Source organism: Suncus etruscus, chromosome X (assembly GCF_024139225.1).
Source record: "Suncus etruscus isolate mSunEtr1 chromosome X, mSunEtr1.pri.cur, whole genome shotgun sequence".
Taxonomy (NCBI): Eukaryota; Metazoa; Chordata; class Mammalia; order Eulipotyphla; family Soricidae; genus Suncus; species Suncus etruscus.
In genome coordinates, this window is record NC_064868.1 from 82,226,745 (window position 1) to 82,370,923 (window position 144,179).

The 144,179-nt window shown below is 36.2% G+C and overlaps 8 non-coding genes across 8 annotated transcripts; all 8 read left to right on the forward strand.

The window, feature by feature from the left end:
- The first annotated feature begins 69,470 nt into the window (after nt 1-69,470).
- Nucleotides 69,471-69,603, forward strand: LOC125999851 (small nucleolar RNA SNORA51). The gene has a single exon (XR_007492314.1). It is a non-coding gene; the product is annotated as a small nucleolar RNA SNORA51 (small nucleolar RNA).
- A 3,702-nt stretch (nt 69,604-73,305) lies between these two features.
- Nucleotides 73,306-73,439, forward strand: LOC125999846 (small nucleolar RNA SNORA51). Its single transcript, XR_007492310.1, has one exon. It is a non-coding gene; the product is annotated as a small nucleolar RNA SNORA51 (small nucleolar RNA).
- A 3,700-nt stretch (nt 73,440-77,139) lies between these two features.
- On the forward strand, nt 77,140-77,273 carry LOC125999847 (small nucleolar RNA SNORA51). The gene has a single exon (XR_007492311.1). It is a non-coding gene; the product is annotated as a small nucleolar RNA SNORA51 (small nucleolar RNA).
- A 3,701-nt stretch (nt 77,274-80,974) lies between these two features.
- On the forward strand, nt 80,975-81,107 carry LOC125999854 (small nucleolar RNA SNORA51). The gene has a single exon (XR_007492317.1). It is a non-coding gene; the product is annotated as a small nucleolar RNA SNORA51 (small nucleolar RNA).
- Nucleotides 81,108-84,808: 3,701 nt separating this feature from the next.
- On the forward strand, nt 84,809-84,941 carry LOC125999852 (small nucleolar RNA SNORA51). Its single transcript, XR_007492315.1, has one exon. It is a non-coding gene; the product is annotated as a small nucleolar RNA SNORA51 (small nucleolar RNA).
- A 3,699-nt stretch (nt 84,942-88,640) lies between these two features.
- Nucleotides 88,641-88,774, forward strand: LOC125999848 (small nucleolar RNA SNORA51). Its single transcript, XR_007492312.1, has one exon. It is a non-coding gene; the product is annotated as a small nucleolar RNA SNORA51 (small nucleolar RNA).
- A 3,685-nt stretch (nt 88,775-92,459) lies between these two features.
- On the forward strand, nt 92,460-92,593 carry LOC125999859 (small nucleolar RNA SNORA51). Its single transcript, XR_007492321.1, has one exon. It is a non-coding gene; the product is annotated as a small nucleolar RNA SNORA51 (small nucleolar RNA).
- A 20,726-nt stretch (nt 92,594-113,319) lies between these two features.
- On the forward strand, nt 113,320-113,426 carry LOC126000202 (U6 spliceosomal RNA). The gene has a single exon (XR_007492561.1). It is a non-coding gene; the product is annotated as a U6 spliceosomal RNA (small nuclear RNA).
- Nucleotides 113,427-144,179: the final 30,753 nt, after the last annotated feature.

Sequence of the window (144,179 nt, forward strand, 5' to 3'; positions counted from 1 at the left end):
AATAAAAATGAAAAAAATTAACTTCATAACAACTTTTACTAGATATTATCTTTAAATTATTTAAACCTAGTTTATAGTCTAGGTAAAACACAAGCATCTCCAAATTAAAATTAGTTTTTGCTATTGGAACACACCCTAATGTGTTTGGGGCTGTCTCCAGGCTCGGTGCTTAGGGATCATGTCTGGCAGTGCTTTGGGGAATCATACCTAATATCACATAAAAAACATTATTTTAATTTCTGGACTGACATAGAATGGATTAAATGCATGAGTACTTTTGAATACCAAAATAACACAAAAATTATGGGTAATGTCATTAGTTAGTAGTAGGTCATGTCACTAAAACACAAATTTAAAATAAAAAATAAGTCCAAAGAGAAATCCTATTTTAACGAGTTATTCAATACCTATTAACTATTTTATTCAATAACAGATTAGGATCTAATACTACATAAATCAGTTAAAATAAAAGATGTGGGCTTTTTAAATTTACTTTTCTCTGATTTGTTTTTCTCATTGCAAAGGGAGAACAAGCAGTCATAGACTTCTGCAGTGAACCCATTCTCCCTCACAGCAATGCATATGTCCAAATAATCACATTCTTAAACACTGTGCATTGAAACTTAAATATACTAATATGAGATGGGCACAACTGATAGCATAGCACTGAGTAATCTTTAATCAACAAAGGAAAAACTTTCTGATCGTTGCAAGATAAAACCTATTCTCACCTCCTTTGATCAATATAAACTTTCTGTTACTAGAAATTATGTTTAATATCACTATTTTAATGGAAATAATGGCTTTTTACTTCATTTTCTTATTTGCTTTTGTCATCATAACCAGTTATTTAAATTATTTAAAATGTTGCTTTCTGATTCTTATAAGAGAAGCCAAGCCAATAAAACTCTCAGGTACACCAGTCATTGGACTTAAAACTCTGGGGTCACCTTAGAGGGGCAATGGGACAAGAATCATTCCAGTTCTACAATGTCTGAGCTCCTGGCACATTTGACCACATATGCAGCTGTGTGACACTTCAAAACTTTACAATATTGAAACCTTAGGAGGAGCACAGCAAATTGAATGGGAAATAACATAGAAAACCACTAAGTTTAATAAGCATAATAATAATAATAATAATAATAACAGAATACTCAACAACAAACATCCCAGTAAATCCTCAATGATTTTAATCACAGTAACTTGAGGTATAACAATTTTCACAAATTTTCTTTTAATGATTTACTTTTTATAATTCTATTTACTATTGTAATAAAAATATAAAATGCATTATTTTCTGCCTGGTAAGGGAGCAGCCTTGGGGGATGGGAGGGAGTCATGGTCAATAGTGATGGGAAGGACACACTGATGGTGGGGTTGATGCTGGAACACTGACTGTCTAAAACAACTGTAATATAAACAATTTCTTAAACCATAGTGTTTAAATAATGTTAGAGAAAACTTTGTTTCTTAAAATATGTTTTCTTATTCAAATAAGCAATTAAATATGTTAGTCAGATAGAGTGACCTATGTAAATCAAACAGAAAATAAATACAAATGTCCAGATTTATAGTGTTCTGGAGATCTTTATAGTATTTTATGATTTATAAAATTAATAAAATTAAATTTTTTAAGTTTTCAGAAAAATAATGATGAGAATAGAGTACATTGTATTGTGGCCTGTTTGCAAATATACTGAGACAGAAAACTTTCCTCAGATAAAGAGCAAATAAGAAATTTCAAAGTCCTGTTTAATTTCATCCTCCTATCGATTGCTCTATCTCTGAGGTTCTAGGAAAATACAGCATTTTTTCCTGAGCCACAATACAAGGAAAATGAATCTTTCAGAAGCATACATTATTCTTAGGAAGAGTATATTATTGTTTGTAGAACAAAATAAAAATGATAAAGTGAAAAAGAATATCCAAGTTTAAAAATAAAAAATATTTAGAGAAGTGTGTTGATTATAATATATAATGTGAAGGAGCCCATTCTAGATTATGATCTTCCTTCACTTTTCTCTCTAGATAGGACATTTTCATGGACTATTTAAAATTTTTTATCACAGGATACTATGGATCTTGCCACAGAGACACATAAGACTTACCTGAAGAACTGATGTTTGTATGTGCAACTCATCATTAATCTAATAGAAACTATTTATAAAATACAGTTTTCTGCAAGCATTTGCTTTATTCACAGCTAATTAAACCATCAGAGAGGGCCTGAAATAGTAATTACATTCACTCCTCTCCAATCAACTTGGGCCCAATTTATATCCATAACCCTGAGAGAAGACTCTAATTGCGACCTCTAGATTTGTCTTTGATAATATCTTCTGGTTTGTTTAGAGTAGTGGTAACTAATTAAAGAAATACACAGTTTTATTTTTAACCTAAGACTAAAAGACAAAAATAGATTATTGGGGTGGGTTTAATGATGTTGAACTCTTTTTCTTTAATATTCACAATGATCCTATGTCATCCTTCTAATCAAAATAGTGTTTTGTTAGATATTGAGAATATAAAGCTAACATACGAGCATTTAAAAAATCAATTTGATATGAATATTCTGTTTTGGAGAATATTTTGATATAACTTCAAACTTTTTGATTATCAAGTAATGTGAGCAACATAAATCTTTGGTTTCCAACTTTCATCTCTCTAGTTTATGACATTTATGAGTGTTATGGATGGGGTAAGCTGGATATAATGATAGTGAATAGTACTTATGTATAAAAAGGAGAAAAAAGGGGGGTCAGGGGAGTAGCTCAATATAACACTTTTTTTGCATATTTTAAGGTCTGGATTTGATTCCCAGCAGCATTAAATCTCTAAATAAAAGAGACCTATTTTGTGTAGCTAGCTATTTTAGCTCAAGTGTAATAAAATTTTCTCATATTTAGTGAAACATAGTCATCATTTGTTACTTAATTCTCTTTTTCCAGAAGCTGGTCTTAGCTAAAAAATAAAACTCTATGATTCCCTCTGTTTTCTCCTCTAGAGTACCTTCCATATCTATATTAAATGAAGCCGTTATGAGCAGAGATGGGAGGATTAGATTAAGAAGTATTTTTCTGCATGCTCTTTAAAAGATAACTGATTCATGGATTTCTACAGTAGTAGAAACGCATGCCATTGTTTCAGTTTTAGTTTTGGGTCTATCCTGCACTGCTCAAGACATGCTGCTGGCTTTTTGCTCAGGAATCACGTTTGGTGGGTTCAGGAGACCTTATGGAGTTCTAGATATTAAACCTGAATCAGTCACATACAAGGCAAGCAACCTGTCCTCTGTGATATGCTCTGTCCAATATATTTTATTTTTTATTACATATGAGTGCTTATCAGAATGATATAGAAGACTTACCAACAGATTATAGAGTTCCATTCCAAGAGTTCAGTAGTCTGTGAGATTGTGAGAAATGATAATTTTGCATGACTAACACACTTTTGAGTGATTATTAGACTACACGTCATAAATTAAACATTGTGAATAAAGTACAAGCTTCATTTTTGATAATATGTCAACATATTGCAAAAGGAATTGGATTTCACTTCTAGTGAATCAAATTCTTATCATTACTTCTCTACCTACTATTAGCTATCTTAGTTATACAAAGTTTTATCTCTAAATCACTGCACAAAAAGCAATTTTTATTCTGTCTTGGCGAGCTGACAAGTACTCTCTCTATGGACTTGACTTGTGTTTTTGTTCTTAGAAATTTGTACTCATCCACCCAATAGAATACCAGGTCAGTGTACATTCCATACTGAAAATGAACCTTTGCCCCATGTCAGTCTGGCATTAGGATGTATGTATCCTGTTTTTTAAAAATTTTATTTTCATCTCACAGGATCCTGCTCCAATGCACACTTTCATCTATAATCATGAGATATCAGTGTACGTTCTTAGATTGTTTATGCTGTTACTTATTTCTTCCTATATCTAAATTATATACCAACCAATATTTTACCAATGCTACTTTTATTCTCAGTGAAAATTTATTTTCTATTTTTGTTAAATTATTGCTGTTTTACTTTAAATTCCTTTACTTACTCATCTTACTTCTACTACTAAGCTCTCTACCTTTTAAAATATGCTTTCAACATTTCACCTTCAAATCTATAGTCCTCCTTTCTGACCCCTTTTCTTTTGAAATATTCTTGAAACACTGTTGACCCATCAATCTTTCTCTAAACTGTCATCTTTTGTACCTATTCTTTCTTGTAAAATTTGTATTTTCTTTGCTTAAATAATATTTCATTCCTCATTATAAATTGTTTTGAGATAAATAGCAAAGAGTTTAACCAGGAAATATTAATTAATATTAATGAAAATTTGTATAATGTCTCTGTTGTCAAATGGTACATTTTTAGTATTTTACTGAAAATTGCTTTCACTGCCTTTATAACTTTTATTTTGAATTCCCGATAGAAATAATATTTCTTACATAATTTTTTATACAACCTATTTTATTTCTTTCTTGGAAGTGAAAGACTCATTATCCTCTCTTCACCCAGCCTAAGAAAAAAATGATACCTCTCTTTCTTCCCAGAAAGAGAAGCATGAGCTATCTGTACATGGTAGGTCTTTCTATGATTTGGAAGGGAGATCCAGAAGTGCATCATGTCTTCAACTCAGCTATCTGTGGCTAAAGGGCATTCTTCAAGCTCTCTTGGGAACACCTGCATAATTTTTAACATTATACAAGCAATCTATTGATGCCAGGAGAATCTGCAGTGAACACATGAACTTTGCTTCTAATATTGCCCCTTCTAAGATACTTCTCCAAGTATCTCTGGTCCTTCATGATTTCATCATAAATTTCTAGATAATTGTCTGGCTCTTATCTTACCTGTCCCTAGAAAGTAAAAATAAATAGATTTCCTTGTGGCTGTAGATACACCAGTTAATAAAAGAATCCTGTTCCTCACATAGTGAGCTTCAATCTTCAGGTCACTATGAGCAGATGAATATACTCCATAATCTATTTGGATTGGGCTCACTGATTGTGCTAGAAAGATCCCAGATGATAGTAGTTTGTACTTGTTCATTTCAGCAAATGACCCATTAGCAAGGATATTTCTAACCTGATAACAGATTAAATTCAGACAAAATCTCATTGAAATATCTTCAATATTATATTATATTATATTATATTATATTATATTATATTATATTATATTATATTATATTATATTATATTATATTATATTATATTATATTATATTATATTATATTATATTATATTATATTATATCATATCATATCATATCATATCATATCATATCATATCATATCATATTATATTATTATTTAATTAGAGACAACATTATATTCCTCTTCATTCTTTCAAGATCTTAATGGTAAGACATTTTTCTAATTTTTTTGGGTTTTGGGGGGCCATACCCGGTGATGCTCAGGGGTTACTCCTAGCTATGTGCACAGAAATCATCCCTGGCTTGGGAGACAATATGAGACTCTGGGGGATCAAAATGTGGTCCATCCTAGGTTAGCTGCCTGAAGGCAAATGCCTTACCACTTGTGCCACCACTCCAGTTCCAATGGTAAAAAATTTTATAACAGCCCTCAATTTGTGTTAGAAATGTGTGAACTTTATCATCAAAAAATAATATTATTAAAATGATTTATTTTGTGGTCTATTCTTTTTTGGGATTATTCTTTTTGGATCACATATGTCTTCATGTTAAATCATTTTAGTATCACTGTCACTAATGGCATACATGCTTAAAAATAATGCTGTGTTTCATAAACAATTCATCTGCATGTGTATAGCCATCTAATATATTAGATAAATTCCTTACAAATGGTTTCTTAGTGCAGTCTTTATAAACTACTTAATAAAATACTTTAAAATTTTAATTTTGACTCAAATTATGAAAGTGTCTCTGTTGTCGGAGTTACCAAAATGTAAGTTATGTGTATTTATATATTAGTTTACATCATTCTTAAAAATGACTACAAGCATGAAACTTCATTGTGAATATTCCATTTTTTAAAAAGAAGTTACTATGTAACTACAGATTAGATGTCTCTAATTAAATAAATAAAACTGCTTTATTTTGACATAACAATAAAACTAAACATAAATAATTAATAAGAAAAATATTATATGATAACAGTCAATAAATATTAATGAAACATAAATGATAAACAAATGTACAGTGTCATAATTATATTAGATAATAAATTGAATGCCAAGGATAGGTTTGATTATCTCAGTTTTGGTACAAATATACAAAACTATATATAATTAATAGTATAATATACTTGCAATTTAGTGTTAAGTAGGTATGTGTGTGCAATTTTGGTCAGCCTTTAAGTCAGTGTGTTTAAATAAGTAATGCTAGAAACCCAACCACTCTGGCTTCAAAATATCATCGTGGGAATGTGAAGTTCATGAAAATGAGCAGGGTGCCATTCATTAACATGTCAAGTATGCTTCTTCAACGGGATGTCATTAAATTATTGTGGTGATAATTGAGACACTAAAATGAGACAGATGCTGAGCCTGTAGTTCTCAAGATCTTATAACCCATTAGCAATTAAATTTCAATGAGCTAACACAACTTCACTTTCACTAAATTAACAACTTGGAATATATTTAAATATATGTGTGTATATGTATGTAGATATATATCCTTTTCTAGGCAAGTTTTTGTAGCTGATATTAAAGAGAAATTGAATTTGACAAGGGTTAAAATTTTAGGACATAGAGCAGGCAGGTGATAGGGTCATACTCTCCAATCTGGAATGTAGGTGAAAGCCAATTAAGGCATGGCAGAAACAAACAATCCAATCAAATTGCAGAGGTATAAGGGATATATAGAAGTTAGGAAGAGCAAGATCAGATGTTTAAAGGGTCATTGTATTTGGTGAAGGGATGGAATTGCTGCCTCTGAATAATGGGAATGACTTCAGAGATCTGTGGCTCAGTGATTTGAGGGATTAATGGCAGACTCACATTTCCAATCTAACTCACTTATTTTTGTCCAGATAGAAGAGTCAATATTGTAAATAAAAAATTAATACCCCCAAATCTCACTAGCTTAATGCAGTGGAAATACATTTCTAGTTCCTATAAATCCTCATGAAGGTACTCAGTGATGCAGAAAGATTTGATGTAACCGAGTTTTTGTCTAACACGTAGTTCTGAGGTCTTTATAACTAACCAAGAGCATGGACAGTGGAAGATTTCAAAATATGTTCTGATCAGGCACAAAGGAATTGTTTCTACTGATGTGACAGAATCTAGAGCAAATTGTTGCCCCAACTAACTGCAACAAAACTAGGCAATATGGGGAAGCAATTGAATATTTCTAAGTAGTATCTACGACCCAAGTTCTTATCTGAAATCAAAGATCATTACAAGAAGAAAACGTTGGTAAAAATTGAAGCTACAATTAGATTGGGGAAGGCAGACTCATGGATTCAGAAAATTGAGCTCAGGCCTAACAGAACAGGAGGGCTAAAACCACCTTATCAGAAAGAAAGTGTCAGGAATCCAATTTTAGCAGTTTTGTAACAGGAGCTTTGAGAAGTAGCACTGTGGCGTAGAAATTACATGACTTATAGAATCATATAAACACATTTTTTATATCCTAGGTTTACTGCTGATTAAGATTTTATAATTGCCTTGGCAATTTTAGAACTTTTTGATGCAGAATTTTTGATGCAGAATTGTCTTGTGCACTGTTCTTGCCTGAAAATACCCTCCCCAGAAGCCCTCCACATACATATGATGAGAACTAACACTTGTCCCCCCAGAGTGTGACTGTATTTGGTGATAAGGACTCTAAAGCAGGATGGGCCATGTCTATTCTGAAAACTCTGAAAGTTCCAGGAAATAAAGTGATTCTGGACCTTGTTCATGGTGGGAAAAATAAATTTCTTCTCACTGGCTACCCAATATGACTGCTTAAGTGTATCGACTACAGATGGTGCTAGAAATATCCAAGTGACTTTTGGCAGAAAATATTTCCTCACCCCTGCTCTAAAAAAGGTATATAAAAATTAGAGTGGACAATCAGCCAAAATGATGTGTATCCTTCACAGATATTAGGGCTCTATAGAAAAAAAGGAGGAGACCAGGAGTCAATGAAGAAATAAAACAATCTTTAAGCAACAATTAAACAGGAATGAATAACACCCAAAGTGCTGACAAATAGAACTGAGGCTTCTACTTCCAAAAATGTGAGGAAACAAATTTATTTTCTAAAATAGCATTTCTCAACTATGAGCTATATAGTTCCTTTAACTCATCAAGAAATTCCTAGTCAGGCCACACATGAAAATCACATTAATGGGGTTTTATATAATGAGACTAGGGAGTGCAAATGCAGAACTATGAAACTTGAAGGAAAGAGGCTGGAGTGAGGTTTTCTATCAGAAAAAGGTAGAAACAGTAGCCTAAAGCAATTAGTCTTTTGTAGTGGCATAATAATGCTAATGCTCTTGACAAATCCATACTACCAAAGTATCATATCATTGGTAGATCCTTACCTTCCTGTGAGAGCACTTTAACATGTGCAAGTACTATAATACTATGGTAAATTATTATTTTTTATTTATTTGTTTTTGGCCACAACCAGTGATGCTTAGGGGTTACTCCTGGCTATGAACACAGAACTTGCTTCTGGCTTGAGGGACCATATTGATTATCTCTTGCCCCATTGCTCCGGGTAAATTATTTTTAAATATATTTTAAAATATTAGCCTGAAATTTTAGAGATAGCATAGGGATTAATGTATTTGCTTTGCATGCACCCAACCTTGGTTTGATCCCAAGAAGAAGATATAATCTCCAGAGCACTGCCATGAATGATCACTGGGTCAGGAGTAAGCTCTGAGAACAGCTGGGTGTATATATATATATATATATATATATATATATATATATATATATATATATATATATATATATATATACACAATGTGTGTATGCCTTAATATTTAAGCATGACTGTTTTCAAAGGTGTTTTGATATTTATCATTGATGTCTCAATGTTTCATATAAAACCTGGATTTCTGAAATAAATAAATGTCTGAAATAAATAAATCCTAGATGTTCTGAAATGGACTGTGGAAGGAGAAAAGGATGGGTGGGAGACAGGGAAGGGAGGGAAGAATTGAACATCACCATAGTAACATCAACATCATCTTAGAGCTCAAGGGAGGAAAAAATAATGATGCTTATTCTCAGGTAAAGAGTCTATGCAGAAAAGTTAGGAGTAGCACATATGAACATGGACATTGAATTTGTTTTGATTCCAATACACCTCATGTTGAGGTCAAGAATGTATTAGAGGGATTTTTAGCAGCACGGGCGGGCAGCTGGCAGACCTCCGTATGTGCCAGCGGCCTTTTGGCCTGGCCTAGGGTGGGGGGCCCGGACCTGGGTCACCCGAACCCCCTCTCCCCCTTTCCTCCGGATCTCCAGGTGGGTTTCTGGGAGGAGCTCATGGGGCACCCTGGGTTTTCCCCACTCCCAGGCCGTGTCCGGGGACCGGCCTAGGTTGGGCTTAAATCCCTGTCCTTCGGGCTTGGGAGGGTCTCTCTCCCTTCCTGGAGCTGGATTTTTAGCAGCACGGGCGGGCAGCTGGCAGACCTCCGTATGTGCCAGCGGCCTTTTGGCCTGGCCTAGGGTGGGGGGCCCGGACCTGGGTCACCCGAACCCCCTCTCCCCCTTTCCTCCGGATCTCCATGTGGGTTCCTGGGAGGAGCTCATGGGGCACCCTGGGTTTTCCCCACTCCCAGGCCGGCTCCAGAGGTTGGATCAGGGGGTGGCGTTTGATCTGGGGGGTGGCAGATAATTTCTCAGCTATACTCAGGCTGTCACTGGCAATTTCATACCAGTCTACATTTTGAAACCGCGCGTGGGCTAGCCCCCCGCGCGATCATATGCTCCTCCCAACCATCAGTACCCCAGATTTACCCTTCTTAACTTCAGTAACACACAGCTTCAATCTCTGACCAAAGACATACAGTAGATCTTACAAATCCCAGAACTATTTAGAAGGACATAAATCGAACACATATTGAACACATATATCTTTTGAATATTTTATGATTATTTTCTTTAACTGCTGTAACTCTCTATATATTCTTCTACCATGATGTTTCTATCCACTTTTCATCTTGTCTTTTCTTTGTAAGCTGTTCAGTAAGGATTGTGGTGGAACTGTCCCTCAGTTTGATGCCTATGATTGAACTATGTCATGGAAATTGCTGGTCTTGTTCCTATTGCCTCCAGATGCACCAATAACGCTTCATGGCATTGATCCTTGTTTGCATAGACACATTAAAATGGGAAAACACTATACATACAGATTAGTTATTATCTAATAAATCTCATTACAATGTACCTTACACCCTGAATATTGATATAATGACCTGGCATAGGCCCCAGTTGAATGGGCATTCTCCATTCACGCTGGAACCAGGCAAGCTATCTACGAAACATCCAAGGTCTTTTATAGCAACAGTTGGAAGCCGTCCTCTACCAGGAAAGACACTACCAAGGGTGTGACATCGACCTCCTAAAAAGACACTTCCGTTTACACTGAGAAGACGTGACAACAACAATGACCTGCGAGAAGACATGACAACAACGATGACCTGCTCTACAGGACATGGTTCTCTCTATTGCCCCTTAAGTGTGAGGTGAAACGAGAGGATGCTCTGCACCATCCTGACTGCAATATGGGATATGCAGACTCCAGGATCTTTAATACAGAAGAATGATACCAACAACAGAGACTATGTGAGGAATGGAGGTGTATTGCCACTACAGACTATGACTTGAATTGGACAAACTAGTTTGCCTGGAGCCTAGAGTCAGTCCTGTGCCAGGAAACTTCAGGGGTAGGGTCTCCATGTATTTAGACCATAATTTGTCTTTCCATGTCCCTTATGTTTTGGTGGGCCTATGCAAACAAATGCTACTTTAATATCGTTTTTTACTATGTTCTCTTGACTCCAATCCTTAAGAAAAACAACCCATTAAAACTTTTGAGGTTAACTTAAACTAGTAAGCATGTGCATGGAACTAGATAAATGTACTTTGCCCTCAATGTTTAAAGAGTTACATAAGTCTAATATCTTTAGATTATATGGTGTGCTGCTAAGAAACAATATGTACTACAACTGGGGATTTGAGGGACAAAGTAATTGTATTGTACATGGGTTCAGTTTTGTTTTTCTTAATGTTCTTTGGCTGAAAGTTCAAGGCTGGGATATCATCGATGGAACTACTGAGAATCCTGTTTATGGGTGATTGGGCTTCCACTGTAACTTTACCCTGTCCTCTTTCTTTGCATCTTTGTTGTCATAATTAAAATAATAAAAAAAAAAGAATGTATTAGAAGTTCATAAAAAAAGTCCATAAAAAGTCCATAAAGGTGTTATGCTGGTTCGAGGATTCAGGCAAATAAGACCTCAAAATATATTTACTTACTAATCTAATAACACTTTGATATACTCAATAACATTATCATGAGAAGGAGTATAGTTAAATGTTTTGCTCACATAGTTTGCATGCAAGAGGTCTGAGCCTAATACCAGCACTGAAAGGTGCCTTGAATACTATCAGGAATGAGCCCCAATGATAAAACAGGGAGTAGAGTCTGAGTATTGACATATGAAACTCCAAAAACTAATGAAAAGAAAAAAAATAAAGAACCTTATCATGAAGTTTTGCTGTTTCAAATGATAGCAACACTATTAGGATTTTGGAAAATGAGCTTCAGTATAAAATAAACAATTTTAGGGAGGTCATTGGATGGATAAAGAAGAATCAAGTAAACTTTCCATGAGCACCTCCTTTGTCAAACACTCTCTACTCAATGCTGATGAGCTAGAAAGGCAATGAAGACCCAATTACTGGTCCCAAGAGCTTTTCAATCTCTGCTCTTCTGGAATGTTTCTGATTTTCTCACCCAAATAAGCAAAATATCAGCAAATACACACCTGTGTTTGTCGAGTTATATAAAAATAAATAGCACAACCAGGCTGGAAGATAACAATTACATCTCGAGTAATCCTCTTGAAGCATAACAAATTTATTTGCATTTTCAGGCAAATGGTAAGTGCCGATAAAATGATGCATAATTAATTTTTTCTGCAATCATCAGTAAATTTCTGTCGATCAGCAAGTAGTGGTGAATCAGAAATATAGCTTCTCTGGTGCCGGAGTGACAGCACAACAGTAGGGAGCTTGCCTAACCTAGCTTGATCCCCTGGCATCCAATATGGTCCCTTAAGTCAGAAGTGATTTCTGAGAGCATAGCCAGGAGTAATCCCTGAGCATCACTGGGTGTGGTCCCCAAACACAAACAAAAGAAAGAAAAGAAAACAAATATACCTCTGGTGAAAAAACCCCAACAGTGAAAGGAAGTGATGCCCTACAGTGTCAAGGCATCCAGAGTAGAACCTTGATCTAGGAGTCCACAAAAACTACTCAGAGATGTCATCAATCTTGTAAATATATAACTTCAAAATCATCTTAAGAAAACCTTCAAGCTCATTTGAAAATTATCTCTTTGATATGCATCAAGGACCTGTTATTACTATGGACTGTTTATATCATGAGAGCTGTGGACATGCATTTAAATACATAGCTGGAACAGGTTACTCTTTTGAATTTCCAACCAACTTTATGGAGTTCAGCAGCCTGAAATGATGCTTATCCATTTATAGACATTTCATTCAGGCTGGAAGGCAGCTGAATCATGAGATCACCTGAACATGGTCTGAGAGAGTGGGACAAGAGAACACCTAGAGTAAGAATGAAGAGAGCAGAGTCCACTCTGGACTGAGACAAAAGGTGGAAATCACAAGACATTTTAGACATTTTACCCAGGTAAAATGTATAGGTTAGGCTGGCACTGCTCCTATAATAGAAATGAAAATAGCAGTAGTAGCAACTGTGTATTGATTTAAGTGCTACCTTGTGCCAAACAATATGTAATATAATTTATAGCAATTGTCTTCGATGCCCAAATACAGATCATAGAAAAGTAAGTTTTCTATTGGCAAAGGAAACCTCAAGTTCCAAGTGAGTGTAAAACCAGGAAGTAAAATCTAGTAGAATTTATCCAAGTTTGATGTGATTCTTGATAGAATTGAGTTTTCAGGTGCAAAATTAAAAAGCATGCAATAGAATGTTTTTCTTATGCTGAGTTTTGGTTTCATAATAAATCATGCTTCACTTTTTTTCTTTTGGATGTGCCTCTCAAATAGTGGTGATCATTTTTGAAAAATTTCTCAATTTGTGACATGAGCTTAATTTCTGTGGTGTAGATTCTCCTTAAGTGGAGACTTTAGAAATGATTTGCAGTGCAGGATAGACAGTTGGGAAGAGATGTTTGCAACAGGGTTAACTGAGTTTTGTAGCCTATTTATAGTCACCAGTCAGAGATATTATTTACATTTGGAAAATGATGCACTTATTTGTATGGAGTAGAGTGACTTCAGGATTATATGTAAAATGTCAGCACATTTACTCACAAACAATAAAAAACATATAAGAAATACTTGATTAACAAAACATTTTAAAAATGTTTGTAAACGTATCATGATACTTGCATAATAACTAATGAACTAAAATTAGTATTTTTTAGCATAAGAACATAATGTAATATCTTGAGTCAACAGAAGTGGGCATGATTGTTGACATGTTTCTTAAAAACTTTGTTTCTTTTTTTATTATTTTGGGCCACACCCAGCAGTGCTCAGGGGTTACTCCTGGTCTGTGCTCAGAAATTTCTCTTGGCAGTTTCGTGGAACCATGTAGTATGCCGAAGATCAAACTGGGGTCAGCCTCATGCAAATCAAACACACTACCCTCTGTATTATAGCTCTGGCCCCAGTTATTACAATTTTAAAAGCTTTTTAAATTCAGCATCTGCAAGGTAAATTGATAGATTGGTAAATTGATAGATTGTAGATATGCTCTTTTATGCATGACATAGTCATAACTAAAATGATCAAGTGTTTCTCATTCTATTAATTATTCATATAACATACAGCATATGGTAATTCAGAAACATTTTTATGGAAATTTTTATTCATCTTTCTGAGATTCCTGCTTTGTATTTAGGCATATTGTCAAGCTATTATAAAATACATGGACAAAAATTAAATGTCTAGGATCCCATAATAATTTACCTTCAAACTGGGAAGAACGACATTTTATTTTGACTTAGGGATTCACCTAGAAATAAGGAATTTATCCTGGTGATACTCTGGGGACCATATATTATATGGTTTTATGATATTAGTGTTTTAATCTGGGTTGGCTGTTTGTAAGGCAACATCCTACTTGCTGTATTGTCAGTCACCCAGAATAACATTAATTAATCCGTGTATATTATTTTGTGTCAAACAGTATAATAGTTTAAATATATACTGCTTATTAAATGTTTCTATGCAATTTTATTATGATAGGTCAGCAAAATTTTAAAGGGCTACTCAGTAACTATCTTCTAGTTTATAAGCTACATAGAGTTAGTTTACAAATTTCAGTTATCTACCTGTAAATACTAATGTTTTGGTCCTTTCTAACGACAGAAAAATTATCACCACAATCATTCAACGTAGAAATAAATTTTGCACTAAATCTGACTTGTAGATCATGGGTTATAAACAATTTTGTTCTCTGATCTAGTATTACTTTCAAAATTCACAGTAGAATCCAGCATCAAACTGGATCAAACAAGGTTAATATGAACTTTAGGAAGTTTTCCATGCCTACTAACACAAGCTTTCCTGAAACCAGTATACAGTGACTAAGACATACCTATTATGTCACTGATTCCTAGAGTACACAACTCTTTGTAATAGCCATTATCCAAGATAACAACAAAAACAAAGTCTATCTATACTGTAAGAAAAGTAAAAACGATTTCCTTAATAATTTTGAAGATATCAACTCAATGTTTATTTTTAGTATTAGAGCTTTGTTTTGTTCTACACTTGACAAGTTTTCTTAAATGTATTAATAACAGCAATGTTTTTCATTAAAGAATGAAATTTGACAAGCATATTTTAAAAATAAAACATGTAACTTCTGATATATCTATCTCAAAATAAAGAGGAATTATAAAGAGGAAACACATATACATTTCTGTGCTTTCTTTTTGTTTTCTACTAAATAGAAATCAGTACACATTCCCTCTGTTGTTATAACATATGACATTAATTTAAAATATATTCCAGTTTCTTCAATAATGTAATAATAAATAAATATATTATCACTAATATTATGGTAGAATCTAGGAACAGTTGCATTTTTTCATTATGCTTGTTTATTTTATCGAAATTCCACTTTATTTCAGTTTCTTACACTATGAAATAAGAGCTTGCTGCTTGATGGTGGTTTTGCCATTTGTTATTTTCGGGCACTGTAGTGGTTTAACTAAATCATCCATAGCCCATCAACCTGGACGTGATCTCTCTCCAGTATTGCCATAGGGTGTCAGGATATTATTAATTTAGAAAATGCAGTTTTTTATAGATGACCTCAAGTGCTTTGAATCCAATGAGAGCTTAGTAAAGATTTTGATAATGAAAAGAAAATTTGATCTTGTAGAAAAATTTTGCCAGAAGCTCCATTCACAAACTAGACAGACTAGCAATTCACACAATTGAATAGATTTTGGCATCAGTGCATGTAGGAAAAAATCCCTTATGTTTTCAAAGAGAGTTGAAATGATACATGTAATCTGATTAGAGGTTATAAACATTTATTGTTTTCATTTAATGTACCAAATATACCAATGACTGTTCTATGTTCTGTGAAGTTAGAGAGATAATCTTTTCCCTCTAGGGACTTATATTTCCAAAGGCATGTAGGTAAAGATCTTGAATTATAAGAGATATAATTAAATGTTAAAATCAGCTATAATCTTTGTCCTTTGGGTATATAAGTACACATGCTTAATTTTGAATAGAGATGCCAGTCTTGGAGCCTGAAAAAAGAGCATTCTAGTAGATATAAATAAAATGGTGTATACGGCCATTCAGGATGAGGAAATAGTCTAAATTGAAATACTGAGGCAAAAAGTGTTTAGTCAAATTATCCATAGACAGTATCATTGTAAATTCAGCTTGAGGAAAGGTGAACTCTTTACTTACAACTGACAATTCAGTTTGAGATTCATTTGGGAACACTATACTAAAAAATTAATATTATAAAAGAAATCCATAGTCATTGTAAAATTTTGATATATTGAATTTAAAATATCAATATTGTTTAAGACACTGATAATAGAAATGTTATTTATCTTTAAAGAAGACTATTTCTAAATAAAAAAATAAGAGCTAATTTAGAAGACATTTCAGACAAAATAAATAGGACAAACAGGATCTAATGGGTTAGGTAAGTACAGAATATAAAATAATCTAAAATGAGCCAGTAGTTTCTATTACAAGGGTATGATGATGTGATGTGCTGATGGTCAGTTGACTAAATGTCTCATTGCAACTCCAAGTCATTGGCAGACACATGAGTCTACTTGTTGATTGTAGGAAACAAAGAGAGGTGATGATTTTCCCTTAAAAGAAATAATGCAAGCAAGACATACCCAAAGTTCTGTGTAAGTTGATAAACAGTCATGAGTTCTGATAAGGGGAGAAAAGATAAATGGGAGGCAATAGAAATTAGGGCTCAAGGGGAACTAATTACATATGTGATATAAATAAATGATAGATTAAAAAAAAGAGTCAACAACTCTGCAAAGATAAGATCCAAACTACAAGCGCAAAACATAAAAATGTGCTGTCAAGTTGGCAGACTGAGAACTGGGGGTGAAAGTGGGGAATGAGAAGTGAACTGGAAACTCTAGTGGAGGGAAGAGGATACTGGTAGTGAGATTCATGCTGGAAATTAGTGTGTCTAAAGTTCAACTACAAATAAGTTTTTAGGGGCCAGCGAGGTGGCGCTAGAGGTAAGGTGTCTGCCTTACAAGCGCTAGCCAAGGAAGGACAGCAATTCGATCACCCTGCGTCCCATATTGTCCCCCCAAGCCAGGGGCAATTTCTGTGCGCTTAACCAGGAGTAACCCCTGAGCATCAAACAGGTGTGGCCCGAAAAACGAAAAAACAAACAAACAAATGTTTTTAAATCATGGAGCTTTAAAAAGAGCCACAAAACGACTGCTGTATGGAGAAATAAAAGAGTGTCCTGCTCCAGTAAAAATTAGGGCTTCAGACTATGTGACACAGTTTCATAACGAGAAACTATTAGATACTATAGTGTATAATATAGAATGACACTTAAAAGTTTGGATAAAAAATCAGGAAAGCTTGGGGCTGGAAAGATTGTGCAGGAAGTATGACATTTGACTTGCTTGGAGCTTATCTGCTTTCCATCTCTGGATCCCATATGATCTCCTGAGGATTGTCAGAGGTAATTATGAGTGCAAAGCCAAGAGTAATCTCTCAATATCTTGGGACCTCCAAAAGCATTCCATCAGGAAGAACTTATTTAGATATAAATACTATTCAAATAGCACAAATTTCTTGTTCAACACATAAAATTGAACAATGAAAGTGTACTAGTAAAGTTAGAACTGGGAACTTTATAAGGTAATTGTGGCTACCATTTTTTAATCCTAATTAAATATATTCATATCATTCTTTAGATACAGTGTGTCCTTTTTATCTCTAGTATCTCCATAAGTATTGGGAACTTAGGGAAAGAAGATTTTATAATAATGTTCTGTTCTCTAGCTAATTAAGAATTAAGCTAATCAAAAATTGACCAAAATTACTAATGCTAGTGAAATAGGTACACAGAAATGTTTTAGCAAACATACTATCTGAATAGTTTATTGGAACTCGGTCATAAATTGCATATTTATTCTCCATAGTTAAGCCTGTCTGCCCCCATTATTCACTAAATATTTACTTCTTACTTTTAGTCTTCTATACTGTGCTAGGTATAGGCCTGCAAATACAAGATTTTTCTTTTAGTCAAGTTACTATTTAATTAGAGAAATTTTCATCTAGAAATATGAATATAAGAAAAGTTCAATTTATCTACTTATTAATAATAAAGGGTAAATAGCTATATGAACGAAAGAACAAAAGACTCAGATATGCTTTGTTGAACATCTCTTATTTGCCATATACTGAAATAGTTGCTTAATAACTATTATTTCAGTTGATGTATACAAAAATTATGTAGGTAGATTTTTTACTCCAAAAATGTAATGAAGTAGAATATGGATTTAAAACAGATTCTCTGTGCCAGAAAATGCAATTATTATAAATATTTTTTTCAAATTTTGATTTGCATATTCAGTGTTAAGTCCAAGTTACCCTTAGTAATCAAAGAGATTAGATTAGGATGTAGAGATATTAGTCTGTAACAGTCTCTGGGAAAGAGTAGAGCATGATTGTAAAAAAAGCAAAGTAACTTGAAATAGGAAAAGTCACTCCAGGTGCACATATATGGGGATTATACAAAAAGAAAAGGGGTACATTACTACAACCTCTGAGTAAGGAATGAGCATAGAGTGAGGCAGGCCAAAGGGCCTTTGTCATCTGGAAGACACTGCTATATTGAAAAAGAGATAAGGCTTCTAGTTTTCAAAATTGTTATCTGCCATCACTGAATCTCTGGGAAACTTATGTGGGAAAAAGTCAGCATCATGTCAATGATTTGTTTCCTCTACTTCCACCTCAAGTTTTTAATTATCTAGATGCTCCTAGAAACTCATAAAAGTCTGTCAAAAGGCTGCAATGTGATATCTATATAGGTGAAAGCAATTCTCACTGTGAAAGCTTTGCACAGTGGGCAACAAGAATTCTGTTGTTGCTCTGAAGAGTGCATTTTAAGTGCTGAATCTCCGCTGGAATGCTGTGGGGGCAGAAGTGTGTTGCCAAGCAATACAGGACTCACAGTTTAGTGGCGTTGTACCACAAGGGACATTGAGAATAACACTGTCTAAGCACTATAGCAGATACAGTACTATATTCATTATAGATCCATAGTTTCTACACCATTGCCATAACTTAGTGCATTCAGGATTATAATGGTTTGTAAAAAAATGTTACTACCTGTTATTGAAAAACAAGACTGATTTAGTCACCCAACTCTTATCATTAGAAGTATAATCAGATATTTCTTCATTTAATTATTAAGAAATTTAAACATCAGTTTTAAAAAGTGTGGTACTTCCTAAAGGGAAAAGATAAAGGCTGTGAGACATTACACAGAGTTCCAAGAAAAGAAGAAAAACAGACACCATTCATGGAGTCCTCTTTTTGACTCAGAAGAGCCATTTTGACCCCATGTCAATACACCCTAGGAAAAAGAGGAGCAGGACTAGGGAGAGGTCTTCCAAGCACAGCAGTTGGCTCTACCTAGCCACCCAGTACCAAGAAACAGAGACAGAGAGATAAACCAGCAGTAAGGTCCTCTTTGTTGCTCAGAATAGTCATTTTTATTCCAGGTCAGTGAAACCCATAAAGAGCACAGCTGCCCCAATTCACTCTGTGTCCATTCCTTTCTTCTAAACACAACAATGAGAAAGCAACTTAGAACATCACCTTTCTAAGTTAATGAAGATGGTAGTTACGAAGACCCAACTAGTATCAGCAACTTTTATAACCCCTTTGATAAGTACTTTAGAGAGAAATGTTGAAGATCTTCAAGAACTCAAAGAAATCATGTAATGTACATCTAATAAGACTCAAGAGGATATGAGAACATAAATTAAAAAACTGAAATGACAGAACTGAAAATGAAGTAGATGAAATGAAAAAATCACTGTAAGGTCTCACCAGCAGAGAGAGTAACAGCTGCTGAGGACAGAAGCTGTTAGCTTACAGATGAGCTACATAACACTTCTAGAAAATGGTAGAAAAACGAAAGTCTTAAAATAAAAAGAAGAGTAAAAATCTTCAAAATAAATAATCATATGACAATAGAACACTGGGATAAATGAAACAGGAACAACAGGAAACCGGAGAACCAGGAAGGAAATCCCTATGAAGAAGAGACAATAAAAGCCATAATTGGTGAGAAGTTTCCAGACCTGAAGAGTACATGCACCAATATGCTGGATGTCCCAGGACTACCAGCTAAAAGAGGCCTAATTAAAAACCCCCAAAGAAGGAGAAAGGAAAAAAAAGAAGGAAAGAGTAACAAAACAAAGCAAACAAAAAAAAAACAACAAAAAAAACTTACAATAGGGCAGAAATAACAAAAGTACAAAAAGAACAAATCAAAAAAGACAAAGCAAAACAGTGATAAAAGAAAAAATAAAAATAAAAACAGTCAAAAATAAAAAACCAAAACAGCAACTACTTAAAAAGGTTTGTGTTTCTTCTTCTTCTTCTTCTTCTTCTTCTTCTTCTTCTTCTTCTTCTTCTTCTTCTTCTTCTTCTTCTTCTTCTTCTTCTTCTTCTTCTTCTTCTTCTTCTTCTTCTTCTTCTTCTTCTTCTTCTTCTTCTGCATAGGCACAGTAAGTTTTGGGGAAATTAGAATGGGAATTCCCTTGGCTTAAGAGATACAAGATTTATCCCCCCTTAAAGCATACTGCCATGGGAACAATTACAGATGGACCCCTCCTAGTTTCTTTTTTTTCTTTTTCCCTTTTGAGTTTTTTGGTTTTTGTTTTCTTATCCTTTATCCTTTTGTATATCTCCAACAGAACCACATTACTGGAATCATCTTGTTCAGCCTCACAAATTAAGGGAGAAAAATGGATGGTACCAAGACCAGACAGTCGAATGAACATTTAGTGGAAATAAAAAATGATCAAACTTGAAAACCAAACCCATAGTCAACGACAACAGAATCGATGCCCAAGTTACAACAGGCTGTACAAATGGGGAACAGTTACACTAGCATTATGGTGGGGGGGGGAAAGGAGGAAGATATGGGATGACTGCTGGGAACAGGTGTGGAGGAAAGACAACACTAAGGGTGGGAATGCCCCTCATATATTGTCACTATGTGCCTTAAATATTTCTGTGAAATAAATGTATTTCACTCTGACCATAATACAAATAAAAAAACACCTAAAGGCACAGCCAAATCACAGTGATGAAAAGCATGCAATTAGAGTATTACAAGCATCAAGATCAAAACTGGAAAATTTCAACAAAGGAGCATCCTTAGATTTAGAGAAGATTTATCATAAGCAACCCTCATAAGCCCCAAGGTAGCTGTGGATATAGTGAGAGAAAAAAAACAAAATGAATGTCTCCACAAGATTATTTTCTATAACCACACTCTCAGTTTTGTTTGAAGGAATGATAAACAGCTGCACAGATAAACAACATCTCAGAAACTTCACATACCCAAAATCAACTTTAAGAGAACTCTAAGGAGTACTTTAAGGCAAGGCAAAAGTCGAAACAAATTCAACTTAGACAAAAGTGGCAAAAAATATCATGACAACCCCTTAATATTACTGGATTAAATGCACAAATTAAGAGACATAGAGTGACAAAATGGGTCAGAAAATTGAAACCAACCTTCCAGTTTCTGAAAAAAAAAAAAAAGAGCCCATATTTGTCTAGTCAGAAGAATCACAGATTTAAAGTCAAATGTTGGAAGACAGTGGATCCTTCAAGAAAATATTTTTCAGATAGGAATGGATGAAGTTAGGCTATCACTGTTATGACATATGTATATTTGGAAAATCCAAAAGTCTTTACAAAAATCTTCCAGAGAAAAACTACTCCCTTAAAATAGATTTTTGTAGTAAAATGATAGGGTTACAAAATTTACATAAATATTCATATTTTATATACATAAATATATATTTATATGCAAATAATTAAATATAAGATATATCTTATATAAGATATATTTATAAATATGTACACACCCATTTGATGCTCAGGGGTTACTCCTGGCTAAGCGCTCAGAAATTGCCCCTGGCTTGGGGGACCATATGGGACGCTGGAGGATCGAACCTCGGTCCTTCCTTGACTAGTGCTTGCAAGGCAGACACCTTACCTCTAGCGCCACCTTGCTGGCCCCAGTGAATGTGATATTTTAAATAATATCTTTATTTAAACACCTTGATTACAAACATGATTATATTTATGGTTCAGTCATGTAAAGAACACCTCCCTTCACCAGTGCAACATTCCCACCACCAATGTCCCAAATCTCCCTCCACCCCACCCCACTCCCACCTTACTCTAGACAGGCTTTCCAGTTCCCTCATTCATTCCCATGGTTATGATAGTTGTCAGTATAGTAACTTTTTAACTGCACTCCCCACTCTTTGTGGTGATCTTCATGAAGTGAACTGGAAGTTCCAGCCCTCCCCTCTATGTCTCGGAGGATTGTTGCAAAAATGTCTTATTTTTCTTAAAAACTCATAGATGAGTAAGACTATTATGCTTCTATCTCTCTCTGACTTATTTCACTCAGTATAATAGATTCCATGTACATCAATGTATAGGAAAATTTCATGACTTCATCTATTCTGAGAGCTGCATAATATTCCATTGTGTATATGTATCACAGTTTCTTTAGCCATTCATTTGTTAAAAGGCATCTTGGTTGTTTCCAGAGCCTGGGTATTGTGAATAGTGCTGCAATAAATATAGGTGTGAGGAAGGAATTTTTGTATTGTATTCTTTTGTTCCTAGGGTATATCCCTAGGAGTGGTATAGCTTGATCGAATGGAAGCTCAATTTCCAGTTTTTGGAGGAATCTCCATATTGCTATCCATAAAGGTTGGACTAGACGACATTCCCACCAGCAGTTGATAAGAGTTCCTTTCTCTCCACATTCCCGCGAGCACTGACTGTTCTCACTTCAATGTTGGATATACAGATTCCAGGATCTTTAATACAGAAGCTTGATACCAACAACAGAGACTGTGTGAAAAATATAAGTGTGTTGGCACTACAGACAATGTCTTGGATTGGACGATCTAGCTTGCCTGGAGCCTAGAGTTGGTCTTGTGCCAGGAACCTTCAGGGGTCGGGTCTTTTTGTATTTAGGCCAAGGTTATTTTTTTCCATGTCCCTCATATTTTGGTGGGCCTATGCAAACAACAATTGCCACTCTAACACCATTTTGCTGTGCTCCTTTGACTCTAATCCTTAAAAAGAACCCAGTTAAGATTTGAGGTTAACTTAAGTTAATATGCATGAATATGGAAATGTAAAAAATGCTATGCCTGTAATGTTTAAGGAGTTATGTAAGTTTTATGGCTTTAGATTGCCTTGTGTGCTGTTAAGAAATATTTTAGTGTGTTACAATCTTAATGTTCTTTGGATGAAATTTCAAAGTTGGGATATCAGCAAGGGGACTTCTGAGAATTATGTTATGTATTGTCCTTCCACTGTAACTTTACCTTGTCCTCTTTCTTTGCATCCTTGTTCTCAAATTAAAAATAAAAAAAAAAATAATAAAAAAATAAAAAAAAGAAATTGCCCCTGGCTTGGGGGACCATATGGGACGCTGGAGGATCGAACCTTGGTCCTTCCTTGGCTAGTGCTTGCAAGGCAGATGCCTTACCTCTAGCACCACCTCGCTGGCCCCAGTGAATGTGATATTTTAAATAATATCTTTATTTAAACACCTTGATTACAAACATGATTATATTTATGGTTCAGTCATGTAAAGAACACCTCCCTTCACCAGTGCAACATTTCCACCACCAATGTCCCAAATCTCCCTCCACCCCACCCCACTCCCACCTTACTCTAGACAGGCTTTCCAGTTCCCTCATTCATTCCCATGGTTATGATAGTTGTCAGTATAGTAACTTTTTAACTGCACTCACCACTCTTTGTGGTGATCTTCATGAAGTGAACTGGAAGTTCCAGCCCTCCCCTCTATGTCTCGGAGGATTGTTGCAAAAATGTCTTATTTTTCTTAAAAACTCATAGATGAATAAGACTATTCTGCTTCTATCTCTCTCTGACTTATTTCACTCAGCATAATAGATTCCATGTACATCAATGTATAGGAAAATTTCATGACTTCATCTATTCTGAGAGCTGCATAATATTCCATTGTGTATATGTATCACAGTTTCTTTAGCCATTCATTTGTTGAAAGGCATCTTGGTTGTTTCCACAGCCTGGGTATTGTGAATAGTGCTGCAATAAATATAAGTGTGAGGAAGGAATTTTTGTATTGTATTCTTTTGTTCCTAGGGTATATCCCTAGGAGTGGTATAGCTTGATCGAATGGAAGCTCTGACTGTTCTCATTCTTTGTGATGTGTGCCAACCTCTGTGGTGTGAGATGGTGTCTGATAGTTGTTTTGATTTGCACCTCCCTGATGATTAGTGATGAGGAGCATTTTTTCATGTGCCTTTTGACCATTTGTATTTTTTGGCAGAACTGGTTAGCCACTTGCAAAAAAGCGAACATAGACCCCCAGTTAACATCATGTACCAAGGTAAAATCCAAATGGATTAAAGACGTTGATATCAGACCTGATACCATAAGGTATATAGATCAACACGTAGGTAAAACACTCCATGACATTGAGACTAAAGGCATCTTCAAGGAGGAAACTGCACTTTCCAAACAAGTGGAAGCAGAGATAAACAGATGGAAATACATTAAGCTGAGAAGCTTCTGCACCTCAAAAGAAATAATGCCCAGGACACAAGAGCCACCCACTGTGTGGGAGAAACTATTCACACATTACCCATCAGATAATGGGCTAATATCCAAAATATACAGGTCACTGACAGAACTTTACAAGAAATAAACATCTAATCACATCAAAAAATGGGGAGAAGAAATGGACAGACACTTTGATAAAAAAAAAGTGAATGTGATTTTTTACTAATATATTTAAACAACATGATTCCAAACATGATTGTAGTTGGGTTTCAGTTATTAAAAGTACACCCCCCTTCACCAGTGCAACCTTCCCATCAGGAGTGTCTCCATCTCTTCCCTCCCCACTCCGCCTGTATTCAAGACAGGTTTTCTACATCCCTTACTCAATGATATTGTTCTGATAGTTCTCAGCATAGTTATTCTCTTATTGCACTCATCTGTCTTTTTGTTGAGCTTCATAACTTGAGTTAGTAATTCTGGCCCTCTTCTCTGGGCATATATTAATGTCTTTTATTTTTCTTAAAACCCAAATATGGATGAGACTACTCTGTATGTCTCTCCCTTTTCTGAATTATTTCAATCAGCATAATAGTTTCCATGTACATCCACGTACAGGAAAATGTTATGACATCATATCCTAATGGCTGCATAATATTTTAATGTGAGTATGTACCACAGTTTCTTTATTAATTCATCTGTTGAAGGGCATCTTGGTTATTTCCAGAGACTGGCTATTTCAAATGAATATAGGTGTAAGAAAGATATTATTTTATTGCATTTTTGAGTTCCTAGGTTATATCTCTAGGAATGGTAGCTCAATTTCCAGTTTTCTGAGGAATCTCCACATCGTTTTTCCATAAAGGCTGGCTGAGATGGCATTCCCACCAGCAGTGAATGATAATTCCTTTCTCCCTACATCCGTGCCAGCATTGATTGTTCTTGTTCTTTGTGATATGTGCCAGTCTCTGTGTTGTGAGATGGTGTATCATTGTTGTTTTGATTTGCATCTCCCTGATGATTAATGATGTGGAGTATTTTTCATGTGCCTCTGGTCATTTTTCTTTCTTTTTTGATAAAGTGTCTTGTTCATTTCTTCTCCCCATTTTTTGATGGGGTTATATATTTTTTCTTGTTGAGTTCTGTCAGTACCTTGTATATATTTGATATTAGCTCCTTATCTGATGGGTGTTGGGTGAATAGTTTGTCACATTCTGTAGGTGGTATTTGTATCCTATGCATTATTTCTTTTGTAATTCAGATGCTTCTCGGCTTTAAATAGTCCTATTTGTGTATCTCTCTTTTGACTTGTCTGGAGAGTGTTGTTTCTTCCTTGAAGATGCCTATATCATGGAGTGTTTTATGTACATGTTGTTCTATATACTTTATAGTTTCAGGTCTTATATAAAGGTCTTTAAGAACAATCCCATTCACATTAGTGCCCCACAAACTTAAATATCTTAGAGTCAACTTAACTAAAAATTTGAAAGACTTATACAACAAAAATTACAAAATCCTGCTTCATGAAATAAAAGAGGATACAAGGAAATAGAGACATATACACTGTTCATGGATTGGCAGGATTAACAAAATTAAAATCACAATATTCTCCAAAGCATTGTATAGATTTAATGCAATCCCTCTAAGGATATCCATGACATTCTCAAAGAAGTGAACCAAACACTCCTAAAATTCTTCCAGAAAATAAACACTCGCAAATTGCTAGAGCAACTCTTAGGAAAAGAAATATGGGAGGCATCAATTTCCCCAACTTTAAACTGTGTTACAAAGCTATAGTCATTAAAACAGCATGGTATTGGAATAAAGACAGAACCACAAATCAGTAGAATAGAATAGAATGTTCAGAGAATGCTCCTCAGATATTTAATCAATTAATCTTTAATAATGGGACAATAAATGCAAAATGAAGCAAGGAAAGCTTTTTCAAAGTGTGGTGTTGGGACAACTTGTCAGCCACTTGCAAAAAAACGAACTCAGATCTCCATTTAACACCCTGCACAAAAGTGAATGAGATTTTTTTTTTGGTTTTTGGTTCACACCCGGCAGCGCTCAGGGTTACTCCTGGCTCCATGCTAAGAAACCGCTCCTGGCAGGCTCGAGGGACTATACAGGATGCCAGGATTCAAACCACCATCCTTCTGCATGCAAGACTAATGACTTGCCTCCATGCTATCTCTCTGGCACCTAAATGAGATATTTTTTAAAAATCTCATTTTTCTCTTTTATTATTTATATCTAGGAAAGACATAGGTGTTAACTCTGTAGTATGCCACTTTACATTACCATACCATACCTACCACTCCACACATACCATACTGCACCACACCATACCTCACCATGCCATGCCACACCGCACCATACCCTGCATTATCATACCCTACAATAACTTTCTGTACTATAGTACAAGCTTTTCTATGCTACACTATGTTGCATATACTATGCTATGATATGCAAGGTTATAATTGTAAGCTTGGTTCTCTCATCATTCAATGGGATGAAAAGCATATTTACATATAAGTTTAAATGTTCCAAATCCTTAGTTTCTTCAACTTCTCTTTAATTCTTGCACTTAGTATCATTGGTATGGATTTATGGCAGTATCTGCTTGTTTATGCTCCTTTGCAAATAAGATAAAATGAGGTTGAATATATCTTTAAAATATTATTTCTAGTTGATAACCATCAGATTGTTTTTAAGCTTTAATTCATTTTATTTGAGGAGAGCTTTTTTGAGAGTTTTAAAAATGGTTAAAAAGTAGGATTCCTTGGCAAGATAAATTATCCTGTGATAAGTATCAATGATTTAGCTAAACAAATTTTATTTGTTTAAGAGGCCAATTTATTTTATTTCTTTTCATTGTGTTGTCTTTCGCGGGGGACATAAACAGTAGTCCTGAGGACTTACTCATGAATCTGAACTCCAGAATTACTTCAAGTGGTACTTGCAAGATTATTTATGGTGCCATGGATCCACCCTATATCAGGCACATCGGAGGCAAGTACCTCTCCCACTGACCCTTCTCTCTGGCCTCTAACTATACTTTGTTAATGATTTTCTTTCTTATATGCAAACTATTGTTCAATAAAAATTAAATAGAAATGATAAAATCTCCATATCTTATTTTAAAAATATTCGGTCCCAGAATGAACATTAGACAGGAAGCTTGTACCATATGAGATTTAGATTCTTGAGAGTCACTCAATGAATATTCCCAGCCAATAAGTACAATCTGAAAAGCTGTTAGGAAAAGGAGTGATAAGGAATTTTCTTTCTTTTTGTGCTCATGCAACCCTCCACCTAATGAGTCCCTTGAATCAATTATTGATGACCATTCACTATGAAAAAATTGTGAGCACTAAATAAATGTGACTTTGTAGTCATACATGTCTTAAAATTTACCATTTTAATCTATATAACAGGTTAAAGAACTTATAAAAATTATATACTCTTTTATCATTTTCCTTCATTGAATGTAGAAAATATTTCTTTTCTAAAAATATCTAACATGCTCCTTTCTCATGGTATTATATCACATTACATACTTGTCCCTAAGGATAGCCTATATATACACTTATATTATTGTATGTTTTTTACTGAGTATACATTACTTCCTGTATTTTTTTAATATAAATTTTTATTTTGATCATAATGGCTTACATATTGTTGACAATAATATTTTAGGTACATATTTACATAAAATCAGGGGGGATTCCCATCGCCAAATTGTCATCCCTACGCCTCCGTTTCTATCCTACCTCCCTTTTCCTTTTCCCTCACCCCAGGGCGGCTAGAATATGTGGTCCCCTCTGTATCTAACCCACTACTTAGTAGTCTTGCACCTGTTTGGTCCTGATGCCTCCCTTATTTCCCCCTCTATCTGGAGTCAGGACTAGCTAGTTCAAGTTGCGTGGTTTTGTTTGAAGGAGAAAAAAGCAATAAACTGGGGTAAGAGTCTAATACCCCGAAAATGGGCGGAGTCCTTCTAAAGGCTCTCATCATCACTCTGGGAGATGGAGAAAAAGTAGGTGAAACACTCCACTAGTACCAAAAGAAGTGTCAAATATCCAGTGAGGGCTCCAACTATTTCGATAAGCACCACACAGAGCAGACAAAACAAACAAACAAACAAGTAGAAAAAAAATAAAACAAAAACAGACAAACAAAAATCACGCCATGGTCTTGAATTAAGAAACATGGCATAGCACATAACGAAAGAGAAGAAAGGAAGAGAAAAAAAATAAAAAAAATAAGTATAATTGGGGACTACACTTTCAATAATCACACCCAAACAGAGAAATCGACCAAAATAGACTGGTAAATCAAAAATAATAATAACAATAATAAATGAAGGTACTATATATATTTATATCAAAAAAATAACCAAGGTTTTGTGCTTTTTGTATTTTTGTTTTTTTCCCTCCTGCACTGGCACAGTAAATATTGGGGTCATTCGAAAAAGAATTCACTTGGCCTAAGAGATATGGGATTTCTCCGTCCTTGGAGCATACTGTCATGGGATCAACTCTAGACATTGCTCAGGATCCTTTACTTTCCCGGTGGTGTTTTTTTGTTTTTTTTTTTTTCTTTCTTTTTTTTTTTCCTTTGGTGTGTGGAAGACTTCTGCTCTGTGTTTAGAGGTCTCAGTATCTGTACAGATCCTGAGGTGGGACTTATGATGAAGTCAGTCTTTGTGGTTCTAGAGGTTCTGTTACCTCAGTGTCATTTTAACCCATCTTCTGTGGTTGATGATCTTGGTCTTTGCACTGAGCCTAGGGTGGCACCTAGGATAGCGTCTTTCTTTGTGCTCCCAAAAGCCCCATTCCGTTACAATTGTCTCTGCCGGATCTTTGGGGCTGGGGATCATGATTCTTGTGCAGGTCATAGTTCAAACCCTAAACTAGGGCTTATTTATTGGTCCCAAGATGTATACAGTCTGGTCGTGAATCAAGCAGCCAGTCATCTGTAAATCCCGATCTTGGGTTTTTGTCCTACCAAAGGGAGCCAAGACTTCTGGTTTTGTCTTGTCGTTAGTTGGTAAGGTAGGCTAATCTGCTCTAAGGTCAAAATGATCGCATTTTCCCCGTTGTCAGGATATCATGTTAGAGGTGGGCCTTGTTGTTGGTCTCGTCGTATTAAGGCCGTCCTGGATGGAGTTTGTTTCCTGCAGCTGTTGTGGAGAGCTGTGCCGTTTCTATGTCGGAGATCCAGGGTTCAAGGCTGGATGAATGGTATCTAATCACCTGAGGTCTAATTTGATTCCACATGACATATTTTCAAGGCAGGAGATATCCCTATATTTTAAATAACTATGAGTTCCTATCTCTAGTAGATAAGAGCTCTCTTTTATTTTTTTTTTAATGTAAAATTTCCCCTTTACTTAGTGTGCCTTTGTAGGGGGAAGTGGTGCTACATTATAATGTCTGTGTATTCGTGGGTGGACTGATGGGATAACAGCCACAGATCACCTACCAAAAAACGAAGAAAAAAAAAGGGGGGGGGATTGAAACTGTATGTGCTCACAAATATATATGAAGGACAAACATTTAAAAAAAAAGATAAATAAATAAATTAAAAAAAAAAAGAAATAAAATGAGTTAGCGAAATTTTTATGGGACCAAAGTGGTGCAAAAGACTACCTTACATTTGGGGGAGGGCAGGTAAAGAGGTGGTGTATTACAGGTCTTATGCCTATGTTGGAAGTACAGTTTTTCCCATTGTCTTTTGGGTTTTTCTTGTGGTGTGTGGGTTCCCAGGCATCTTCCTAACCCACCCCCTGACCTTCTTCAGATTGGTAAATATTTGCGGCAGGGGGGTTACTTCCTGTATTTTTATTTCCATTTTGATAGTTTAAGAGGGTCTTGGTCACTTTTATAAATGGATATTAAAGTTATTGATATTTTCTTAATACATAAATTGAATTTATCTTATATATTAAGGCTCAACTCACCAGTGTTACAATTTTAAAATAAATGTTTTATGTGCATAGAAAAGTATATTACAAAACATAGATAAAACTTAAATTTTTATGTAATCAGGAGATATTTTTTATCTCCCTATGCATAAGATCTTCTGGTAACTTTTGATAAGGCAAAGAAAGTTGGACACAGTAATATACTGATAAATACATTAAACTTGGCACTGAGAGTATAAAAGAGAAGATAAATTTATTATTTGTAACTCTTTTCTAATTTTATCATGGTTATATTAAACTACAAAATTAATATCACTGGCTGCAGAGCAGAGGGTAAGTGTATACAGACAAGTGTGGAGATCTGGTGTAAGTCATTTCTAGTTGGTATTACTTCAAGAAGACATTCTTCTGAAGACAAATTCTGGTACAAAAAATAAAGATTATTTTTTGTTACCTTATACTTATAACCTTTGCACAATTTTCATAGAGTCGTTAATAACTACACTAAGATAATAACTTTTGGAATATTTAGTCTCAATATAATTTATTCTGATACATATTATGTATGTACCCATGATAATTGTATCTGCCAAAATAGCTGTTGTGTCCAAAAAAATGAGTCACAAATAAAAATAAAAATTTTGGATTCAGAATTTATAAAAACCAAAATCAATTTTTCTGTTTACTTAAAAAAGATTTGAGAAATAGTTTGATGAGAAATAACAATATATTTAGTCAGGAAATTTATGAAATTATTAAAAGTCACTCTGTATTTAGTATTATTAGGTTTTAATGAATAATTGTTTTACTCGTAGTGATGTCTGTTTCTTACTCAGGTTTGGCAGAAGAGATTTTTTTTATAGATTTCTTTATTAAGTCTTCTGATAAATTGGCACTAACTTTATTATAATCTATAGCATCCCATGAAACTTCCACTAGGTATTAAAAGTTACCTCTTATGGACAAAACTCATTGCATATATCACAGTAATTTAATTAAAATTATTATTTCTTTTAAATTTTGTTTTTGGGTCAACCCGGTAGCACTCAGGGATTACTCCTGGCTCCACGCTCAGAAATTGCTCCTGGCAGGCTCCGGGGAACAAATGGGATACCGGGATTTGAACCAATGACCTTCTGCATGAAAGCCAAACGCCTTAACTCCATGCTGTCTCTCCAGTCCCTAATTAAACTTACTTAAAAATGTTACTGCCTTGGACTTCCAAAAGACCTAGCAGCCAAAAACATGCCCCACAAAAGCTGCAAGTAATAAGCTGTCAGTAATAGTGCTTCGAATTCCTGGATCACAACTCCCAATGTCAAATTAGCGGCATGACAGCTCCAGTATTTAATACTGTCACTCATATAGGAACACACCAATTTAGACACCCATGTGTATTTGAAGCCACCTGATTTTCAGAAACAAAAGAAGTAAGAAAATGATCAACTGACAATATGAGCTTAATAAACTTTCTGACAATGACTTAAAGACTTACCTTATTGTGAGATACAATGATTTTCACAAAATTTTTGTTACTGTACTTTTCTTTTTTAAATATTCATGCCCATTTACCTGAAAATGAATGTATTATGATAAGCTATGCCAACTATGTGATATATGAACTTTAAATAAATAATTTATATTTTAAAAATAAAAATGTTATTGCATAGTAATTAAACTTTATTATGATAACATGTTTTGATAGAAATCTTACAAAGAATATTCTAGTAGTATGACTTATAAAAATCATCCATTAAGCATGACACATTTTTGTGCATTCACAGTTTGGAAACATTGTTTTGGGCAGAAAGTATAGTCTATACTTACTGTGACCAAACAATACCATCAATGAGGATTTCTAAATAATAATGCTTTGGATTGGATTTTCTCTCTCTGAGAAAAATGCATTAAAGTCCCAGTCCCTTGAATTCAGCATAGTTTCAAAAATATCTCTGATGTTAGAGCTGGAGAGATAGGACAGCAGGAGGGATTATTGCCTTTCTTGTAGCCCAGTGGGTTTGATCCTTGGCACCCCACATTGTTCTGCAAGCACCAATAAGAGTATTGAGTGCAGATCAGAAGTGATCCATAAGAATTGGTACCACCTCACACCACAGAGAATGGCACACATCACAAAGAATGAGAATAAACTGTGTTGGCGGGGATGTGGAGAGAAAGGAACTCTTATCCACTACTGGTGGGAATGCTGTCTAGTTCAACCTTTATGGAAAGTGATATGGAGATTCCTCCAAAAACTGGAAATCGAGATCCCATATGATCCAGCTATACCACTCCTAGGAATATACACTAGGAACACAAAAATACAATACAAAAACCCCTTTCTTACACCTGTATTCATTGCAGCACTATTTACCATAGCAAGACTCTGGAAACAACCAAGATGCCCTTCACCAGACGAATGGCTAAAGAAACTGTGGTACATATACACAATGGAATATTATGCAGCTGTCAGGAGAGATGAAGTATGAAATTTTCCTATACATGGATGTACACGGAATCTATTATGCTGAGTGAAATAAGTCAGAGAGAGAGAAAAACACAGAATGGTCTCACTCGTCTATAGGTTTTAAGAAAAATGAAAGACATTCTTGCAATAATAATTTTCAGACACAAAAGAGAAAAGAGCTGGAAGTTCCAGCTCACCTCAGGAAGCTCACCACAAAGTGATGAGTTTAGTTACAGAAATAACTACATTTTGAACTGTCCTAATAATGAGAATATATGAGGGAAATGGAAAGCCTGTCTAGAGTACAGGCGGGGGTCGGGTGGGGGAGAGGGAGATTTGGGACGTTGGTGATGGGAACGTTGCACTGGTGATGGGTGGTGTTCTTTACATGACTGAAACCCAAACGCAATCATATATGTAATCAAGGTGTTTAAATAAAATATAAAAAATAAAAAAAATTGCCACATGTAGTCCAATTTCCCCTCTCAAAAAACCTATGTAGGATATAGCAAAGTTAGTAGTTGATCTGTAAGTAAAACCTAATCTAAAAGAATGGTTATTTTTTTGGAGGGGATGCTCCCAACAAGTGTTCAACAGATCTGGAACTGGCCTAAGAAAGTGGCATTGCTGAGGGATAACAGTAGTGACATTGCTCAAAATTCTCACAGGAACCATGTGTGTTAGGGATTGCACATAGAATGGCAAACATGATTTAAACTCTCAACTCTGAATAGTTTTTTTAAGAAGAATTATGATTTAAGAATAATAATGCACAGATCTCAAGACACACAGAGAGCATACTATGTGAATATTATGGCAGAGAATGGAGTTGAAGTCCAAAGAACACCTTGGGCTAGGAGAAGTTGTAAGGAATAAGAAAATATCCTTTCTTAAAGTTTATTAAGGACTATTTTCTTTAAAAAAAAAACTTTCGTTTTGTTTTTGTCATCTCCAATACTTTGACAGAATAAAATACGTTGTTTGAAGCCACTAAATGTGGAACACTTTGTGAAAGAAAGCAACTTCAAGAAATTAATACAAGAGTAACATCTATGGATAACTTAATGGAGTTCTATTTTAAAATTTGTTATTCCATTATATATAAACATACATATATGTTTAAATACATATATACATCATGTGTATATAAACATGTAAACATACACACATATATATGTATACATACATATATATACATACCATATTTTCTGGCTTAAAAGATGACTGGGCCTATAAGACAACCCCCTTCTTTTCCTTTAAAATATAGGTTTTGGGCTATATTCTCCATATAAGACTACCTCTTTTTTAACGCAAACCAAATGGAAACTAAAAACATAAGAGAAAAATGTAGAACCCTCAAAGGTTAACAGTATATGTATAATAAAGTTAGATTATGGAGTGCCAACAATCATTTAAATTTGTCATTTGTAGTGAGTGACTGTGATTTTTTAATCGTGAACTACATTGAGATCAGGGAGAGGAGGCTCCTCCAAGAGCGGCTAGCTGGGGTGCAGTGATTAATTGGACAGCTAGAGGAAGACAGAGTGCCTCCTCTGTGTCCCATAAAAGCTGAACAGAGGACTGAGCACCAGAAACCTGCATACCCGGCAAGTGGGTGAGATGCAGTGCTTGCAGCTCAGCTCCTCTGTGTGCCCTAAAAGATTAATCAAGACAAGCAGAGAGCTGAGTGATGATTCCTGACAGCTGGATAGGATGCAGTGGTAAGAGGGGGCAGATCACTAGTCCCCGAAGATGGAGTAAATTTCAGCATGCCGTATACCAGTGTATAAGACAACCCCCGACTTTTAAGACTTTTTCACTGGTTAAAAAGTCCTCTTATACGCCAGAAAAATATATATGACTCTACTTAAGTTGAATAAACAACTCTTCTGTTTTGTGAGGTTCCCTTTATCTTAGATTGTCATTGGGATATTGGTGGGTCTTTCCCACATTTTTCAATCCTGTTCAGGATATACAAGAATATCAACAACTTGATAAATCTGCTAGATATAAACAAACTGAGAAAAAATAGACCATGTGAGTTTTCCTGGCATTATATTCTGCCCGAACATTACTTAATCCTCTTTGACTCTTTGTAACACATTTATTGACTAGCAAGAGCTCTAGGGATTGGGGTAGCTTTATAACTTTTAGAATCTGTAAGATTTAATTACATTTTGTGTCCTATTGATTATTAGAATCTTGGCTTATCAACATGGTGGCCAAAATCAAATGGGATTTAAAGATGGTTACTTTGGTTTCTCATCAAACATTTGGAATGCAGTATGTTTTCTTTCTCATTTCCTGGAGTTAATTAGAATCATGATGTTTTAAAGTCTACATTTTCCAGCTACTCTCCACACTTCCTAGTAATTAATTACACATGGGTCCCTACTGTTCAATTTGTTGTGTGCCCATGTGTATTCTTAAGTTATTTTTTTCATACCTCAAAACACAGCAAAAACCAAATGACTCAGTTTCTGCTGCCGACCACCTCCACTTCCTCAACAGGACACTTGAATCTGTGTGCACCACAGTAATCATTTCTGTTGTGCCCGTGGTCTCTTTCTGGGACCAACAATACTCTTACTACTTTCTAAATAAGATCCATTATATTTTAGGAAATCTAAAAAATTGAAATTTTGCATTGGTGAAGGGGGTGTTCTTTATATGACTGAAATCCACCTACAAACATATTTGTAATCAAGGTGTTTAAATAGAGATATTCATAAAAAATTTCATAAAATCAAAAACTAAAATTCACACTGATCATATGCACTTATTGGACAGCACATATCAGAGTATTTTCAGATACTTATAATTATGAAAACATATAGGTGTTCCATTTAATTTTTGTATTAGTTGGCTGCATTTGAGAGTTTAAATAATTTTCTGTGATTGAATAGTTTAAATGAATTTCATCATCACTTTAGAATTAACATTTTTGTTAATCAAGTGTCATAAGATAAATTTACATGCACTTATTCCACATGTAGACTTGATAGAGATAAGAAAAAATCAAATGTATTCATTAGTAAAAATCATTTTTGCATTGGGTATCCATTACGATATTTTACAGAGGTTACTAGTAGATTTTGTGAATTTCATTTTTAAATAATTAGAAATGATGTCCCAAAATATACAAATTACTATTGTAATTTAAGTCGTCATTTCTCATGGTGGAATTTAATTATTTATAACAATTTAGTGAATTTCTCTAGTGCATCATTCAACTTACACTATACATTTTATTATAAGTACTTTCATCTTTTTCCAGGCTGCTGTAACAGAATGTCATAAACTGGATCTCTTATAAACAACAACTATTTTTCTGAGATTCTAGAGATTGGAACTCTAAGATCTAGTGTCAGTGTGGTCACAATCTAACCTATTTTGGGTTTTAGCCAACTTATTTCTCACTGTATGTTAGCAGTATAGAAAAGGCTAGGGGAGGTTACTTAAACATTTATTCATTCCATGGTGAAGGAGGGTGTTCTTTACATGACTGTAATCATACTGTAATCATACAACTACAATCATATTTGTAATCATGGTGTTTAAATAAAGGTAATTTAACAATAAAAAAGAAAAGGCTAGGGGAGGTTACTTAAACATTTATTCCACCCATGAGTGACCACCAATCTTAGCACTTCCTGAAAACTCAATTATCATATATTATTACCATCTCTGGAGATTTGATTTTCTGCACAAATTCTGAAAGACACACATTTAAATCTAGAATAAAAACTGACCATTCTACTGAATTTATTGCTTAAAATGATATTTTTATTCTGATTTTAGGGCCATATCCAGTAGTTTTAGGGGATTACTCTTGGCTTTGTGGAACAATTTGGCATGCTGGCAGGATGAAACCTGATTTGGCCATGTGCAAGGAAAATTCTCTTCTTGTTATACTTGCTGCCCAGTCCCCAAAGGCCATAACATCTAGAACATCTGGTCTTTATTCATATTAAATCTTCACCTTTACATTCCTTTAGTCAAATATAAAATTCCTATTAGATTCTGAATATTCATATATGTAAACTCTGTAAAAGAAGTAAATATATAAAAACACACACAACAATACCATGATCAAAAGTTTTTTTTGTTATACTATGCTTAAATTTATCATTTCATTGAATCTCACAAATCACTTTTATCTTATTATTTCCACAGTGTTCTGACAAAGAAACTGAGTCACTCTTATGTGAATTATCCTGAGCAAAGATGCATGACAAATAGCATGTCTAATTCTATATTATTCTAAATGGTGTCCTCTTTTTATTCTTTTCTGTGTTTTATGTTATAGAACCATATTATTCTGATTGAATACATTCCCCCCTTCTCTATTGAAGATTGGCAATAAGTTGATGGCTTCAAGCAAATAGTTCTTAGGTGAATGCTCCTAGTGCTAAATGGTAGCAGGATAGTATTTCAAGCAAGAAATTATTGTAATGCTAATAACATATATAAAATTAGCATATTGACTATTGCCCTTGTTTTATTGGAAGGTCATGGGATAACTGGAAGGATGCATCACTATATCTATCACAAAACAAAAATAATTCACGATAATTTTTATATTTATAATCATATCAAATCATTATAGCCAGCATTGAAGCTTAACATTGTTTGTTATGCACTTTTTATATTGCAATGTTGTGGCTTGTATCCATGGCTTTCACACATGCATAGCATGCATCTCGTACTAGTTCACATTCCCAACCTGGTTTATACATTTTTAAATGTATCTGGAGTTAAAAAAAAAAAGTCGTAGTTTTTTACTGACCCAACAGTATAAGAAAGATCTGGATGCAAATACTTGGACGTTATTGGTATAAGGGTGGGTTGGAAAGAGGCCTGAAATCCATATTTGTTGATGTTTTCCAGGTAGTTCTGATATAAACTTAAGTTTGAAAATTCCTACTCTGCTAAAGTGCAAGAAATATCCAATTCTGAATGTTTTTCCATTAACAGTCTACACATTTTGCTGTAGTAACATATTTGAGCTCTTTTCACATTTATTTCCCTCTGCCGTGAATAAATGTAATATTAACGCTCTGAAATGCTTCTAAGCCAGGAAAGCTTGAGCAGAGTTTATTGGATTTCATAATTCTTTCCCCAAAAATATTCATAAAACAAAGGTTACTCAAAGCACATGCCTCCAGGGCTCCCTGAATGTTACATCCAATAGCCCAGTATAAGAACAGAGGTGACTGAAGCTTCAAATTTTACCCTAATAGTTCCTGGGGGGATTTCTATAGATCTTTTAATATTTATGTTTGTTTTATTCTAAGAACTTCTATTCTACAATGCTTAAGGACATTTGCATCAGCAAGAAGACACTTTTCCCACCTTAGTTATCCTTTCACTTTTGCTTAATCCATATGTGCTATGCAGAATTTTGTAAACTGAGCACAATATAAATGATCTCTTTTCTCATAAAAATCCATGAAATGTTAAACATGACCATCAGTAAGGCTGTATAACTAAAGGTATGTTTTTTCTCTTGGCATTTTGGACCACTGTCTGCTGGGGAATGAGTTTACTAATTGATATGTGTGCTTGTGTGTACACAGAAAATATTAGAGAAAACAAGAGATAACAGTGTATATGCACAAATTTATGAGTTCAGCTTTTTTTCTTTTTATTCCCATATAATCTGATTATGAGTATAGTCACAAAGATTTATCAGCTTTATAGATATTGACTAAAATGCAAAATAAAGTCAATAAATTGATTTTAAATTTTGACAACACTAAATAAAGAAGAATTTAATACCTCCATCAAAACTTTTCACTTTTCATAGGCTCTCTGGAGAAACTGCATGTTCTAATTTCAGTGTCAAAGAAAAGTAAATCAACAGTATAATGTGAGAATGTATTTTGTCCTAACCCCCAATGCAGGAGATGTGAACAAAAAATTGGGTTTATATCAAAATCTTAAGATTATAAATTTTAGCAATATCAAAGAAAACAAGCAATTCAGGATGATCCAATAGAAATGAAACTAGTCTGTTATGAGAGTTTAGATATAAAAAAGGTGATTTAGAAGAGAATAGAGGTAAAGTATATATCATTCTTTAAGACAGAATACAACTCTCTGCCCTTAAATAGATAGTAGTAAATGGATTATAAAACTGAACTAAAATGTCTATTTCTGACAACATATATATCTTGAAACGTCAGAGTAAACAAAATAAAAGGCTGGGAAATAATCTGCAGGAAAACAATTTCTTCAATTTGATTATGATTTTCTTTTTTTAAAATTTTTTTATTTAAACACCTTGATTACATACATGATTGTGTTTGGATTTCAGTCATAACAGGAACACCACCCATCACCAGTGCAACATTCCCATCACCCATGTCCCAAATCTCCCTCCTCCCCACCTGACCCCTGCCTGTACTCTAAACAGGCTCTGCATTTCCCTCATACATTCTCAATATTAGGACAGTTCAAAATGTAGTTATTTCTCTAACTAAACTCATCACTCTTTGTGGTGAGCTTCCTGAGGTGAGCTGGAACTTCCAGCTCTTTTCTCTTTTGTGTCTGAAATTTATTATTGCAAGAATGTCTTTCATTTTTCTTAAAACCCATAGATGAGTGAGACCATTCTGCGTTTTTCTCTCTCTCTCTGACTTATTTCACTCAGCATAATAGATTCCGTGTACATCCATGTATAGGAAAATTTCATGACTTCATCTCTCCTGACAGCTGCATAATATTCCATTGTGTACATGTACCACAGTTTCTTTAGCCATTCGTCTGGTGAAGGGCATCTTGGTTGTTTCCAGAGTCTTGCTATGGTAAATAGTGCTGCAATGAATATAGGTGTAAGGAAGGGGTTTTTGTATTGTATTTTTGTGTTCCTAGGGTATATTCCTAGGAGTGGTATAGCTGGATCGTATGGGAGCTCGATTTCCAGTTTTTGGAGGAATCTCCATATCGCTTTCCATAAAGGTTGAACTAGACGGCATTCCCACCAGCAGTGGATAAGAGTTCCTTTCTCTCCACATCCCCGCCAACACTGTTTATTCTCATTCTTTGTGATGTGTGCCATTCTCTGTGGTGTGAGGTGGTATCTCATCGTTGTTTTGATTTGCATCTCCCTGATGATTAGTGATGTGGAACATTTTTTCATGTGTCTTTTGGCCATGTGTATTTCTTCTTTGTCAAAGTGTCTGTTCATTTCTTCTCCCCATTTTTTGATGGGATTAGATGTTTTTTTCTTGTAAATTTCTGTCAGTGCCTTGTATATTTTAGAGATTAGCCCCTTATCTGATGGGTATTGGGTGAATAGTTTCTCCCACTCAGTGGGTGGCTCTTGTATCCTGGGCACTATTTCCTTTGAGGTGCAGAAGCTTCTCAACTTAATATATTCCCATCTGTTAATCTCTGTTTTCACTTGCTTGGAGAGTGCAGTTTCCTCCTTGAAGATGCCTGTAGTCTCAATGTCCTGGAGAGTTTTGCCTATGTGTTGTTCTATATATCTTATGGTTTGGGGTCTGATATCGAGGTCTTTAATCCATTTGGATTTTACCTTCGTACATGATGTTAGCTGGGGGTCTAAGTTTAATTTTTTGCAAGTGGCTAGCCAGTTGTGCCAACACCACTTGTTGAAGAGGCTTTCTTTGCTCCATTTAGGATTTCTGCTCCTTTATCAAAAATTAGGTGATTGTATGTCTGGGGAACATTTTCTGAGTATTCAAGCCTATTCCACTGATCTGAGGGTCTGTCCTTATTCCAATACCATGCTGTTTTGATAACTATTGCTTTGTAGTACAGTTTAAAGTTGGGGAAAGTAATTCCTCCCATATTCTTTTTCCCAATGACTGCTTTAGCTATTCTAGGGTGTTTATTGTTCCAAATAAATTTCAAAAGTGCCTGATCCACTTCTTTGAAGAATGTCATGGGTATCTTTAGAGGGATAGCGTTGAATCTGTATAATGCCTTGGGGAGTATTGCCATTTTCATTATGTTAATCCTGCCAATCCATGAGCAGGGTATGTGTTTCCATTTCCGCGTGTCCTCTCTTATTTCTTGGAGCAGAGTTTTATAGTTTTCTTTGTATAAGTCCTTCACATTTTTAGTCAAGTTGATTCCAAGATATTTGAGTTTGTGTGGCACTATTGTGAATGGGGTTGTTTTCTTAATGTCCATTTCTTCCTTATTACTATTGGTGTATAGAAAGGCCATTGATTTTTTGTGTTAATTTTGTAGCCTGCCGCCTTGCTATATGAGTCTATTGTTTCTAGAAGCTTTTTGGTAGAGTCTTTAGGGTTTTCTAGTAGAGTATCATGTCATCTGCAAACAGTGAGAGCTTGACTTCTTCCTTTCCTATCTGGATTCCCTTGATATCTTTTTCTTGCCTAATCGCTATAGCAAGTACTTCCAGTGCTATGTTGAATAGGAGTGGTGAGAGAGGACAGCCTTGTCTTGTGCCAGAATTTAGAGGGAAGGCTTTTAGTTTTTCTCCATTGAGGATAATATTTGCCACTGGCTTGTGGTAGATGGCCTTAACTATATTGAGAAAGGTTCCTTCCATTCCTATCTTGCTGAAAGTTTTGATCAAGAATGGGTGTTGGACATTATCAAATGCTTTCTCTGCATCTATTGATATGATCATGTGGTTTTTATTTTTCTTGTTATTGATGTTGTGTATTATGTTGATAGACTTACGAATGTTAAACCATCCTTGCATTCCTGGGATGAAACCTACTTGATCGTAGTGGATGATCTTCTTAATGAGGTATTGAATCCTATTTGCCAGGATTTTGTTGAGGATCTTTGCATCTGCATTCATCAGCGATATTGGTCTGTAATTTTCTTTTCTCGTAGCATCTCTGTCTGGTTTAGGTATCAGGGTGATGTTGGCTTCATAAAAGCTATTTGGGAGTGTTTCCACTTGTTCAATTTCATGAAAGAGTCTTGCCAGGATTGGTAGTAGTTCCTCTTGGAAAGTTTGATAGAATTCATTAGTGAATCCATCTGGGCCTGGGCTTTTGTTTTTGGGCAGACTTTTGATTACCATTTTTATTTCATCAATGGTGATGGGGGTGTTTAGATATGCTACATCCTCTTCTTTCATCTGTGGAAGATTATAAGAGTCCAAGAATTTATCCATTTCTTCCAGGTTCTCATTTTTAGTGGCATAGAGTTTTTCAAAGTAGTTTCTGATTACCCTTTGAATCTCTGTCATATCAGTAGTGATCATACTTACATCAGAGAACATAAGCTTTAATTTAAAAATGGTTATATAAAATAAAGGAATGGTGATTATTTCAGAATAAAGTGAACAATGAATCAAGGATAACAATTGCATTTAAAGATATGTGTATCCAATGATGGACCATTAAAATAATTCAACAAACTTCTAGTACGGGGGTCCTCAAACTTTTTAAACAGGGGGCCAGTTCACTGTCCCTCAGACCATTGGAGGGTCTGACTATAGTAAAAACAAAACTTATGAACGAATTCTTATGCACACTGCATATATCTTATTTTGCAATGAAGAAACAAAACAGCTACAAATACAATATGTGGCCCGTAGGCCATAGTTTGAGGAGATCCAAAGAAACTGACAACACATAGAATTTGAGACATAAATAATACTTCTTGGTGCTGGAGAGATAGCATAGAGGTAAGGCGCTTACCCTTCATGCAGAAGGTCATTGGTTCGAATCCTGGCATCCCATATAGTCCCCTGTGCCTGTCAGGAGCAATTTCTGAGCACGGAGCCAGGAAAAACCCCTGAGCACTGCTGGGTGTGACCCAAAAACCACAAAAAATAATACTTCTTCATCTCTACTGAAGAGATCCACTAGGAAAAAATTCAATAAAAATATCCTGGCCAAGATGTATCAAAGCATCTGAGTAAACCAATTAATATCAATGATATTTAAATAGTAATCAAAATTGTCCACCAAACCTAACTCTCTCCAAAATAAAGTTCTACTCACAGATGGGATTAATAATCTGTTCTCCTAAAGTTTAAAAATATTTACAATACATTTTAGGCTCTTGGAGAGACAAAGAACCTGAAATCTTTCAAGTTTCTATGAGAAAAATGTTATACTTTTAATCATTATGCTTTGAATCATAGTTGATTCAATGCATTTGACAATATTCAACACTCATTCATAATAAAACATCTTAATATAAGGGGATAAAGAAACTCTCATCAACATAGTTAAAAACATTTACTTAGAACCTACTTCTAATATGATATTTAATGGTGAAAAACTGATTATGTGACTGTTACATTGTGTACAGCATGGTGGTTTGTTTGTACTGAATATTTTCTGAGTTATTGTCTTTTATTGGGGAGTGTTTTCAAAAATTAAATTCAATTCAGTGTAGTTTTGGTTTATACTTTTATTTTGTTTATGGGTATGTTAAAAGAGTCTCCTCTGATTTATTCACAAGTTTTGATTTGCTTTGTTGTAGCCCAGTGACAGAAGCCAACAATTTGTTATTTGCACTAAAGTATTGATTAAAAACATATTCGAGTTTGACAATTTTGGTTTTTTTATAAAGCTGGTAGTTTAGGTACAATGCAGAATCAAAAAAATCCTATTCAACTTAGATAAGACTCTCTAGCTTCAAGTCAGGTTCCCAATCCTCTATATTAGGATCCTGAAATAGCCCTTTAAATTGGATTCAGTCCCTCTCAGCTCTAGTCCAGGAGGTAGTTTCTCCTATTTCTCAGGCACCTGTCCAGTAATCCAGTAGGAGTCCTCCAAGCATCTGTCAGAACTCAAAAAAAAAATCAGTCCATTTGGAAACAGAACAGACCTGCCATCTGTAGATCCAAATTCATAGTCTAACAGTAAATTTTTGTCCCAGTGTTAATCCTAGTGGCCAAGGTCTTAGAGAGAGTTCTATTCATTCTGGAATGAGACAGAATTCATGACCACCCACTGAAAACATGAAAAACATAGACCCTATTGTAGACCCAGCAGCAGATTTCTCAGCGACTTGAAGTAAAATATATATTTACCTATTAAAACCAGGTTGTATATACTGAAGATGGTTACCCACAACATACTCAGACCCTAATACAAGACTAAAATGATCATGAAGAAGCAAGCAAACATAATGCCAGCAATGAAAAAAATCAACGTGCTTCATGGGAGAAAATGTGGTTGGCTAGAGAAATTAAGATACTTGTCTTGAATTCAGCTGACCAGAATGCAAACACTAATTATGCATATGGACACTCAGGGATACCAAGGATCCACCCTAAATACAGATTCAGGAGTTACTCCTAAGCACTGCTGCCTGTCAAAGAGTACCCCCTCTAAATTTGGAAACATATCATCTGACAAAAAAATTCAAAACCGCCATCTTAAAGGAGCTAATTGTTATTCAAACCAAAAAATATTTTATATGATCAAAACAAAGACAATTGAATGTGGCTAGTCACAACAATTTTGGTGTACAGGGGAATATTATGCTAAGTAAAATAAGTTAGACACAAAACAAAATAAAATACTTAATGATTTATCTTATTTTTGGAAACAACAACTATGGTAATCATTAGGGTTTAGGTGAGAGTAGTTGGCAATATATTGACCAAAGTCAAAGTTTTCTTTAAACATTAGAAGTGCTAATGAACAAATGCTCATCCTGGTGACTAAAATTAATACTTATTATTATGTAATTGAAATAATTAAAGTAGTAGATCACAGAAGCTCTTGTTACATGATAAATAAAACTACAATTCTTATGAAGTGATGGATGTGTTAATTAGATTTTCATATTTAACAATGTGTAGGTTTATCAAATCATCAACTTATATGCTAAAATTATTCATTTGTGTGCTCAATTATAATTCTGTAAACCTGGGTCAGGGAGAAAATGAATTTCCTGTCAAGAATATTATAACTCTAAGTAGGGGTGGTAAACATCATTATATTATAATATTGAACATATTCTAAAATCTCACTGTGTACATATTCCCAATTCTGGCCAGAACAGTTAAAAAATATTAGATCTTTACCTTTCATTCTGATAAGTTTTACAACAGAAAATGTGCAGGGGAAAATGGTGAAACAGGTCCCTCTAAACAATATTAGTAAAATTCTAAATTTTGCTGCCTAATACAACAGTCTGTCTATTGAAAACTTGTAGGTGGGATGATGGTACCAAAGCAAGATGGTATTTAAAATGTAAATAGCAGTGTTTTAGGAAGGAACTATAGCACAGTTGGTAGGAAAGAAAGCTGATTTGATCCCTGCCCCACAACAAATCAAAAGCGAAATAGCCACTTTTCTTATAGAAACATAGTACATAACATTGTTTTAGAAGTTCTGGTCATATCATTAGCTCTCTATACTTCCTCAGTTCACTCTCCCAATCCTCTTCACCCATTCAAATACAACCTTAATACATTTCTAAATTCTTAATGTTGTAGTGGCCTTTACAAAGGAAATGTCTTAGTTCATCACTGTTACTTTCTGATCCCAAAGGGGAAAATACGTTGATCTAATTTTGTTGATATACTTTTAAATTTCAGAATGGCCTGAAAACTTTGGGATGTTATTTTGGATGGTAATATAAAATTTAAATATGAATGACAATATGATGTAAGCAGGAGTGTCATTGTAGCTTCTTGGATGAAATTAGCTGGTGATTTTATCCTGCCTGAACAGACTGTCCTTTAATGGTATTCATTTTACAAATAATTTTAGTGTTCATATGTGCATATATAATACAATATCTAAACTAAGCTCAAGAAATCATTAAATTGGGTGGCCTGTATCTCTTGAATGGAGATTGGAACTTTATGGACTCCTTGTCAGAATTTTTGATGTTGATCTTTTTTGGAACTCATCTGGCAGTGCTGGGGGATATTACAGTCTGAGTGATCCAGGATTTCTTCCAGTGTTGCAGGAGTGGGGGGGGTGGAGAGCATGCAATGTTATCAGGGTATCAATCATGAATCAGAATCAAACTAACATGCCATGGATTTGTGATATTTTTTTTTAGATTTAATTGGAGATGGGTTCTCTGTGTATTGCCATTAGCTAAACAACCCATATAGATTGTTCTTATACTGAAAATAAATAAATAAATAAATAAATAAATAAATAAATAAAATATATACATAAAGTAACTTAAGAATTAGACAATTAAGGTTCACAGAGGGTGGCAGGGAATGTGCACTGGGTGAAGGGTGTTATATGTTGTATAACTAAAGTTCAATTTAACTGTGAAAAAACTGCAATGTAAGCAACATATAACCACTGTGTTTAAATTATGTAATTAATAGAAAATAATATGAAGTGACAGGGAAGATTTAAAGTTCAGATCTTTCTCCATTTGATTTCCTGTTAACTGCATCAAGTAATGTTAACTTGGACATGCTGATCTTTGAGGGAAAAATGCCATAGAGTTTTCCCCCCGACTCTCTCTCAGTGCAGCCTGTGTAGTGTGCTATAACATAAGCTCATGAACAGAATTACATTTGCTACTCCTTTTCCTTTTTTCTGTCAATGCTGCTCAACTACCCCACATAACATCCTACTGGTGTATCAGACCAAGATAATCTCTTCTTCCTCATAACCCATTCCCATACCAATGAACACACTTTTGTGCAGGTAACAAAGCTTAATACAGACATCAGTGCAATATTTAAGGTGATAACTTCGATCGATATATGATCACAACAAGCAGACATTTGTCATAAATAGCATTCTGTGTGTCTTCATTATTAAAGACACTTTCTTAAAATTTCCATTTGTTTACTGTTAATAATCCATAAGGCAGTTTACTTTTACCTTTCTAAGTTTTAATACACTAGAGATTAACGTTCAATTAAAAATATATTCATACTTAGTAATTTATGAGTAGCTAGTCAAATGAGATTTATTAAATATATACTAAAAATAATAGGGATCCTATTTGGTTCTATGCTACAAGTAAGTCATGTCAATTAATGCTCTTTTAATCCAAAAGGGCGAAACAATGATATATGATTATTATATTTTCTAAGAGGAGAGTGTGTGGTACAGATAGACTTAATTGGGAAAATTGAAAGTACTCTACATTGAGAACTGGTGGCGGAAAGATGAAATTAAAAACTACTAGATGTTAAATACTGGCAAGCACCTCTAAAACACTATAATATTAACTATGCACCAATAATAGGTCAGGTAAATGCATCAAGGTCGCCACTATATAGATAAGGGACCATATTCAGAAAAATATTATTTTCAAGACTTCCATCCTACTGTATAAATGTAGCTGATACCAATGCTTCTGCTTTCACTCAGCATGCTCCATTGTTAATTTGATTATACTTACTCTCTTTGCCATTTCCAAAAATGTATTTGCCTCTGAAAATTCAGAGAACTCCTTAGATTCAGGAACAGCCTTTCCCCCTAAGGTCTGAGAATATTTTTCCCACTCTGGACTGATAATGAAACATGTTCATAGCGAAGAGACATAGTAGTCTGTTCTGAAAGCCATCACCTTAATTTGATGGCCCAAACACATGTAGTGAGGTGAGGTTTAGTGAGATGACTGATCACTCAACAGATAAACAATAATTATTAGTATTTGGCAACTAATTCCATGATCCACAACTTTACATACATTTTCCACTCTGTACTTTGAAGGGTGCTTGTGAAATAGCTTTTATTTTTTTGTTTACCTATTTTGCAGATTAGGACTCAAAGACACTGAAAGACAAACTAACTGGTGATTAAGTGTTAAATAATTTTACATTAATTTTGGTTAACTAAGATTTTGTATTCTGCACTAGAATGGGTGCTTCTTGGGTAAAGATCACTCCTTAATTATTCAATATCTTCAACACCGTGCTCAGGACAAATAAAAAGTGTGCAATAAATTATGTTTTTATTATTATTACTAAATAAATAAGTAGGTGTTTGGCATGAAATATTTTAATAATATTTGTTTAGAGAAAAGTTTTAAATAGATACCCTAACAATCAATCTTCTAAATCCTACAGTAAATCTATGTGCCTATTTTGAAAAAGAAGAAAGGAAAAAGACATACAAAAATAGTTTGTGTTTGGTAGCTTCCTCCTAAATGTTATCATCTCCAGTAAATAATATTTTATTTTGATTTAGCTATTGGGGAAGAGGGGCCACACCCAATGATGGTGAGTGTTTATTCCTGGCTCTCTACTTTGGGCCCAGGGCTAGTGGTGCTCTAGTGATTAATTTGAGTTATTCGTGTGTAAGAGGAGCACATTTACTACTGTATTGTCTCTCTGGAACAAATAACAATTTAACTATTCTTAAAAAACCATTTATGTTGGACATCCAAATGTTGTTTGACCCCAAATATATGGATAAGAAAAACCTGATGTGATCTTTACCTTGATGAGAAAATATAGTGAGATAAATGATTTGAGTATTGGGCAAAAAAACCACAAAATCTTTTGCAATTTATTAAAATACTATTTGGTTTATTAAGAACTGAGTTCATTAGCACGTTTGATTGCTGTTCATTAAACTTCATTCAAAAATTGTACTTTACTAAAGCATGGATATTAAAAACATCATTGTATATTCAATAACTTTTTTATGAATCAGGGATTTAGTTATTATTTCCTCATTTTCTTTGTAATGTTAATATAAAATATTAAAAATTAAAATAGGGAAAAAGTTACAAAAATAATAGAAAGCTTTTATATGAAATTTACTCAATTTCTTCCATGGTTAATATTTGTCACAAACACAATAATTTGTCAAAACCTGGAAATTGATATGGGCAAATTGCTATTAATTCAAGCCCTTCACTTATATAAACCTTACTCAAATTTGCATGGACTTTGTATGTGTACAAGTTTATATATTCTATGAGATGCTATTACACATGACGATTTAATTAATGATCTCAAAATATCAAGATTTAGGGACTGGAGAGATAGCATGGAGGTAAGGTTTGTTTGTATTGCATGCAGAAGGTCAGTGGTTCAAATCCTGGCATCCCATATGGTCCCCCGAGCCTGTCAGAACCCCTGAGCACTGCCAGGTGTGACCCCCTAAAAATCATTATTTAGAATGTCCTATTATGAACAGACCTACTTCATGTTAGAAACTTGTGGTGGTTAATTTTGAACATCACCTTGTCAGCTAGCTAAGTATTATCTGGGTGTGTCTTTCAGGGTATTCCAGAATATATTGAGCCATTTCTCAATAATATGAATCAAATAGATTTATTCAGAAACAAAAAAATATGTAACTTTGAAAGTGTAGCTTTGGGGCCGGAGTGGTGGCGTAGCAGTAGGGCGTTTGCCATGCATGCGACTGACCTAGGATGAACTGTGGTTTGATCCCCAGCATCCCATATGATCCCCCAAGCCAGGAGCGATTTCTGAGAACATAGCCAGTCACACGGTGTGACCCAAAAATCAAAAATAAATAAATAAATAAAATGAAAATGTAGCCTTAATTACATAAAAAACAGATTAGAAGTCATCGTTAAAGCCAAACCCTTTCATTGGAGTCATTACAGCTTATTAGAGTACCTCCTTTTGCTTTATTTAGCCTTGGAGGGACAACTTTAGTTCTTATGAAAGTTGTAAAACATTTCACACCTTCTAAATTTTTGCTTTGTAGTAGTTTTTTTAATATTTCAAGTGTACTCATTGTATTCTATCTTCATTTATAAAAACTGTTTTTACTGATATTCATTTTAGTGTACATATATACAAAATAAAATATACATTCACATTAATATGCATATATATTTAAATAGATGTGCATATAAACATATACCAGTTCCAATTGATTTTGCTTCCTAGAGCATGCCAGTTAATACATCAATTTTAATTTTGCCTTTTTTGTGACCAAACCCTGCAGAGCTCAAAGTTTACTATTGAATCTCCACTTTGGAATTATTCCTGGTGGGGCTCAGGGACCTGTGTGTGGTAACAGAGATTGAATCCAGATTGATCATGTGCAAAGCAGCAATAGTACAATTGCTCTGGCCCTAGATCATTCTCTCTTAATGACAATACCCTTTCCCTAAGATAAACATTTTTCCACCATGTTTGTTGGTTTTTGTTATGTTATTCATCATATGATATAACAGATTCTATCCAGATGTTGCTGCACCCAAGTTTGGTTTATTTTTCATTGCTGAAAATAAATTTATTTTATGGGTGTGACTTTATTTTATTTATTTTTCAGACGAAGTGCTCAACTCTTTCTGATTTGGAGTATAATATTAAAGTGGTTTTGAATATTAGTATGTAGGATATTATTTAGATAAATTTTCATTTTTTATGATAAGTACAGAGGGAGTACAATCACTAAATCATAATTTAATTTACTTTAATGTTTAATTTTTTTGTTTTGGGGGCCACACCCGTTTGATTCTCATGGGTTACTCCTGGCTAAGCACTCAGAACTTGCCACTGGCTTGGGGGGACCATATGGGACGCAGGGGGATCGAACCATGGTCCTTCCGAGCTAGTCCTTGCAAGGCAGAATCCTTACCTCTAGCGCCACCTCACTGGCCCAAAGAATTTTTTAATTAGATTACTTCTCAGAATGGCTACTCCATTTTACATTCCTATGAACAATATATGGAAGACACCTTTACTCTATATCAGTTTCAACATTTTAAATTCTCAGCTCAATTTTACCTATTTTAATAGTTGTGTGGTAATTATAGTTTTAACTTGCATTTCTTTTCTTTTGTATTTTTTTGTTTGTTTTTTTGGGGGGGGCCACACCCATTTGATGCTCAGGGGTTACTCCTGGTTAAGCGCTCAGAAATCGCCCCTGGCTTGGGGGGACTATATGGGAGGCCGGGGGATTGAACCACAGTCCTTCCTTGGCTACCACTTGCAAGGCAGACACCTTACCTCTAGCGCCACCTCATCAGCCCCTTACTCCATTTCTTAATAACAAATAAATTAACATATTTTTTCAACTATATATTATCAAAATTTTTGATTCCAACCTGCAAATTTTCCAATTTAATAGTTTAATTTCTTATTTTCAAAGCTTAGAAATTTTCAAATAGCTCAAGTAGATATTAGCCTTTCATCATACATGAGATATTCATATATTTCCTTCCAGTTTGTATATTTTTATCCTTAAACAGTATCAATTATAAAGAAAAAATGTTCTTTGAAGTCAATGTACCATCTTTTTCTTTGGTGAAGTGTACTTTTTTTTGTTATATCTATGAACCATTCTCCTAAACATAAATACATATTTTTCTTATGTGATGTGCTAATGATTTTATACACACATGATTTACATTTAGATCTATATTCTACTTTGAATAATTTACTTACATAGGGTTCAGATTTAGTCAGTGGTTAACTTATTTGCCTATAATGTTCCAGGTCTATAAATATAAAACACTTAACACACATTTGGTTTTAAATTTAAAAAAAGATGACAGAAAAAGGCTGCAAGATCCTAAACAGGGTCTGAAAGAAAATGTTTTTCTAAACATTTTAATATTAAAAAGTTAGAGAATAAATACATATTGTAGTCTTTTTTGAGACAATCTGAAGATGAATTTTTTACAGGCACAATTAATTCGTTTAGGAAAAATCTTAACATTTTATCAATTTCCGTGTCCTTATGTGCCATGATATCTTTAAGAAATCTCAAGACCATGGAAATATTAAATAATGTAGGCAATTACCTTGCAATCAACTGTGGTTCCACCTCCAGGACTGGTGTTTGTTGAGGACCACTAAGCATCTAAGGGTCACTCTTGAGCACAGAACAAGGAATTGACTCTGAACACTCAAGAATGTAAATTCTCCATTGCTGTTGGCAACCAAAAAACAGGGGGGGTTAACAATAATAATACTTCATCAAGATAAGTGATTAGGAATGAACAAAATGTCAATCTTTAAATGTTTACCAACTACCTTCCTCTACCATATGTATGAACTACACTGATTCAGATTGCAAATATGTATAATTCTTCAAAATGCATGAGCAGTAAAAATAAGTTCAATTAAGGTAAAAGAATCATTAAAATGTTCACTATCGAGCTTAATTTTATATCATGACTCACAAGTACTTTTTTATTTTCCAGTTATGAAAATGTTGGTTTCTAATACTGCATATGTTTCAGGTGTATTATGCCATACTCCAACAAATACATAGACACACAATATTTAATAACATTGGGGCCATTACTAACCCATACACCCTAATCACTCCCACCTCTTCCCTACCTATCTTTATCCTATTGTCAGAATCTAATAATTTTTCTTATATTTGCATACTTTATTTCTTTATATTCTACATATGAGTAGAGTAATTCAGCATGTGATTTATCTTTTGATTTCATATTATAATTCTATCACGTTCTTTATTTTAAATGAAAATGATTTTATATTTTAAAGAGTAGATAAGTGGTCTTTTATTGTCCACTAAATACATGGTTATTTATTTCTTATATTTTTAACTTCACCACCTATTTTATCAAAAGATTACATGATAAGAAAGAAGTTATTTCATAATGACTTAAATTTGGGGTGGGAGGGAAGTTGGGACCAAAACAAGATATCCAGAGGATCTAGCTTTGTGCACTCAACCAAGGTTGACTGCTTGCAATTTCTCCTATACTCCAGCTCCATTATTTCATTTTAATACACATATAATTATTTTGATGAAAAGAATGTTTCAAAATTAATGAGAATAAGTAATTCATCAATGCCTAATAAATAGAATCAATGCCCATGAAATCTAGAAACCATACATATTGAAATGTTCTACTATCAACATTATACTATCACAACATAGTTTATGAGTAGAGTCCTACAGGTTCCATGCTTAAATTCATCTTCACATTGAATAAGTGCTCTGCAATCTGAATTCTTAGATATTTAGCAAGCTTTCTAATATGTTTCTTTTTTGTAAATGAAGGGCAATTAATTAAAAGTCAGATGCATATTTTTCTTTCAGCGTGCCTATTCAAAGTCGATTGTTCACTGTGGTCTCCTCACAGCATACAATAACTGATGCTCTTCTGGGTCTTTACATGAACAAGGCCTGAGAGTTTTTTATTTAAGTGTGCAAGGCATATGTGAGACTTGTGCTTGTCACTTGAGAGTCATTATGATGAAGTTCACACTAATGATGCTTAACAAAAACCACAATGACAAGCTGAAGTAACAATGAATGTTTCTCCTGCTTATTGAAGAAGGAGGTTTTACATTTTTATATAATATTAGGTTCCACACAGCATGTAATTTAGCAACAACTTAGCATCTTATTTTATTATATTTTATAGTAATTCTCAATACATCAAAATTTAAAACAAAGAAAAGAAGCAATCTATATGTCTAAAATTGGTTCAGATATAATTATCTATTCAGAGTTTTCCAGATCAATCAGAGTGGACTACATTATAATGCTCTCCAAGCATCAGAAGTCATCCAAAAGCCAAGATATGAAATATAAAAGCAATGACAAATGCACATTCAAAGGAAATGGAGACAAGTTTACAACCTCAAAACACAACACACAAGGAAGCATGACCAAAAATAGTGAAGTTTAAGCAATACACAAGAAAATGCAGAGGAAGTCAATTAAAGCAGAATCACAAAGTAAAAATGTAGAACATACTTCTTTGAATGGTAGTACATGGTGAATAAATCCACTTGCACACGACTTGAATGGACTTAAAGGACTTAAATGTAAAAAAAAAAAAAAAAAAACGACTTAGGGCCCGGAGAGATAGCACAGTGGCGCTTGCCTTGCAAGCAGCCGTTCCAGAACCTAAGGTGGTTGGTTCGAATCCCGGTGTCCCATATGGTCCCCCGTGCCTGCCAGGAGCTATTTCTGAGCAGACAGCCAGGAGTAACCCCTGAGCACTGCTGGGTGTGACCCAAAAACCAAAAAAAAAAAAAAACAAGCAAAAAAAATGACTTAAATGTTAGTAGAGAATAGTTTTTCAACACTATATTTGGTAGTGGAAAGTAGAAATGGGGGTAAATGAGAAATCAAACAGGCTAAGGCATATTGAAGAAGTAAGAAAATGGAAGAAGAGTCTGTAATGTCAGCTGTCCTTTATGGCAAATTGTGAGAAGTGAAAGTTTAGCAAATCATAAAATACACAGAGAAATAAATTCTTCATATCCCCTTTCCATGTACATTTCTTGCATATAAGTTCTCCAAAATAGAACTTACCCTATAAATGTACAACATAAAATGAAGGACCTTGAAATTGAGCTTCCACATGATCCAGCCATACCACTCCTAGGGATATACCCTAGGAACAAAAAAATACAATTCAAAAATTCCTTCCTCATACCTATATTTATTGCAGCACTATTTACAATAGCTAGATTCTGGAAACAACCAAGATTCCTTCAACAGATGAATGGCAAAAGAAACTGTGGTATATCTTCACAATAGAATATTATGGAGCAGTCAGGAGAAATGAAGTCATGAAATTTTCCTATATGTGGATTTACATGGAATCTATTATGATGAGTGAAATAAGTCAGAGAGAAATAGACACAGAAAAGTCTCACTCATTTATGAGTTTAAAAAAATTTTAAAGACATTATTGCAATAAGGCCCAGAGACAATAAATTTAAGGGCTGGAAGGGTGAGAAGGACCGGCTCACAATTTGAAGTTCACCACTGAGAGTGGTGAATACTATAAGGGAAATAACTACACTAACAACTATCATGATAATGTTAAAGAATGAGAGATGTAGAATGCCTGTCTCAAATACAGGCAGAGGTGGGAGTGAGGGGGGGGCATTGGTGATAGGAATATTGCACTGGTGAAGGGAGGTATTCTATTTATGACTGAAACCCAACTACAATCATGCTTTCAATCGCGGTGCTTAAATAAATATTTCATATATAAAAAGTAAAAACCTAAATTAAAAAAATAAAAAAGAAATTAGACAATTAACACTCATTGTATATCTGTTGTCAGGAATTTACTACATACTTTGAAGAAGTCTAGCTCCAATTAGTATTTTCATAGTATTTTAAAATAGAATTAGCCAATAGTACCTAGCATTAAGGCATACTAGTTCAATAGTCTCTATAAGATTTCACAAAACCTGGGATAGGAGAGATAGCAGAGTTATAAGGCATTTGTCTTGCACTTGGCCAACACAGTAAGAATCCACCCTGGTTGGATTCCCGGCATCCCATATGGTTCTGGGAGCCTGCCTGGAACGTCTTCTGAGTGAAGAGCCAGGTTTAACACCTGAGTGCCGCCAGGTGTGACCCAAAAACCAAAAAGAAAAAAGATTATTTTACAAATCTTTATTTGATGTGTTGAGTGCAAAGAATTTTCCCATTCAGTTAGCTATCTTCATGTATTTACCCATGTTTCTTTTGCCATACAGAAAATTTTTAGTTTAATGTAGTCCCATTTATTTAGGTTTCGTTTATAGCTCTTGCTGTTGGTATTCTATCATCAAAGACATTTTTGTGGTATGTCTTGGTGTATTCTTCCTATTTTTACATCAATGAAATTTATAGCTTTGGGTCTAATTTCAAGGTCTTTAACCCATTGTTAGTTGACTTATTTAAGGTGAGTTATGGGACAATCTTTAACTTGTACACATGGTTATCCAGTTGTTTCAACACCATTTATTGAAGAGACTGTCTTCATTTCATTTCAAGTCCTTGGCTCCTTTGTCAAATACCCATTGGCCATATATTTGGGAATATGTCACTGGACTTTCTGTTCTGATCCATTGGTCTGAGATACTGTCTTTGTTTCAGTACAAAGCTATTTTGATCACTATTGCTTTAGAGTAAAACTTCAGGTTCAGTAAAGAGATGCCACCCAGTATCTTGTTTTTCAATATGGATTTGGCTAACCTAGATCTCTGGCACCAACTTGCACCAGGCTAGGTCCATACAAAATCCTGACAATAGGAAACAGCAACAACTTGACCTAAGGGCAGATTCCCTAACCTCAATCACCTAAGGGTGAGATAAAATCAGAAGACACTCTGTACTTTGGCCCCTGAAAAAACCAAGATCACTAATTACAGAAGACTGACTGTAACAACTATGATTAAGCAGAACATCTGGGACCATAAAGAAAGACTCTATCCTAGACTTTATCCTAGTACCTATGCAAAAACCAAGATCTCTAATTACAGAAGACTGACCTTGATAACCACAACTGAGCAGAATATTTCCAGTTATTATAAAAAGAACCCTTGGGGTTTGACAATGAGCATGGTGTAGCTTATAATTGTTCCCAAAAAGTATTCTTCAAGTTTGTAGAAACCCTGTATCTCAGGGCTGGAGAGATAGCATGGAGGTAAGGTGTTTGCCTTTCATGCAGAAGGTCATTGTTTCGAATCCCAGCATTCCATATGGTGCCCCGAGCCTGCCAGGAGCAATTTCTGAGCGTGGAGCCAGGTGTAACTCCTGAGCACTGCCGGGTGTGACCCAAAAACCAAAAAAAAAAAAAAAAAAAAAAAAGAAAAGAAAAGAAACCCTGTATCTCTTAGGCCAGGGGAATTTCCTTTCTAATTTTCCCAATTACTGTGCCTATGCAAAAAAAAAAAAATGCCACACAGCTTCTTAATTTTTATTTTTCTTTTTTTAAAATTTTGTGTGGTTTTCTTTTTTATCTTTTTCTTTCTTTCTTTCTTATTTTAAATTTAAATTCATAGCTTCTACATAGGGGCATGTCCACACATTCTTTTTCTTTTTTTTTCAACAGAATCAACGAACACAAATCAGCTTGTTTTGTCTCATAAATTGAGAGGGAAAAAAAGTGAATGTTACCAGTTGCAAGCAGTCTCAAAAACATTGAGTGGAAATAAAAAAGAAAGGATCAGCCCTAAATACCCAAATCAAAGTCAATGACAATGGTATCAAGAGACCCAAACTATGAGAAGCTATATACAAAGGGGAGTTGTATACACAAGCAGTCCAGGGTGGAGACAGATGTAGCATGCTGGGAACAGGGGAAGAAAGAGGTCAACACTGGGTGTTATGGGTATTGCCCTAATTCATTGTCACTAAACATATTAAATATAAATGTTAAAGACCTGTAATATACATTGGTGTCAAAAACATTTTAAGAAAAAAAATTTCACAAAGAAGAAATACTATAATCAAAGCATAGGTTTTGGAAACAAAACATAGCAATTTAAAATATGAATGCTAGTGTCATGAGAATTATGAATAAAATAAAACATTAAATTTTACATTTTTTCTGGTAAACATGTGGTATATTTATGGTAAATTTGGTTAAATGGCTGAAATATACTAATTGTAACATGCAAAAATCATTGATGTGTATAGTTAACAAGATTCAGTCATATATTTGAAAGAAGTTAACAGAGTGTATCTTAATAGCTGTCATCATGTAATAAGAAAATTGCTTTTGTGAGTGGTAGCAGATGTTAAAGAAATATATTATGATAATCAAACTGAAATATATGCTTATATTAAATCATTATTTGTATACTTAAAGTCATACTATTAAAGCAATTATAAATCATGAAAAAGTAAATATAAAGGCATTTCAAAAATATAAAAATAAAATATAACATATCTATGGCATCAGATAATTTATATTATATATTTGTCCACTTAATATAGGATGCGATATAAGCTCATGTATATATAAAAGTTCTTAAAATATATAAATTACTACGAGTGAGGAGAGGAGACTGACAGAAGAGTAATGCAAGTTGTAGTCTCTAACCAATCAAGATCTATGTATTATTATGTTTAAGAGCCAATAAAATATTATTAATTAAAAATTCAGAATGCATCACAAATCAAATTAAATTTTCCTTTCACAAAAGATATAGAAGTAAAATGAAGTGTATCAGAAGCTCTGAAAAGTCTATCTCTATAAATACTGGAATTCCTGGATCACATGGCTGGGCAGTGAGATACCTCCATAATTTTAATACTGATTTTATAGTAGAATACACCAGATTAGATGTGAAATTCTCATAGAAACTATATATATAAGCCTGACAAAACCAAAAACAGAATGTTCAACTAACAATAAATACATAATAAACCATTAGACAGTGACCAAAAATGACCCCATTGTGAAATATGACAATTTTCACTTTCCTGCCATCAATGTCACCCATCTCCCTTCCTAAATCCACTTCTGCCTTGTTTGTACCAAGAAATATTAAGCAAATTATACATGCCTGCCAAGGTTAAGGACTTGGAAAGATTCTGAAACTGGGAAAATGCTGAAGGGAATATTACACTGGTGGTGGAATTGGTGTTGGAAAATGAACTGCCAGAAATGACTATATTCCTAGAAATTATGATTTTTAAGGTAAAGAAATTTAATATTAAACACAGAAAAGATACAAAGTCATAACAGACAGAAATTTATGAAAGAAAAATAATACAATTTAATACTAAATTAAGTTAAATTCCTTGTGAGATATGCTATAGCATTTCTACAGCAAGCATTTACATTCTACATTTATACAACAAGCAAAACTATTTTTTCTAATACTTAGTTAGAAATTGTATGTGATGCATGACATTTTAAAATAATTTGTGATTTCACTGGAAAATATAAATCGCAAGTTATTCCCACTACTTATATATTAATTATATTAAAAATCATACACCAGGGGCTGGAATGGTGGTGCAAGAGCTAAGGCAACTACCTTGCCTGAGCTAGCCTAGGACAAATCTCCCACTGTCCCATATGGTCCCCCAAGACAGGAGCGAATTCTGAGCGCATAGCCAGGAGTAACCATTGAGTGTCACTGGGTGTGACTCCAGACAAACAATCTCCAGACAGACTCCAAACAGACAAACAAAAATATATTCCAGTAGATTGCTCAATGAATTTGAGTTATGCTAGGTATATGGTAGTCCTGAGTTCAATGCCCTGGAACCACATGTTTTTCTGAGAACTCTACTTCCTACTGTTACCCCCCAAATTTAAAAGGTAATAATACAGATAGAATTGTATGCAGGTAGATAATTATATATCTTCCTTAAAAGTATCAATTTATGTCCTCAGCCCATTTGTAATTTGATTAGTTTTACATTTGTCTTATACTATTGAGCTAATTTAGTTCCTTTTATATTGTGAATTTTAAATCTTTGTTAGAGTAGTTCTCCCTCATCATATTAGTAGTTGCTATAAATTGTAACTTTAAGGCAAAATTATGTATAATGAAACCTGGTTCACTATAGGCTCTTTGATATAAACAAGAGCAAAGTTCCCATTGATTATTTTTGGTCATAAACCTATTGCCAAACATTTTTAAAGTGATGTGTTTTGCTATTCAATACTTTTTTGGGGGGGATTTTGGGTCACACCCAACAGCGCACAAGGGTTACTACTGCCTCTACTCCTGGCTCTACTCTCAGAAATAACTCCTGGCAGGCTTTAGGGATCATATGAGATGCCAGGATTTAAACCACCATCCTTCTGCATGCAAGGCAAACACCCTAACTCCATACTATCTCTTGGGCCCACTGTTCAATACTATTAATGATTGTTTCCATGGTTACATCATCCAATCTCATATTTATAACCAGTGTGCATGTTCTGCTCCACCAGCGTTCTAAGAGTTCCTCCCACATAGCCCTCTCTCCACATTAGGATCAGAGTGCTTCTTTAATTTAATATATTTCCTCCATTTGTCCATCCATATCCATCTATTCATCCATCCATCCATTTATGCATTTTCTAAATCATGTTCCAATTCAGAGGTGAGTTGGCCAAATTCATACCTAGAAGCTCAACACACACTGTGAACACATATATGGACAAGGCAGCTTTCTATTACATACCTACACAAAAACACAAATGTTTGAAAAACTGAGATATGAAAATAAACATTTTGTGTTTATCTTTGGGATGCAAGAATCTCAAGTACTGAGAGAAATCCTATACGAGCACATGAAGAATGTGTGTGCTCAAAGCACCAGCCCCATCAGAAATTTAATTTTTCATCAATACTGTAATGAAAAAATATTATTGAACAATAATAGGATGTAATAGAAAGCTGTTCACAGTGGTGGCACAAGCAGTAGGGCGTTTGCCTTGAACATCGCTTATCTAGGATGACTGTGGTTCAGTCTCCCAGCATCCCATATGGTTCTTGAAACCAGGAGCGATTTCTGAATGCATAGGCAGGAGCAACCCCTGAACGTCACCGGGTGTGGCCACAAAACCAAAAAAAACGATTTATATGTAAATTATTAATGGAGTTTCAGTTAATTTCTGTGAGTTTTCTAAGAAAATATTTTTTCATAAAAATTATTATTTTATATCTACAAAATTATTATTTAAAAAGTTATTGCTATTTATAATATTATTTACAAATTTTTCCAAATGTAGTTGTTCAGACAATTGCCAACACCAGTGTGAACTTCCCACCACCAATTTCCCCGCCTGCCCTCCCATCTCCCAGCCTACTCTCTGATCAAGCACGTAACATTTATTACATCATACTTTCTCCAAAAGAGGACTGCTAACGAAAAGGAATTATCAAAAAAACAAATGCATCGCTTTTTTTTTTACTCCGCCCCCCCCCCCCCCATCAAGTCTGTGAGATTTCCTGGGGCAGCACAAGGGGTTCCTGGATACAAAGTGTGGTACCTCGGTGCTCAGTCACATGAGGCACCATACTCTTCTTGAATCATGAAAATGGCTGGATAAAACTCTTTAACATATGCTTTATCTCTAGATTATGACTTCTTTTAGGACCTGAAGCACATGACCAGCCAGATCACAGAAGCAACAACCTAGACCTATAGATTTTTACCACAGGGCCCAAGCATCGAACCCTTTCAACCAAACTAACATGCCCTTGCTCTTATACCCTCTCTTCTCATTACTTCGTATTTTTGTTGGTGGTGGTGTTTGATTGTTGGTATGTTTTGTTTTCTTTTGTTTTTCCTATTCTCTCTTCTTGTCTCCCTCTTCTTCCACCTTCTCCTCACTATCATCAACTCAATCTATGTTAAATAAAACCCACATGGTTACCTCTTCTACAGGAAAGGAAAGGTGACATATAGGGTGCTGTGGACAAAACTGAAAAGGGTAAACACCTATATAGATAGACCTCACTAACACTATGGTCAGTAAAAATAAAAAAAGCTAAATAAATTGTGAAGAGTTAAAAAAAAGTGCTGCAATGAATATAGGTGTGAGGAAGGGATTTTTGTATTGTATTTTTTGTCTTCTTCAGGTATATCCCTAGTAGTGGAATATGTGGATGTATGGGAGCTCAATTTCCATTTATTGGAGGAATCTCCATATTGTTTTCCATAAAGGCTGGACAAGAAAGCATTCCCACCAGCAGTAAATAAGAGTTCATTTCTCTCCACATCCCTGCCAGCACTGATTGTTCTTGTTCTTTGTGATGTGTCCCAGTCACTGTGGTGTGAGATGGTACATCATTGTAGTTTGGATTTGCATCTTCCTGCTGATTAGCGATGTGGAGCTTTTTTTCATGTGTCTTTTGGCCATTTGTATTTCTTCTTTGGGAAAATATCTGTTCCTCTCTTCTTTTCTCCCCATTTTTGATGGGGCTATATGTTTTATTTTATTTTATTTTATTGTTTTTGGTTTTTGGCCACACCCGGTGATGCTCAGGGGTTACTCCTGGCTATGCATTCAGAAGTCGCTCCTGGATTAGGGGACCATATGGGACGCCAGGGGATCGAACCAAGGTCCGTCCTAGGTTAGCGCTGGCAAAGCAGACACCTTACCTCTAGTGCCATCACGCCGGCCCTATGTTTTATTTCTTATTAAGTTCTGTCAGTAACTTGTATTTTTTGATATTAGTCCCTTGTCTGATGGGTATTGGGTAAAGTTTCTCCCATTCTGTGGGTGACTTTTGTATCTTTGGCACTATTTCCTTTGAGGTGCAGAAGCTTCTCAGCTTAGTATACCCGGTGATGCTCAGGGGCTACTCCTGGCTATGCACTCAGAAATCCCTTCTGGCTTGGGGTACCATACAGGACATCAGGAGACTGAACTGCAGTCTGTCTTAGGTTAGCGAGGACAAGGCATATGCCTTACCGCTTGAGACACCTCTCCGGCCCCATATCTTGGCTAATTTTATATGTGCCAACAGGTTTTCAAGTATCTAAAGTATTTTGCATTAACTCAGCATATGGCATGCTTCACCTGGCAATTACTCATGGTGCATATGTTTGCACTCTACTAGATTTAGGAAGCTCTGTTTACTCCTAAGGTTTTATACATTATCAATAAATAATAGCTTAAATATTTTAAATATCTATTGTTGCCAGTACAATTTTTACATTAATTAATATTTTCATCACAATCTTTTGTCTTCATTAGCAATATTTAAGCAGTTAGAAAATGTGATTTTTCTAATAAAAAGGATTTTCTTTCTAGAATAAAACATTTTTGTTTTTCTAGGCCTATCCAGATTTTACCCATTAGATTTTTTAAAATATTTTCACTTTTACTAAACTTTACAGTTGTAAGCTTTACAATAGATCACAAAATATATTAGCAAAGAATTAAATATTATTATTTTACTAATGCCAAGAGATGACCATAACCATAATGATTATTTGTTTAATATATCTATGATAATTAAATACTTATCTATGATAAGTAAAAGGGGTCTAGAAAAATGATCATTGGTTAAACCAAACAACCAATCAGTTGCCTTTATAATGACCAAACATATCCCATATACAATTACCACGCAGACAACAATCCCAGGTCTTTATTTTTCTGATCCTACCTTTTTTATTCACACTGTAACAAAATAATTATTTTCATACATTAAATTAACAATGATTTATATCATTTATATCTTACTAACACTACAAACTAACAGATATCTCTTAGTTATAGAATAATTAAAAATAGTTCCAAACCATTGGGTCAAATATCAGACTTGAAAAATGACTAAATTAATTAATAGAAATTCGCAGCAAAACATGAGGCTTAATAGTTGCATAAAAACTACACAGTGTTTATATCTTAAATATATAATAAAAAGACAATAAAATGATTGGTTTTCTGGTGTGATATCTCTTTTCTACAAAAATCAATTTCAACAAACTGAAAACCTACCTCTCATCAGAGATTCATAATAGATATGATGTCATTAAGCAAAAAAACTGATTGGAAGGCAGATTTGAAGAATCACAGGCTTACCAGAGTCTCAAGCCAGCCCAGAGGGAAGGAACTCATTACAACTGGTTCACTAGAGGCTTGATTTGAAGTCTGTGAGTAATGATAAGTCCATTTTTAAAGTTTACTTCCAGGAACCCTTATTTCACTAAAGATAGAAGAAAATCTCTCCTTTTACCTTCGACAAGAGAAATATTGCCTAGAGCACTCTGTTCTTCTTAACAAGAGGTTAGTTCAAAAGAATCAATTTTACCAGAGCATATACAGTGGTGATTTTATCAGATCCTACAGATCTAATGGATGGAAAATACTCAACTCTGACAGCATGATCTAGACATTTATGATAAGGGAACTACACAGTGTGATCCACACTTTTATTTAAGTATGAAGATGAAACATAGTTTGAAAACCAATTGTAAATAAATAAAAATGTGAACTCTACAAACATTTAGGAAGAAATAAATACTTGGCACATATCTTTTTCAAAAAAAGAAAATATTATTTCATGATATGTAATGAGACCAGAAGGAAAATAATACAAATATCAGATAAAGGAATTAAAACAAAACTATAAATGAGTATTTTATTTTGCTCTATAATTCTTCATATTTAAGCATATGTAATTTCCATTACAATGTGTTATGAAGAAAGAATGGCATAAATTTCCTAATTTTCTCCTGATATATATAAAATAATTCTTGATTGATTCAAGACACCTACGCTTTTTTCATTGAGAAATCCCACTGCTTAAATATATAGATTCTCTTGAAGTTATTGATAACTAGAAAAGTTGATTCAAAGTACATTAAAAATAAAGTTAAAGGAAATAAGAGAATAATGAGGACTAACCCCAACAAATATTTAATCACAGCCAAATCCTTAAATAATTTAAAATGTAACCCTGGCTCATGAATAGATAGATCAATAGAACAAGGTCTGAGATTGAGCTATATATGCAAATGCAAACTAAGAATCTTTATTTTCACTATAAAGTATTGTGTTTGCAGGTAAATTAGTCATTCAATAAATGGCTCTGTGTCCCTTGGATAGGTATCTGTCAATCATAATTAACATCATTTCTCATACCTTAAAAGTATTAATTTTCATATGAAAGAAGTTCTCAAAAGTAAATAATCAACTCATAAAAAATTTCTGATAGAGCCACAAAAATATGTTCACTATATGCATCTTGAGACATAATGAGTAATCACAACTTGGCAATATGGAATTTGGAAAGCAAAGCCATATTAACCATCTGTCCCTTTGCAAAATACTGTTGGCTGATCCTTATCTTAAAAGAGAAAGCCTGGACTTTGGCATGGCCAACATGAGTCATTTTTAACTACATCCAAAAAATTAGCTCTGCCTGTCCTTTAGCAAGTTTCATGCCATGACTCAAGAAACCTTCACTCCCCTCTGTTGGCTTTCTCATGCTGATATCCTATTTTCATCCCACATCTTAAATTTTTCCATATTCTCTTCTTAAGGTAATTCCACAATTTGCCTCCATTGCTTCACATTTTTAATTTAAGCACCATGTCCTTTATGAAGTTTTCCTGAACGGACACTATATGACACATATGTCCTAAGAAATTTCCAGCACTCCAATTTTCCTTCCATCCTACACCACCAAATAATAAATGAGAAAAAGGGGAAAACACACTCTATACTCTTATTCTCACCAGTTGGTGAGAACTAAAAAATTGATTTTGCATTAGCACAGATTCAATCATTTTTAGCACTATGTGTTTTCACATTTATGCTCAAACATACCAAGATTATCTATTTCCTGTACATTATTTGTTAATTTTTTACCATAATATGATAAGGTCCTAGTTATTTGTTTACCACCATCTATGAGTGACTCTCTAAAGTAATAAGGCTAATGTTCATATTTGTTACTCTTATACTATCTTCTGGAATGAGATAGCACAGGACGAGCCAGAAGGGCTAGTTGTTGATTACTTTTTCTGTCTCCTGTGATGTTAAAATCCAATTTATGGTGTCCTTCAGGCACAGCAAAAAGTTCTTTTATATTAGCGGATCATTGACTTTCTTTTATCATGGCTGCTATATTCAAGCTAATATATTTTCATTATTTCTTGCTGAAATTTACATCTTAGAGGTAATTTGTCACACATAATAATAGTAGAAAAGTCTAAAATTCAAGCAGAGGCTAGGGACATTCATATACCTAAGATATTACAAACAGAATATTAATAAAAATTCTGATTACACATTATCTTTGTAAGGATCTATGTAGCTAAGTAAGGAGACATAGCTGGTATATTGAGTTTTTAAGTGAAGTGCATTCATTAGATATATTCATATAATATCTATTCTCATATTTATAGTATAGTAATTATGGTGATTTTACATTTATTCTGAGTTAAGGCCATTGAAGGATAAAGAAAACATAATTATACATAATATGCAAGAAACAGAATAAACCATTTTGGAATCTTCATCTAATTGGAATGATGAATTTCTAGGTCCTACTCTTGAAATGACATAAGTCAACAAAACCACATTTTTTCCAAATGTTCTGAAGACTTTTCAAGACAAGTTTTACTCCTGATTTGTAGTACCAAGCATGTGGCTTTGTTTGAACAATATTGCTCCCAAATTACTGAGGTCAATAATATAGTATTAGTTTTGAATTGTCAATGTTGTACTAACAACATATAGTACATCTTCATCTAAAGAAAAAACATTTCCTCCTCCAAGAAGTCAGAACTAATGAGTTCTATGCCAAAATGTATTTGCCTTAAGATTCCCCTTGCACATGAAAAAAAAAATTACTTGTGGCTTAATGTATTTGCCTTAAGATTCCTCTTGCACATAAAAGAAAAAAATTACATATGGCTTCACTTTTAATTACCTTAATTTTCCAATACTTGATTCTATAAATATTTTAAAATATATTTTGTTGTAGTTAATGTAATATGTTTATAATAATATTAAATTTGATGAACATCTATTATGAACCACCACCAACAAAGTACCAACAGTTCCAGAAACATCCATCTTAAGTTACATCATCCTTAATTACTTTTCCTTTACCTATTTACCTCTAATCCCTCCACACCATACTATTTCACACTGCTTGATAATCTCAGTTTTGGAATTTAGGAATGATAGTTTTTCATTTGTTATTTACTATCTATCCTGCTGTTTTATTTTCTTAGATACTACAAATGAGTGATACGTGTCCTTCTCTGATTTATTTTACCTAACATGAATCAATCCAGCTTCCTTAATCTAACTTGCAGTAAACTACAAGATTTCATATTTTCATAAAATTGTGTACTCTTCTAGTTTGTATAAATGTCAGAGATTCTTTAGCCATATCTTTGAATGCAAAATAAACAAACTAAAAGATAAAGAATATTAGCTCTCAAAAATTTAATAAATTGCTCTAAGAACTCAATACAAAAATAATTAAAAATTTCTTGGGGGAGTTACCTCTACATAATGCATTCTCGTAAAATATGTGTTTGATGAATTTAGGGTAAAATGGGTGCTAAAGTAAGACATAGGAGAGAGAATTAAAAATCAGCAATAAATATATTAAAAGTTTATAAGGAAATATGTAAAGACTCTGAGATACTAAGAATATCATTATTCCTTTACTTTCTTCAAAAGTAAGTTGGCATGCATCTTTTTTTTTATTTAAACACCTTGATTACAAACATGATTGTGTTTGGTTTTCACTCATGTAAAGGACACCCCCCATCACCAGTGCAACATTCCCATCACCAATGTCCCAAGTTTCCCTCCTCCCCACCCGACCCCTGCCTGTACTCTAAACAGGCTCTCCATTTCCCTCATACATTCTCATTATTAGCACAGTTCAAAATGTAGTTATTTATTTAACTAAACTCATAATTATTTGTGGTGAGCTTCCTGAGGTGAGCTGGAAATTCCAGCTCTTTTCTCTTTTGTGTCTAAAAATTGTTATTGCAAGAATGTCTTTCATTTTTAATAAAACCCATAGATAAGTGAGACCATTTTGCATTTTTTACTCTCTCTCTGACTTATTTCCTCTAAATTTATAGCCAAATTTATATATAAATGTTATATATATTACATATTATACTACGTATAATATAATATATAATATATAATATAATATAATATAATATAATATAAATATATATAATATATATAATATAGAATATATAATAATATATAATATATAAATAAATATATTATATATATTTATATATTCTATATTATATATATAGATAAATTTATATAGAGAGCCATTTCTGTCATACTGTCCTTACTTGGTAATGTGAAAAAAAAAAAACATCAAAATGCAGAGTATCGCATTGTATCGGAAACAAAAACCAGTTATCTGCTGCGTTCAGGAAGCACACTTAACTTTTCAGTGTAAAAACATGCTCAGAGTAAAAGGATAGAAAAATAGAAAAATAGAAATTCTACTGAAAAAAAAAAACTAGAACTGGGGGCCGGGCGGTGGCGCTGGAGGTAAGGTGCCTGCCTTGCCTGCACTAGCCTAGGATGGACCGCGGTTCGATCCCCCGGCATCCCATATGGTCCCCCCAAGAAGCCAGGAGCAACTTCTGAGCGCATAGCCAGGAGTAACCCCTGAGCGTCACAGGGTGTGGCCCAAAAACCAAAAAAAAAAAAAAAAAAAAAAACTAGAACTAATACAGGACATAAAAATGCAGAGTATCGCGTTGTATCGGAAACAAAAACCAGTTATCTGCTGCGTTCAGAAAGCACACTTAACTTTTCAGTATGGAAACATGCTAAGAGTAAAAGGATAGAAAAATAAAAAAAATAGAAATTCTACTGAAAAAAAAAACTAGAACTAATACAGGACACTGCTTATCAAACCCTAGTTGGTCCCCTGTAAGACAAGCTCCATATTTATTTTCCCGGCCATACTGATAGCTACTTTAAATGCTTTGTGCTGGAGAAATTGCATGGCGTTAAGACGTGTGCCTTTCATGCAGAAAGAAAGGGGATCGAATCCTGGCATCCCATATGGTCCTCTGTGCCTGCCAGGGACGATTTCTGAGCTTTAAGCCAGGAGTAAGTCCTGAAGACTGCCGGGTTTGACCCAAACCCCCAGCCCCCAAAATCACTAGATCAAATACCCGAGGGTCTGTTTCAAAGTCTTCATTTTATGCAATGGATCGGAGGGCCTTTCCTTATTTCAGGACTAGGCTGTATTTATTAATAACAATTTGTAGAATTATTTCATTTGAAGGTGATCCCTCCCTATACATTTTCTCATGGGAATGCTTTACTTATTAAGTGCAGTTTATTGCTCCACGTGATTGCATGAGTGTTTGATCAGCTTTGTGTAGAATATCATGGCACTATACCACAGCCTTCGTGGAATTTGTACAATGATTTGGAGCTTATTGCTATTTCAATGACATGAATCCTCCCAATCCTGAGCAGACGTGTTTAGTTAGCAGAGGGTGTTCTTACATTTTTTGAAGAAGAACTATGCACATCTTTTGTATAGGTCTGTTACATCTTTTATTCAACGGATTCATCACTGATTAATGTTCTGTGGCACCGATGTAAATAATATTTTTATCCAAATAATTTCAAATTTATAGGAATACCAGGTGAGGACAAAAAGGGAAGGAGAAGAACAATTAGAGAAGGAGATAATAGCAGAGAACTCCTCCACTTTCTGGAAAGAGGATGCTGTATAACTCTAAGAGGCAAAAAGGGTGACAAACAAAAGAGAGCCTAAAAGAACGACACCAAAACATATTGGATTATAAATGAAAAAAAATAACAAAAACAGAAACAAAGAGAGATGGGAGTTTTAAAGTAAAAAGTAGAAAAAACCTGAAGTATAATGGAAAGAACATAAGAATAAGTCAGATCATTCATATGTAATTGTACAGGAAACAAAAGAGAAGAATAACATATCCAAACTACTGAATGAAAGAAATTTTCAACCTAGAGTCCACTCCCCAGCTAAACTCGCATTCAGATGGGAAGGAGAATTAAAAATATTCCAACTCAAAACAAGAAAAGAAAATATAAAGAAAGCCTGTCTAGAGTACAGGCCAGGGAAGGGTGGGAAGGAAGGACACTTGGGATATTGGTGATGGGAATGTTGCACTGCTGAAGGGTTTCTGATCTCTATATAAAAGGAAATCAAAAGAAAAGTTAAGAAAAGATCTGGGGCCCGGAGAGATAGCACAGTGGTGTTTGCCTTGCAAGCAGACGATCAAGAACCAAAGGAGGTTGGGTCGAATCCCGGTGTCCCATATGGTCACCCGTGCCTGCCAGGAGCTATTTCTGAGCAGACAGCCAGGAGTAAATCCTGAGCAACGCTGGGTGCGGCCCAAAAACCAAAAATCAAACAAACAAAAAAAATGAGAACAGAAAAGAAAAGATCTGGACTCTCAAAGCTTACCACAGGCTGTGTTCTTTACACTGGCTATATAGAAAGAGCAGGTACAGTAAATGTTCCCTGTACACACCTCAAACCAGGCCCTCTGCCTGGTCTGTATTGTGAATGCGGGGACAAGAAAAACTCATAATACTCCAGCTAATGAAACTGAACTACTCAAAGGTCAATTAAACAAACCAAATTCCCAATGTAACGACAACAATCCTACACAATACATGTTAAAGAGCCATTTCTGTCATACTGTCCTTACTTGGTAATGTGAAAAAAAAATAAACATCAAAATGCAGAGTATCGCGTTGATTCGGAAACAAAAACCAGTTATCTGCTGCGTTCAGGAAGCACACTTAACTTTTCAGTATGGAAACATGCTCAGAGTAAAAGGATAGAAAACTAGAAATTCTACTGAAAAAAAAAACTAGAACTAATTTTATGCAGTAACATCATAAAATTAACACTATTGTATCAATATTCTGTATACTGTTATATTTGTCATTCGATCAGTAGAAAAACTCTATGGCAAGGTAAGGAGGGAAAACAACAGCCCTTTTATTTGTTAGCAGTGGGATAAAGGGTCAAGAACCATTTTTTCAGTCACCAATCCATACATAGTTATCACTCGTGCAAAGAACTCAGCAATGAAAGTTGCTGGGTCATTATTGCACAACATCACTCTTCCCTTCCTTCCTTTCTTCCCTTCCTGGTCCCACACAAAGAAAACTACAAAGTGAACATTTTGCTCCATGTTTTATTGGGGCAACTACATGATCGACTTGCACTCGAAAGAGCAAAGAAAGCACGTGTGCACTGCCTTTGTGGAGGGCAAGCACAATCTTTGAGAGATTATGAGCACTGGGAAGTTGAAGGTGTCTCCGCACCTTCCTCGTCGTTCTTGGGCTGATTGTCCTTTGCCTTCTTAGTTCGGTACCAAAATACAAAGACGTGCACCTTCTTCCCTTTACGCCTACTCTTATTCTTCTTCAGCCTGGTGTTCACCATTTCTACTATCTCTTTCACCTAATAGGAGATCAAGGTCGACAGAAATGCCTTTGTCATTGAAATAGACTTTTTTTCTTGAACTTTCAGCATCGTAATGAAATCGTTGCATGCAGAGATCCAAGCACACTACATTCCAACACTTGTCCCACTGCCAGAATTGGGGCCAGCCCCTCCACCACCCCGAAAGAACCCAACATTCCCGTTGGAAAATAAAGCAACACTGAAGGAGGGCCCACCATGGAAGGGTCAGGCTCCACGTGGGGAAAGGAAGAGACTCTGAGGCAGAATTGAAGGAAAAGTTACCCAAGACCAGAGTCAACTCACCTTTTTAATCTCTTCTTCCTTCTCCTTGTCGTCAAGCTCATGAGAGTCATCCAGGACCTCACAGGAGAAGTCCTGCTGCCCCGGGGACCTCTTGAGGATAACTTTCCTCACTGTGACTCCGCTTGGCCATGTTTGGGCACCGGAAGCAGAAGCACCTCCCTCCTCCTCTGAATTTGACATGGTGAAGCACCAACAGTGCCTGCTGCCTTCTGGCTTCTGCTGCGCCCAGTAATATCCTGGCACCAGCGGAAACACCCCCCTTGTTCTGGTGGGCTGCAAGATATTGCCCCAGTCAATAGCAGCCTGAGGTGAAGTTACATCACAAAGGCTATCTGGTGACATTTGTAGGGGCAGGGCCCAGCCAGAGTTCAGTGGGCTTGACTAAAGAAATGGGGTGGGGGTGGGCTTTATCAACGTCTCTTAAAGGGTCTCCTGCAATTAAGGTCTTCTATTTCCTCATCTCTAGTTCAATTGAGATCAGAAAGTATGTTTTCTCCAAATCATTGATCACTGCACCTAGTCCTAAATGGGCTCATTGGCACTCATAATTTCCCCTTCTTACCATTACGTAGTCAGTTCTTAGAGGAGGTTTCTAAGGAAAGTTTCAGGTTCAGAATGGATTTCGACATATAGTGACATAGAACTTCCACACTCCTAACATGTGTCTCTTACTGGTTTCCTGCGTTGGTAGGAACTTCCTAGACTAGCTTAACCATTATCGAAATGGCACTACCGTTCATACAGGATGGCTTACCTTGAAAAAAATATCATATTTTCCTAACATATCATGGTCCAGGATATAATTCGCAAATACTGTTTATTTTAATAATGATGAACATTTACCTTCATTTTTGATGATTTTAGTTACTCCTTTATTTATTTTTATTTAATTGCTTGGTGTTATTGTCAAGGTCACTATTGCTCATGGTGGTGCTCAGATTTCCATATGGTACACTGCTTATCAAACACTAGTTGGTCCCCTGTAAGACAAGCTCCATATTTATTTTCCCGGCCATACTGATAGCTACTTTAAATGCTTTGTGCTGGAGAAATTGCATGGCATTGAGACGTGTGCCTTTCATGCAGAAAGAAAGGGGATCGAACCCTGGCATCCCATATGGTCCTCTGTGCCTGCCAGGGACGATTTCTGAGCGTTGAGCCAGGAGTAAGCCCTGAAGACTGCCGGGTTTGACCCAAACCCCCAGCCCCCAAAATCACTAGATCAAATACCCGAGGGTCTGTTTCAAAGTCTTCATTTTATGCAATGGATCGGAGGGCCTTTCTTTATTTCAGGACTAGGCTGTATTTATTAATAACAATTTGTAGAATTATTTCATTTGAAGGTGATCCCTCCCTATACATTTTCTCATGGGAATGCTTTACTTATTAAGTGCAGTTTATTGCTCCACGTGATTGCATGAGTGTTTGACCAGCTTTGTGTAGGATATCATGGCACTATTCCACAGCCTTCGTGGAATTTGTACAATGATTTGGAGCTTATTGCTATTTCAATGACATGAATCCTCCTAATCCTGAGCAGACGTGTTTAGTTAGCAGAGTGTGTTCTTACATTTTTTGAAGAAGAACTATGCACATCTTTTGTATAGGTCTGTTACATCTTTTATTCAACGGATTCATCACTGATTAATGTTCTGTGGCACCGATGTAAATAATATTTTTATCCAAATAATTTCAAATTTATAGGAATACCAGGTGAGGACAAAAAGGGAAGGAGAAGAACAATTAGAGAAGGAGATAATAGCAGAGAACTCCTCCACTTTCTGGAAAGAGGATGCTGTATAACTCTAAGAGGCAAAAAGGGTGACAAACAAAAGAGAGCCTAAAAGAACGACACCAAAACATATTGGATTATAAATGAAAAAAAATAACAAAAACAGAAACAAAGAGAGATGGGAGTTTTAAAGTAAAAAGTAGAAAAAACCTGAAGTATAATGGAAAGAACATAAGAATAAGTCAGATCATTCATATGTAATTGTACAGGAAACAAAAGAGAAGAATAACATATCCAAACTAATGAATGAAAGAAATTTTCAACCTAGAGTCCACTCCCCAGCTAAACTCGCATTCAGATGGGAAGGAGAATTAAAAATATTCCAACTCAAAACAAGAAAAGAAAAAATAAAGAAAGCCTGTCTAGAGTACAGGCCAGGGTAGGGTGGGAAGGAAGGACACTTGGGATATTGGTGATGGGAATGTTGCACTGCTGAAGGGTTTCTGATCTCTATATAAAAGGAAATCAAAAGAAAAGTTAAGAAAAGATCTGGGGCCCGGAGAGATAGCACAGTGGTGTTTGCCTTGCAAGCAGACGATCAAGAACCAAAGGAGGTTGGGTCGAATCCCGGTGTCCCATATGGTCACCCGTGCCTGCCAGGAGCTATTTCTGAGCAGACAGCCAGGAGTAAATCCTGAGCAAACTGGGTGCGGCCCAAAAACCAAAAATCAAACAAACAAAAAAAATGAGAACAGAAAAGAAAAGATCTGGACTCTCAAAGCTTACCACAGGCTGTGTTCTTTACACTGGCTATATAGAAAGAGCAGGTACAGTAAATGTTCCCTGTACACACCTCAAACCAGGCCCTCTGCCTGGTCTGTATTGTGAATGGGGGGGACAAGAAAAACTCATAATACTCCAGGTAATGAAACTGAACTACTCAAAGGTCAATTAAACAAACCAAATTCCCAATGTAACGACAACAATCCTACACAATACATGTTAAAGAGCCATTTCTGTCATACTGTCCTTACTTGGTAATGTGAAAAAAAAAATAAACATCAAAATGCAGAGTATCGCGTTGATTCGGAAACAAAAACCAGTTATCTGCTGCGTTCAGGAAGCACACTTAACTTTTCAGTATGGAAACTTGCTCAGAGTAAAAGGATAGAAAAATAGAAATTCTACTGAAAAAACAACTAGAACTAATTTTATGCAGTAACATCATAAAATTAACACTATTGTATCAATATTCTGTATACTGTTATATTTGTCATTCGATCAGTAGAAAAACTCTATGGCAAGGTAAGGAGGGAAAACAACAGCCCTTTTATTTGTTAGCAGTGGGATAAAGGGTCAAGAACCATTTTATCAGTCACCAATCCATACATAGTTATCACTCGTGCAAAGAACTCAGCAATGAAAGTTGCTGGGTCATTATTGCACAACATCACTCTTCCCTTCCTTCCTTTCTTCCCTTCCTGGTCCCACACAAAGAAAACTACAAAGTGAACATTTTGCTCCATGTTTTATTGGGGCAACTACATGATCGACTTGCACTCGAAAGAGCAAAGAAAGCACGTGTGCACTGCCTTTGTGAGGGCAAGCACAATCTTGGAGAGATTATGAGCACTGGGAAGTTGAAGGTGTCTCCGCACCTTCCTCGTCGTTCTTGGGCTGATTGTCCTTTGCCTTCTTAGTTCGGTACCAAAATACAAAGACGTGCACCTTCTTCCCTTTACGCCTACTCTTATTCTCCTTCAGCCTGGTGTTCACCATTTCTACTATCTCTTTCACCTAATAGGAGATCAAGGTCGACAGAAATGCCTTTGTCATTGAAATAGACTTTTTTCTTGAACTTTCAGCATCATAATGAAATCGTTGCATGCAGAGATCCAAGCACACTACATTCCAACACTGTCCCACTGCCAGAATTGGGGCCAGCCCCTCCACCACCCCGAAAGAACCCAACATTCCCGTTGGAAAATAAAGCAACACTGAAGGAGGGCCCACCATGGAAGGGTCAGGCTCCACGTGGGGAAAGGAAGAGACTCTGAGGCAGAATTGAAGGAAAAGTTACCCAAGACCAGAGTCAACTCACCTTTTTAATCTCTTCTTCCTTCTCCTTGTCGTCAAGCTCATGAGAGTCATCCAGGACCTCACAGGAGAAGTCCTGCTGCCCCGGGGACCTCTTGAGGATAACTTTCCTCACTGTGACTCCGCTTGGCCATGTTTGGGCACCGGAAGCAGAAGCACCTCCCTCCTCCTCTGAATTTGACATGGTGAAGCAACAACAGTGCCTGCTGCCTTCTGGCTTCTGCTGCGCCCAGTAATATCCTGGCACCAGCGGAAACACCCCCCTTGTTCTGGTGGGCTACAAGATATTGCCCCAGTCAATAGCAGCCTGAGGTGAAATTACATCACAAAGGCTATCTGGTGACATTTGTAGGGGCAGGGCCCAGCCAGATTTCAGTGGGCTTGACTAAAGAAATGGGGTGGGGGTGGGCTTTATCAACGTCTCTTAAAGGGTCTCCTGCAATTAAGGTCTTCTATTTCCTCATCTCTAGTTCAATTGAGATCAGAAAGTATGTTTTCTCCAAATCATTGATCACTGCACCTAGTCCTAAATGGGCTCATTGGCACTCATAATTTCCCCTTCTTACCATTACGTAGTCAGTTCTTAGAGGAGGTTTCTAAGGAAAGTTTCAGGTTCAGAATGGATTTCCACATATAGTGACATAGAACTTCCACACTCCTAACATGTGTCTCTTACTGGTTTCCTGCGTTGGTAGGAACTTCCTAGACTAGCTTAACCATTATAGAAATGGCACTACCGTTCATACAGGATGGCTTACCTTGAAAAAAATATCATATTTTCCTAACATATCATGGTCCAGGATATAATTCGCAAATACTCTTTATTTTAATCATGATGAACATTTACCTTCATTTTTGATGATTTTAGTTACTCCTTTATTTATTTTTATTTAATTGCTTGATGTTATTGTCAAGGTCACTGTTGCTCATGGTGGTGCTCAGATTTCCATATGGTACACTGCTTATCAAACCCTAGTTGGTCCCCTGTAAGACAAGCTCCATATTTATTTTCCCGGCCATACTGATAGCTACTTTAAATGCTTTGTGTTGGAGAAATTGCATGGCGTTCAGACGTGTGCCTTTCATGCAGAAAGAAAGGGGATCGAATCCTGGCATCCCATATGGTCCTCTGTGCCTGCCAGGGACGATTTCTGAGCGTTGAGCCAGGAGTAAGCCCTGAAGACTGCCGGGTTTGACCCAAACCCCCAGTCCCCAAAATCACTAGATCAAATACCCGAGGGTCTGTTTCAATGTCTTCATTTTATGCAATGGATCGGAGGGCCTTTCTTTATTTCAGGACTAGGCTGTTTTTATTAATAACAATTTGTAGAATTATTTCATTTGAAGGTGATCCCACCCTATACATTTTCTCATGGGAATGCTTTACTTATTAAGTGCAGTTTATTGCTCCACGTGATTGCATGAGTGTTTGACCAGCTTTGTGTAGAATATCATGGCACTATTCCACAGCCTTCGTGGAATTTGTACAATGATTTGGAGCTTATTGCTATTTCAATGACATGAATCCTCCCAATCCTGAGCAGACGTGTTTAGTTAGCAGAGTGTGTTCTTACATTTTTTGAAGAAGAACTATGCACATCTTTTGTATAGGTCTGTTACATCTTTTATTCAACTCATTCATCACTGATTAATTTTCTGTGGCACCGATGTAAATAATATTTTTATCCAAATAGTTTCAAATTTATTAGGAATACCAGGTGAGGACAAAAAGGGAAGGAGAAGAACAATTAGAGAAGGAGATAATAGCAGAGAACTCCTCCACTTTCTGGAAAGAGGATGCTGTATAACTCTAAGAGGCAAAAAGGGTGACAAACAAAAGAGAGCCTAAAAGAACGACACCAAAACATATTGGATTATAAATGAAAAAAAATAACAAAAACAGAAACAAAGAGAGATGGGAGTTTTAAAGTAAAAAGTAGAAAAAAACTGAAGTATAATGGAAAGAACATAAGAATAAATCAGATCCTTCATATGTAATTGTACAGGAAAGAAAAGAGAAGAATAACATATCCAAACTAATGAATGAAAGAAATTTTCAACCTAGAGTCCACTCCCCAGCTAAACTCGCATTCAGATGGGAAGGAGAATTAAAAATATTCCAACTCAAAACAAGAAAAGAAAAAATAAAGAAAGCCTGTCTAGAGTACAGGCCAGGGTAGGGTGGGAAGGAAGGACACTTGGGATATTGGTGATGGGAATGTTGCACTGCTGAAGGGTTTCTGATCTCTATATAAAAGGAAATCAAAAGAAAAGTTAAGAAAAGATCTGGGGCCCGGAGAGATAGCACAGTGGTGTTTGCCTTGCAAGCAGCCGATCCAGGACCAAAGGTGGTTGGTTCGAATCCCGGTGTCCCATATGGTCCCCGTGCCTGCCAGGAGCTATTTCTGAGCAGACAGCCAGGAGTAACCCCTGAGCAACGCTGGGTGCGGCCCAAAAACCAAAAATCAAACAAACAAAAAAAATGAAAACAGAAAAGAAAAGATCTGGACTCTCAAAGCTTACCACAGGCTGTGTTCTTTACACTGGCTATATAGAAAGAGCAGGTACAGTAAATGTTCCCTGTACACACCTCAAACCAGGCCCTCTGCCTGGTCTGTATTGTGAATGGGGGGGACAAGAAAAACTCATAATACTCCAGCTAATGAAACTGAACTACTCAAAGGTCAATTAAACAAACCAAATTCCCAATGTAACGACAACAATCCTAAACAATACATGTTAAAGAGCCATTTCTGTCATACTGTCCTTACTTGGTAATGTGAAAAAAAAATAAACATCAAAATGCAGAGTATCGCGTTGATTCGGAAACAAAAACCAGTTATCTGCTGCGTTCAGGAAGCACACTTAACTTTTCAGTATGGAAACATGCTCAGAGTAAAAGGATAGAAAACTAGAAATTCTACTGAAAAAAAAAATAGAACTAATTTTATGCAGTAACATCATAAAATTAACACTATTGTATCAATATTCTGTATACTGTTATATTTGTCATTCGATCAGTAGAAAAACTCTATGGCAAGGTAAGGAGGGAAAACAACAGCCCTTTTATTTGTTAGCAGTGGGATAAAGGGTCAAGAACCATTTTTTCAGTCACCAATCCATACATAGTTATCACTCGTGCAAAGAACTCAGCAATGAAAGTTGCTGGGTCATTATTGCACAACATCACTCTTCCCTTCCTTCCTTTCTTCCCTTCCTGGTCCCACACAAAGAAAACTACAAAGTGAACATTTTGCTCCATGTTTTATTGGGGCAACTACATGATCGACTTGCACTTGAAAGAGCAAAGAAAGCACGTGTGCACTGCCTTTTTGAGGGCAAGCACAATCTTTGAGAGATTATGAGCACTGGGAAGTTGAAGGTGTCTCCGCACCTTCCTCGTCGTTCTTGGGCTGATTGTCCTTTGCCTTCTTAGTTCGGTACCAAAATACAAAGACGTGCACCTTCTTCCCTTTACGCCTACTCTTATTCTCCTTCAGCCTGGTGTTCACCATTTCTACTATCTCTTTCACCTAGTAGGAGATCAAGGTCGACAGAAATGCCTTTGTCATTGAAATAGACTTTTTTCTTGAACTTTCAGCATCATAATGAAATCGTTGCATGCAGAGATCCAAGCACACTACATTCCAACACTTGTCCCACTGCCAGAATTGGGGCCAGCCCCTCCACCACCCCGAAAGAACCCAACATTCCCGTTGGAAAATAAGGCAACACTGAAGGAGGGCCCACCATGGAAGGGTCAGGCTCCACGTGGGGAAAGGAAGAGACTCTGAGGCAGAATTGAAGGAAAAGTTACCCAAGACCAGAGTCAACTCACCTTTTTAATCTCTTCTTCCTTCTCCTTGTCGTCAAGCTCATGAGAGTCATCCAGGACCTCACAGGAGAAGTCCTGCTGCCCCGGGGACCTCTTGAGGATAACTTTCCTCACTGTGACTCCGCTTGGCCATGTTTGGGCACCGGAAGCAGAAGCACCTCACTCCTCCTCTGAATTTGACATGGTGAAGCACCAACAGTGCCTGCTGCCTTCTGGCTTCTGCTGCGCCCAGTAATATCCTGGCACCAGCGGAAACACCCCCCTTGTTCTGGTGGGCTGCAAGATATTGCCCCAGTCAATAGCAGCCTGAGGTGAAGTTACATCACAAAGGCTATCTGGTGACATTTGTAGGGGCAGGGCCCAGCCAGAGTTCAGTGGGCTTGACTAAAGAAATGGGGTGGGGATGGGCTTCATCAACATCTCTTAAAGGGTCTCCTGCAATTAAGGTCTTCTATTTCCTCATCTCTAGTTCAATTGAGATCAGAAAGTATGTTTTCTCCAAATCATTGATCACTGCACCTAGTCCTAAATGGGCTCATTGGCACTCATAATTTCCCCTTCTTACCATCATTACGTAGTCAGTTCTTAGAGGAGGTTTCTAAGGAAAGTTTCAGGTTCAGAATGGATTTCGACATATAGTGATATAGAACTTCCACACTCCTAACATGTGTCTCTTACTGGTTTCCTGCGTTGGTAGGAACTTCCTAGACTAGCTTAACCATTATAGAAATGGCACTACCGTTCATACAGGATGGCTTACCTTGAAAAAAATATCATATTTTCCTAACATATCATGGTCCAGGATATAATTCGCAAATACTCTTTATTTTAATCATGATGAACATTTACCTTCATTTTTGATGATTTTAGTTACTCCTTTATTTATTTTTATTTAATTGCTTGGTGTTATTGTCAAGGTCACTGTTGCTCAAGGTGGTGCTCAGATTTCCATACGGTACACTGCTTATCAAACCCTAGTTGGTCCCCTGTAAGACAAACTCCATATTTATTTTCCCGGCCATACTGATAGCTACTTTAAATGCTTTGTGCTGGAGAAATTGCATGGCGTTAAGACGTGTGCCTTTCATGCAGAAAGAAAGGGAATCGAATTCTGGCATCCCATATGGTCCTCTGTGCCTGCCAGGGACGATTTCTGAGCGTTGAGCCAGGAGTAAGCCCTGAAGACTGCCGGGTTTGACCCAAAACCCCAGCCCCCAAAATCACTAGATCAAATACCCGAGGGTCTGTTTCAAAGTCTTCATTTTATGCAATGGATCGGAGGGCCTTTCTTTATTTCAGGACTAGGCTGTATTTATTAATAACAATTTGTAGAATTATTTCATTTGAAGATGATCCCTCCCTATATATTTTCTCATGGGAATGCTTTACTTATTAAGTGCAGTTTATTGCTCCACGTGATTGCATGAGTGTTTGACCAGCTTTGTGTAGAATATCATGGCACTATTCCACAGCCTTCGTGGAATTTGTACAATGATTTGGAGCTTATTGCTATTTCAATGACATGAATCCTCCCAATCCTGAGCAGATGTGTTTAGTTAACAGAGTGTGTTCTTACATTTTTTGAAGAAGAACTATGCACATCTTTTGTATAGGTCTGTTACACCTTTTATTCAACGGATTCATCACTGATTAATGTTCTGTGGCACCGATGTAAATAATATTTTTATCCAAATAATTTCAAATTTATAGGAATACCAGGTGAGGACAAAAAGGGAAGGAGAAGAACAATTAGAGAAGGAGATAATAGCAGAGAACTCCTCCACTTTCTGGAAAGAGGATGCTGTATAACTCTAAGAGGCAAAAAGGGTGACAAACAAAAGAGAGCCTAAAAGAACGACACCAAAACATATTGGATTATAAATGAAAAAATAACAAAAACAGAAACAAAGAGAGATGGGAGTTTTAAAGTAAAAAATAGAAGAAAACCTGAAGTATAATGGAAAGAACATAAGAATAAATCAGATCCTTCATATGTAATTGTACAGGAAAGAAAAGAGAAGAATAACATATCCAAACTACTGAATGAAAGAAATTTTCAACCTAGAGTCCACTCCCCAGCTAAACTCGCATTCAGATGGGAAGGAGAATTAAAAATATTCCAACTCAAAACAAGAAAAGAAAAAATAAAGAAAGCCTGTCTAGAGTACAGGCCAGGGTAGGGTGGGAAGGAAGGACACTTGGGATATTGGTGATGGGAATGTTGCACTGCTGAAGGGTTTCTGATCTCTATATAAAAGGAAATCAAAAGAAAAGTTAAGAAAAGATCTGGGGCCCAGAGAGATAGCACAGTGGTGTTTGCCTTGCAAGCAGCCGATCCAGGACCAAAGGTGGTTGGTTCGAATCCCGGTGTCCCATATGGTCCCCGTGCCTGCCAGGAGCTATTTCTGAGCAGACAGCCAGGAGTAACCCCTGAGCAACGCTGGGTGCGGCCCAAAAACCAAAAATCAAACAAACAAAAAAAATGAGAACAGAAAAGAAAAGATCTGGACTCTCAAAGCTTACCACAGGCTGTGTTCTTTACACTGGCTATATAGAAAGAGCAGGTACAATAAATGTTCCCTGTACACACCTCAAACCAGGCCCTCTGCCTGGTCTGTATTGTGAATGCGGGGACAAGAAAAACTCATAATACTCCAGCTAATGAAACTGAACTACTCAAAGGTCAATTAAACAAACCAAATTCCCAATGTAACGACAACAATCCTACACAATACATGTTAAAGAGCCATTTCTGTCATACTGTCCTTACTTGGTAATGTGAAAAAAAATAAACATCAAAATGCAGAGTATCGCGTTGATTCGGAAACAAAAACCAGTTATCTGCTGCGTTCAGGAAGCACACTTAACTTTTCAGTATGGAAACATGCTCAGAGTAAAAGGATAGAAAACTAGAAATTCTACTGAAAAAAAAAACTAGAACTAATTTTATGCAGTAACATCATAAAATTAACACTATTGTATCAATATTCTGTATACTGTTATATTTGTCATTCGATCAGTAGAAAAACTCTATGGCAAGGTAAGGAGGGAAAACAACAGCCCTTTTATTTGTTAGCAGTGGGATAAAGGGTCAAGAACCATTTTTTCAGTCACCAATCCATACATAGTTATCACTCGTGCAAAGAACTCAGCAATGAAAGTTGCTGGGTCATTATTGCACAACATCACTCTTCCCTTCCTTCCTTTCTTCCCTTCCTGGTCCCACACAAAGAAAACTACAAAGTGAACATTTTGCTCCATGTTTTATTGGGGCAACTACATGATCGACTTGCACTCGAAAGAGCAAAGAAAGCACGTGTGCACTGCCTTTGTGAGGGCAAGCACAATCTTGGAGAGATTATGAGCACTGGGAAGTTGAAGGTGTCTCCGCACCTTCCTCGTCGTTCTTGGGCTGATTGTCCTTTGCCTTCTTAGTTCGGTACCAAAATACAAAGACGTGCACCTTCTTCCCTTTACGCCTACTCTTATTCTTCTTCAGCCTGGTGTTCACCATTTCTACTATCTCTTTCACCTAATAGGAGATCAAGGTCGACAGAAATGCCTTTGTCATTGAAATAGACTTTTTTCTTGAACTTTCAGCATCATAATGAAATCGTTGCATGCAGAGATCCAAGCACACTACATTCCAACACTTGTCCCACTGCCAGAATTGGGGCCAGCCCCTCCACCACCCCGAAAGAACCCAACATTCCCGTTGGAAAATAAGGCAACACTGAAGGAGGGCCCACCATGGAAGGGTCAGGCTCCACGTGGGGAAAGGAAGAGACTCTGAGGCAGAATTGAAGGAAAAGTTACCCAAGACCAGAGTCAACTCACCTTTTTAATCTCTTCTTCCTTCTCCTTGTCGTCAAGCTCATGAGAGTCATCCAGGACCTCACAGGAGAAGTCCTGCTGCCCCGGGGACCTCTTGAGGATAACTTTCCTCACTGTGACTCCGCTTGGCCATGTTTGGGCACCGGAAGCAGAAGCACCTCACTCCTCCTCTGAATTTGACATGGTGAAGCACCAACAGTGCCTGCTGCCTTCTGGCTTCTGCTGCGCCCAGTAATATCCTGGCACCAGCGGAAACACCCCCCTTGTTCTGGTGGGCTGCAAGATATTGCCCCAGTCAATAGCAGCCTGAGGTGAAGTTACATCACAAAGGCTATCTGGTGACATTTGTAGGGGCAGGGCCCAGCCAGAGTTCAGTGGGCTTGACTAAAGAAATGGGGTGGGGATGGGCTTCATCAACATCTCTTAAAGGGTCTCCTGCAATTAAGGTCTTCTATTTCCTCATCTCTAGTTCAATTGAGATCAGAAAGTATGTTTTCTCCAAATCATTGATCACTGCACCTAGTCCTAAATGGGCTCATTGGCACTCATAATTTCCCCTTCTTACCATCATTACGTAGTCAGTTCTTAGAGGAGGTTTCTAAGGAAAGTTTCAGGTTCAGAATGGATTTCGACATATAGTGATATAGAACTTCCACACTCCTAACATGTGTCTCTTACTGGTTTCCTGCGTTGGTAGGAACTTCCTAGACTAGCTTAACCATTATAGAAATGGCACTACCGTTCATACAGGATGGCTTACCTTGAAAAAAATATCATATTTTCCTAACATATCATGGTCCAGGATATAATTCGCAAATACTCTTTATTTTAATCATGATGAACATTTACCTTCATTTTTGATGATTTTAGTTACTCCTTTATTTATTTTTATTTAATTGCTTGGTGTTATTGTCAAGGTCACTGTTGCTCAAGGTGGTGCTCAGATTTCCATACGGTACACTGCTTATCAAACCCTAGTTGGTCCCCTGTAAGACAAACTCCATATTTATTTTCCCGGCCATACTGATAGCTACTTTAAATGCTTTGTGCTGGAGAAATTGCATGGCGTTAAGACGTGTGCCTTTCATGCAGAAAGAAAGGGAATCGAATCCTGGCATCCCATATGGTCCTCTGTGCCTGCCAGGGACGATTTCTGAGCGTTGAGCCAGGAGTAAGCCCTGAAGACTGCCGGGTTTGACCCAAACCCCCAGCCCCCAAAATCACTAGATCAAATACCCGAGGGTCTGTTTCAAAGTCTTCATTTTATGCAATGGATCGGAGGGCCTTTCTTTATTTCAGGACTAGGCTGTATTTATTAATAACAATTTGTAGAATTATTTCATTTGAAGATGATCCCTCCCTATATATTTTCTCATGGGAATGCTTTACTTATTAAGTGCAGTTTATTGCTCCACGTGATTGCATGAGTGTTTGACCAGCTTTGTGTAGAATATCATGGCACTATTCCACAGCCTTCGTGGAATTTGTACAATGATTTGGAGCTTATTGCTATTTCAATGACATGAATCCTCCCAATCCTGAGCAGATGTGTTTAGTTAACAGAGTGTGTTCTTACATTTTTTGAAGAAGAACTATGCACATCTTTTGTATAGGTCTGTTACACCTTTTATTCAACGGATTCATCACTGATTAATGTTCTGTGGCACCGATGTAAATAATATTTTTATCCAAATAATTTCAAATTTATAGGAATACCAGGTGAGGACAAAAAGGGAAGGAGAAGAACAATTAGAGAAGGAGATAATAGCAGAGAACTCCTCCACTTTCTGGAAAGAGGATGCTGTATAACTCTAAGAGGCAAAAAGGGTGACAAACAAAAGAGAGCCTAAAAGAACGACACCAAAACATATTGGATTATAAATGAAAAAATAACAAAAACAGAAACAAAGAGAGATGGGAGTTTTAAAGTAAAAAATAGAAGAAAACCTGAAGTATAATGGAAAGAACATAAGAATAAATCAGATCCTTCATATGTAATTGTACAGGAAAGAAAAGAGAAGAATAACATATCCAAACTACTGAATGAAAGAAATTTTCAACCTAGAGTCCACTCCCCAGCTAAACTCGCATTCAGATGGGAAGGAGAATTAAAAATATTCCAACTCAAAACAAGAAAAGAAAAAATAAAGAAAGCCTGTCTAGAGTACAGGCCAGGGTAGGGTGGGAAGGAAGGACACTTGGGATATTGGTGATGGGAATGTTGCACTGCTGAAGGGTTTCTGATCTCTATATAAAAGGAAATCAAAAGAAAAGTTAAGAAAAGATCTGGGGCCCAGAGAGATAGCACAGTGGTGTTTGCCTTGCAAGCAGCCGATCCAGGACCAAAGGTGGTTGGTTCGAATCCCGGTGTCCCATATGGTCCCCGTGCCTGCCAGGAGCTATTTCTGAGCAGACAGCCAGGAGTAACCCCTGAGCAACGCTGGGTGCGGCCCAAAAACCAAAAATCAAACAAACAAAAAAAATGAGAACAGAAAAGAAAAGATCTGGACTCTCAAAGCTTACCACAGGCTGTGTTCTTTACACTGGCTATATAGAAAGAGCAGGTACAGTAAATGTTCCCTGTACACACCTCAAACCAGGCCCTCTGCCTGGTCTGTATTGTGAATGCGGGGACAAGAAAAACTCATAATACTCCAGCTAATGAAACTGAACTACTCAAAGGTCAATTAAACAAACCAAATTCCCAATGTAACGACAACAATCCTACACAATACATGTTAAAGAGCCATTTCTGTCATACTGTCCTTACTTGGTAATGTGAAAAAAAATAAACATCAAAATGCAGAGTATCGCGTTGATTCGGAAACAAAAACCAGTTATCTGCTGCGTTCAGGAAGCACACTTAACTTTTCAGTATGGAAACATGCTCAGAGTAAAAGGATAGAAAACTAGAAATTCTACTGAAAAAAAAAACTAGAACTAATTTTATGCAGTAACATCATAAAATTAACACTATTGTATCAATATTCTGTATACTGTTATATTTGTCATTCGATCAGTAGAAAAACTCTATGGCAAGGTAAGGAGGGAAAACAACAGCCCTTTTATTTGTTAGCAGTGGGATAAAGGGTCAAGAACCATTTTTTCAGTCACCAATCCATACATAGTTATCACTCGTGCAAAGAACTCAGCAATGAAAGTTGCTGGGTCATTATTGCACAACATCACTCTTCCCTTCCTTCCTTTCTTCCCTTCCTGGTCCCACACAAAGAAAACTACAAAGTGAACATTTTGCTCCATGTTTTATTGGGGCAACTACATGATTGACTTGCACTCGAAAGAGCAAAGAAAGCACTTGTGCACTGCCTTTGTGAGGGCAAGCACAATCTTGGAGAGATTATGAGCACTGGGAAGTTGAAGGTGTCTCCGCACCTTCCTCGTCGTTCTTGGGCTGATTGTCCTTTGCCTTCTTAGTTCGGTACCAAAATACAAAGACGTGCACCTTCTTCCCTTTACGCCTACTCTTATTCTTCTTCAGCCTGGTGTTCACCATTTCTACTATCTCTTTCACCTAATAGGAGATCAAGGTCGACAGAAATGCCTTTGTCATTGAAATAGACTTTTTTCTTGAACTTTCAGCATCATAATGAAATCGTTGCATGCAGAGATCCAAGCACACTATATTCCAACACTTGTCCCACTGCCAGAATTGGGGCCAGCACCTCCACCACCCCGAAAGAACCCAACATTCCCGTTGGAAAATAAAGCAACACTGAAGGAGGGCCCACCATGGAAGGGTCAGGCTCCACGTGGGGAAAGGAAGAGACTCTGAGGCAGAATTGAAGGAAAAGTTACCCAAGACCAGAGTCAACTCACCTTTTTAATCTCTTCTTCCTTCTCCTTGTCGTCAAGCTCATGAGAGTCATCCAGGACCTCACAGGAGAAGTCCTGCTGCCCCGGGGACCTCTTGAGGATAACTTTCCTCACTGTGACTCCGCTTGGCCATGTTTGGGCACCGGAAGCAGAAGCACCTCCCTCCTCCTCTGAATTTGACATGGTGAAGCACCAACAGTGCCTGCTGCCTTCTGGCTTCTGCTGCGCCCAGTAATATCCTGGCACCAGCGGAAACACCCCCCTTGTTCTGGTGGGCTGCAAGATATTGCCCCAGTCAATAGCAGCCTGAGGTGAAGTTACATCACAAAGGCTATCTGGTGACATTTGTAGGGGCAGGGCCCAGCCAGATTTCAGTGGGCTTGACTAAAGAAATGGGGTGGGGGTGGGCTTTATCAACGTCTCTTAAAGGGTCTCCTGCAATTAAGGTCTTCTATTTCCTCATCTCTAGTTCAATTGAGATCAGAAAGTATGTTTTCTCCAAATCATTGATCACTGCACCTAGTCCTAAATGGGCTCATTGGCACTCATAATTTCCCCTTCTTACCATTACGTAGTCAGTTCTTAGAGGAGGTTTCTAAGGAAAGTTTCAGGTTCAGAATGGATTTCGACATATAGTGACATAGAACTTCCACACTCCTAACATGTGTCTCTTACTGGTTTCCTGCGTTGGTAGGAACTTCCTAGACTAGCTTAACCATTATAGAAATGGCACTACCGTTCATACAGGATGGCTTACCTTGAAAAAAATATCATATTTTCCTAACATATCATGGTCCAGGATATAATTCGCAAATACTGTTTATTTTAATAATGATGAACATTTACCTTCATTTTTGATGATTTTAGTTACTCCTTTATTTATTTTTATTTAATTGCTTGGTGTTATTGTCAAGGTCACTATTGCTCATGGTGGTGCTCAGATTTCCACATGGTACACTGCTTATCAAACCCTAGTTGGTCCCCTGTAAGACAAGCTCCATATTTATTTTCCCGGCCATACTGATAGCTACTTTAAATGCTTTGTGCTGGAGAAATTGCATGGCATTAAGACGTGTGCTTTCATGCAGAAAGAAAGGGGATCGAACCCTGGCATCCCATATGGTCCTCTGTGCCTGCCAGGGACGATTTCTGAGCGTTGAGCCAGGAGTAAGCCCTGAAGACTGCCGGGTTTGACCCAAACCCCCAGCCCCCAAAATCACTAGATCAAATACCCGAGGGTCTGTTTCAAAGTCTTCATTTTATGCAATGGATCGGAGGGCCTTTCTTTATTTCAGGACTAGGCTGTATTTATTAATAACAATTTGTAGAATTATTTCATTTGAAGGTGATCCCTCCCTATACATTTTCTCATGGGAATGCTTTACTTATTAAGTGCAGTTTATTGCTCCACGTGATTGCATGAGTGTTTGACCAGCTTTGTGTAGGATATCATGGCACTATTCCACAGCCTTCGTGGAATTTGTACAATGATTTGGAGCTTATTGCTATTTCAATGACATGAATCCTCCCAATCCTGAGCAGACGTGTTTAGTTAGCAGAGTGTGTTCTTACATTTTTTGAAGAAGAACTATGCACATCTTTTGTATAGGTCTGTTACATCTTTTATTCAACGGATTCATCACTGATTAATGTTCTGTGGCACCGATGTAAATAATATTTTTATCCAAATAATTTCAAATTTATAGGAATACCAGGTGAGGACAAAAAGGGAAGGAGAAGAACAATTAGAGAAGGAGATAATAGCAGAGAACTCCTCCACTTTCTGGAAAGAGGATGCTGTATAACTCTAAGAGGCAAAAAGGGTGACAAACAAAAGAGAGCCTAAAAGAACGACACCAAAACATATTGGATTATAAATGAAAAAAAATAACAAAAACAGAAACAAAGAGAGATGGGAGTTTTAAAGTAAAAAGTAGAAAAAACCTGAAGTATAATGGAAAGAACATAAGAATAAGTCAGATCATTCATATGTAATTGTACAGGAAACAAAAGAGAAGAATAACATATCCAAACTACTGAATGAAAGAAATTTTCAACCTAGAGTCCACTCCCCAGCTAAACTCGCATTCAGATGGGAAGGAGAATTAAAAATATTCCAACTCAAAACAAGAAAAGAAAATATAAAGAAAGCCTGTCTAGAGTACAGGCCAGGGAAGGGTGGGAAGGAAGGACACTTGGGATATTGGTGATGGGAATGTTGCACTGCTGAAGGGTTTCTGATCCCTATATAAAAGGAAATCAAAAGAAAAGTTAAGAAAAGATCTGGGGCCCGGAGAGATAGCACAGTGGTGTTTGCCTTGCAAGCAGACGATCAAGAACCAAAGGAGGTTGGGTCGAATCCCGGTGTCCCATATGGTCACCCGTGCCTGCCAGGAGCTATTTCTGAGCAGACAGCCAGGAGTAAATCCTGAGCAACGCTGGGTGCGGCCCAAAAACCAAAAATCAAACAAACAAAAAAAATGAGAACAGAAAAGAAAAGATCTGGACTCTCAAAGCTTACCACAGGCTGTGTTCTTTACACTGGCTATATAGAAAGAGCAGGTACAGTAAATGTTCCCTGTACACACCTCAAACCAGGCCCTCTGCCTGGTCTGTATTGTGAATGGGGGGGACAAGAAAAACTCATAATACTCCAGCTAATGAAACTGAACTACTCAAAGGTCAATTAAACAAACCAAATTCCCAATGTAACGACAACAATCCTAAACAATACATGTTAAAGAGCCATTTCTGTCATACTGTCCTTACTTGGTAATGTGAAAAAAAAATAAACATCAAAATGCAGAGTATCGCGTTGATTCGGAAACAAAAACCAGTTATCTGCTGCGTTCAGGAAGCACACTTAACTTTTCAGTATGGAAACATGCTCAGAGTAAAAGGATAGAAAAATAGAAATTCTACTGAAAAAAAACTAGAACTAATTTTATGCAGTAACATCATAAAATTAACACTATTGTATCAATATTCTGTATACTGTTATATTTGTCATTCGATCAGTAGAAAAACTCTATGGCAAGGTAAGGAGGGAAAACAACAGCCCTTTTATTTGTTAGCAGTGGGATAAAGGGTCAAGAACCATTTTATCAGTCACCAATCCATACATAGTTATCACTCGTGCAAAGAACTCAGCAATGAAAGTTGCTGGGTCATTATTGCACAACATCACTCTTCCCTTCCTTCCTTTCTTCCCTTCCTGGTCCCACACAAAGAAAACTACAAAGTGAACATTTTGCTCCATGTTTTATTGGGGCAACTACATGATTGACTTGCACTCGAAAGAGCAAAGAAAGCACTTGTGCACTGCCTTTGTGAGGGCAAGCACAATCTTGGAGAGATTATGAGCACTGGGAAGTTGAAGGTGTCTCCGCACCTTCCTCGTCGTTCTTGGGCTGATTGTCCTTTGCCTTCTTAGTTCGGTACCAAAATACAAAGACGTGCACCTTCTTCCCTTTACGCCTACTCTTATTCTCCTTCAGCCTGGTGTTCACCATTTCTACTATCTCTTTCACCTAATAGGAGTTCAAGGTCGACAGAAATGCCTTTGTCATTGAAATAGACTTTTTTCTTGAACTTTCAGCATCATAATGAAATCGTTGCATGCAGAGATCCAAGCACACTACATTCCAACACTGTCCCACTGCCAGAATTGGGGCCAGCCCCTCCACCACCCCGAAAGAACCCAACATTCCCGTTGGAAAATAAAGCAAAACTGAAGGAGGGCCCACCATGGAAGGGTCAGGCTCCACGTGGGGAAAGGAAGAGACTCTGAGGCAGAATTGAAGGAAAAGTTACCCAAGACCAGAGTCAACTAACCTTTTAAATCTCTTCTTCCTTCTCCTTGTCGTCAAGCTCATGAGAGTCATCCAGGACCTCACAGGAGAAGTCCTGCTGCCCCGGGGACCTCTTGAGGATAACTTTCCTCACTGTGACTCCGCTTGGCCATGTTTGGGCACCGGCAGCAGAAGCACCTCCCTCCTCCTCTGAATTTGACATGGTGAAGCACCAACAGTGCCTGCTGCCTTCTGGCTTCTGCTGCGCCCAGTAATATCCTGGCACCAGCGGAAACACCCCCCTTGTTCTGGTGGGCTGCAAGATATTGCCCCAGTCAATAGCAGCCTGAGGTGAAGTTACATCACAAAGGCTATCTGGTGACATTTGTAGGGGCAGGGCCCAGCCAGATTTCAGTGGGCTTGACTAAAGAAATGGGGTGGGGGTGGGCTTTATCAACGTCTCTTAAAGGGTCTCCTGCAATTAAGGTCTTCTATTTCCTCATCTCTAGTTCAATTGAGATCAGAAAGTATGTTTTCTCCAAATCATTGATCACTGCACCTAGTCCTAAATGGGCTCATTGGCACTCATAATTTCCCCTTCTTACCATTACGTAGTCAGTTCTTAGAGGAGGTTTCTAAGGAAAGTTTCAGGTTCAGAATGGATTTTGACATATAGTGACATAGAACTTCCACACTCCTAACATGTGTCTCTTACTGGTTTCCTGCGTTGGTAGGAACTTCCTAGACTAGCTTAACCATTATAGAAATGGCACTACCGTTCATACAGTATGGCTTACCTTGAAAAAAATATCATATTTTCCTAACATATCATGGTCCAGGATATAATTCGCAAATACTCTTTATTTTAATCATGATGAACATTTACCTTCATTTTTGATGATTTTAGTTACTCCTTTATTTATTTTTATTTAATTGCTTGGTGTTATTGTCAAGGTCACTGTTGCTCATGGTGGTGCTCAGATTTCCATATGGTACACTGCTTATCAAACCCTAGTTGGTCCCCTGTAAGACAAGCTCCATATTTATTTTCCCGGCCATACTGTTAGCTACTTTAAATGCTTTGTGCTGGAGAAATTGCATGGCGTTCAGACGTGTGCCTTTCATGCAGAAAGAAAGGGGATCGAATCCTGGCATCCCATATGGTCCTCTGTGCCTGCCAGGGACGATTTCTGAGCGTTGAGCCAGGAGTAAGCCCTGAAGACTGCCGGGTTTGACCCAAACCCCCAGCCCCCAAAATCACTAGATCAAATACCCGAGGGTCTGTTTCAAAGTCTTCATTTTATGCAATGGATCGGAGGGCCTTTCTTTATTTCAGGACTAGGCTGTTTTTATTAATAACAATTTGTAGAATTATTTCATTTGAAGGTGATCCCTCCCTATACATTTTCTCATGGGAATGCTTTACTTATTAAGTGCAGTTTATTGCTCCACGTGATTGCATGAGTGTTTGACCAGCTTTGTGTATGATATCATGGCACTATTCCACAGCCTTCGTGGAATGTGTACAATGATTTGGAGCTTATTGCTATTTCAATGACATGAATCCTCCCAATCCTGAGCAGACGTGTTTAGTTAGCAGAGTGTGTTCTTACATTTTTTGAAGAAGAACTATGCACATCTTTTGTATAGGTCTGTTACATCTTTTATTCAACGGATTCATCACTGATTAATTTTCTGTGGCACCGATGTAAATAATATTTTTATCCAAATAGTTTCAAATTTATTAGGAATACCAGGTGAGGACAAAAAGGGAAGGAGAAGAACAATTAGAGAAGGAGATAATAGCAGAGAACTCCTCCACTTTCTGGAAAGAGGATGCTGTATAACTCTAAGAGGCAAAAAGGGTGACAAACAAAAGAGAGCCTAAAAGAACGACACCAAAACATATTGGATTATAAATGAAAAAAAATAACAAAAACAGAAACAAAGAGAGATGGGAGTTTTAAAGTAAAAAGTAGAAAAAACCTGACGTATAATGGAAAGAACATAAGAATAAATCAGATCATTCATATGTAATTGTACAGGAAAGAAAAGAGAAGAATAACATATCCAAACTAATGAATGAAAGAAATTTTCAACCTAGAGTCCACTCCCCAGCTAAACTCGCATTCAGATGGGAAGGAGAATTAAAAATATTCCAACTCAAAACAAGAAAAGAAAAAATAAAGAAAGCCTGTCTAGAGTACAGGCCAGGGTAGGGTGGGAAGGAAGTACACTTGGGATATTGGTGATGGGAATGTTGCACTGCTGAAGGGTTTCTGATCTCTATATAAAAGGAAATCAAAAGAAAAGTTAAGAAAAGATCTGGGGCCCGGAGAGATAGCACAGTGGTGTTTGCCTTGCAAGCAGCCGATCCAGGACCAAAGGTGGTTGGTTCGAATCCCGGTGTCCCATATGGTCCCCGTGCCTGCCAGGAGCTATTTCTGAGCAGACAGCCAGGAGTAACCCCTGAGCAACGCTGGGTGTGGCCCAAAAAAAAATAAAAAAAAAAAAACAGAAAAGAAAAGATCTGGACTCTCAAAGCTTACCACAGGCTGTGTTCTTTACACTGACTATATAGAAAGAGCAGGTACAGTAAATGTTCCCTGTACACACCTCAAACCAGGCCCTCTGCCTGGTCTGTATTGTGAATCGGGTGGGCAAGAAAAACTCATAAACTCCAGCTAATGAAACTGAACTACTCAAAGGTCAATTAAACAAACCAAATTCCCAATGTTAAGACAACAATCATACACAATACATGTTAAAGAGCCATTTCTGTCATACTGTCCTTACTTGGTAATGTGAAAAAAAAATAAACATCAAAATGCAGAGTATCGCGTTGATTCGGAAACAAAAACCAGTTATCTGCTGCGTTCAGGAAGCACACTTAACTTTTCAGTATGGAAACATGCTCAGAGTAAAAGGATAGAAAAATAGAAATTCTACTGAAAAAACAACTAGAACTAATTTTATGCAGTAACATCATAAAATTAACACTATTGTATCAATATTCTGTATACTGTTATATTTGTCATTCGATCAGTAGAAAAACTCTATGGCAAGGTAAGGAGGGAAAACAACAGCCCTTTTATTTGTTAGCAGTGGGATAAAGGGTCAAGAACCATTTTTTCAGTCACCAATCCATACATAGTTATCACTCGTGCAAAGAACTCAGCAATGAAAGTTGCTGGGTCATTATTGCACAACATCACTCTTCCCTTCCTTCCTTTCTTCCCTTCCTGGTCCCACACAAAGAAAACTACAAAGTTAACATTTTGCTCCATGTTTTATTGGGGCAACTACATGATCGACTTGCACTTGATAGAGCAAAGAAAGCACGTGTGCACTGCCTTTGTGAGGGCAAGCACAATCTTTGAGAGATTATGAGCACTGGGAAGTTGAAGGTGTCTCCGCACCTTCCTCGTCATTCTTGGGCTGATTGTCCTTTGCCTTCTTAGTTCGGTACCAAAATACAAAGACGTGCACCGTCTTCCCTTTACGCCTACTCTTATTCTCCTTCAGCCTGGTGTTCACCATTTCTACTATCTCTTTCACCTAGTAGGAGATCAAGGTCTACAGAAATGCCTTTGTCATTGAAATAGACTTTTTTCTTGAACTTTCAGCATCATAATGAAATCTTTGCATGCAGAGATCCAAGCACACTACATTCCAACACTTGTCTCACTGCCAGAATTGGGGCCAGCCCCTCCACCACCCCGAAAGAACCCAACATTCCCGTTGGAATATAAGGCAACACTGAAGGAGGGCCCACCATGGAAGGGTCAGGCTCCATGTGGGGAAAGGAAGAGACTCTGAGGCAAAATTGAAGGAAAAGTTACCCAAGACCAGAGTCAACTCACCTTTTTAATCTCTTCTTCCTTCTCCTTGTCGTCAAGCTCATGAGAGTCATCCAGGACCTCACAGGAGAAGTCCTGCTGCCCCGGGGACCTCTTGAGGATAACTTTCCTCACTGTGACTCTGCTTGGCCATGTTTGGGCACCGGAAGCAGAAGCACCTCCCTCCTCCTCTGAATTTGACATGGTGAAGCACCAACAGTGCCTGCTGCCTTCTGGCTTCTGCTGCGCCCAGTAATATCCTGGCACCAGCGGAAACACCCCCCTTGTTCTGGTGGGCTGCAAGATATTGCCCCAGTCAATAGCAGCCTGAGGTGAAGTTACATCACAAAGGCTATCTGGTGACATTTGTAGGGGCAGGGCCCAGCCAGAGTTCAGTGGGCTTGACTAAAGAAATGGGGTGGGGTGGGCTTCATCAACATCTCTTAAAGGGTCTCCTGCAATTAAGGTCTTCTATTTCCTCATCTCTAGTTCAATTGAGATCAGAAAGTATGTTTTCTCCAAATCATTGATCACTGCACCTAGTCCTAAATGGGCTCATTGGCACTCATAATTTCCCCTTCTTACCATTACGTAGTCAGTTCTTAGAGGAGGTTTCTAAGGAAAGTTTCAGGTTCAGAATGGATTTCCACATATAGTGACATAGAACTTCCACACTCCTAACATGTGTCTCTTACTGGTTTCCTGCGTTGGTAGGAACTTCCTAGACTAGCTTAACCATTATAGAAATGGCACTACCGTTCATACAGGATGGCTTACCTTGAAAAAAATATCATATTTTCCTAACATATCATGGTCCAGGATATAATTCGCAAATACTCTTTATTTTAATCATGATGAACATTTACCTTCATTTTTGATGATTTTAGTTACTCCTTTATTTATTTTTATTTAATTGCTTGGTGTTATTGTCAAGGTCACTGTTGCTCATGGTGGTACTCAGATTTCCATATGGGACACTGCTTATCAAACTCTAGTTGGTCCCCTGTAAGACAAGCTCCATATTTATTTTCCCGGCCATACTGATAGCTACTTTAAATGCTTTGTGCTGGAGAAATTGCATGGCGTTAAGACGTGTGCCTTTCATGCAGAAAGAAAGGGGATCGAATCCTGGCATCCCATATGGTCCTCTGTGCCTGCCAGGGACGATTTCTGAGCGTTGAGCCAGGAGTAAGCCCTGAAGACTGCCGGGTTTGACCCAAAACCCCAGCCCCCAAAATCACTAGATCAAATACCCGAGGGTCTGTTTCAAAGTCTTCATTTTATGCAATGGATCGGAGGGCCTTTCTTTATTTCAGGACTAGGCTGTATTTATTAATAACAATTTGTAGAATTATTTCATTTGAAGGTGATCCCTCCCTATACATTTTCTCATGGGAATGCTTTACTTATTAAGTGCAGTTTATTGCTCCACTTGATTGCATGAGTGTTTGACCAGCTTTGTGTAGAATATCATGGCACTATTCCACAGCCTTCGTGGAATTTGTACAATGATTTGGAGCTTATTGCTATTTCAATGACATGAATCCTCCCAATCCTGAGCAGATGTGTTTAGTTAACAGAGTGTGTTCTTACATTTTTTGAAGAAGAACTATGCACATCATTTGTATAGGTCTGTTACACCTTTTATTCAACGGATTCATCAATGATTAATTTTCTGTGGCACCGATGTAAATAATATTTTTATCCAAATAATTTCAAATTTATAGGAATACCAGGTGAGGACAAATAGGGAAGGAGAAGAACAATTAGAGAAGGAGATAATAGCAGAGAACTCCTCCACTTTCTGGAAAGAGGATGCTGTATAACTCTAAGAGGCAAAAAGGGTGACAAACAAAAGAGAGCCTAAAAGAACGACACCAAAACATATTGGATTATAAATGGAAAAAAAAATAACAAAAACAGAAACAAAGAGAGATAGGAGTTTTAAAGTAAAAAGTAGAAAAAACCTGAAGTATAATGGAAAGAACATAAGAATAAATCAGATCATTCATATGTAATTGTACAGGAAAGAAAAGAGAAGAATAACATATCCAAACTACTGAATGAAAGAAATTTTCAACCTAGAGTCCACTCCCCAGCTAAACTCGCATTCAGATGGGAAGGAGAATTAAAAATATTCCAACTCAAAACAAGAAAAGAAAAAATAAAGAAAGCCTGTCTAGAGTACAGGCCAGGGTAGGGTGGGAAGGAAGGACACTTGGGATATTGGTGATGGGAATGTTGCACTGCTCAGATTTCCATACAGGACACTGCTTATCAAACCCTAGTTGGTCCCCTGTAAGACAAGCTCCATATTTATTTTCCCGGCCATACTGATAGCTACTTTAAATGCTTTGTGCTGGAGAAATTGCATGGCGTTAAGACGTGTGCCTTTCATGCAGAAAGAAAAGGGATCGAATCCTGGCATCCCATATGGTCCTCTGTGCCTGCCAGGGACGATTTCTGAGCGTTGAGCCAGGAGTAAGCCCTGAAGACTGCCGGGTTTGACCCAAATACCCGAGGGTCTGTTTCAAAGTCTTCATTTTATGCAATGGATTGGAGGGCCTTTCTTTATTTCAGGAATAGGCTGTATTTATTAATAACAATTTGTAGAATTATTTCATTTGAAGGTGATCCATCCCTATACATTTTCCCATGAGAATGCTTAACTTATTAAGTGCAGTTTATTGCTCCACGTGATTTCATGAGTGTTTGACCAGCTTTGTGTAGAATATCATGGCACTATTCCACAGCCTTCGTGAATCGGTACAATGATTTGGAGCTTATTGCTATTTCAATGACATGAATCCTCCCAATCCTGAGCAGACGTGTTTAGTTAGCAGAGTGTGTTCTTACATTTTTTGAAGAAGAACTATGCACATCTTTTGTATAGGTCCGTTACATCTTTTATTCAACGGATTCATCACTGATTAATTTTCTGTGGCACCGATGTAAATAATATTTTTATCCAAGTAATTTCAAATTTATAGGAATACCAGGTGAGGACAAAAAGGGAAGGAGAAGAACAATTAGAGAAGGAGATAATAGCAGAGAACTCCTCCACTTTCTGGAAAGAGGATGCTGTATAACTCTAAGAGGCAAAAAGGGTGACAAACAAAAGAGAGCCTAAATGAACGACACCAAAACATATTGGATTATAAGTGAGAAAAATAACAAAAACAGAAACAAAGAGAGATGGGAGTTTTAAAGTAAAAAATAGAAAAAACCTGAAGTATAATGGAAAGAACATAAGAATAAGTCAGATCATTCATATGTAATTGTACAGGAAAGAAAAGAGAAGAATAACATATCCAAACTACTGAATGAAAGAAATTTTCAACCTAGAGTCCACTCCCCAGCTAAACTCGCATTCAGATGGGAAGGAGAATTAAAAATATTCCAACTCAAAACAAGAAAAGAAAAAATAAAGAAAGCCTGTCTAGGGTACAGGCCAGGGTAGAGTGGGAAGGAAGGACACTTGCGATATTGGTGATGGGAATATTGCACTGCTGAAGGGTTTCTGATCTCTATATACTATTTCCTCATCTCTAGTTCAATTGAGATCAGAAAGTATGTTTTCTCCAAGTTATTGATCACTGCACCTAGTCCTAAATGGCTCATTGGCACTCATAATTTCCCCTTCTTACCATTTCGTAGTCAGTTCTTAGAGGAGGTTTCTAAAGAAAGTTTCAGATTCAGAATGGATTTCTTTTTTTTTAACATTTTCAATTAAAAAATTTTAATTAAAAACAGCTCTGTCCATCTTTATGTGACTTTTTTTTAAACACCTTGATTACGTACATGATTGTGTTTGCGTTTCAGTCATGTAAAATACACCACCCATCATCAGTGCACCATTCCAATCACCAATGTCTCAAGTCTCACTCCTCCCCACCTGACCCCCGCCTGTACTCTAAACAGGCTCTCCATTTCCCTCATACATTCTCATTATTATGAAAGTTCAAAATGTAGTTATTTCTCTATACTAAACTCATCACTCTTTGTGGTGAGCTTCCTGAGGTGAGCTGGAACTTCCATCTTCTCTTTTGTGTCTGAAAATTTTTATTGCAAGAATGTCTTTCATTTTTATTAAAACCCATAGATGAGTGAGACCATTCTGCGTTTATCTCTCTCTCTGACTTATTTCACTCAGCATAATAGATTCGTGTACATCCAAGTATAGAAAAATTTCATAACTTCATCTCTCCTGACAGCTGCATAATATTCCATTGTGTACATGTACCACAGTTTCTTTAGCCATTCGTCTGTTGAAGGGCATCTGGGTTGTTTCCATAGTCTTGCTATGGTAAATAGTGCTGCAATGAATATAGGTGTAATGAAGGGGTTTGTGTGTTGTATTTTTATGTTCCTAGGGTATATTCCTAGGAGTGGTATAGCTGGGTCGTATGGGAGCTCGATTTCAAGTTTTTGGAGGAATCTCCATATTGCTTTCCATATAGGTTGAACTAGACGGCATTCCCACCAGCAGTGGATAAGACTTCCTTTCTCTCCACATCCCCGCCAACACTGTTTATTCTCATTCTTTGTGATGTGTGCCATTCTCTGTGGTGTGAGGTGGTATCTCATCATTGTTTTGATTTGCATGTCCCGGACGATTAGTGATGTGGAGCATTTTTTCATGTGTCTTTTGGCCATTTGTATTTCTTCTTTGTAAAAGTTTCTGTTCATTTCTTCTCCCCATTTTTTGATGGGATTAGATTTTTTTTCTTGTAGAGTTCTGTCAGTGTCTTGTATATTTTGGAGATTAGCCCCTTATTTGATGGGTATTGGGTGAATAGTTTCTCCCACTCAGTGGGTGGCTCTTGTATCCTGGTCAATATTTCCTTTGAGGTGCAGAAGCTTCTCAGTTTAATATATTCCCATCTGTTAATCTTTGCTTTCACGTGCTTGGAATGTGCAGTTTCCTCCTTGAAGATGCCTGTAGTCTCAATGTCCTGGAGTGTTTTGCCTTTGTGTTGTTCAATATATCTTATGGTTTTGGGTCTGATATCAAGGTCTTTAATCCATTTGGATTTTACCTTCGTACATGATGTTAGCTGGGGGTCTAAATTCAATTTTTTGCAAGTGGCTATCCAGTTGTGCCAACACCACTTGTTGAAGAGGCTTTCCCAGTTCCATTTAGTATTTCCTGCTCCTTTATCGAAAATTAGGTGATTGTATGTCTGGGGAACATTTTCTGAATATTCAAGCCTACTCCACTGATCTGAGGAACTGTCCTTATTCCAATACCATGCTGTTTTGATATCTATTGCTTTGTAGTAAAGTTTAAAGTTGGGGAAAGTAATTCCTCCCTTACTATTTTTCCCAATGATTGCTTTAGCTATTCTAGGGTGTTTATTGTTCCAAAAGAATTTCAAACGTGCCTGATCCACTTCTTTGAAGAATGTCATGAGTATCTTTAGAGGGATAGCATTAAATTTGTATAATGCCTTTGGGAATATTGCTATTTTGATGATGTTAATCCTGCCAATCCACGAGCAGGGTATGCATTTCCATTTCCGCGTGTCCTCTCTTATTTCTTGGAACAGAGTTTTATAGTTTTCTTTGTATAGGTCCTTCACATTTTTAGTCAAGTGGATTCCAAGATATTTTAGTTTGTGTGGCACTATTGTGAATGGGGTTGTTTTCTTAATGTCCATTTCTTCCTTATGACTATTGGTGTATAGAAAGGCCATTGATTTTTGTGTGTTAATTTTGTAGCCTGCCACCTTGCTATATGAGTCTATTGTTTCTAGAAGCTTTTTGTAGAGTATTTAGGGTTTTCTTTTTTTTTTTTTTTTTTTATTTGTATCTACTTCATATTTTTTTTTAATTTTTTTTTATTTAAACACCTTGATTACATACATGATTGTGTTTGGGTTTCAGTCATAAAAGGAACACCACCCATCACCAGTGCAACATTCCCATCACCCAAGTCCCAAATCACCCTCCTCCCCACCCAACCCCCGCCTGTACCCTAAACAGGCTCTACATTTCCCTCATACATTCTCAATATTAGGACAGTTCAAAATGTAGTTATTTCTCTAACTAAACTCATCACTCTTTGTGGTGAGCTTCCTGAGGTGAGCTGGAACTTCCAGCTCTTTTCTCTTTTGTGTCTGAAAATTATTATTACAAGGGTGTCTTTCATTTTTCTTAAAACCCATAGATGAGTGAGACCATTCTGCGTTTTTCTCTCTCTCTCTGACTTATTTCACTCAGCATAATAGATTCCATGTACATCCATGTATAGGAAAATTTCATGACTTCATCTCTCCTGACAGCTGCATAATATTCCATTGTGTATATGTACCACAGTTTCTTTAGCCATTCATCTGTTGAAGGGCATCTTGGTTGTTTCCAGAGTCTTGCTATGGTAAATAGAGCTGCAATGAATATAGGTGTAAGGAAGGGGTTTTTGTATTGTATTTTTGTGTTCCTAGGGTATATTCCTAGGAGTGGTATAGCTGGATCGTATGGGAGCTCGATTTCCAGTTTTTGGAGGAATCTCCATATCGCTTTCCATAAAGGTTGAACTAGACAGCATTCCCACCAGCAGTGGATAAGAGTTCCTTTCTCTCCACATCCCCGCCAACACTGTTTATTCTCATTCTTTGTGATGTGTGCCATTCTCTGGGGTGTGAGGTGGTATCTCATCGTTGTTTTGATTTGCATCTCCCTGATGATTAGTGATGTGGAACATTTTTTCATGTGTCTTTTGGCCATGCGTATTTCTTCTTTGTCAAAGTGTCTGTTCATTTCTTCTCCCCATTTTTTGATGGGGTTAGATGTTTTTTTCTTGTAAAGTTCTGTCAGTGCCTTGTATATTTTGGAGATTAGCCCCTTATCTGATGGGTATTGGGTGAATAGTTTCTCCCACTCAGTGGGTGGCTCTTGTATCCTGGGCACTATTTCCTTTGAGGTGCAGAAGCTTCTCAGCTTAATATATTCCCATCTGTTAATCTCTGCTTTCACTTGCTTGGAGAGTGCAGTTTCCTCCTTGAAGATGCCTGTAATGTCCTGTAGTGTTTTGCCTATGTGCTGTTCTATATATCTTATGGTTTTGGGGCTGATATCGAGGTCTTTAATCCATTTGGATTTTACCTTTGTACATGATGTTAGCTGGGGGTCTAAGTTTAATTTTTTGCAAGTGGCTATCCAATTGTGCCAACACCACTTGTTGAAGAGGCTTTCCCTGCTCCATTTAGGATTTCCTGCTCCTTTATCAAAAATTAGATGGTTGTATCTCTGGGGAACATTTTCTGAGTATTCAAGCCTATTCCACTGATCTGAGGACCTATCCTTATTCCAATACCATGCTGTTTTGATAACTGTTGCTTTGTAGTACAGTTTAAAGTTGGGAAAAGTAATTCCTCCCATATTCTTTTTCCCAATGATTGCTTTAGCTATTCGAGGGTGTTTATTGTTCCAAATGAATTTCAAAAGTGTCTGATCCACTTCTTTGAAGAATGTCATGGGTATCTTTAGAGGGATGGCATTAAATCTGTATAATGCCTTGGTATTTAGGGTTTTCTAAGTAGAGTATCATGTCATCTGCAAACAGTGAGAGCTTGACTTCTTCCTTTCCTATCTGGATTCCCTTGATATCTTTTACTTGCCTAATCGCTATAGCAAGTACTTCCAGTGCTATGTTGAATAGGAGTGGTGAGAGAGGACAGCCTTGTCTTGTGCCAGAATTTAGAGGGAAGGCTTTTAGTTTTTCTCCATTGAGGATAATATTTGCCACTGGCTTGTGGTAGATGGCCTTAACTATATTGAGAAAGGTTCCTTCCATTCCCATCTTGCTGAGAGTTTTGATCAAGAATGGGTGTTGGACCTTATCAAATGCTTTCTCTGCATCTATTGATATGATCATGTGGTTTTTATTTTTCTTGTTATTGATGTTGTGTATGATGTTGATAGATTTACGGATGTTAAACCATCCTTTCATTCCTGGGATGAAACCCGACTTGATCGTAGTGAATGATCTTCTTCATGAGGCTTTGAATCCTATTTGCCAGGATTTTGTTGAGGATCTTTGCATCTGCATTCATCAGCGATATTGGTCTGTAATTTTCTTTTTTGTAGCATCTCTATCTGGTTTAGGTATCAAGGTGATTTTGGCTTCATAAAAGCTATTTGGAAGTGTTTCCGTTTGTTCAAATTCATGAAAGAGTCTTGCCAGGATTGGTAGCAGTTCCTCTTGGAAAGTTTGAAAGAATTCATTAGTGAATCCATCTGGGCCTGGGCTTTTGTTTTACGGCAGACCTTTGATTCCCGTTTTAATTTTATCAATGGTGATGGGGGTGTTTAGATATGCTACATCCTCTTCCTTCAACCGTGGAAGATTATAAGAGTCCAAGAATTTATCCATTTCTTCCAGGTTCTCATTTTTAGTGGCGTAGAGTTTCTCAAAGTAGTTTCTGATTACCCTTTTAATTTCTGTCATATCAGTAGTGCTCTCTCCTTTTTCATTCCTAATACGAGTTATCAAGTTTCTCTCTCTCTTTCTTTGTTAGGTTTGCCAGTGGTCTATCAATCTTGTTTATTTTTTTCAAAGAACCAACTTCTGCTTTCGTTGATCTTTCGGATTGTTTTTTGGGTTTACACTTCATTGATTTCTGCTCTCAGCTTTGTTATTTCCTTCTGTCTTCCTATTTTTGGTCCTTTTGTTGAGCACTTTCTAGTTCTATTAGCTGTGTCATTAAGCTACTCAGTTATGCTTCTTCTTCCTTCCTGATGTGTGCTTGCAAAGCTATAAATTTTCCTCTCAGTACTGCTTTTGCTGTGTCCCATAAGTTCTGATTGTTTGTGTCTTTATTGTCATTTGTTTCCAGGAACCTTTTGATTTCCTCCTTGATTTCATCTTGGACCCACTGGTTATTCAGTATGAGGCTGTTTAACTTCCAGGTGTTAAAGTTTTTCTTCTGAGTCCCTTTGGAATTCACAAATAATTTCAGAGCCTTGTGGTCAGCGAAGGTAGTCTGCAAAATTTCTATTCTCTTGATATTATGAAGGTATGTTTTATGTGCCAGCATGTAGTCTATCCTGGAGAATGTCCCATGTACATTGGAGAAGAATGTGTACCCAGGTTTCTGGGGATGGACTGTCCTATATATATCCACTAGGCCTCTTTCTTCCATTTCTCTCCTCTGGTCTAGTATATTCTTGTTGGGTTTCAGTCTGGTTGACCTATCTAGTGTTGACAAAGCCGTGTTGAGATCCCCGACGATTACTGTGTTGTTATTGATATTATTTTTCAGATTTGTCAACAGTTGTATTAAATATTTTGCTGGCCCCTCATTCGGTGCATATATGTTTAGGAGAGTTATTTCTTCCTGCTCAACATACCCCTTGATTAGTATAAAATGTCCATCTTTATCCCTTACAACCTTCCTGAGTATAAAGTTTGCATTATCTGATATTAGGATGGCCACTCCAGCTTTTTTATGGGTGTTGTTTGCTTGGATAATTTTTCTCCAGCCTTTTATTTTGAGTCTATGTTTGTTCTGGCTATTCAGGTGCGTTTCTTGTAGGCAGCAGAAGGTTGGATTGAGTTTTTTGATCCATTTAGCCACTCTGTGTCTCTTGACTGGTGCATTTAGTCCATTGATGTTGAGAGAAAGAATTGTCCTGGGATTTAATGCCATCTTTATATCGAAATTTGGTGTGTCTTTTGGTTAGTCTTGTCTTAGATTAGGTCTTTCAGTTTTTCTCTTAACACTGGTTTTGAGTCTGTAAAGTTTCTGAGCTGTTTTTTGTCTGTGAAACCCTGTATTCTTCCATCAAACCGGAAAGTGGGTTTTGCTGGGTACAGTATTCTAGGTGAAGCATTCATTTCATTCAGTCTTGTCACAATGTCCCACCACTGCTTTCTGGCGTTGAGTGTTTCTGGTGACAGGACTGCTGTAAATCTCAAGGATGCTTGCTTGAATGTAATTTCCCCTTTTGATCTTGCTGTTTTTAGAATTCTGTTTCTATCTGTAGGATTTGTCATTGTGACTAGGATGTGTCTTGGGGTGGTTTTTCTGGGGTCTCTTTTGGTTGGTACTCTTTGAGCATGCAGGATTTGATCACATAAATTCTTTAGCTCTGGAAGTTTCTCTTTAATGATGTTCTTGACCGTTGATTCTTCCTGGAAATTTTCTTCCTGGGTCTCTGGGACTCCAATGATTCTTAAGTTTTTTCTATTGATCTTATCATAGACTTCTATTTTCATTTGTTCCCATTCTTTGACTAATTTTTCCATTGTCTGTTCATTTGCTTTAAGTTTTTTTTCCAATCTCTCCTGCTGTATGGAATTATTATGTATCTCATCTTCCACAGCACCAAGTCTATTCTCAGCTTCTGATACCCTGTCCCAGAGCTTATCCATTTTGTCATTCACTTCATTTACTGACTTTTTCAGACCTGTTAGTTGACATGTTATTTCAGTTTGGAGTTTTGTGATTTCTGTCTTCATATTTTCTTGGTTCTTATTAGTGTTCTGTTCAACACGATCCATGGTTTCTTTGAGTTCTTTGAGCATCTTCCATATTGCTAGTCTAAAGTCCTTCTCTGAGAGGTTGATTAGTTGGTTGGTCATTATCTGGTCCTCAGAATTATCATCTTTATTCTCTATATCTGATGCTGGCCTGCGTTGTTTCCCCATTGTCACACTTGTATTGTGGCTTTTTCTACGTGTTGTGGTGGAATTCATTGGCTATATGATGCAGGCAGCACACTCCTCTGGCTCCGCCCTTTCTGGATGGGCCGACTTGCCTCTAAGGGAGGGGGGGTCCTCTGTGGATGAAGCCTCACACAGGATCAAATATTAGGCCCGAGCACGCAGCAGAGATGACAGCCCGGAGAGAAATGCTTGCTTCTGTGATCCAGCAGGGTTCTTAGTGTGATTTTTTTTCTTCTTGTTGCAATGGTGTTCTTTTTTGCTCACTCGCTGGGTAGCTTCAGAATGCAGTTTTTTGGGGTTCACTTCCCAGTGCTCTGAGGAGAGCCGCTCGCTGGGTAGCTTCCGAATGCAGTTTTTGGGGGCTTGCTTCCCAGGGCTCTGAGGAGAGTTTCAGGAGTCAGAAAAGACAGAGAAGGACAGACAGGGCTCCCTTCAGGTCCTCAGTTTCCTCAGAAGAAGCACAGCCAGGCAGGGACTCCGCAAGTGAGTCAATCAGCACTTCACCTGGCAGTCCCCACGGTCAGCCATTTTTTACTCACTCACCTGCTCGCTGGGTAGCTTCCGAATGCAGTTTTTGGGGGCTTGCTTCCCAGGGCTCTGAGGAGAGTTTCAGGAGTCAGAAAAGACAGAAAAGGACAGACAGGGCTCTCTTCAGGTCCTCAGTTTCCTCAGAAGAAGCACAGCCAGGCAGGGACTCCGCAAGTGAGTCAATCAGCACTTCACATGGCAGTCCCCGAGGTCAGCCACCTCTTACTCACTCTGTTGGCATGCATCTTAAATTAAATATTCAAGGAACAGTAGCATTAAAGTATTTATGAGTTTGTGAATATTTTACCTATAAACTATCTAGATTATATTTAATTCATTTTATATATTAGTACATTGCATATTCTCTAATAATAAAATAACTCCCTGGAAGAATATATTTTTATCTCTATGAAGAGTTCAATATGTTGTTTATTGTATAGTTATGGTAACTCAGATTACCATCATTTCCATCACATCACTAATTCTTAATAAAGTCAAAATAGTTCTAATGGAGTGTAAAATATTCTACCCAATAAATTTGAGCCTGTAGAAGAAGAGACACTGTTGTTTCTAGAAAATTTTGTAATAATTGATAACAATGGTATCTTTGGTAAGAATATATCAATTATCATCAAAAGTAAATTTATTTAAACATTCATTTATAAATAGAAATATAGATATGTTACTTGTCTTAATATTCCTTTTACAACCCTAAGATTGATTTTTCTAATTTTATCTCCAAACTCTTGTTATTCATTTTATTCAATTTCCTTGCTACAAATTTGAATACTTTTTAATGAGGTAGCTCAAAGTTTATATAGATAATTGTCAAAAACTTATTTTCATCTTTCATTTTTAGACACCATATATAGCTTTGCTGAGAACAGAATTTTATTTAACATGCTATATAAATTAAAGGAGAATATTGCCTGGTGAGTTTAATTTCCTATGCCCAATAAAGCCTTTTTTTCTACCATTTTTCTAATATCAGGTGTGAATGTTTATTTTTCAATGGTACAGTGTAAGTAACTAAAGCAATAAAATACCCAAGATTATTTCTTAAGAATGAAAACAATAGGGGCTGGAGAGATAGCATGGAGGTAGGGCTTTTGCCTTGCATGCGGAATGACGGTGGTTCGAATCCTGGCATCCCATACAGTTACCCTGAGCCTGCCAGGAGCGATTTCTGAGCATAGAACCAAAAGTAATCCCTGAGTGCTACCGGGTATGACCCCCACCCCCCAAAAAAGAACAAACAAAAAATGAATGAAAAACTTAGTATCAAATATGACCATAAACAGAGGCTTTCATTTCTGTGAATAGGAGTGGAACATAATCTTAGCCAACAAAATATAGTGTAAGGATGCCTGCTACACCCATCACCCACAGTAGTTACTTAGCCAATGACCTATTTCACCATTTACCTAGAGTTCTCTGTAGAGACTCCAACATGACCAAAACTCCAAATATGAATTTGGGCTAACATCACAAGAATTTTTTTGAGTGTGGGAATCCCCTCTTCCACCTTCATATACTGCCAAATGCTGGAAGCTGAAAACACACAAAAGTCACAAAATCAGAAATAGTGTTTGAAATTTATGAATCAAAGGGCTATATCTGTGGCTATGTGACAACTCCAATTTTGTTTAATACTGCCATCAGTATAGGAGCTCGCCAATTGACCCCAATAGTACCTGATGCCAGTGAAGTTTCAGAAACCAAGGAAGTAATTGAATCTGTGCATTAAGGTCATTAAGTCAGCAGGTTTAGTTAGTTCCTATGACTAGTTGATTATTCTGTTACTTCTTTTCACTCTTCTTTTTTCTCTTTCTTTTCCTTTTTTCTATGTTTTCCATTTTTTCAAATAATTTTGCTCTGTCTTTCTTGAAATAAATCTATTGTTATCATCTATGACAACTATGTAATACATGGCTTTTAAATATAATAGTTTATAATAAAAGAAAATTTAGTGTAAGAAAAAAATTTGTGAGAGAACATTTATGTCAAATTATCTTTAGAAGTAAGATGCATCAGATCCTATAAAGAAGGAAATATTAAGTTTTTACAGGTAGAATGGATAGCATAAATAATAGATAACAGTGATATGAAATAAATATAGATTAGTTAATAAAGATATTGCTTGGTATTTTAGCAGATGAGGATAGAAAGGGGAAGTTGAATAAAACTATATAATCCATAGATGATTATTATGTATAGGTAGTATCAATCTAGGAAAGAAGGGATAGAAAAATTGGCAATATAGAAAACTATGCACTAGAACATCGGAGTCAAACTTTTTTTGTAATTGACCTTTTAAGTAACGGTCTATATATGTACCTTAATGGTGGAAATAATGCCATTTGGTTGGCTATTTTAGGCCAAAATTGGAACAAGAATATACTCCTTTTCCTTCAGCAATAAATGACTATACTTGAAGTATCTGAACTATCTGAACTATTATAACATTTTTCATGTTCTGTGTTTGACTGACAGAATTAAAGCTGCATTTCACATATTCAAATGGAAAATAACATCTAGCTTGAACATTTAATCTTCGCCATGACAGGCTTTCAGTGATCAGAGAGGACTAACAATTCACTGGAGACCTGGACCAAAGACTGACACTCAAAATTTCAACACAATGTCTCTTGCCTCTTATTAATTTTAAGTACAAATGACCAATGGATGGTCTAATAGACAGTACTTGAAAATTTATACAGGTCAGCAAGACAAAACTTTATTGAACGCAATGGTGTTGCATGGGCTGACCTAGATTTGATACCTTGTACCCTGTATTGTCCCCTAAGCTCCATCAGGAATTATCCCTGAGCACAGAGTCATGAGTATACCCTGAAAACTATATGGTGTGATTCAAAAGATAAACAATCAGTTAAATAAACAATTTTAAGTATAAAGTCTCCTTGGAACTACATATCAACTTGTGTTAAGCTGAAGATGCCTGTTGTAGGACATATGGTGGTGGGCAAGAGAATTATAACGTTTGTTTTTGTTTGGTCACATCCAGCTGTGCACAGGGGTTACTCATGCCTCTAAGCTCAGAAATCGCTCCTGGCAGGCTCGGGGGTCCATATTGGATGCTGGGATTCGAACCACCACCCTTCTGCATGCAAGGCAAACACCTTACCTCTATGCTATCTCTCCATCAAGAATTACAACTAATAAGTCATGCCTCACATAAAGTTCTCTGTTGCATTAAAATTTTTGATTCTCAACTCACTAACAAAACCTACTTTTCAATTAGCATCTCATTATAACTATAAATAAGTATTATTTGTGTGTGGTTATTTTTGCTATGTAAAATGGTATTTTTGTTATAATCAGAAAGGCAGCAGGGTACACTTAAAGAATATGGGGTTTATGACCAGTTGAATATTCAATGACTTATATGTATACTGACTTCAATGACAAGAGTGTTAGAGTGATAAATGAGAGTGATATATAAATAATAATCTTTTAAAACTTCTAAATCAATTATTCACGAAAATTTATATATAATGAACATATTTCCCAAAGAGATATCTATTAAAAGGTAAAAGTATACCAAAAATTGCTCAATAAAAGTGTGTAGGAATAAAAGACTTAGAGTAATTATGTAATTCCTGTCCTCACTTGATGATTCCTTCCTAAACATACCTCTAAAATTTTCCTGCAAGTTCTTTGTGATCATCTACATATTACAAATGATAGAAGTTAATGTTACTATGTTGACATGAAAAGCCGGAGTGATAGTGCAGTGGTAGTGACACATGATGAATCTAGGTTTGATCCCCAGCATCCCATATGGTTCCCCCAAGCCAGGGGCTATTTCTGAGTGCATAGCCAGGAGTAACCCCTGAGCATCATTGAGCCTGACCCCAAAACCAAAAAAATATTTTGATATGATTTATTAAAATTTTTCTGAGTATTTTATGTCCAGGTTTCTAATCTTTTTTTTTGTTTCTGTTTTTTTTGGGGTCATACCAGCAGCGCTCAGGGGTTTCTCCTGGCTCTATACTCGAAAATCGCTCCTGGCAGGCTCGGGGGACCATACAGGATGCCAGGATTCGAACCACAGTCCTTCTGCATGCAAGGCAATTGCCTTACCTCCATGCTATTTCTCTGCCCACCTCCACTTTTCTTATTTTAATGCATCCTATCCAGATACCTGGAATCTTTCCACTACATATTTATATCAGCCTCAGTCTAGCTACTTCCGCTGCCAATGGTCCAGGCAGGCCTGAGAATAGAATTAGGTATTTCATTAATTTTCATGTTGAAAATAAAATTTCACCTATGCAATAACCCAGAACACAATCAGAAATAAATAACAGCTGGTTTGGGTGAATTTTTCTTTGCAATCTAGGCTTAATTTTAAGGATCATCATTTTTTCCATGTGCTTTCTTCTGGTTTTGTTTTCATGTTTTGCATGTGTTCCCAATTAACTAGTCAACAATTATTATTCACACTTTAAATTTTACTTAAGTTAAAAAATATATAAACTAAAAAGAAGCTGCTAAAAGAACAGGAACAAGTTACCTAGCTTTCTGTAATGGTGAAACCCTTAGTGTAATATAAAAACAAGAAAAATTAACACAGGAACAGTGCTTTTAGTTGAAGCAAATATCTCCAAGAGTGCTCCAAACATTATTCAAACATATAACAATTATTGTCATATCACTTATAACCAGTGTACTTTTGAAATATTTATATTTGCTTAACAATCACAATGTCCCTAAAATCTGTACTTTTTTTTGCTTGTTTTTGGAGACATAGCTGAATGTGGTAAGGGCTTACTCCTGACTCACTGCTTGCCTTGCAGCCTTGGGGAAGCTTTAAAGTGCGAGGATTGAACCTGGGTCAGCTGCGTGCAAGGCAAGCAGTGCACTTCACTGTACCATGGCTCAAACCCCAGAAATGTGTTTTGATCTTTAATTTAGAGTAGAGGAAACCGAGATGCTGAGCTAAGGTGCTAAGAGTTAATGGTAGAAAGGGGTTAGCAAAACAGTGTTTCTATAGAATACATGTTATCAACTGCTATTTTGGACAAACTCAAGCTTATGTTGAAAAATTGTATCCAAAATCTTGCCTCAGATTCTTCTCATAGCCATCACTGTTTATCAGATTCAATCATTAACCACACCTTTTTTGGTTTGTTTGTTTTGGAGCCAGCCTTCGAGATGTTCAGACTTTACTTCTGGATTTGCACTCAGGATCATTTCCTAATGGGGCTTAGGGATTCATATGTGATGCAGAGATTGAATCTGAGTCAACCATATGCAAGAAAGTGCCCTACATACTGTGCTATTGCTTTGGGCCACTTTTATTCCTTTTCAATAAAGGATGCTTTGTTTCTTTATCACCTCTTCCCAAAATTTTTATCTTTCCACATCCTAATGATAAAATAGGTTATTGTTCTGACCTCTGTAATGTATCTGTGCATGAAGCCTTTAAGGGACATAGATAGCTCAGGAAATCCCTCAGAAATCCCTTGCTCTGGGCTGCACCCCTACAAATTGCTTGATTTTCTTCAGTTTTAACATTATTCTTTTTATTTATTTATTTATTTATTTATTTTTTATTTTTTTGGTTTCCGGGCCATACCCATTTGATGCTCAGGGGTTCCTCCTGGCTAAGAGCTCAGAAAATGTCCCTGGCTTGGGGGGACTATAGGGGGCGTCGAGGGATCGAACCACAGTCCTTCCTTGGCTAGCGCTTGCAAGGCAGACACCTTACCTCTAGCGCCCCCTCGCTGGCCCCTAGTTTTAACTTTATTCTTTAAATTAGAGAGATATCTAAGGATCAGATTATATCCTGATATCCTCCCCAGATATTGGCATAATGTTATAATAAATAGGAAACTGTTCTTGTAATATTTATATATTGCCAAGTAAGACCAGTATTTTGTCATTAGGAGAGGATAAAACACACATTTTTAAAATCATTCCACAGATACCCTTACACTTAAAAGAATAATAATAAATGAACACAATGATCCTTCTCATCATTGGCTTCCCAAGTGCTTGTTCTAGATCCTTCAGTAAAGTATCGTGGCATAAATAGCCTGGCCAAATTATCCTGGAGAACTTGTAATACCTAATTTCTGCCCTTCCTTGTCTCTCTCTGGTTGCCATCTAGGACAGAGCAGAAGTAGTGAATCATTAAAGCATTCTCTGTGTAATGACTCTTGCAAAAAAATACATATAAAAAATAAAATAAAAAGAATCTTAGAGCCCTAATAGGAAAAAAACCTAAAAAAAAAGAAAAGAAAAAAGTCTAAATCCAAGTCTGGAGAGTGAAGCTGAAGTTTGTTTCTTCCTCAGAGTTTACCTCACATGTAGCTGACCAGAGTTCAATCTCTGGCACTCCATAGGATCCCTAAAACCCCACCGAGACTGATCTCTGACTACAAGCTCAGGAGTAAGGCTTGAGAACTTACAGTTGTCTCGCCAAAGCAGAAACACAATAAAATAAATGAGACTAGATTTTCTTTCTCCGTGGTGAGTTTCACTGCCTGATATAGTTAAACCTTTTCCAAAGCTGCTCTCTGCAATTCATAAATAGCTTCTCCATGTAACTGCTAGAAACAGTTGCTCCAGAGAACAGCATATGTTTTAACTCCTCTTCATAGGAGTTAAATTCGAGAGCACTCTACCTAGTTTTGTATATGTGAGAGATTATAATCAAAGCACCAGTCATAATAAGGTCAAGAGCACTCTTGACCATTGATTGCAGTTCTAGAGACAATGATCTTGAAATCTTGAGCTCAGAAAAGGTCATTCATATTTGTCAAGTTGTTGGTATCATTTGTAGGTTGGTAGTTTTCTGTGTTATACAACCCTACATAGTAATATTATGATGCTAGGGTGCTTATTATTCCTTGTACATAATGAGAGAGATATTCAACTAACAGAAAGTGAATTTCTAATTTGTTTTGTTTTGTTTTGGGGTCATATCCAGTAGGGTTCTGGGCTTGCTCCTGGCTCGAGCTCAGGGATCATTGCAGGTCGTCATTGGGGGACCATAAATAGTACCAGGGATTGGATCCAGCCTGGCCACATGCATGACAAGCACCCTTCCCATTCCAGCCTTAACACAAAGCAAAATTTAATGGAACAGAAGTTTCTTATTGCTAGTTCTCAAACTTAGACCCATTTTTGAAGCATTATCTACTATAAATCTGTATTTGACATCCATGCTTCTCCTGGTAAAATATTTATATCTTAAAGTGCTAGATTAATCAACTAAGTACTAATTGATTAATCAGTTAAATATATACAGTTATAGCATGAGCTATCTTAAAGTACGTTTTCTTCCAAAATGTTGTTAATTATATTGGTTGAGCTTTCTGAACTTAATTTACTTGTAAAATCCTCTACTTCTTGTCTCATCACATTTGTCAGTACATAGCTCTTTTTATGAAATTAAGTAAAACTCTATTGTTCTCTATCCTCTGCTTTCTCTTTTTCTTCTCTTTCTCATTGCCTCATTTCTGAGAGTTAGATTCCACAGCACTGCTGGATCAACACCTAAGCTCTTAAAGGAAAAGTGTTCCTCTTTTTTGTTTAACAGGACATTCACATCTGCCTGCTATTATATAACAGCATTCTACGTGGGTAGAGAAGTCAACATTAAAGGCAATTTTCAATGTTATACTGTAAACAGATCCCAACAATCCCCTTTTCTCCAGCAGCATGAATACACTATCTGTCACACCAAATAGAAGATTAGAAGTAGATAATCAATTGGCAGTTCGCTGAGTCTCTCACACATACAAGACTTTGTCTTTTATTTTATCAACATATTTCATGTACCAGCATATATAATATTTTAGTTTTCACAAATTTGCTGACAGAACTGAAATCACCAGTGACCCTCTCCTTCCCTTTCTTTTCTGCTTACGGATTTATTCTGATTTCATTTCTGCTCTGTCCTGTGTGTCTCTCACTTATCTCCAGAAGACCAGTTCAAAATAAATTTTCACGGCAAAGGAAAAGGTGCAAGAGCAAGAAAACTCATTTTTGCAAGTATTTTCTAAAGGTCTACTTATGTCACATATGTTGATATCCCACATGCCAAAAATATAACACTCCAACTAATCCCAGAGACTGAGCAAAATATCCAGATTTTTTTGGCTAGAGGTTAGAAACATTGGCCAGAGCAATAGAGTAGTGGGAGGGCACTTGCCTTGCCAGCAGCCTACCTGGTTTCAATTCTCAGCATCCCATATGGTCACTGAGCCCAACAGGAATGTTTCCTGAGTGCATGATCAGCAGTCAACCCTAAGCAACATCAGGTGTGGCACCAAAACAACCCTTCCAAAAAAATAGGGGTTCGAAGAATTAAAATTAGGAATTAGTGCTCGCTTTGGCAGCACATATACTAAAATTGGAACGATACAGAGACGATTAGCATGGCCCCTGCGCAAGGATGACACGCAAATTAGTGAAGCGTTCCATAAAAATATTAGAAATTAAATTAACCTACCACATTTTTTTTCATTACACTTTACTGTCATTTTGGTATTATCTCTTTGGGGAAAGAATGCAGTGGTTAGTGTTCATTCCAGTTGTAATATATATGCGGCCCTGGGAATCTGAAGAAACCCTCCTTTCATATACTAATACCCTCACAATCTATAGAAATGGAGAACAAATACCATTACATTGATAAAACCTTCAAAATGACATCGATTGATTTTGCCCTTTTTTAATCCATATCTCATTTCTGTAACAATAATGAGTAAAAAACAATAAATAATAGTAGATAAATAAACAACAATAAACAAAACTTAGGGTTCACTTTGAAGAAGTTATACTGAACAGGGTATTCTCTGTGATAGAACTCATCCAATTGAAGGGTGGAAGCATGAAATGGTTTGTCAGCATATTACATCCGCTGGAATAGTGATTTATTTGGAAACAAGCACATAAATAAAACCAGCCCAAGTCAGATATTATGCATAGCTTTATGTAGAAATAAATGATAGGCAGGTTGTTGGTGCATTTCATTGGAAGCATCAAGCACTGAAGATTCAAAATTCATAAAATTGTGATGATCATCACTTTAAAACAGAAGAGCAGTCAATGAGTAAAGAAAACACCAAAAACAGAAAATTCAAATGATTGACAAAACACATGATTTGAACACATAGATTTTAACCAATGTGATTATATTTTTTACATATTTGTAGTACTATTCCAAATGTTACAGACCCTTTAGTACCTTGAACATTTGATTTTCATTGGTGTCTATAACATATAATCTGTTGCTAAATGAAATAGGATCTCTCATAGTATAAGGAGTTTTTACCAGATGTGTACATTTTAATAATATCCTTATTTAAACACCTTGATTACAAACATGATTGTGGTTAAGTTTCAGTCATGAAAAAACACCCCCCTTCACCAGAACAACATTCCCACCACCAATGTCCCAAATCTACCTCCATCCCATCCACCCCCACTTGTACTCTAGACAGACTTTCCAGTTCTCTCATTCATTCACATGGTTATAATAGTTTGCAGTGCAGTTATTTCTCTAACTGCACTAACCACTCTGAGGTGAGCTTCATGAAGTGAGCTGTAAATTACAGCCCTCCTCTCTTTGTCTCTGAGGATTCTTGCAAAGATGTATTTTATTTTTCTTAAAACCCATAGATAAGTGAGACTATTCTGCTTCTATCTCTCTCTCCCTCTGACTTATTTCACTCAGCATAATAAATTCCATGTACATCCATGTTTAGGAAAATTTCATAACTTCATCTCTCCTGACAGCTGCATAATATTCCATTTTGTATATGTATCACATTTTCTTTAGCCATTCATCTGTTGAAGGGCATCTTGGTAGTTTCCAGATTCTGGCTATTGTGACTAGTGTTACAATAAATATAGATGTGAGGAAGGAAGTTTTGTATTGTATTCTTTTGTTCCTAGGGTATAGCCCTAGGAATGGTATAGCTGGATTGAATGGGAGCTCAATTTCCAGTTTTTGGAGAAATCTTCATATCGCTTTCCATAAAGGTTGTACTAGACGGCATTCCCACCAGCAATGGATAACAGTTCCTTTCTCTCCACATCCCCGCCAGCACTGATTGTTCTCATTCTTTGTAATGTGTGCTAATCTCTGTGGTGTGAGATGGTATCTCACAGTTGTTTTGATTTTCATCTCCCTGATGATTAGTGATGAGGAGCATGTTTTCATGTGCCTTTTGTCCATTTGTATTTATTTTTTTATCAAAGTGTCTGTCCATTTCTTCTCCCCTTTTTTGATGGGATTAGATATTTTTCTTGAAAAGTTCTGTCAGTGCCCTGTATATTTGGATATTAGCCCCTTATCTGATGGGTATTGGATGAATAGTTTCTCCCACAAGGTGGGTGACTCTTGTATCCTGGGCACTATTTCTTTTGAGTTGCAAAGCTTCTCAGCTTAATGTATTCCCACCTGTTTACCTCTGCTTCCACTTGTTTGGAAAGTGCAGTTTCCTTCTTGAAGATGCCTTTAGTCTCAGAGTCATGAGTGTTTTACCTTCGTGTTGTTCTATAAACCTTATGGTATCAGGTCTGATATCAAAGTCTTTAATCCTGGGGCCGGCGACGTGGCGCTAGAGGTAAGGTGTCTGCCTTGCAAGTGCTAGCCACGGAAGGACCAAGGTTCGATCCCCCAGCATCCCATATGGTCCCCCCAAGCCAGGGGCAATTTCTGAGCACTTAGCCAGAAGCAACCCCTGAGCATCAAACAGGTGTGGCCCAAAAAACCAAAAAGCCAAAAAATAAATAAAGTCTTTAATCCTTTTGAATTTTACCTTTGTACATGATATTAACTGGGTGTCTATGTTCGCTTTTTTGCAAGTGGCTAACCAGTTCTGCAAACACCACTTGTTGAAGAGGCTTTCCCTGCTCCGCTTAAGATTTCTTTCTCCTTTGTCAAAATTTATATGATTGTATGTCTGGGGAACATTCTCTGAGTACAGATGTGTATTTTAAATTTATAGTAAAATTAATCTCCTAGGGTATTGGACTTAATCAGCAGTATTGAGCTTTGTAAGTGAAGCAACAAATATGAATGATATTAGCTAGTTTTTTAGAAAAGGATACATTTTCCATTTAAATATTAATGAATACACTAAGTATTAATAAAATGAAAATTTCCATATGTACTAATGTAGTAATAAGTGATCAATATATTTAAAAAGCAAATTTTAGGGGCTGGAGAGATAATCCAATGGGTAGAAAAATTGCCTTTTATGGCTTTACTCCCCAACATTCCATAGCATCCCCAAAGCACTGTTGTTAGGATTAATTCCTGTGTTCAGAGCTAGGAGTAACTTTTAGCCTCCCAAGGTGTGGCTTTAAAGACAAAAAAAAACCTCAAAAGAAAAATAAAAACAAATTTTAGAAAATGTGTTGTTAGATCTCATTTTTGTTCAAAATAATGGAAAAAGAAAAATGAAAGTTATTTGTATAAAAATCATGTAAAAGGTGAGCTAGGGAGATAGTAGAGTAGGCAGAACATTTGAGTTGTAAGCAGCTAACCCAGACTAGATTCTCTAAGCACTGTCAGTATAGATCCCTGAATACAATACTGGGACTGAACCCTGAATACCAAAGGTATGATCCAAAAACAAAGCAAAATAATATATATAGAATTATGTAGTCATATTTACTGTTGGTAATAGTAACCAGCAACTATAATATTGATATTTTACTAAAATGATGTAATATGCAAGGATATTTTTATTTTTATCTATGTTCTTGCAATCATTTGTTATTTTGATCATTTGCATTAGCAAACATTAAAGAAAATATTACATTAGAGCAAATGCATCATATGTCTTTTGTTGTTGCTGTTTGTTTATGGGTCGCACCGGGAGGCACTCAGGGGTTCCTCCCGGTTCTGCACTCAGAAGTCGCTCTGGAAGGCTCTGAGGACCATAGGGGATGTTGGGATTTGAACCGCGGGGTCTGTTTTGGTCAATCGCATACAAGACAGGTGCCTTACCCTTTAGACCATTTCCACTTTGTAATGCATCATATGCTTCTAAAATCTTTATAACAATGCGTGTTGCAGTAGGCTTTATAGTTTATCTGACCCTGTAAATTGAGAATAAAATGCCAGAGTTTAAAAAAGCAATTACAAGCTCCTGTCAAATGCATTCAAAGTCAAATCTGTTAAGATAGCAGATTCAGGGGTGTGGTTGCAAAGAAATTGGGCACAATGTTGGATGGAAGTTGACACTGGTGGTGGGATTGGTGTTACCAGACTGTAGATCATGGTTCTTTAAGTAATCATAATAACCATATTATTAAAGTACAATTACTAGTCATATGGAAGATCAATTGTTAGTCTTTTTTTTTGAGTAATGTCTATGTTATATTCCTGAGTTAGTGCTAGATAGCACTCCCACTAACTGACAGTAGGGATAGCTTTGTTCCAATATCTGCTTTAGGCCTCACTATGCTTATTCTGTGATAAGTGCCAGTTTCACTGTCATGTGTTGGAATCAATTTACTATTTTGATTTCCATTTCTCAGGCGATAAATGATGAAGGGAATTTGTTCATATACTTGTATGACTTGAGAGAGTTTCTGTTTATCTCTGTTCAATTTTCATGAGATTCTTGTTGCTGTTATTAAACTTTACAAATGTTTTATATACTTTGAATATTAACTCTTTATCATATTGCATTTTTGTGTCTGCCTCAGAACCCCCCCCAAAAAAAACCCACTATTTCTAAGGGACCTTTCTGCTTCTGTGTTCAATGCAGTACTGTACAAATTAGACAAGGATTATAAACAAAAGTAGTGTCAAAGAACAGATGACAGGGTTAAAATTTTTGATACTATACAAAAAAGAAAATGTCTCAGCCTTAAGAAAGCTGAATTGGGGCTGAAGAGATATAGCACAGCCATTAGAATGCTTGCCTTGCATGCAACCATAATGGGTTTGGTTTCAGACACCCCAAATTGTTCCCTGCGCTCCATAAGGTGTAATCCCCGTAAAAAAAGCCAAGAGAAAGCCAGAACCAATGCTGGGCATTGACCACAACCACCATCACCACTTCAAAATGATTAAACCATGCATTTTTTCTTCTCTGTATACTGAATTTATCATGCTGAGAGGTGCTTGTCATGAAAGAAGGAAAAATACAGAATAATCACTCTCAGATATAGGCTATAATAAAACATAGTAAGGAAATAACAAACTGTCAGAAAGAGTAGAACCTGAAAGTTGGACTACATAATTGACCTTAACAAATGTGAGTGGATGGGAATAGATAGAAAAAGACCCTGGAATACTGGGGAGCGGTAGTAGACACTTTATAGTTTTTTTGATGTTTCAACTCTGTATTTTTGGAACTCATTGTATAATTAAGAATTATAAATTATTGTATGATTAACGATTATAAAAGAGAGTGTTTCAATAAAGATTTAAAAAAGTCAATCTTTCATTTCATAGTGTCTATATTCAATCTTCATCACCTTGCTAGTTTAACTATATGGACTCAGGCTGAAAGATGATGAATTTAAGGCACACTGTATAATAAGTAAAATCAAGCAATATAAATTCATTGATTAATAGGTAGTAATGGAATAAGACAAATATTTATTTTTTGTTAAAATAGTGAGTAATTTTTATGAAAGCACAGCGTTTTAATTTAACAACTTGTGTAATTTTTTATTCAGACTATTGTCAGGGAAAATATACTATGTTTATTGTCATCAACTGATACTATAATATTACTTGTGCATCAAGGAATAAATAAATTAGATTTGAATTTTCTAAAATAATTCTATGTATCAATACTCAATCACTTTTTAAATTTTAGGCGTCTACATTTTGACCATATATTATAACAATGATCAAACATTAATCCATTAAGAGAGCTAGTGGCATGTAAACAAACATCTTTGGGGATCGTTCTAGTTTTTAACATTCAGATAAATTTGCTCAGAAACCATTGTGACTAAAAACCAACTAAGTAGAATGTTACATTTTTCAGTTCATAGAAATGAATTCCAACTTCCATTTGATTAAAACAAGTGTGCATGCATCTTGAAAAGCTTCTCACCATGGAATCTAGTACCAATTCCTTTCAGTCTGATAAAAGTCACCCAATTTGCTGTGGCATATATAAAATATTCAGTTTCCCTGATTGATCCAGCATTGCATTCTGAGTGATACCTAAATTTGTAAAAGAATGTGGGAAGAGATGAAATTCTTTTCCTGGGGTCTGAGTGGAGGTAATAATTAAAGGTTACTCTTCATGCTAAGTACTCTGCATGCAGCAGTAACATTTTGTTCCCAGACTCAGATTCAAATAATAATAAGCCAGAGAAAGTGTTCTTAAGTAGGCTATAGTAACTAAAACTGAGATTCATTACAGACATACTCTCATAGTTTCACTATTGCTTCCAACCTGTTTGAAAAAAAAAAAGAAAACAAAAATAAGACAAAAAAAAAACAGAGGCCAGAGAGATAGCAAGTTGTAGGGCCTTTACCTTGCATGTGGCTGACCCGGGACAGACCTGGGTTCAATTCCCAGCACCCCACTTGGTTCCCAAGCCTGCCAGGAGTGATTTCTGAGTGCAGAGCTAGAAGTAATCCTTGAGTGCCTCTGGGTCTGGCCCTAAAACAAAACAAAACAACAAAAGAAACACAAACCTATTTGAAAGCCTAAAAGATGCTTGATTGCTGACAAAAGAACAAACTCGCATGAGCTGTCCAAGCATTGGGACCATCAGAGTGAGGTAATGGGCTGACCCTTTATTTTATGCAATATCCCTCTTGCATCCTGGCTCCTAGCACACTAGCCACTGTTTTAGTCGAGAAATTCAGTAGAGTCAGACCACACAGACAATTTAAGCAGGTCCACGAATAACAGGAGCTGCGAAATTCAAGTATAAAGTCATAACGATGACCTATTCTCCTCTTTCCTGGCTGCACATTTGTTCTCTGCCTGTCTGAAGTGGTTAGCTTGTTTTACCCAAGGGGATATTTTGACCTTGGAATTTCTGTTATTTAGAAAATTTCCCACATCAAAAATGTGGTGATACCACTGTAAATCTGTTTAGTGTTGAAATACATAAGAGAATTCTATTCTAGGCATTGACACACAGGACACACAGTGGCAATGTCTTCAATCTGTTTTAGACAACATAGAGTTGAAGGTGCTGTCTTGAAGTATTTAGACTCAGTTTTGTTGCTAATCCAATAGAGTTCTGTGTCACTCTAGAATTGCACTGATTGGACTTGGCAGCTGGGATAATTTCATAGCATATCAGAGTATGTATTCTATTTCATGGAGGGGGAGAAATAACATTTTAAAGAAGTTTAAAGGATTTATAATAAAGTGAATTGAAGCAATGCTATTGTTTTTAGTAATTATCTCATGTTTAGCACCACTCTTCCTAGAAAGTCGGTAATATGTCCCCCTGAAATTCTAAAGTTATATTTTTGCTCATGATAAAAATTACCTTAATGCACAATTACCCTTTATTTACATCTATCGTTGTCAGTGAGATAATATTTATATCGTCTACAAGTAAGTTTCTATCTGCAACTTAGACATTTTAGATAGCTACTAGAATAAATGTTGGGCCACACTCAGCAGTTATTGCTGGCTAGGCTCAGAGTCAATTATGGGGAGCCAGAGATTGAACCTGGGTCAGAAACATGAAAAGCAAGCTACCTACCAAGTGTACTATCTTTCTGAACCCCTTATTTCTTGTGTGTGTGTGTGTGTGAGAGAAATATTTCTGACAAACTTTCCTAGTTTTCACAATAACAGGGTCATACTTTCTTTTCTCATGATAGTGATTATTCATACATAAATTTGTTCTGGAGTATATGTTCAATAAATTGCTGTCAGAATAATATAAAAAGATAATTACTGAAATCATAAAATATTTTCATTCAAGGCATAAATACCCTGCATTTGTTTTTTTAGTATACTATGTGAAATTTATAAAACAATGCATAAGAATATACACTCTTAGAAACTACTTGGAACCTAATGATGAAAGTAATTAAAGCTAAACAAATAACTTGGCCAAGGGAGATAGTACATTAGATAATGTTCTTGTCTTATCTATGGCTTGTCTGGTTTAGTTGAAATCCCTGGTACTATATACTGCCAGATATCACTACTTAGCACTGCCTGGTAGATATCCTAAAACATCTTCAAGTAATGCATGTTTGAAAAAATATACAAGCCCCAATAAAACAAAGGAATATTATTCAGTGAAACACAAAGTGTATAGAATAACTGCCAAATAAAATGAAATTACAAGGACAACAATTTCAAGTTACTCATGGAAGGAGCTTTAGGGCCAACTTTCTTTCCTAGTCACAAGTTAGAATTTGGGCAAATATAATCTCTAGTATCTCTATAGGCATTTTTACAGGAAGGAAAATTAGAGGAAATGCTATTACTGTCAAGACCGGAGAAACAGGCAAATACAGGGAATGTTGGTTACTAGTAATATAAAAGTTTTATAATTGAAAAAGTTCCAGGGTTTAGTAGTTGAATTATTGTCTGCTCAATGTGGGTGAATAGTCACTATTAAAGACACTGAGCAGAAAAGCTGGAATGATAGGATAGTAGAAAGTGTATTTGCTTTGTACTCAGCTGACCTGGTTTGAGCCCCAGAACTTGATGGTCACCTGAATGATCATTAAACACAGGGTCAGGATTAAACTTTGATCACCATCAAGAGTAGTGTCCCAAAACCTTAACCCAATATATCCTATCAGAATTACAGTAAAAATCACAAGGCATGCCCAAGTACAAAAGAATAATTTAAAGAGACATGAATGAAAATCAAATATATCAAACTTTTTGAAATTATTGTATCAGAAATGTAAAACTCTGAATATTATGCTAAGGGCTGTAATAGAAACAAAAAGCATGAAAGAATAGCTGTTCAATGTAAACATACAAGGAAAGCATGAGACACATTAATATGATAGCAAAGCTACTATTATAAAAATGAGGTACTTGGTATTGAATTGAATATGGCTAATATTGATAAATAAAACTCTTTGGGCATTTATAAAGTTAAAATAAAATATAATATATATGTGTATATATAGTATGGGTGTTGGGCCACCACTGTGCTTAGGATTTTTTCCTGGATATTTGCTTATATATTATTCATATCAGAAGGGATATTTTTTAAAAAACAAAAACTAACCAAGGACTGTGGAATAACTAGAGAAGGTATGTATAACATACACACAGTATAAATAACAGAATAGGAAGAAAGTGTATAGGTAAAACATATAAACTATAATGAAATTAAAACATTTTAAAGTTAATTCCAACCACAAAAAATTCAGAATTTCATAGAATAAAAAATATAATGCATGACATAAGGAGCTTGAGAGAGAAATGGAGCCAATAAAATAATACAAAAACTAAAATTGGTGATATTTTCAAGCTAAATATAATAGCTCATCAAAGAAGTTAAATAGAAAAAGATATTTGACTTATAGAACAACAGTAATAAGAACTACATTCAACTTTTAAAAACATGCAAGAAAGAGTAGTGACATATTTCAAGAGCTGAGAACAAAAATAAACTTACAAAATTATCATTCTAAGGTGAAGAACAATAAAAACAGAGAAAAATGAAGATATTTCAAGACTTGCAAGAAATGTTAAAACAAAATGTTCTCTAAAGACAATGAAATTTAGCTCAAAAATTAACATCTACATGGGGCCGAAGAGATAGTACAGGTAGAGTGCTTGTTTTGCTTGTGGCTAATTGGAGTTTGAAATCCTGTATTTTGCAGGAGTGAAATCTGAATGTAGAGTCAGGAAAATCCCTGAAGCATTGCCTGGGGTAGCCTAAAGAAACAAACAAAAATTAACATCTACATAAATATAAAACATAGATTATAATAGTGAAAGTAAAAAAAGGAAGTTTTATTCCTTAGAACTAGGTAGTTTATGACATTTTGGTCAAAACAACAAGAAGTATCAGTATATTCTGTATATTTATATATATGATAAAAATTGAAGACAGTAAAGATACAGTGGATAAAAATTGAATTAGAGAATTTTAAAGTGTACAAAGCAGGGCCTAGCACAGTGGGTAGGATATTTGCCTTGCATGTTGCTGACCCGGGTTTAATTCCTGGCATCTCATATAGTCCACCGATCCTGCCAGGAGTGATTTCTGATCACAGAGCCAAGAGTATCTCCTGAGTGCTGCCAAGAGTGGCCTAGATATACAGACAGAGACACACACATACACACACAAAAGTTTACAAAACACCTTAAAATAGTCTATGGAATTATTTGGTAATGCAACTTGATTGATGATAAGTATTTAGGTACAAAATAAAAGGGAATATATAAAATTATAAATGAAACAAAATATAACTGATATCCTAAAAGGAAAAATTAATTTCAATATTCAATTATTCAATATTCAATTCAATTCATAAACAGGAAAAGAATTAAAGACAAATGTAAACAAAACAAAAAGACTAGATATATGAGACATATGAGACAGACATAGTAATCATCTTACCCTTCTGATGTTATTAAAAAGATAAATTATTGGGGCCAGATCTGTGGCGCAAGGGGTAAGGCATCTATCTGCCTTTTCCGTGGTATATTAGGACAGACTGTGGTTCGAATTCCTGGCACCTCTTGTGGTTCCACAATCCAGAAATGATTTCTTAGTGCATCGCGAGGAGTAACCTTTGAGCATCACAGGGTATGGCCCCAAAACAAAACAAAACAAAAGATAAATTTCATAGTAAACCAAAAATAGGACTCAGTATCAGAAATTTGTAACAACTATGAATAGGATGTTAAAAGATTTAATAGGCAAAGTGGCAAGCATGAAAGAATAACTGATTAGTAGAAAATAGAAAAACAAAATCCATACATTAATTATTTTATCTGTTTGATTTATTTTTTTAAAGTGAATATATGATGAGGCAGAGATGTGGCACTAGAGGTAAGGTGTCTGCCTTGCAAGCGCTGAGCTTATAGGTATAAGCCAGGGGTCTCAAACTCACTTCCCGTGGGCCGTTTGCGGCCCTCTGTACAAATTTTGTGGCCCACGGCCAGCCTTCAAATATCGCAGTATTCGCGATTATTCGCTTACCGAATAATCACAATAAAAATCGCATTAGTAAGAAAAAATTGCATTGAACATTCGCATACTCTGAGCAGTTTCATTCGGGGTATGCAAATGTTTAATGCAAATTTTTGCGATATTTTTCTTACTAATGCAATTTTTATTGCGAATATTCGGTAAGTGAAAAATCCCGAATAATTTGCACCTAGCACATACGTCATTTCTGCTGCTCTTGCCCGCTGTCCCTTGCATTATTGGAGGCCTAAGGGCGAGAAGGGAGAAGATTTTTGTCATACCTTCATCTTGACTTCATCAAAGCCTACGGTGAAGAGAAAGATTGATGACGAGCACAGACAATTTCAGGAAAAGTGGGAGATGCAGTATTTCTTTGTTGAGAACAGGGGCATCTCCACATGTCTTATTTACTCAGAGAAAGTTGCAGTGCACAAGGAATACAACTTGAAATGCCATTTCAACTAAACATGTTGAAGTCACACATAAGCTGAATGTACTAAACAAGATGTTACAAGGCCTGGGGCAGCTTATCAGTGCTGCCTATGACAACATGAGAGCATTTTCCACAAAACTTGTGTTATGGAGATCCTAGCTCTCTCAGACAAACCTTTGCCATTTCCCAGCATGCAAGGAACTTGTGGATGCAGGCATACCATTCAGTGGTGAGAAATATGTTGATGCTATTTTTAAGCTAGAGAAGGAATTTGATCACAGATTTGCAGACTTCAAAAAGTACAGAGCCACATTCCAAATTTTTGTGGACCCCTTTTCCTTTGATGTGCAAGATGCCCCTCCTATGCTTCAAATGGAGCTCATTGGCCTGCAATGCAACTCTGATTTCAAAGCCAAATTCAGGGAGATTAGTGGAAAAGCAGACGTGCATGGGCAATTTTTGAGAGAAACAACCAAGGTTGCCTATAACATCGCTTGGAACAATACTCTACCATGGAAGACCCTACTGCTGCTCTGACATCGACCTACCCAAGAGACTTCCCTTAAAACTGAGAAGAGTTAACAACAACGACCCGCTTTCAATACAGGGCGCTCTGCATTGACCTCTAATTGTGAAGTGAAACTAGAGGATGCTCCACATCATCCTGACTTTGATATAGGATATGCAGATTCCAGGACCTTTAACTACAGATACCTGGGGTAGGGTCTCCTTGTATTTAGGCCAAGGCTTTTCCTTTCCATGTCCCCATATTTTTCTGGTCCTATGCAAATAACAATTGCCTCTCTAATACCATTTTTGCTATGCTCCTTTGACTCTACTCCTTAAAAAATACTTAAACTTTTGAGGTTAACTTAAACTAATATGCATGTGCATGGAACTGTAAAAAATAGTATGCCTTCAATATTAGAGTTACATAAATTTTGTGGCTTTATAAAAGGAAACATAGAAGTAGTAGTTTACAAAAACATGTTTGATGAATGTGACCTGTAACATAAGTATGTGATGCGACATTGACTGCTCCAGTGATCTAAATGATCATATGTTTGGGTCCTAAAAGACGACTTAAACAAAAGAAAATAGGTAAATTAGAGTATTTTATCAAGATATTGTCACAATGGGCATTGTATATGGAATTCAGTATGGTTGAACACCGAGGTTTAAAACTAGGGTGTCCAACTTATGCTTCCAAGGATGACTGTGGACAAAAACAGCTGAGGGTTATTTTATATCTGGTAAAATTGAGTCACTAAAACAAATTGTTAGTAATCATTACAGCAGGAGTCTCACAATTCCAATCATCTTTTATGCCTGGTTCTGTGGATAAATCCATTAGGAACTTATAGGCCTTTGTAGCTAGAGGTTGATTCACTCTAACCCGCTGTTTCCATTGTTGCTGATTTCCTTAAGTTATAATGGGTAGTCGCAGCTTTGTGTTGCTCCCCTTCCCCTTCATTTGACCATTTCTCCTCGTTATCTGCTGGCACCTACAGTGTTTGGAGTTTCTAAGCTTTTGACCATTGTATTTGTTCATGGAATACTATATGTAAATGTGTTATCTACTCTATTTAATCAAAAAAGTCCTATCATTCTGTATTTATCTTTCTTCTTTTGGTTTATTTCATTTAACATAATATTTTATAGAACCATACATGTTGCTGCAAAATCCATGATTATATCGTTTCTAACTGCTATGTAATATACCATTGTGTATAAATACCACATATTCATGATCCACTCATCTGTTGTAGGACATAGAAGTTGGTTTCACTTTTTGGCTATTGTTTTGAGTGCTGCGATAAATAGTGGAGTACATAAATACTTTGGGATGAATCTCCTTCCTTCTTGGGAATAGATAACCAGGAGTGTGATTGCCAGGACATATGGCAGCTCAATTTTGAGTTTTCTAAGCACCCTCCATACTGTTTTCCACAGGGGTTGAACCATATAGCAATCCCATCAGAGTGGATGAGACTTCCTTTCTTACCACATCTCTGCCAACAGAGATTGGTCCCATTATTTTTTATGTGTCCCATCCTCACTGGTGTGAGGTGGTACCTTATTGTTTTCTTGATTTGAATTTCCCTAATGATAAGTGATGGTGAGTATGTTTATATATGTTTATTGGCCATCTGTTGGTCTTCCTTGGAAAAGTGTCTATTCATTTCTTCTCCCCATTTTTCTATGGCTTTATTAGGTTTTGTGGAGCTCCCCTTTCTGAGTGCTTTATATATTCTTGATATCAAACCTTTATCTGATGTGTCGAGTGTGAAAATTTTTCCCATTCTGTTCATTAAAGTCTAGTTTTAGCCAGTGTTTCTTTTGCCATGCAGAAACATTTTAGTTTGATATAGTCTCATTTATTTAGGTTTGATGCTATTACTCTTGCCATTGGCATTCCATCATCAAAGACATTTTTGAGGTATAAGTCTTAAAGCATTCTCTCTATCTTTTCCTCAATGAACTTTATAAATTCGAATCTGATTTCAAGGTCTTTAATCCATTGTGAGTTGACTTTTGTGTAGGGTGTGAGGTATTGATCAATCTTTAGTTTCTTACAGGTGGTTCTCTAGTTGTCTCAACACCATTTGTTGAAGAGACCATCTTTTTTCCATTTCATGGATCCTTTGTCAAATATTAGTTGACCATATATTTGAGGTTATATCTATGTTCTAATATATATACTGTTCTAATCCACTGTCTGATTCTCTGTCCTTGTCCTAGTACCATGCTGTTTTGATGACTCTGCCTTTATAATAAAGCTTCAGGCTAGGTAAAGAAATGCCACCAAGTTTCTTTTTTTATATAATACATTTGGCTAATGTAGGACTTTTGTGGTGCTAGATGAACTTTATAATTGATTGTTCTAATTCCTTAAAAATGATGTCTGAATTGGATATGGATTACATTGAATCTATATAGTAATTTAGGTAAGATAGTCATTTTGATTACATTGATTCTTCCTACCCATGTGCAGGGGATGTTCTTCCATTTCCTTAGGTCCTCTTCAATTACTTTCTGAAGCATTTTTAAGTTTTCATGGTATAGGTCTTTGACTTCTCTTGTCAGGTTGATTCCTATGTGCTTGATATTTTTACACACTATTTTAAATGGGATCGAGTCCTTAATGTCTTTCTCCTCTACTTTGTTACTTGTATAGAGGAATGATATTGCCTTTTTGTATTAATTTTGTAGCCAGCTACTCTGCTGTATTGGCTTATTGCTTTTAGGAGTTCTATTGTGGAGTCTTTAGGGTTTTATATATATATATATATATATATATATATATATATATATATATATATATATATATATATATATCATTATATCATTATATCATCTGAAAAATGAGATAGTTTGACTTCCTCTTTCCCTATTTAAATTTCATGTATTCCCTTCTCTTGTCTGATTGCTATTGCTAGGACTTTTAAAACTGTATTCAAAAGAGAGGAGAAAGTGGGCAGCCTTGCCAAATTCCTGACCTTAGTGGAAATTATTTTCATTTTTCATCATTAAGGATAATGTTGGCTGTGGGCTTTTTATAGATAGCTGTAAATACCTTGAGGAAGGTTCATTCCAGCCCAATTTTGCTGAGTGTTTTTAGCATGAATGGGTGTTGGATTTTGTCAAATGCCTTCTTTACATTGACTGATATAATCATGAGGTTTTTGTCTTTCTTCTTGTTGATGTGATGTATGATGTTAATTGATTTGCTTATGTTGAACCATCCATGAATCTCTGCGATTAAACTCATTTAGCCATAGTGTATAATTTTATGAGGTATTGTTGGACTCAGTTTGTTAAGATATTGTTGAAGGTTTTTCATCTATGTTCATTAGTGAAATTGGTCTGTAGTTATTTTTCTTGGCAGTGTATTTGCCATCTTTAGGAGTGAATGTGATACTTGCCTCATAAAGTATACTTTCAATACTTTGGAAGAGCCTGAGGATCAGTGTTGTAATTCTTCAGATAGAATTCACCTGTAAAACCATCTGGTCCTAGACTATTGTTCTTGAGAATTTTCTTAATTACAGATTCAATTTCCTCAGATGTGATTGGAATGTCTAGGCTTTCTACATCCTACTTATAAAGTCTTGGAAGATGACATTTTTCCAGAACTCTGTCTGGTTCTTCAGGGTTCTCTAGCCTCATTTAGTACAGTTGTTCATAGTATGCCCTTATGATGTCTTGGATTTCTTGGAGTTTTGTTGTAATCTCCCCCTTTCGTTTGTGATCCTATTTATTTGGGTGTTTTCTGTTTTTATTGGCTAGTCTTGCCTGTGGTTTGTCCCTCTTGTTTATTCTTTTGAAAAACCAACTCCTGGTCTCATTGATTTTTTGTTTTGTTTTCTTTGTTTCTATGTTGTTTATTTCTGCCCTGGTTTTTATTATTTCTTTTCTTCTGGCTGTATTCAGATTTCTTTGTTGCTGTTTTCCAGCTCCTTAAGATGTCCTTGTAAAGTGCTGATTGTGTCATTTTCCTCATTCCTAACATAGGCCTGTATTGCTATGAGTTTCCCCTAATTACTGCTTTTGTTTGGTTCCACAGATTTTGACAATTTGTCACTTCATTATATTTTGTCTCAAGGAATCTTTTTTAATTAATATTTTATTTAAAAACCTTGATTACAAACATGAATTAGTTGGGTTTCAGTCATTTAAGGAATACCCCCCTTCACCATTGCAACATTCCCATTACCAATGTCCCAACTCTCCCTCCTCCCAAACCCACCATTGCCTGTACTCTAGACAGGCTTTCTACTTCCCTCATTCATTCACATTGTTATGATAGTTATCAATGTAGTTATTTCTCTAACTGCACTCATCCCTCTTTGTGGTGAGCTTCATGTAGTGAGCTAAAATTTCCAGCTCTCCTTTATTTTGTCTCTGAAAATTATTTCAAGAATGTCTTTCATTTTTCTTCCTTGATTTTCTCTTTGATCCAGTTGCTGTTGAGTAGCATGTTGTTTAATCTCCAGGAGTTGGATTTTCTCCACATTTTTTATAGTCAACCTTGATCTCTGTTGCATAATGATCTGATGGGGTGCTTATAATAATCCTATGTTTGTGAGTATTTGCATGTTAGATTTATATCTTAAGGAATGGTCTATTCTAGAGAAGGTTCCATGTGCACCTGAGAAGAATGTGTATTCTATGTTCTTGGGGTGGAGAGCCCTGTATAAGTCCATTAGTACTATTTCCTCTAATTTCTCATTTAGAGTGCTTATGTCATTGTTAGTTTTATGCATGGAGGTTCTGTCTAGTGGTGAGTGTGGAACAATGAAATCTCCTACTACTATCACATTTCATTCCATATGATTCTCTAGATTTGTTAGCGAATGCCTTATTTATTTTGCTGGTTCTACAGTCAGTGCATGTATATATGTATATATATTAATCAGAGTTAGTACATCTTATTCTATTGTTCCCCTGATTAGTAAGTAGTACCCCTCTTGATCTCTGAGCACTTTCTTGAGGTTGAATGCAATTTGGTCTGATATAAGAATGGCTATCCCGGCTTTTTTTTGTTTTATTGTTTCCCTTGGCTTGAATAATTGATTTCCATCCTTTATTCTAAGCCTGTATCTATCCTGTTCTTTGAGGTGTGTTTCTTGCAGGCAGCAAATATCTGTTTTTTTGTTTTCTGATCCAACCCTCTACACTGTGTTTTTTAATAGGGGAGTTTAGCCTGTTGACATTTAAGGAGATATCAACAGAGAGAGTTTTTGTGTTATTGTATTGATTAGAGTGGTTGTTTTTACAATGGAGATTTGGACTGTGTAGTACATCTTTGAGTAGTTCATTTAGAGATGATTTGGTTAGTGCAAAGAGTATGAGTTCTTTTTTCTCTAAGAATGTTTTTAGTTCTCCCTCCCATATGAATGAAAGTTTTGCCGGGTAGTGGTTTCTTTCATTCTGGTTATTAATTGTAATGATATACAAAATTGTGAATGTATTCAGTGCTATTGAATTAAATGCTGAAAAATTGTTTAAATGATCAATTTTATATATACATAATTGTATTACATATATGCCTAACACATTTAATTGAACTAGATTAAGTCAGAGATTAAAAAGAATAGAGAAGTATATTTGCAATCTCTGACTGATTGAAAATTTTCAGAAGAAAAAATACTTGCTACTGGAAATTTCAATAAACACCTATTATTTAGTGTAACGGGATCATGGTCATAGACAGACACAACATAGACAGAATATATGTGGTTCTCCTTTTCAATTTACACAGAAGCATGGGAGCTACAGTGAGAAGAAGGAATGAAAAGAATTCTTTCTGTTCTAATCTAAGGAAATACTTTAAGGTTACACAGGTTGGAGGATATAGTGAAAGGAAAAGTCCTATTTATTGGGTAATATATTTTAAGCAAACTTTGTCTATAAATGATTCTCTCACTTAGATATATTCTTCTTTTTCTTTTCTCTTTGGCATTTGTCTCTAAAATAAGCAGGTCATTCATAGGGATTGTCATTGTAGCAGTAAAAAGTGAACAGTAAATATCAAAAAGCAAATCAAAACACCAACCACAAAATGAGACCAAAGAAAAACTGCTGCATATTACCCAACTAAAGACATATTTGTATACCAGATTCCACTCCCTTATTTTCCACAAACTGCATTAAGATGTCAGTATCTCAAGGAAAACTGACACATTACAGGATGAATAAACACAAAGAATTATTACATTTATGAATAGGTAACTATTTTCAAAGGAACAAATCTGTATCAAAGATAATAAAGAATATAGAAAATATTAAAAATATTTCTCTTATTTCTTCAAGTCCCTTCAAGTATATCACATTTGCTACCATTTCTTAATGACTCTTTTTTGTGTGTGCGTGTCTTTTTCTAATTAGTAACTTTTTTAATTATTTATTTAAACACCTTGATTACATACATTATTATGTTTGGGTTTCAGTCATATAAAGAACACCATCCATCATCAGTGCAACATTACTATCACCAATGTCCCAAATCTCCCTCCTCCCCACACAATCCCCGCCTGTACTCTAGACAGGCTTTCTATTTCCCTCGTACATTCTCATTATTAGTATAGTTCAAAATGTAGTTATTTCTCTAACTAAACTCATCCCTGTTTGTGGTGAGCTTCATAAGGTGAGATGTAACTTCCAGCTCTTTTCTCTTTTGTGTCTGAAAGTTATTATTGCAAGAATGTCTTCCATTTTTCTTAAAACCCATAGATAAGTGAGACCATTCTGCGTCTTTCTCTCTCTCTGACTTATTTCAATCAGCATAATAGATTCCATGTACATCCATGTATAGAAAAAATTCATGACTTCATCTCTCCTGACAGCTGCATCGTATTCCATTGTGTCTATGTACCACAGTTTCTTTAGCCATTCATGTGTTGAAGGGTATCTTGGCTGTTTCCAGAGTATTGCTATGGTAAATAGTGCTGCAATGAATATAGGTGTAAGGAAGGGGTTTTTGTATAGTATTTTTGTGTTCCTAGGGTATATTCCTAGGAGTGGTATAGCTGGGTCATATGGGATCTCGATTTGCAGTTTTTGGAGGAATCTCCATATTGCTTTCCATAGAGGTTGAACTAGACGGCATTACCACCAGCAGTGGATAAGAGTTCCTTTCTCTCCACATCCCTGCCAACACTGCTTGTTCTCATTCTTTGTGATGTGTGCCAATCTCTGGGGTGTGAGGTGGTACCTCATAGTTGTTTTGATTTGTATCTCCCTGATGATTAGTGATGTGGAGCATTTCCTAATCACTTCTTATAAAATAATTTAGTAAACTCATTTTAGTATCCAAAAATCTCTGCCCATTTGCTCTCTTAAACCTTAACCAATTACATTTTGCCCATAACGTCTCTTTCAAAGTTCAGTTATCAAGGTCACCAAGGAAGCATATATTGCTAAATACAATGACCAGTTCTTTATTATTTGATGTATTAGAAGCTATTGCAACAACAGAGTACTGCCTCCCTAGGTAATATCATCATTCACTCAATTTGGGGGGTGTAGGCCACACCCCGTGACTCTCGGGAGTTACTCCTGGATATACCCTCAGTAATTGCTCCTGGCTTGGGGGACTGTATGGGACACTGGGATCGAACCCAGGTCTCTCCTGGGTAAGCCAAATGCAAGTCAAACTCCCTACCACTGTGGTATCGCTCCTGGCCACAATTTACTCGAGTTTTAGGACACCATAATGACTTAGACGAAACTTTGCAATTTATTTAGTCTTTCCTCCTTGGAATCCTAAGTTTTCAATATCCCAGACCTCAGTTCTTTTCAATTGGTCTTTTCAGTCACTACTTATAACTTCATCTTCTCATTCTTAATACCACCTGTATATAGATGATTCACACATGTGTAGCTCCTGCTAAAATTTCTCTTTAAACATCGAGTTTCAATGTCATGAATTTACTTAATATTATCATTCTTGTGACTTATGGATTTACTATAATTAAGCAATCCAAAACTCGGTTTACTACATTTCATTTGAATCTGTTCCTATTAAAGTGTTATCTTATTCACTTTTGCACAATTCCTTTTTTTTAATATTTTAATTTTTAATTATGAGAACAATGATGCAAAGAAAGAGGACAAGGTAAAGTTACAGTGGAAGGACAATCACCCATAACATAATTCTCAGAAGTTCCCTTGCTGATATCTTAACTTTGAAATTTCAGCCAAAGAACATTAAGATAAATAAGACAGAATCCATGTACAATTACTTTGTCCCTCAAGTCCCCAGATTGTAACACATTATAATATTTCTTAACAGCACACAAGGCAATCTAAAGCCATAAAACTTAGGTAACTCCTTAAACATTACAGGCATAGTATTTTTTTTACATTTCTATATACATGCATATTAGCTTAAGTTAACCTCAAATTTTAAGTGGGTTCTTTTTAAGGATTAGAGTCAAAGGAGCACAGTAAAAATGGTGTTAGAGTGGCAATTGTTGTTTGCATACGCCCACCAAAATATGAGGGACATGGAAAGAAATAACCTTGGCCTAAATACAAAGAGACCCGACCCCTGAAGGTTCCTGGCACAAGACCAACTCTAGGCTCCAGGCAAGCTAGATTGTCCAATCCAAGACATTGTAGTGCCAACACACTTTTATTTTTCACACAGTCTCTGTTGTTGGTATCATGTTTCTGTATTAAAGATCCTGGAATTTGCATATCCTACATTGAAGTCAGGATGTGGAGCGTCCTCTCGTTTCACCTCACAATCAAAGGGCAATGCAGGGAGCCCTGTCCTGTAAACAGGTTGTTGTTGTTGTTAAGTCTTCTCAGTGTTAAGGGAAGTCTCTTTTGAGCAGGTCGATGTCTGAGCAGTGTAGGGTCTTCCATGGTAGAGGATTGTTTCCAGGTGATGTTATAGGTTAGCCTGGATGTTTCCTGGATGGCTTCCCTGGTTCAGGGGTGAATGGAAAATGCCCTTTCTTCTGAGGTTTGTGCCAGGTCATTATGTCAATGTTCAGGGTGTAAGGTCCCTTTGCACTACAAGATTTGTGTGTTTCAATCTCTATTAGATAGGATCTTATTTATATGTATAGTATTTTCCCATTTTAATGTGCCTATGCAAAAAAGGAGCAATGCCACGTGCTATTATTGGCGCATATGGGGGCCAGAAGAACAATTCCAATGATTCCCATGATATGGTTCAATCATAAGCATTAAACTGGGGGACTCTTTCACTAAAATTCCTTGTTGAACAGCTCAAAAAGAGAAGATAAAAAGTGGTTAGAATCGTCACTGTATAAGACAACATTTAGTAAGAATTATAGCTGTCAGAGAAAGAACACAAAATATTCTAAAGAAATACGTGTCCATTTTATGTATCTTGAAACAGTTTGGGGTTGTTACACACAATGCACGGCTTTAGTCTGTGATTAGGATTGTACACTACTGAAGTTAAAAAGAGTAATGTAGGTTAGTGACGTTTGGGGGGGTTAGAGATTTAAGGAGTACAAAAGAGCTTTGTAGGGGTGTGGGAAAGGACAGAATACAAAATGAACATTCTGGATATGCAAAACATAACATAAGAATAAGGAATACTCTTAATACATGAAGTACCCCCGCGTGGTTCTATAGTTTTTGGATGCATAGGGAGGAATTTCTCACCCCCTCCCCCAGGGCCCGATTAACCAGGCGTGGCCCTGAAGACCCGCCTAGTGTGGGGGGGATCTTGTTCCCCTGGACTAAGTGGTCAGCCCAGGGGGCCTATAGCTAGCTGTCCTGCCCAGAGCCCCCAACATACCAGTCAAACACACCCAGAAATCCTGGCATGCGGAGTGTTCTGAGCCCAGCCGTGCCTCTGTCACAATTTCTTTTTTTGTTTTGTTTTATTTTATTATTTTTTATGTTTTAATTTTGCTTTGTTGTTGTTTTGGGGCCACACTCATTAATGTTCAGGGGTTACTTCTGGCTATGCTCTCAGAAATTGCTCCTGGCTTGGGGTACCATATGGGATGCCAGGCAATGGAACCGTGGTCCATCCTGGGTCAGTTGAGTACAAGGAAAATGCCCTACTTCTGTGCCACCCCTCTGGCCCCAACCTAATTTCTTTTTTTCTAATGATTTGGACCATGATACATGGTTACTCCTCCTTCTTTACTCTCAACTTTCTATTCTAAATTCATTTACCTATTAATCTTGTCCATTCTTTTCTTTTGTGCTTTGGTGCCCTGGACTGAATCTAGAACCTCATGCAAATGATATATATGCTCTCACTGAGCAATTTGCACAATAAAACCTCAAGTATATCTTAAAATAGCTATGTTTTCCTCATTTACAACAAGCTAGTCTTTTTAAATCTTATTATCTTACCTGGATTTTCAAAACCCTTATTACAGTCATCCTGATATTTATACTTCCTTTATTTAGTTATTCCTCCCCAGAACAACCATATCCTCTGTGTAAATACTAATTATTTGAAAGCTATCTTTGTCCTATATTAAGAAGAATTATAGTGATGACTTTCAGGGACCAGAATAATATACATAGTATGGCATTTGGTTGGCATGCAGACAACACAGTTTCATTCCCAAGCACAACCCATGGTTCTGGGAACTGCACTAGGAATGATGCTAGCTTGTACAGTGAGGAGTAAGCCATGGGATCCACTGGATGTTGCTCAACATCTCCCACTCAAAGATTTACAGTCATGACTTTAAATTTGTTTCTTGATAAAACAAATATTTAGGGATTTTTTGGTAGATTTACAACATAATAAAGTTAAACTTCTTAACTTGAGATTTTGGTCACACCCAGTGGTCATAGCTGACACTACTAGAGCCTATGCCTCTTGGTGCTTGGGGGAAACATTTACATAACCAGTATTTGAATGTGGGCTGCAGTTACACACATTTGCTTAGTAAAAATCTTTGAACTATCTCTCTGGTCCCTGCAGTCAAGATTCTTTAAATTTTGCTTTCATGTCACCCCACAAGTCTTTATGGTGAATTATTTACTTCATATTTTACACATCACCCCTGTTTTTCTGAAACTGTTCTCTTACTATTTATCCAGAGACTCCACTGTCATCACAACTCTGTTTTAAATATTCACAAAGAAAATGCCTATGTAGGTCTTGGCATAGGCTCTTAACAGAATTTAACAGACTGGCGTACCTTTTTACCACATACTCATCATTTCACTCTCACTCACCTTCTTCTTGTATATTTAAATATCAACATTTCATCATACCATTATTTGACCACCAATACAAAGTTCTAACTGCCCTATACATTACCTTGCCACCTTTGTTTCTATATTTAATAATTAGTCCAATATATGCTTACTTAAGCATCCTGTTTGTCATTTCTACCCATTGGCACCCAAACTACTTGAAGAAAATCTTTTCCCTGTTTATGCACTATTAACCACTTGTTTTTTCCAACATCTACAAAATTACTTGGTGTATTGTAGACTTTCAATAAACCTTACTAAAAAAGTAACTATGCATAGCATGCAGGGTAGATGGTGAGGTTTTAAAAATATTTATTAGGCAACTAACTCCTCAGAGAAATAAAACAATAAAACTGAACCATTTTCATTACAGAAAAAAGAAATGTGGATGCAAAGTGAGTTACACTGAAGAGGTATAGTGAATAGAACAGTAAAGTTGTCACAAAACAAATATATGTATATATATAAACTACAGGGAGTAGTAAAAAAAGATAAAATAGCCATGAAAGACTGACTTAAAATTTATTGAGCAAACAGCAAAACGCATACAGACAATACACCCAGAACAAAGAGAAAAAAGTGAAAAAAGACTTTGTAATAGGGACACAAAGATTCAGGATTCATGTAATTAGTCCTCATAAAGGAGGAAAAAAGAACAAAGAGAACATTAAACATCCAAAGTTTTAATATCAAAGAAATATTCTCAATAAAGGAGTTATATACCAGAATGCCAAAATGTCACACAGTGTTCTAGGTTTAAGTGAGATAAAATAATTAACCCCACACACATTCCCGAAGAATTCATAAAATGCTGATTATAAATAGTCCCATAGTTGTTCAGGCAGCAAAGTAAAATTAAAATCTCAAATCTCATAGAAAGAGAAGTAACTTTAATATCAGAGTTTTTCACAGGAACATTTTCTAAATGTATTAACCTTTTCAGAATATTAAATGCAAACTTTTTATTTTATGGCTCTACAACACTCATCAAAGTAAAATAAGAATTTAAATAAGATAATGGATATGTAACTCAAGAATTAGAAACTGTGATAAAATCAAGTCAATTAATAACCGAGTAAAAATAATATAATAAGTTATGTTTATGAACTAATCGAAATAGAGTTACAATAAATTATCTCAAAAAATAAGCAGTGAAATATGAAAATATAGTGCAAAATGTTTTAAATACTCTCAGAAAAATAATGGCAGGGGAGGCAGAGAAAGAGTACATCAGTTAGGGTATTTGGCTTGCGCATGGCAGACCCAGGTTCGATCCACTGCATTTCCTATGCACATCCAAGCCCACCAAGTGATTCCTCAGTGCAGAGCCAAGATTAATTCTGAGCTCTGTAACTTGGGGCCCAAAATAAAAAATAGCAGTTACGTTTAGAAGTTTTTTAAATAATAATTTTATTGTAACAAAAAAGTGAATAACAAATCTTTCTTTTTTGTATATTTATTAATATTTTTATTTAAACACCTTGATTACAAACATGATTGAGGTTGGGTTGCAGTCATTTAAAGAACACCCCCTTCACCAATGCAACATTCCCATTAGCAATGTCCCAAATCTCTCTCCTCCTCAACCCACCATCACCTGTACTCTAGACAGGCTTTCTAATTCCCCCATTCATTCACATTGTTATGATAGTTCTCAGTGTAGTTATTTCTCTAGCTACACTCATCATTCTTTTTGGTGAGCTTCATGTCATGAGCTGAACCTTTGAGCTCTCCTCTCTTTTGTCTCTGAGAATTATTGCAAAAATGTCTTATTTTTCTTAAAAACCCATAGATGAGGGAGACTATTCTGTGTATATCTCTCTCCCTCTGGCTTATTTCACTCAGCATAATAGTTTTCATGTACATCTATGTTATAGGAAAATTTCATGACTTCATCTCTCCTGACGGCTGCATAATATTTCATTGTGTATAAGTAACACAGTTTCTTTAGCCATTCATCTGTTGAGGGAATCTTGATTATTTCGAGAGTCTGGCTATTGTAAATAGTGCAGCAATGAATATAGGTGTGAGGAAGGGATTTTTGTATTGTATTTTTGTGTTCCTACGGTATATCCCTAGAAGTGGTATAGCTGGATTGTATGAAAGCTCAATTTCCAGTTTTTTGGAGGAATCTCCATATCGCTTTCCAAAAAAGGTTGGACTAGACAGTGGTCGACACCATTTTTTTTTCAACTGAGCCAAATATCGCCAAAACCATGATTGAAATTTATTTTGATAGCCAAACAGGGCACGCACTGACTGGCTAGGAGCGAGTCCTGACTTCTGGAGCGACCACCAGGCACACAGAAGAGCCAAATTAAAAGTGTAAAGAGCCGGGGGCTGGCACAGTGGTGCTAGAGGTAAGGTGTCTGCCTTGCCTGAGCTAGCCTGGGACTGACCGCGGTTCGATCCCCCGGTGTCCCATCTGGTCCCCCAAGCCAGGAGTAACCCCTGAGCATCACCGGGTGTGGCCCAAAAACCAAAAAAAAAAAAAAAGTGTAAAGAGCTACATTTGGCTCACAAGTCACAGGTTGCGACCACTGAACTAAATGGAATTCCCACTAGCAGGGAAAGTGTTCCTTTCTCTCCAAATCCCCACCCATTGCTTGCTCTCATTCTTTGTGATGTGCGCCAATCACTGTGGCATGAGATTGTTTTGATTTGCAACTCCCAAATGATAGTGATATGGAGCACTTTTTCATGTGCCTTTTGGCCATTTGTATTTCTTCTTTAACAAAATGTCTATTTATTTCTTCTCCCATTTTTGATGGGATTAGATGTTTATTTTTCTTTTGAAGTTCCATCAGTACCTTGTGCATTTTGGATATAGCCCCTTATTTGATGGATAATGGGTGAATACTTTCTCCCACTCAGTGAGAGGCTATTGTATCCTAGGCACTATTTAATTTGAGGTGCAGAAGCTTCCCAGCTTAATATAATCCCACCTGTTTATCTCTGCATCCTCTTATTTGGAGAGTGCTGTTTCATACTTAAAGATGCTTTTAGTCTAAATGTCATGGAGTGTTTTACCTACGTGTTGTTCTATATACCTTATGGTTTCAAGTCTTATATAAAAGTCTTTAATCCATTTGGATTTACCTTCATACATGGTGTTTGTTAGCTTGGGTTCTCAGTTCTTTTTTTCGCAAGTGGCTAACCAGTTGTGAAAACACTGTTTTTAAAGAGGCTTTCCTTGCTACATTTACGATTTCTTGCTCTTTTATCAAAAATTAGGTGATTGTATGTCTGGGGAACATTAACTGAGTAATGAACTCTATTCCACTGATCTAAGGATCTATCTTTATTCCAATAAATAACTATTGCTTTGTAATACAATTTAAAGTTGGGGAAAGTAATGCCTCCTATTTCCTTTTCCCAAGAATTGTTGTTGTTATTTGAGGGTGTGTATTGTTCCAAATAGATTTCATAAGTGTTTGATCCACTTATTTTAAGAATGTCATCGGTATCTTTTTTTTGGGGGGGGGCACACCCAGCGGTGCTCAGGGGTTACTCCTCTGGCTGTCTGCTCAGAAATAGCTCCTGGCAGGCACGAGGAACCATATGGGACACCGGGATTCGAACCAACCACCTTTGGTCCTGGATCGGCTGCTTGCAAGGCAAACGCTGCTGTGCTATCTTTCCGGGCCCATCATGGGTATCTTTAGAGGGATCGCATTAAATCTGTACAATGCAAAAAAAATCTGTACAATGCTTTGGAAAGTACTGCTATGTTAATGATGTTAATCCTGCCAATCCATGAGCAGAGTACATGTTTCCATTTTCGCATGTCCTCTCTTAATTCTTGGAGCAGTGTTTTATAATTTGCTTTGCATAGTTTCTTTACGTCTTTAGTCAAGTTAACTCCAAGATATTTTAGTTTGTGTGACACTAATGTGAATGGGGTTGTTTTCTTAATGTCTATTTCTTCTCTATCATTATTATTGTATAAATTGGACATTGATTTCTGTGTGTTAATTTTGTAGCTTGCCACAGTGCTAATTGAATCTATTGTTTCTAGAACTGTTTGGTAGTCTTTAGGGTTTTCTAAGTAGAGTATCATGTCATCTGCAAACAATGAGAGCTTGACTCCTTCCTTTTCTATCTGGATTTCCTTGATATCTTTTTCTTGCCTAATCGCTATAGCAAATACTTCCAGTAGTATGTTGAATAGGAGTGGTCAGACTGGACAGCCTTGTCTTCTATCAGAATTTAGAGGAAAGGCATTTAGTTTTTCAGCATTGAGAATAATGTTTGCCATTGGCTTGTATAGATGCCTTAATTATATTGAGAAAGGTTCCTTTCATTCCAATCTCACTATGCAGGAAATTAAAATGCTAATTAAATTTCTGTCCAAAAACAAAAACCCAAGCCCAGAAGGATTCACTAATGAATTCTTACAAACCTTGCTAGAAGAACTAATACCAATCCTGGCCAGGCTCGCTCATGAAATTGAAAAAAGGGAACACTTCCAAATAGCTTTTATAAATCCAGCATCACCTTGATACCAAAACCAGTCAGAAAAGCTGCCAAAAAAAATTACAGACCAATATCCTGATAAACGCAGATGCAAAGATCCTCAACAAAACCCTGGCAAATAGAATCCAATGTTTCATCAAGAAGATTATTCACTATGATCAAGTAGGTTTGATCCCAGGAATGCAAGGGTGGTTTAGCAACCGTAAATCTCTCAACATATTACACAATATCAACAACAAGAAAAATAAAATTCACATGAATATATCAATAGGTGCAGAGAAAGCATTTGATGAAGTCCCAACATTCATTCTAGATAAAAACTCTCAGCAAGATGGAAATGAAAGGAACCTTTTTCAGTATTTAGATGTTTTGAATATTTGCTGTACAATCTTTCACAACAGTTGATCTATTTTAATTCTCTACCAACTGTGTCCTAAGCTTCTTTCTCTTCTGTATCTTGATAATGATGTTTCCAGCATTTCTGATAAATCAAGTGAAATGATTCATCATTGTTATCTTATATTACATTTTCCTGATAATAAATGATATTGAACTTTTTTGCCATGTATCCATAAACTATTTATTTTTATTGGGAGTTGTGTCTATTAACTCTTCAATTTGTTTCTTTTATAGGACTAATTGGTTCTGAAATTGTATAAGGATGTGTGCATATGTATGGAAATTAGGCTCTTTTATATAGTTACATTAGCTGTATAATTTTTATGATTTAATTTTATACTTCTACAAAACTTATTTCCACCAAACTTTCAGTAGAAAAGCAATAATACATTATCTACTACCACCACCTAACTCTGTTAAATAATTATCTACTTTACTCTCTCTTGCATTTTCCACTGACATTTTAAACTCTGTGGTATAAATTTACATAGGTTATTTAGTTTTTCATACATATCTATGTATATATATATATTATGTGAATCCAATATCTCTTTAACTTTCTGTTGTATTTAATTAATATGACCTCCTCCAACTTCAACCATGTTGTAAAATGGAAAAAAATTTTTCTTTATTTTTTCTTACTCTACATTCCATCATTTATATATACCTTATATATTATTATAAGTCAATTATCTAGTATTAAGAAAATTAGTTTTGATAGAAGTCTTAGCTATTTGAAACATATATTTTAATGATATATTATTAAAATGTGCATATCTCATTTTAAATTAGTATATTATGTTCTCCAGGTATATATTTTATATTGAAATTTCTGATTTACATGTCAATTTTATTTTTACATCCTTGATAAATTTCCATACTGTTATCTATAATTATTCAGTCAGTTTAGAATCTAACAACCTGGAAGACTCCTATTCCTGTACACCTCCCACTGATACTTATTGTTTGGGGCCTTTATCATATAGACCATTTTCTCTTTTTTCTCACTTATTTTTTTTCAGTCACATCGGCAGGGCTCAGGGATTACTCTTGGTTCTGTGCTCAGAAATTGCTCCTGGCATGCCTAGGAGACCATATGAGACGCCGGGATTTGAACCACCATCCCTCTGCATGCAAGGCAAACGCCATACCTCCATACTATCTCACCAGCCCTGTTTTTCTCACTTCTAAAGGAATATCTTTGTTGTTAAAATTTTTATTTCACAGATAAATTGTAGTGTGCCTAACTCTAGTATGTATATTTTCTTTAGTGAGTTAGACTTCTTCATATATTTTGGATATATTTTGGATATATATTTGGATATTTTACATATTACTGGTAATATGCAATATCTTCAACAAATTATCATACTCTGATATGGTAGACCATTTATTTTATTGGATAATTTATTTTATAGTTTTTAATGTTCTCTTTATGAGTTTTAATTGGTATCATATACTGCACTAGTTTTATAGCTAGAATTATTTTTTCTTATTTATTGTTATTTGTTACTCAGTTTATTATTTATTATATTTTATGATATTATATATTTATTATTATTTATTTTTGTTTATTTTTATTTTATTTCTCTTTCTTATTTTATTACTAGTTTTGGAGCTCTCCCAAGTTGAATGTCATTAATTTATATTTTTTGCCTATTCTGGAAGTGGCTAAAATATATAGATGGTAGTGAATATATAAGTCCATATCAGAAAGAAACATAATTGGGACTATTGATAGAGAAATGTAGAATATTGCTGTGTAAGTGTTTGAAACCAATTTGATCCCTGGTATATCCTATTGTTTCAAGCATCAGAATATACCCTAAGTATAGGTGAATCTAGCCTCAAAAACAAAAAAAAATGTGGGACTAAGTCCTAAGGAAAGAACTCATGGACTGGAGGTGGATCTAGCTGAACTGCCCAAAAGAAATAAATGTGTCTGTATCTCACATGTAGAGGCCACACCTACAGATATGTACTCCATAGCAGGCAACTGATTATACAGTCACAAGATAATCTTTCACATCCATAAGCTCCATAAGGCCTCCCTGGCAATGTGTAAGACTGACAGTAATTTAAGAAAGAAGCTTCTTAAAGCTACAAAAGGTACTATAGTTAAGCAGCCCCCAAAACCCAGTGCCTTTTGGGTGAGGATTGTAATTTAGCAGACCCAATCAATAGTAGCTGCCTATTTAAACTGTCTGAAATAGAATTCAGAGTGGAAATGCTTAAGTTATTTCATGAGCTCAAAGAAACACTGAAACATACTGCTAATAAATAGGAGGATCTGAAATAAGAAGTGACAGAAATACAAACAGAATTGTCAGAACTGAAAAACTTGGGAGATGAAATTAAAAGTTCATTGGAAGGCTTCACTAGCAGAGTTACAGTTGCTGAGGTCAAAAAGAGTGAGCTTAAAAATAAAATGAAGAGAACTTCCAAACAACAATAGAAGATAAACATGACAAGAGAACTTGGGGATAAATTCAACAGAAATAGCATTAGCGTCCCCAAGAGCCAGGAAGAAAACCCCTATGAAGGAGCAAGTGTCAAATATATATTGCTGAGATATTAGCAGAGCTGAAGAACACATGCATCCATATCCGGGATGTCCAAAGGGGAACTAAAAGATGTCCAAATTGACATAAAATAAATTTGAAAAGTATTGGGCTGGAGCAGTCGCACAAACCATAAGGCAGGGGTCTCAAACTCGCAGCCCGTGGGCCGATTGTGGCCCTCTGTACAACATATTGTGACCCGCGGCTGGCCTTCAAATATTGCAGCATTCGCGATTATTCACTTACCGAATAATCGCAGTAAAAAATCGCATTAGTAAGAAAACAATTGCATTAAACATTTGCATACCCCGGGCAGTTCCGTTTGGGTATGCAAATGTTTAATGCAATGTTTGCGGGTTTTTTTCTTACTAATGCAATTTTTATTGCAAAATTCAGTAAGCGAATAATTGCAAATACTTTGTGCCTAGCAGAGACGTCATTTCCACTGCTCATGCCCGCTGTCCCTTGCATTATCGGAAGCCTAAAGGAGAGAAGTTTATTACATAATTAGATTTTGTCATA